The 144179-nt window shown below is 42.4% G+C and overlaps 1 protein-coding gene and 2 non-coding genes across 3 annotated transcripts; 2 read left to right on the forward strand and 1 right to left on the reverse strand.

Moving 5' to 3' along the window:
• Positions 1-41648: 41648 nt before the first annotated feature.
• On the reverse strand, positions 41649-57344 carry LOC124621620. Its single transcript, XM_047147155.1, has 2 exons — positions 56488-57344; positions 41649-42316 (listed from the first exon to the last, which is right to left on the reverse strand). Exons 1-2 carry the CDS (start codon positions 56854-56856, stop codon positions 42305-42307), a joined length of 381 nt encoding a protein of 126 aa, XP_047003111.1. The 5' UTR covers positions 56857-57344; the 3' UTR covers positions 41649-42304.
• Positions 57345-75079: 17735 nt separating this feature from the next.
• Positions 75080-75151, forward strand: Trnag-ucc. Its single transcript has one exon. It is a non-coding gene; the product is annotated as a tRNA-Gly (tRNA).
• Positions 75152-117474: 42323 nt separating this feature from the next.
• Positions 117475-117548, forward strand: Trnan-guu. Its single transcript has one exon. It is a non-coding gene; the product is annotated as a tRNA-Asn (tRNA).
• Positions 117549-144179: the final 26631 nt, after the last annotated feature.

Here is a 144179-nt window from a genome sequence, read left to right on the forward strand (position 1 = left end):
CTGTTGAAAACACTAAGTGAAACCGGTTTCTGAAATCATCGATTTTCGGTTTTTTGTTCCTATTACTACCTGCAATACACGTTTAAATCGAACAAAGACTGAAAAGTTTAACGCTCTGAGTTTCGAGATACATAGAATCAATATATTTACTTTAATAGGCAAAAAAAAAAAAAGAGAACTTAATCCGTCCATCGTTCGCTAATTTTGTCTGAAAGTTATAAGTGGTTGAATACTACAAAAGATCACCAGTATTCGCCTACTGATTCCAAGTTTTTGAAACTCTACTCAAAAATCAGTGTGTAATCGGGGATCGTACCACGATTTGGGTGAAAAATGAGGTTGAAGAAATCTGTTTTTCGTGTTAAATTGTCCGTCTTCAAGAGCTACAAGCATCTAAAGACATATTATGTAAATACAGGCAGTAGATGTGCTACTATCTATTTTCATTGTGTATTATGAATGAAATGTTGCTAAATTTTCAATTTATTACTGTTAACATAATTTTCTTCATCTTTTATTGGTTCATAGAAATGGGAGACAAATTTCTAGTCTTTTAAAGCAAATGTAGCACTAGACTTCATTGCTACGTTACTTCCTAAAAATACAACGGATATCGGGCGACGACAGCGAGAAACTGTGTAACTTACAGACTAGGGGACAAGTCTTCCGCATTGCATGTACACGCGTGCCGTGAACTACGACACACAGCAACACCGACATTATTGTCTCAACAATGCTGTACCAATTCGTATGTCGTGTGTAGAGATGGGCAAACTGAAACACGTAAATGTTTCGAAACAAATGAAACAGTACAATGTAATGTTTCGATACGGTGTTTCGAAACAGTGAAACAGTTTGTTTTGTAATCTAATAAACCTACACATTTTATCATCTTGAATATCTACTGTATAAGTATGTCCACATAAACACAAATGAGGTGCGAGAGCGCTAATCATATCGCAGAAAGTATGAAACAATCACTTAGGCGTCTTGGCAGTTTCGTATTTCCTGCAGCAAATGCGCTGCTTTTGTGTCATGTGACTTTCATACTTTTCAATTGGCTGAGGAAAGCCTTAGCTGAAGACAGAAGAACCACCACGAACGGAACTGGAGGTGGGAGCAAACTGCAGAAACAACAGATATGCTACTGGGATTCCCACATTCCATTAGTATGGCTAATATACCCATCCTGCTAATTTCCATGCACACAAAGGGAATCATTGTGGATAATAGACACAGTGACTATAGACTCACAAATAACGCCAAATAATTCGCATAAATAACAAAATATAACAGAAAAAAATTGTGTTTCAAGGTGTTTCGAACCGTTACTATGAATTTACGATGCTTCCCGTTCACTTTTACACTATCAGTGATATGTCAAACAGATTGCTTGCAATTATACCTACATCAAATTTATATACATGTCTAATAACTGTCACTCTACGCCTTTTTTTATTTAAAATGTTGTAGTCTTACTTGCGTTTCTTAATAAGATTACTGTACATGAACAGAGAAGCGTATGTTATAAAAAAAGTGTAATTTAACGGAATGATTTTCACATATTTATTATTTTGAATTTGAATAGTATGCTTTGTTTTATTGTTTGGTTAGTGTTTATAAAGCAGATGTTACGCCATTTCGGAATAGGACAGTCAGCTAGAAACGAAGCTTTATTTTCGGATATCTTAAGCTTCATGCTATTGCTTGTCAAAAGATTTCGACACTCTTGAAAGTGTTTCATGAAGTGGTATGTTGTGTTTCAGTACCTGTGCCGAGCCCGAATCTCGTCCGACACAGAGCGAAATGAAACATCACTGTTTCGATACAATTAGTCCGTTCCAGGCGCAGGTGGACTGAAACAGTCTTATTTTGAAACAACGATACAGTTTCTGTGTCTGGCTCGAGATCCGAGACAAGGGCGGAATGAAACACCACTGTTTCGAAACAGTGAACCATAGCCGTTCCGAAACACTGAAACAGTTCCAAGTATCGATACACTGTATCGAAACATAGAAACAGTGGCCAAGTCATAGTCGTGTGCTTGTTGCTCTCTTCTGTCGGCATCGCTATTAAAATAGTGCTAATCGCTTTTCCCATTATCTGTAATAGTGTAGTTATCAAAACAATGCAAATTTTACGCACAAAAGTTACTACTTCTGTAAAAAAGGTTTCTTTAAAAACGGAAAATTTTAGTTCTGCTGCTATGGCTAATGGATATTTCGCTTTTAAGAAAATAAAAAAACACCTGTTATAAGCGAGAGCAAACAATACCACCCGTTATTCAGAACTAAAACACTGGTATCGGTTTTAGCCGGTCGGTTTTTCCCATCCCTAGTTTATCCATAGCGAAAGCAACACGATACCTAACTTTTGTCGAGTGAGGTACATCTGCTCACATTATACACTCATGTTCAGAAACAACAGAACACCTTGAACGACTGGCCATAGGGCGTTCATATGCACAGGACATGTACTGCAGAAATGATTAGCATTTCAGTTACCTCGTTTCAGCATTTCACCTGTTGCATAGTAGGCACAGGGTCCACCACAGGCCCTGATAACATGTTCCATGCGTGACGGCACCGACACATATAAGGCGCGAATGGCGTCATTTGGTATAGACATCCATGCTGCATGTACCTAGTTCCAAAGTTCATCTGTGGTAGACTTGGCCACTGTTTCTATGTTTCGATACAGTGTATCGATACGTGGAACTGTTTCAGTGTTTCGAAACGGTTGTGGTTCACTGTTTCGAAACAGTGGTGTTTCATTCCACCCCTGTCTCGGACCAGATTCGATCTCGAGCCAGACACAGAAACTGTATCGTTGTTTCAAAATAATGCTGTTTGAGTCCACCTGTGCCTGGAACGGACTAACTGTATCGAAACAGTGATGTTTCATTCCACTCTGTGTCGGACGAGATTCGGGCTCGGCACAGGTACTGAAACACAACATACCACTTCATGAAACTTTTTCAAGAGTGTCGAAATCTTTTTGACAAGCAATAGCATGAAGCTTAAGATATCCGAAAATAAAGCTTCATTTCTAGCTGACTGTCCTGTTTCGAAATGGCGTAACATCTGCTTTATAAACACTAACCAAACAATTAAACAACGCATACTATTCACATTCAAAATAATAAATATGTGAAAATCATTCAGTTAAATTACACTTTTTTTATAACATACGCTTGCCTGTTCATGTACAGTAATCATGTTAAGAAACGCAAGTAAGCCTACAACATTTTGAATAAAAAAAGGCGTAGAGTGACAGTTATTAGACATATACATAAATCTGATGTAGGTATAATTGCAAGCAATCTGTTTGACAAATCACTGATAGTGTAATAGTGTATGGGAAGGGCTGGGAGGCATGGTGAATTTATAGTAACGGTTCGAAACACCTTGAAAGACAAAAAAATTTTCTGTTATATTTTGTTATTTATTCGAATCATTTTGCGTTATTTGTGAGTCTATAGTCACTGTGCCTATTATCGACAATGATTCCCTTTGTGTAGATGGAAATTATCAGGATGGGTATATTACCCATACTAACGGAATGTGGGACTCCCATTAGAATATCCGTTGTTTCTGCAGTTTGCTCCCACCTCCAGTTCCGTTCGTGGTGGTTCTTCTGTCTTCAGCTATGGCTGTCCTCAGCCAATTGAAAAGTATGAAAGTCACGCGACACGAAAGCAGCGCCTTTGCTGCAGGAAATACGAAACTGACAAGACGCCTAAGTGATAGTTTCATACTTTCTGCAACATGATTAGCGCTCTCGCACCTCATTTGTGCTTATATGGACATACTTATGTACAGTAGACATTCAAGATGATAAAATGTGTAGGTTTATTAGATTACAAAACACAAACTGTTTCACTGTTTCGAAACAGCGTATCGGAACATTACATTGTACTGTTTCATTTGTTTCGAAACAGTTACGTGTTTCAGTTCGCCCACCTCTGATCTGTGGTGGTTGGCACTGGGTTACAGCGCTGCACCCGTAGTTCCGCCACATCCCACACATTTTTGGTTAGCGACACGTCTGGTAACCAGGCAGGAAAGGGCAAAAGACTGACATCCTGTGGCACCAAGAAGGCACGTGCTGGTGCACCAAGATGTGGTCGTACACTCACTTGCTGCAAAACGACGCCTGGGGTGTTGTGCATAAAGGGTATGACCACGGGGCGCAGGATTTCATTCACGTAGGTCACATTGATCACAGCGCTCTGGACACGCACCAACTGTGATTTATGGTTATACCCAATAGCATTCTACATCATAAGGCCTTGAGCTGGCGCTATATGTCTTGTGCAGATGCAGTCACTGTGATGCCGCTCCCCCTGTCTGCAGCGAACCAAAATGCGGCCATCATTATTTCCAAAGCACTATCTGATACCATTCCTGTCCCCAATGAAATGTCCTGAGTCCTTTATGCATGTGTCAGTGGTATAGCCTGCGGCTGCGAGCTCGGCTCCAGTCTAGCACCAGCAATGGAGAGTGAAACATTGACGACGTCAACTGCTCGTGCTGGCGAAACGTCAGAAAAATCATGAAGAAACCGAGACAGAGGCCAACAGGCAGATTGTCAAATTCGAAAAAGTTTGCATCGATAAATTTGGGTATCTATGGTCTTGCGTTTGGTGCATGAGAATGAAATTTAGCTGATATTGAATTTTTCTTTAGACTTGGGAGGAGGTCTCTATCTGTTTCCTGTTTCGAGAATATGGAATTTATGTAGCACATTCACTTCCAACCACATGCATACGAGAATAAATTATGCGTAACATATATCTCCTAAACCGTTCGAGATATCGAAACGAGATTTTGGCAAATATAGCACACAATGAGGAGAATATTTTGCCACATGGTCAACATACGAAACTTCCTTATCTATGGCGATATAGCCGAAGCTACAGTTTCTACTTACCTTTTCTTCAGTCCAGTACTGTAATTTTTTAAAAAAGTCATTGATAGCTAGTGAAAAAAGGATTCGCTAGTATGAAAATAAAAGTGAAACTTTTTCTCTTCTGTTACAGCAAACGGACGCAATGAGATTTCCGTACGATATTGACCTCTGTGACACTCTATTGCCTGTTTAATAAGATACACAAAACTCCTGTAGCAACAGCTATTGCGAGATGAGTTTCTGTAATATATACTCTATTTTGGCAAAAAAGCAAAATTTAATCTGACAGTTAGATAGTTACATGCGTTTTCAAAGCTCATCACTGATGACACTTCTCTCAAGAAAAAAACAACTCAGATGAAAATAAAGCGACAATCTCTTTTCTTTTTCAGAGGTATCCTTTAACCCAGCGTATCTTTAATAACGAATAGCTGGAACTGAAACTACCCAAAGCATTTTTTTTCTACACCTCATTTATATTTGACGTACGAAAAAGTACAATAAATAGCGCACCATCTTTCCCCTCCTATCCCTGTGAAAAGATAGGGAGTGAATCTTCTTACTGCAAATATCTTGTAAATCATCAGTGATATTAACTTTGACGAATGGTTAGCAAGGTTCTGCAAGTGATCACTGTGTTCGCAGCTTCAGAGTTACGAATGAGTTTTACTCGGTCAGTTCTACTCTGCGCCAAATATTGTTCTATTTTAAATGAGAAATTTGGTGCCTATGTATCTGCAGATGACGAGGCAACAAAAACTTGAAAGTCGTTATAAGAGAGACTTGAGACTACTTACTGAGGTTAAAATAGATTATAAATACATATAATCTATCTTTAACGTATAAAAAGGCAATTAACGTGAAGAAGATATGGATATGGAATAAAATGACGGTACACTATCTGCTGCAAGTTATTTTCATATTCCTCACATGAAGAACAGGGAGAAAATCTTTTGGTAAAATTTCCAGTCGTTCACTATTAAAAATATAATGGGTTATGGGATTCTGTTAAAATCGCAACAGAACTGGCGAGTTATTTTTGTCTAAACTGTTAAGTTTTTCTGATTCGAAGAAGCATCATCGGTTATGAGTAACAGATACATTTCTCTGGTTGACAGGTTTAATTTTGCTTCTTTTGGCAAAACACAGTATAATTTGGAGAAACTCGCTAAGCAGCGGCTATTGCGATGTAAGCCAGAGACAGTGTCATATTAAACAAGCAACTGGCGACCAGAGACGTTAATAGTTTAAATGAAACCGTCTTGTTTCGTTTTGCAGTAACATAACAGAAGAAATTTCATGTTAATGCTCATACTAACAAACTCTACTTTCAGTAACTGTTGAAAGCTCTTAAGAAATTACAGTACTGGACTGAAAAAAATAAAAACCATGAAGTTCCATACGTTAAGCATATAGCAAAATACTCTCCTGTTTGCATGCTGCCACTTGCCAAAATGCCATACACATGTCTCAAACGGTTTGGGATATAAGAGGGATGCTTTGAATTCTTCATTCTTGTACGTTTGCAGTCGGAAGTGAAAGTGCTACATAAATTCCATTTTCTCGAAATAGGAGACAGACAGGGTCCTCCTCCCAAGTCTAACGAAAAATTCAATATCTTAGCTTAATTTCGTTTGCAGAGACATATGGTATAGTATGCGCCAAACACGAAACACAGCGACCTCCAATTTTCATTGGAAATTTTTCCAATTTCACGCAGTGCTGTATTTATATTGGAATATCATGTGAAGTGTAACCATTATCGTTCTAATTTGTTGATCCCTTCCGAATAATAGGAATTGTCCAAGTCCGAAAATAGCTGTTAGTTACTGTAATCACCTCCTCGTTTGAATAAAATCTTTGCCCGCCAGCCATTTCTTCAAGTTGGGGAACAAATAGCAGTCCGAGGGAGCCAAGTCTGGAGAATAGGGGGGATGTGAAACGAGTTGGAATCCTATTTCCATTAATTTTGCGACCACAACTGCTGCGGTGGGTGCTGGTGCATTGCCATGATGGAAAAGGACTTTCTTGCGGCTCAATCGCCGGGGTTTTTCTTGCAGCTAGGTTTTCAAACGGTCCAATAACGATGAATAATATTCACCTGTAATAGTTTGACCCTTTTCCAGATTGTCGATGAGGATTATCCCTTGCGAATCCCAAAAGACAGTCGCCATAACCTTTCCGCCCGAAGGAATGGTTTGCGCTGTTTTTGGTGCAGATTCTCCCTTGGTAACCCATTGTTTAGATTGTTGTTTGGTCTCAGGAGTATAATAGTGTACCCATGTTTCATCCACAGTGACGAGATGACGCTTAAAGTCCTGCGGATTCTTCCTGAACAGCTGCAAACAATCCTTGCAACACTTCCTTTTTGGTCGATCGTGAGCAATCGTGGAACCCATCATGTCCAAATGTTTGCGCAAAATATTTTGTACCCGTTCATTCGAGATGCCCACAGCACTAGCAATCTCACGCACCTTAACTCTTCTGTCATCCATCACCATATCATGGATTTTATCAATGATTTCTGGAGTCGTAACCTCCATCGGGCGTACAGAACGTTCAGCATCACTTGTGCCCATATGGCCACTCCGAAAATTTTGAAACCACTTATAAACTGTTCTAATCGAAGGTGCAGAGTCACCGTAATGTTTATCAAGCTTCTCTTTAGTCTCCTGAGGCGTTTTGCGTTTTATAAAGTAATGTTTAATCACCACACGATATTCTTTTTCATCCATTTTTTGACAATCACTCTACTTCCTCGATTCACACGAATGCCAAACACAAAGAAATAGACCAATAGGGGTGAAACTTGGTGTGAATCTTTCCAAAGATGCTACTAACTAAAAATGAACTCGATACGCGCCAGTGGTGCCATCTCTCGGTCTTTGCACTGACTTTTCAAACGCCCCTCGTAATCGGGAAGTCAACTATGAACTTGAAAACATAATTGTCAGATGTGTTACTAGCCGAGAGGAGGATGTTACTTCACTTATGAAATTACAGACAGTCTTCAAATTACAAACGTTCAGAGTCAAATCATAGTACATGACTTAAATGAGGGTAGTTGCACATTCATAAAATTAGCTTTACAGATGCCGGCAGTTAGTGCTTGTGGAGTCCACCTAAATTTGACAGCAAGTGGTCTTTGACCCTGCCCTCTGACTAGCGCCACCTCTCTGCTAGTATTCACATCTCTGAAAATTATTTCAATTAAATTGACAGTTGAAGCTCCGTCTGACAGATGTCACAGTGGTTAGCAGCTTAGCACACCGCACTCACATTCAGAAGGATGAGGGTTCAAACCCATGTACAACCATAAGGGTTTAGGTTTTTTAATGCGATTCTGTCTGTTTTAATTATTCCGGAGTTGACCGTCTGGTTTTAAACTTTCTTTGCTTTTGCGTTTAATTTGAATGGGAGCCCGTTGAGATTGAAGTTAACATATACATGGATGGACATGAGAAATGAAAGGTTGCAATAAATTTTTCATCTATGATTATTACTTTATGTATGAAATATTCTGCTGCAGATTAATGAAAATGAATTTCTTTGAATATTCCCAAAATAATTATTCAAGTTTTACTTTTATTCAAGTACTAAAGCTGTTTGTGCAAGAATGAAAATATTATTGTCCATCGAACTCAGCAAACATTTTCACGTTGCAGTGGATTTTCGTTTACTGGATGTACCCCGACTAGGTTGGAAGCATAAGACTATCTTTACTATATGATTTTTTTTTATATTCCTAAGCTCTCCTGAAAAATTATCCACTTTACGATATGTTCAGAATTTATCACTTTTTGAATGACAATTTACAAAAGCTGTAGCTTGTATCCACCTGTGAATGCACAATATAAAATCTACTATATCCTTTTATTCTGCGTCTGGAATGCTGTGAAAAGAAACACGTTATTATTTTCTTTCACCTCTACCTGTACCCTTTTTAAGATGTGGTCGTTACTGCGACCGTATATTTAAATATGCCGCTACTGCAGACTGCTCGCTCGCGGCGCAGCTCCGCACCGCCAGCGATATCCAATAACACACTGAAATTTCTTAAATAAAATGGGTAATGTCCGGTGCGAACTTTGCAGTCATTGTGACAAACAGATTTTAGTAGATAAATATATTTTAACAGAAACAATTAAAATCTTTACACACCTTTTACAATCCCAGCTACAAATGGCATCGATCAGCGACTTATGACAAATGAAAACTACCTAAGAGCCTAAAGCAACGCCACGGGTTCCTCTCCCATTTAGTCTGTGTAGAAGACAAGCGGTTCTATTACAATATATGGCCTACTTACATATTAACTAATTCTTCTCCAGCCTTTGTCGTTCTTGATTACGTATCGTTTCCTTTGTGGCGGTTTTCATTCCTCCACCACAGATAGTATTTCACACTCTTTGAATAATCATTTATAATAGCAAAATTCATAATTATCTTTTTCCTCACAAAATTAAAAGTCCTTTTGAAATTCAATTAACAGAAATACATATAAATTATTTGTTAGAGTGCGCATTATACATCGAAATGTTCTTTTAACTTTCACTTTGGATGCGTGCTGCCAGAGAACGTTACAGTTTCCATCATTTCCCTACATCACTCCAGGAAAATCCTGTGTTGGTTCCTTTGAAACGGTACAGCTGCCTTCGCTCCCCATCCTGTAATAATTTCGAGGTATTGTCCCATCACTAATGACATTGATGTCGATGGGATGTTAATGCCTGATATTCGTTCCTTCCCTTCTTTGAGGACCCGATTAGGCATAAGCACTCATATTAACACTGTAGTTTGTTTTACAAATTACAAGTCTTAATGGCTGAACTTTTTAATTTTTTTTCTTTTTTAAATTTTGATTTTTTCCTCTTTTTTTAGGCTGATAATATAAGTAAAACAAACATTTCTTCTTGTTAAGTTCCTTTAATCTTAATTATAGATCTAATTATAGCAGTAGCCTAAAGGACGTTACAATGTAAGATATGTATTAATTGATCTAGATGGTTTTATTCACAAAATATTCACAACAATCGCGTAGTCATTCAGGGAATTTACTTCTTTGTTAATAAGTTGCTTTCTCTTGTCTACCAGCCGTCTTTATTTGGCCGTGTCCTCCATTTTCGCTCTGAAAATCTGAAAAATTGCTACATGTTCGGTAATGAGACATAGGGGCGAAAAACAGTTAAAAAGCAGCTATAAATCGCTTGTGCTTAGTGTCTTCAAGAAGTAGTTGGAAAAAAGAAAGATCAGGCGATACTGATAGAACAGATTTCCTAAATAACTTAAAGAGTTCACCAGATAATTGTGTGGCGGATATTATGTACACAAGTAAGCTGTCTGTTCCTTTTAATCTAATAAGATAACGATCATGTGTGTTCGGAAAATGCGACGACTGTGTGGAAAACGTTGTGCGGTCGAAGGTGCAAGTGAGGTAGTTCGATGGCTTCTTGGGTACTGTTGACGATTGTCTCTGCGTCAGTGTAGCAGATAACAGCGCCACTTGTGAACTCGATTCCTGGGATTCACGCATGGAAGGATTTGAGACTTCCAAATGGCTGACTGCATTACATTCTCTGGCTTCAGTATCTGGTGAAATTTTGGCCCGTTTCCATCAACTACACCTCAGGCAGATAAAATATCATGCTTGTGACAGCTTTTTTTTCGGCTGCTCTCCCACTGTTGTAGCTTTCGCCCTCCACCTTATACCTTGCAAAGGACATTGCGTAGTTTTTTCATTTATTATTATACATTGGCGTGTCCGCCCCCGGTGATCAGCGTGACAGAATGTCAATCCTAAGGGCCCGGGTTCGATTCCCGGCTGGGTCGGATATTTTCAACGCTCAGGGACTGGGTGTTGTGTTGTCCTAACCATCATCATTTCATCGCCATCGACGCGGAAGTCGCCGAAGTGGTGTCAAATCGAAAGACTTGCAGCCGCCGAACGGTCTACCCGACGCGAGGCCCTAGTCACACGACATTTACATTTATACAGTAACGTTACAGCGTTAGCCTAATCTTCGCATGGTACGGATGACAGCGGTGGGAAGAACAATTATTGCAGCTGCATGCCAAATGAATCAGCCGCTCATGCGACGCACGAAATGCGACACTGCTTCATAAACGTACCGTAACAATCATATGTACCAGACTATACAAGGCGGCGCGAACTGTATGTTCCGGAGAAGAGACTCCAATGAGCGGATAACAAACGCGTGATCCGTGTTGGACTTACGGTGAACAGAGTATATATAAAAGGTTAACGCGAAGTCCATTGATAAGAATTCGAAGGTTGATAAAGGGTACTGCTGTGTGTTTTCATATAAGGCACCTGTGGATCCAGGTGGTTTGTTACAGAATAATTGCATGTCGTTTGATTTGTTACTCCCATTTGTTGGGTTGGTGCATAAGTTCGTAGCGTTTTTCCGTAAGTTTAATAAACACAACACACAGATATAACAGAGACTTTAGTCATCAATAATATATTCTCCTTCACTATTCACAGCAGTCTGCCAACCCTGGGGTAACTAACCGATCCCGCAACTGCAGAAATCACGTGATTTTCACGCGGAGAACTCGTCGAGCATTGTTCGGAGCGCATTTTCATCCGGAAAGGAAGTTCCTTGAAGGCTGTTTCATAGCGATCGCAAAAGGTGAAAATCTGAGGGCGGAAGATCAGGTGAATAAGGTGGGTGTGGAATGACTTGCCAACTCAACACCTGTGTAGTGTTTTTTGTCAGTCTAACAGAATGCGGGCCCGAGTTATAGTGGAGTAGCGTCACTTCACGCAGTATTCGTGGTCGTTGTTCTTGGTCTGCGTTTGCAAGACGTTTCAGTGGTTAACAATAGATGTCAGCAGTGATGGTTACATCTCGGGAAAGCAATACGTAGTACACTGCATTGTCGCTGTTCCACCAGAAGCATAACATTATCTATTGTGGATGCGCGAAGGTCTTTGTATGAGGAATTGCTGCTCCGTTCGGGCTCAACCATTCATTTTTTTTCCTTACGTTAGCGTAAAGACAGCATTTCTGGTGACCAGTAACGACACAGGATAGGAATGGTCGGTGTTGTTCAGGAGCCAATTAATGATGAGCAAGAAGAGATGTACGTACGACTACATGCTTATTTTTGTGATGTTGGCTTACGATTAGAGCATGCAGTACCTATACATCTGATTTATGAACATTCCGCATTGAATACAAATATCTCACGGTGGTGAAACTATCAGTTCGTCACATTTGCCATCTCTCGAGTACACTGACGTTGATCTTTGTGGATTAATGCGTTTAAACGACCTTCAACAAACCCCAAAAGTCTACCTGATCATGGGCAGTTAGTAATGTCAAAACAGTTCTCCTGGAGATGAGAGAACCATTTTCTTGTCACACTGTGTCCAATGCCGTTATCCCATACACGGCACAAATGATTCTGGCCGCCTTCCTGCTGTCACTCCTCTATACTGAACTCAAACAAAGGAATATGTTGGAGATGTTCAGATTTCTCCTGTTGGCACTCCATTTTATTGCGTCCACAACTCCACTCTCTACCTGCAGGTGAGAAAATTACAATATGTAAACTTAGATAGCCACAGTGAACTAGAAATAAAAAAATGACAATCGATAAATAAACCCATAGCAACCGAAATACCAACACGCAACAAGAAAAAAACGCTACAGACTTATCCACCAACCTAATACCTTTGTAATGCACTGAAATTATTTGCAGAAGAGTGCAAACATTGACGGTATGAGCGGTGTGTCTTGTACATAAGCAAACTTGTTCCATATACTGACGGTAATCGAAGTTGCAAGGAACGCCCACCTGTCTCTTCGCCCTCATGCTTGTCTTGAGTACAGCGCGGTGTCATATCGCTTTTGTTTTTTCGTCAGTGTTACTTCAATGTCAACAGTGGTACATAGCAGTACGGATAGGATTACTGATGAAGGGTTGGCCGACATGCACCTTGTGTATGGCTTCACTTAAGAGCGGCACATGGACGCATGGGCCGGCCGCTGTGGCCGAGCGGTTCTAGGCCCTTCAGTCCGGAACCGCGCTGCTGCTACGGTCGCAGGTTTGAATCCTGCCTCGGGCATGGATGTGTGTGATGTCCCTAGGTTAGTTAGGTTTAAGTAGTTCTAAGTATAGGAGACTGATGACCTCAGATGTTAAGTCCCATAGTGCTCAGAGCCATTTGAACCATGGACACATGGTGAGCTGTTCCGGCAGTGATGGCGACCCCCAAGTTTACGTGTTTCGTCTACGAATTGTTCAATTATTACTGCATGTTTGTTGTAGTACGTTTTAGTGATTGCAATTACAAGTATTTTCACAAAACATTGGTAATTTAACTGGGATAACAGACTGAAAACATTACTTAATGTTTTGGAACTAGCCAACGGAGACCACAGGTGCCTTACGCCAATAACTCTAAAACTGGCGCTACCACAGATAAAACAGTTACACGTGATTGCTTGACAAATCATACAGTGAACGTTTTGTTGAAGTACCAGGGTTAAAAGTATTGAAATGAAACTGAATGAAGTATCCAATGGTCCGTAGTAGCTGTATTTGTTCACATCACCTTTAAACTCACACAACCGGTTTCGCAACTTTTAAGCTGCGTCTTCTGGTGCTTCAACACTGTGGTCCATTGATCGTGACCCGGCCAAATATCTCACGAAATAAGCGTCAAACGAAAAAACTACAAAGACGAAACTTGCCTAGCTTGAAGGGGGAAACCAGATGGCGCTATGGTTGGCACGCTAGATGGCGAGGCCATAGGTCAAACGGATGTCAACTGCGTTTTTTGAAAATAGGAACCCCCATTTTTATTACATATTCGTGTACTACGTAAAGAAATATGAATGTTTTAGTTGGACCACTTTTTTCGCTTTGTGATAGATGGCGCTGTAATAGTTACAAGCATATGGCTCACAATTTTAGACGAACAGTTGTTAACAGGTAGGTTTTTTAAATTAAAATACAAAACGTAAGTACGTTTGAACATTTTATTCCGGTTGTTCCAATGTGATACATGTACATTTATGAAACTATCATTTCTGAGAACGCATGCCGTTACAGTGTGATAACCTGCAAATACCACATTAATGCAATAAATGCTCAAAATGATGTCCGTCAACCTCAATGCATCTGGCAATACGTGTAACGACATTTCTCTCAACAGCGAGTAGTTCGCCTTCCGTGATGTTCGCACATGCATTGATAATGCGTTGACGCATGTTGTCAGGCGTTGTCGGTGGATCACGATAGCAAATATTCTTCAACTTTCCCCACAGAAAGAAATCTGGGGACGTCAGATCCGGTGAACGTGCGGGCCGTGGTATGGTGCTTCGACGACCAATCAAAAAATGTTCAAATGTGTGTGAAATATTATGGGACTAATCTGCTAAGGTCATCAGTCCCTAACCTTACACACTACTTAATCTAAATTATCCTAATGACAAACACACACACCCATGCCCGAGGGAGGACTCGTACCTCCGCCGCGACCAGCCGCACAGTCCATGACTGCAGTGCTTTAGACCGCTCGGCTAATCCCGCGCGGCTGACGACCAATCCACCTGTCATGACATATGCTATTCATTACCGCTTCAACCGCACCCGAGCTATGTGCCAGACAACGATTATGTTGGAAGTACATCCCCATTCTGTCATGCAGTGAAACATCTTGTAGTAATATCGGTAGAACATTACGTAGGAAATCAGCATACATTGCACCATTTGGAGTGCCATCGAAAAAATTGGGGCCAGTTATCCTTCTTCCCATAATGCCGCACCATACATTAACCCGCCAAGGTCGCTGATGCTGCACTTGTCGCAGCCATCGTGGATTTTCCGTTGCCCATGCAAAAAATCTATCATCGTCCCGTAATTTCTCTTGTGCCCAGTGGCAGAACTGTACACGACGTTCAAAGTCGTCGCCTTGCAATTCCTAGTGCATAGAAATATGGTAGGGGTGCAATCGATGTTGATGTAGCATTCTCAACACCGACGTTTTTGAGATTCCCGATTATCGCTCAATTTGTCTTCTACTGATATGCGGATTAGCCGCCACAGCAGCTAAAACACCTACGTGGGCATCACCATTTGTTGCAGGTCGTGGTTGACGTTTCACATGTGGCTGAACACTTCCTGTTTCCTGAAATAACGTAACTATCCGGCCAACGGCCCGGACACGTGGATGATGTCGTCGAGGATACCGACAGTATACATAGCACACGCCCATTGGGCATTTTCATCACAATGACCATACATCAACACGATATGGACCTTTTCCGCAATTGGTAAACTGTCCATTTTAACGCGGGTAATGTATCACGAAGCAAATACCGTCCGCACTGGCGGATTGTTACGTGATTCCACGTACTTATACGTTTGTGAGTAATGCCGCGCCATCTATCACAAAGCGAAAAACGTGGTCCAACTGAAACATTCGTATTTCTTTACGTACTACACGAATATGCAATAAAAATGGGGGTTCCTATTTAAAAAAACGCAGTTGATATCCGTTTGACCTATGGCAGCGCCATCTAGCGAGACGAGTTTTGGTCTTTGTAGTTTTTTCGTTTGATGCTTATTTTGTGTGGTGTTTGGCCCGATCACTATCAATGGACCACCCCGTATAAGCGCTATGTCATAGGTTACAGAACGCCGCAGAGCAGCAATTGGCGCTCCTAGGTAAAGTTTTCAGCCCTCCTCAGCTGATAAAAAACCATCATCAATTGATAAAAAGACAGTCGGCAATAATGAGTGTCACGTCCATGTTAAGTCGCCAACTGTACACTTTCCGGTTAAAATATGATCTAGTCGGCATATGTCAAGCGACAAAATACCCCTCATATCTAACCAATTGCTACTCTCCGGCACTCTGTAACGTATGACATAGCAATTATATTTGCACCAGAAGATACAACTTAGAAGTTGCGAGACCAGTTGTGTGGGTTTATAAGTGACATGAACAAATACGGCTACAGCTACTATAGCGGCTTTAACACCTGAATTAAAATAAAAACTGGTCACTGTGTGAATCGTTAAGCAACAATATACTATTACACCAAAATACTCAGAATATTTCCCTGAACAACCTCCAGAATTGTCGTTGGAGATCAGTGTCACTCCGTATTGATGTGACCCTAAGCGACACCTTGTAATAACCTTGCGGTCTCTGATTCCTACCTTCACGTTGACTGAATCTGAAAGTTCGGATTTGTTTGTCGCCAGCACTTCGAATACGTTTCCCTCACTAGTGGATTGTCTCGCCAGCTGCTAAAAACTATGTCTGGTAAAACGACACAAAACTCTTTGTGCCCGCCTCCTGTCCTAAATCCTTGGATGTCCGAAGAAGTAGACAACAAATTGAAATAACGTCCTACCATTACGGCAGTTGCTATGTGTGGGTGAATAATGTGGTTATTCGTTAACCGGCTATTGTACCCTCAATGTTAATCTACAGACAACTGTGGACTTAACGTTACGTAGGAGGGCACGAGGTGTACTTCGACAAACAAGGTGATGGTGCGACGTGCTCACGTGTCAGCCGTAGTGTTTGAGTACCTCGGCTGGTGTACCCTGGACAGATAGCGTAGTGGACTCTGGCGATAACACAGCGTTGCTACCCAGGGGAGCTGCCAACAGCAGGGGCGACGGCACACGAGGTCCACTTCCCATCTCCTGTTCAGCGGACAAGACTGCCGCGTGCTGACTCACCGCTTCCCTTGGAACCCGAGCCGAGCCTCCAAGCATAGCCCGCCAGTATTGCTACGTTACGTCATACGCTGGAAGGCATAGGCACGGAACAGGCGGCATTGGCAGTTCGCAGAGCACGCGGCGATTTTCCTTCAGCGTCTTACACCTAGGGTCGGTCCGTGAATCCGTGAGCATGTTTTGTTTCCGCACAAACGACTTCCGATTGGCGCCCCCGCCCCCCCACCTCCCCTACCCAACGCTCTTTTCCCTCGTACATTTACAACCGCGTGTGTTTGTCACTACTAATTGTGATATGTGTTGTATACAAATCTCGCACCTTGGTGCCCTCTCAGCTTGACGCCCCAAGCGGTCAGTACTAATTGTCGTACGTCCTATGTAGAACTCCTGTAGGTCTGCTTTCCCCAAAAAACTATAGGCTACGCACACGACAAAAAGTACAAGGATAGACCCAGGCCGGATTTAGGACCTACAGTCACGCGGGGTGAATCTTAGGTGCGGCCCGCGCGGGATTAGCCGAGCGGTCTCGGGCGCTGCAGTCATGGACTGTGCGGCTGGTCCTGGCGGAGGTTCGAGTCCTCCCTCGGGCATGGGTGTGTGTGTTTGTCCTTAGGATAATTTAGGTTAAGTAGTGTGTAAGCTTAGGGACTGATAACTTTAGCAGTTAAGTCCCATAAGATTTCAAACACATCTTAGGTGCGGCCCCTACCCGGAACATGTTTGTGAAAATCAACCCGCAAAAATAGCATTTTACGGTCTAGATCAGTTTTCGAATTAAAAGCCTGTAACACAGAATTTATGGTTCATTATTCAATTACAAAAAATTTTGCTATGCAATTTATTGTTTTATGAATTGATGAGATAACAAAACTGAAGAGAGTTGGTATAAGTTTTCACCATCATTACAGTTATATTTCCATATAACATGCTATAACCGTACTTGAATATGTTTCTGAGGGAAATGCAAGGTGAAGAGAGGAAGCTAACAAAATGGTTCAAATGGCTCTGAGCGCTATGGGACTTAACATCCGAGGTCATCAGTCCCCTAGAACTTAGAACTACTTAAACCTAACTAACCTAAGGACATCACACACATCCATGCCCGAGGCAGGATTCGAACCTGCGAGCGTAGCGGCGCGCGGTTCCAGACTGAAGCGCCTAGAACCTCTCGGCCACACCGACCGGCCGGAATCTAACAGCAAAACAAAATCATACTTTCGTTTAATTCAGTACAACACTTTCTCAAACAATAAGCCTTAATATTGTGAAGTTTTGTAGCCGTTCTTCTTCTGTTGCACTTCAGTTATAATCACCATGCAGATAGGAACCAACCCGTCTTCTGCAATAGAATGTTGTTGAAAGAGACAGCTTTGTTCTTATGCTCGTGATAAACATAATAAGCCTTGAAATAATAATATAATCAGCAAACTGATTTGCACCCAAACTTTATACTAGTGAAGCTAAACACAGTACTTTTCTAACTTCGTTATCTTAAAACATCAATTTCAATAGCAAGTGATGCCAAAACATTGAGCCTGTCTTTTAACACGGAGATTCGAAACCAATTTATGATCCATTTCACCGTTGAAAATGACCTTTACCCACTGTTGTTTGTGACCATAAGTGACGTTACATTGTTAGAGCGACCTTGACGTTAGGAAAATGATCTCACACTTTTTTTATTAAGGAAAACTTTATACATCAACCTCTCTTCTAATTAGTGGTCTTTTTGAGGCTTGTGCAAAACGCCTCGAACTGAATGAGTTCATTTTCTAGCTCATCGTCCAAGTCAAACTGTTCTCAAAAAGGGAATCAGCTAGTTTATATAACTTGTAAATTATAACAGTCGCTGAGTGCAACAGCTTTCCGAATGGAAGGTAACCTGATGTACTTTATATAAATTATTCTATTCCATCTTTGTTCATGGCGGTATCGCAACCCTCTGTTGTTACTTAACAAAAGAAAAAACAATCGTAGGTTGCACAAAGTTCTTTTTCATCTCAAGAACGTTGTTAAGATAATTAGGAAAAGTGTGCAACCTGCGACTGTTTTTAAATAATAATTCATGTGTCTCATGTCTCTGCCGCAATGTTGATTTGAAGATAGCTAGGACAGGAAGGAAACTGTTCTGAATGGGTCAGATTGACGTCTGGTCATCAGACACTGTCGAGAGGAGACAAACGTACGTTTATTTTGCGCTTCAGCTGTTCACTTCCGTACTCACTGCCAGTGTAAAAAACTAACTCAACAGTTTTCAACTGGTATTTTTCAAAGGCATCCCCTATTTGCTTCTACAAAACTCCTAAGGGATCTCAGTGCTGAAGTAGTTTTGTTCATGTCCATTGTAGGAATCGGCAGGGTTTCGCTAGAATTTTTTTCTAAAAAGTCTGTCTCAAAAGTTTGTCTCAAGATATCATACCAAAATACTAGTGTGCGGAGCCTCGTTTCGAACTTTGATATTTTATTGTGCAAACTATGTGGAAACTGAAGAAACTGCAAAAAGGTGGGAATTTAAGGAGATGGGACCTGGATAAACTGAAAGAACCAGAGGTTGTACAGAGTTTCAGGGAGAGCATAAGGGAACAATTGACAGGAATGGGGGAAAGAAATACAGTAGAAAAAGAATGGGTAGCTTTGAGGGACGAAATAGTGAAGGCAGCAGAGGATCAAATAGCTAAAAAGATGAGGGCTAGAAGAAATCCTTGGGTAACAGAAGAAATATTGAATTTAATTGATGAAAGGAGAAAATATAAAAATGCAGTAAGTGAAGCAGGCAAAAAGGAATACAAACGTCTCAAAAATCATATCGACAGGAAGTGCAAAATGGCTAAGCAGGGATGGCTAGAGGACAAATGTAATGATGTAGAGGCTTATCTCACTAGGGGTAAGATAGATACTGCGTACAGGAAAGTTAAAGAGACCTTTGGAGAAAGGAGAACCACTTGCATGAATATCAAGAGCTTTGATGGAAACCCAGTTCTAAGCAAAGAAGGGAAAGCAGAAAGGTGGAAGGAGTATATAGAGGGTCTATACAAGGGCGACGTACTTGAGGACAATATTATGGTAAAGGCGGAGGATGTAGATGAAGATGAAATGGGAGATACTGCGTGAAGAGTTTGACAGAGCACTGAAAGACCTGAGACGAAACAAGGCTCCCGGAGTAGACAACATTCCTTTAGAACTACTGACAGCCTTGGGAGAGCCAGTCCTGACAAAACTCTACAATCTGGTGAGCAAGATGTATGAGACAGGCGAAATTCCCTCACACTTGAAGAAGAATATAATAATTCCAATCCCAAAGAAAGCAGGTGTTGACAGATGTGAAAATTACCGAACTATCAGTTTAATAAGTCACAGCTGCAAAATACTAACGCGAATTCTTTACAGACGAATGGAAAAACTGGTAGAAGCCGGCCTCGGGGAAGACCAGTTCGGATTCCGTAGAAATGTTGGAACACGTGAGGCAATACTGACCTTACGACTTATCTTAGAAGAAAGATTAAGGAAAGGCAAACCTATGTTTCTAGCTTTTGTAGACTTAAAGAAAGCTTTTGACAATGTTGATTGGAATACTCTCTTTCAAATTCTGAAGGTGGCAGGGGTAAAATGCAGGGAGCGAAAGGCTATTTACAATTTGTACAGAAAGCAGGTGGCAGTTAGAAGAGTCGAGGGGTATGAAAGGGAAGCAGTGATTTGGAAGAGAGTGAGACAGGGTTGTAGCCTCTCCCCGATGTTATTCAATCTGTATATTGAGCAAGCAATAAAGGAAACAAAAGAAAAGTTCGGAGTAGGTATTAAAATCCATGGAGAAGAAATAAAAACTTTGAGGTTCGACGATGACATTGTAATTCTGTCAGAGACAGCAAAGGACCTGGAAGAGCAGTTGAACGGAATGGATAGTGTCTTGAAAGGAGGATATAAGATGGACATCAACAAAAGCAAAACGAGGATAATGGAACGTAGTCGAATTAAGTCGGGTGATGCTGAGGGAATAAGATTAGGAAATGAGACACTTAAAATAGTAAAGGTGTTTTGCTATTTGGGGAGCAAAATAACCGATGATGATCGAAGTAGAGAGGATATAAAATGTAGACTAGCAATGGCAAGGAAAGCGTTTCTGAAGAAGAAAAATTTGTTAATATCGAGTGTAGATTTAAGTGTCAGGAAGTCGTTTCTGAAAGTATTTGTATGGAGTGTAGCCATGTATGGAAGTGAAACGTCGACGATAAATAGTTTACACAAGATGAGAATAGAAGCTTTCGAAATGTGGTGCTACAGAAGAATGCTGAAGATTAGATGGGTAGATCACATAACTAATGAGGAGGTATTGAATAGAATTGGGGAGAAGAGGAGTTTGTGGCACAACTAGACTAGAAGAAGGGATCGGTTGGTAGGACATGTTCTAAGACATCGAGGGGTCACCAAATTAGTATTGGAGGGCAGCGTGGAGGGTAAAAATCGTAGAGGGAGACCAAGAGATGAATACACTATGCAGATTCAGAAAGATGTAGGCTGCAGTAGGTACTGGGACATGAAGAAGCTTGCACAGGATAGAGTAGCATGGAGAGCTGCATCAAACCAGTCTCAGGACTGAAGACCACTACAACAACATGTGGAATAAGACTGCATTCTTTTATTTCCTTATAACCTAGAAATAGGTCTTTTGTAAGCATCTGGTTGACCTGACCAATGTATTTTTGTTACCCTTTTGGGACCAGAATGGGTTTGCAAGTGTTTGATTTTTTTCAAGCATTCGGTTTGAGCTTTAAATCAGTTACTTGGAGCTGTAAAAAGACACGTTTTACGCAGTAGATCAGGCTTGATTTACCTGCTGATACAGAAATCTCAGAAATGGCAGGCTCTTGAATGTGAATTGAATACTTTTTTTTCTTCAAAACTTTCGATTAGCACTTCTGGTTTTAAATTTCTCCTTCTTTTTTGTGACGATTAATTTGTATATTATCGAGGTCTACAGTAATGAATTACGAGGAAAAACATGAAAAAATCTCACAGTTCAGTCATAGTTCTTCTTTGCCGTTGCGTTGTTTTTTCTTTTTCGCCTATGATTTCGATAATGCGCTACAGCTATGGGTGCAGCCGCCATGGTACTGTAATATTGGTGAGCATAAATTTTTGTAGTTGTTTCCAATTGTTACAATTATTACCACGAAATATTTTACAATAAAATGCATTCATTTATTTTTATACGCATTTGTTTGTTTGACTTTTTTATTCCACACTAAAACACTCGCTATTGTGTCATTGCTGTAAAGCCACGAATCAGTAAAAGTATCTGTAAGACGCTATCGATTTTAAGACATCTTGTACGTTTGCCACACTATCGAGTTAACGAATAAAGTGGTATTCCGCAGCTTGAACAGTCCATGAACTTGCGCCTGACTACAGGAAATAAAAGACAAACATGGGTCCTGGTTTGGATTAAATTTCTGCGAAATAACTCTCTTAAAACTGCCAAAATTTTGTTCGGAATTCTATTTAAAAGCCTTGGCAATGAAGTGCCACGAGCTGACAAGTCGGAACTGGGAATCTGACGAAAGAGAGTCCAGGCGGGCAGGCGGGGGGTTAAGAGGTGAATACTGACTTGATGCACATTAGCTGTCCGCTGAAAAATTCTGCTGAATAAGCTGGCACAAAATTGTTGCGTCTGCGTCTCTCATGTATTTCAGAGGGCCCGCGCCGCAGTATTAAAACGAACGCGTTTATACTTTAAATTTTTGTGGTGCAGGCTCTCAGACTGCGGCCTACATGGCCTGCTCGTAAATGTGGCTATGCATAGATCCACTCTCCAGCGAATGAAGACCGTAGTGCTCTGTATATGGACGCAATGGTGCACCAGTGAAGTTCTGCTGGACGGATGCTGGCTTGCTTTGCTTCGTCATGGACTGGCGTTCACAGCCACACCAAGCCGAGGCTGCGCCATGGTCAGAGCTGCCGAATTCGCCCCTCCCCTTCCAGATTTTTAAATGCAGATTTTGCAAGTCGGCTTAACAAAAGTAAGGCACTGTAGTAAAGTACTACTTAAATTAAACTTCCTGTCAGATTAAAACTGTATGCCCGACCGAGACTCGAACTTTGCCTTTCGCGGGCAAGTGCTCTACCACATGTTTTTTTTTTTTTTTTTTTTTTTTTTTTTAAAAAATCTCATTTTGTTCGCTTTCGTTCGCTGGATCTGCTCGGGGCGTACGTCGTAAGACACCCGTATAAGTTCGTCGTTGATCGGTTAACTCACTTTTTCATTGCAGAGGGCAGCTAACCCTCTGACCGAACAAGCTGAGCTACCGTGCCTGCAAATCTAAATTGGGATGGCCGGAATTGGGTCTGAACGTCGTCCTAACGCCATCTGAGCTGCCAAAACACGACTCACGGCCCGTCCTCACAGCTTTACTTCTGCCGGTACCTCGTCTCCTACTTTGCAAACTTTACAGAAGCTCTCCTGCGAACCTGCGTTCGCAGGAGAGCTTCTGTGAAGTTTCATATAAGTGCACACACCGTTGCAGAGTGAAAATCTCATTCTGGAAACATCCCCCAGGCTGTGGCTAAGCCATGTCTCCGTAATATCCTTTCTTTCAGGAGTGCGAGTTCTGCAAGGTTCGCAGGAGAGCTTCTGTAAAGTTTGGAAGATAGGAGACGAGGTATTGGCAGAAGTAAAGCTGTGAGGATGGGGCGTGAGTCGTGCTTGGGTATCTCAGAAGGCAGAGCACTTGCCCGCGAAAGTCAAAGGTCCCGAGTTCGAGTCTCGGTCCGGCACACAGTTTTAATCTGCAAGGAAGTTTCATATAAGCGCACACTCCGCTGCAGAGTGATAATCTCATTCTGAGTACTTAAATGGACTGTACACTATCTGGTCAAAAGTATCTCGACAGATTTTTTTTTTTATCATCGGTCTTATGACTGGTTTGATGCGGCCCGCCACGAGCACTTGCAATCTATGTCCTCAGCTATTTGCTGGATGTACTCGAAGCTCTGTCTTCCTCTACAGATTTTGCCCTCTGCAGCTCCCTCTAGTAACATGGAAGTCATTCCCTGATTTCTTAACGGATGTTCCGTCGTCCTGTCCCTCCTCCTTGTCAGTGTTTTCCACATGTACCTTTCCTCTCCGATTCCGTCCAGAATCTCCTCATTCCTTACCCTATAAGTCCACTTACTTTTCAACATTTGTCTGTAGCACCACATCTATGATGCTTCGATTCTCTTTTGTTCCGGTTTTCCCACGGTCTACTTTTCACTACCGTACAATACTGTGCTGGGAACGTTTTCAGAAATTTCTTCCTCAAATTAAGGCCTATGTTTGATACTAGTTGACTTCTCTTGGCCAGGAATGCCCTTTCTGCCAGAGCTAGTCTGCTTTTGATGTCCTCCTTGCTCCGTCCGTCATTGGTCATTTTTCTGCCTAGGTAGCATAATTTCTTAACTTCATCTACTTCGTGAGCATCAATCCTGATGTTAAGTTTCTGGTTGTTCTCATTTCTGCTGCTTCTTTTTACTTTCGTGTTTCTTAGATTAACTCTCAGTCCATATTCTACCCCCATTAGACTGTTCATTCCATTCAGCAGATCATGTAATTCTTCTTCACTTACGCTCAGGTATAGCAATCTCATCAGCGAATCATATCACTGACATACTTTCACCTTGAATTTTAATTCAATACCTGTGCCTTTCTTTTATTTCCATCACCTATTCGAGAATATTAATACGGGGCTTGTCCACCCTTAGTCTTTATGACTGCTTGAACTCTGCTCGGAACAGTTTCACTAAGTTCTCTGAATGTCTGTGGAGGACTGGTGGTCCATTCTTCATCAAGAACCCCAACAGAGAAGGAGGTGATGTTGGAGATTGGGGTCTTGAGCGGAGTCGACGTTCTAACTCATCCCAAAAGTGTTCCATTGGGTTCAGATCGAGAATATGGACAGGCTAGGCTGTTTCAGGAATGTTACTATCCACAAACCATTCTCTCGTAGATACTGCTATATGACCGGAAGCATTGTCATGCTGATACAATTATCGTCTCCGAAGCCTTTTTCTACTATACGCAGTTCACGATGCTGTGGAATGTGTTCATATCTTGCCACAATTAGCGTTTTCTAGGCGAAATAAGAGGGCCACACCCTTACTACGAAAGACGTCTGCGTACTGCAACACTACCTCCAACGTGCTTCAGCGTGGGCAGTATACCTTCTCCAGGCATTCGCCAATCTGAACCCTTCCGTCAGATTTCCACAGGATATAACCACTGATTCGTTAGTCTAAATCCCTCGTTTCCAGTCATCCATTGTCTAGTGGCGTCACTGTTTACACCACCTCATGCGTCACTTAGCATTGGTTAAAAAAATGTATGATTTATGAGGACTCCCGTGGTCTATGGGAGCCGGCACGGTAGCTCAGCCTGTTCGGTCAGGGGGTTATCTGCCCTCTGTAATAAAAAAACTGAGTCAATCGACCAACAACGAACATAAAAGGATGTTTTACGACGTCCGCCCCGAGCAGATGCAACGAACAGAAGCGAACAAAATGAGATTAAAAAAAAAAATATATATGGGTAGCGTCTTTGATTCATAATCAAAACGTCTTCGGTCTCGGGTTCGATCCCTGCCACTGCCTAAATTTTGATAAATAATCAGCATTGGCGGCCGAAGACTTCCGGCATAAGAAGTCAGCCTCATTCTGCCAACGGCCTTGTCAAAGAGGGCGGAGGAGCGGATAGAGGTTCAGGGCACTCTCTTGTCCTAGGGGTGGGAAATTGCACCTAAAGGCGGAAGAATCAGCAATGATCAACGACATGAGGATGCAGATGGCAATGGAAACCACTGCATTAAAGACACTAACGTGTATCCACAGGACATGTGGCCTGTAATTAAAGAAGTGTCATGATGATCTCTCCATTGGCAAAAGATTCCGGAATAGTCCCCCATTCGGATCTCCGGGAGGTGACTGCCAAGGGGGAGGTTACCATGAGAAAAAGATTGAATAATCTACGAAAGGATAATGTTCTACGAGTCGGGGCGTGGAATGTCAGGATCTTGAACGTGGTAGGGAAACTAGAAAATCTGAAAAGGGAAATGCAAAGGCTCAATCTAGATATAGTAGGGGTCAGTGAAGTGAAGTGGAAGGAAGTCAAGGATTTCTGGGCAGATGAGTATCGGGTAATATCAACAGCAGCAGAAAATGGTATAACAGGTGTAGGATTCGTTATGAATAGGAAGGTAGGGCAGAGGGTGTGTTACTGTGAACAGTTCGGCGACCGGGTTGTTCTAATCAGAATCGACATCAGACCAACACCGACAACGATAGTTCAGGTATACATGCCGACGTCGCAAGCTGAAGATGAACAGATAGAGAAAGTGTATGAGGATATTGAAAGGGTAATGCAGTATGTAAAGGGGGACGAAAATATAATAGTCATGGGCGACTGGAATGCAGTTGTAGGGGAAGGAGTAGAAGAAAAGGTTACAGGAGAATATGGGCTTGAGACAAGGAATGAAAGAGGAGAAAGACTAATTGAGTTCTGTAACAAGTTTCAGCCAGTAATAGTGAATACCCTGTTCAAGAATCACAAGAGGAGAAGGTATACTTGGAAAAGGCCGGGAGATACGGGAAGATTTCAATTAGATTACATCATGGTCAGACAGAGATTCCGAAATCAGATACTGGATTGTAAGGCGTGCCCAGGAGCAGATATAGACTCAGATCACAATATAGTAGTGATGAAGAGTAGGCTGAAGTTCAAGACATTAGTGAGGAAGAATCAATACGCAAAGAAGTGGGATACGGAAGTACTAAGGAATGACGAGATACGTTTGAAGTTCTCTAACGCTATAGATACAGCAATAAGGAATAGCGCAGTAGGCAGTACAGTTGAAGAGGAATGGACATCTCTAAAAAGGGCCATCACAGAAGTTGGGAAGGAAAACATAGGTACAAAGAAGGTAGCTGCGAAGAAACCATGCGTAACAGAAGAAATACTTCAGTTGATTGATGAAAGGAGGAAGTACAAACATGTTCCGGGAAAATTAGGAATACAGAAATACAAGTCGCTGAGGAATGAAATAAATAGGAAGTGCAGGGAAGCTAAGACGAAATGGCTGAAGGAAAAATGTGAAGACATCGAAAAAGATATGATTGTCGGAAGGACAGACTCAGCATACAGGAAAGTCAAAACAACCTTTGGTGACATTAAAAGCAACGGTGGTAACATTAAGAGTGCAACGGGAATTCCACTGTTAAATGCAGAGGAGAGAGCAGATAGGTGGAAAGAATACATTGAAAGCCTCTACGAGGGTGAAGATTTGTCTGATGTGATAGAAGAAGAAACAGGAGTCGATTTAGAACAGATAGGGGATCCAGTATTAGAATCGGAATTTAAAAGAGCTTTGGAGGACTTACGGTCAAATAAGGCAGAAGGGATAGATAACATTCCATCAGAATTTCTAAAATCATTGGGGGAAGTGGCAACAAAACGACTATTCACGTTGGTGTGTAGAATATATGAGTCTGGCAACATACCATCTGACTTTCGGAAAAGCATCATCCACACAATTCCGAAGACGGCAAGAGCTGACAAGTGCGAGAATTATCGCACAATCAGCTTAACAGCTCATGCATCGAAGCTGCTTACAAGAATAATATACAGAAGAATGGAAAAGAAAATTGAGAATGCGCTAGGTGACGATCAGTTTGGGTTTAGGAAAAGTAAAGGGACGAGAGAGGCAATTCTCACGTTACGGCTAATAATGGAAGCAAGGCTAAAGAAAAATCAAGACACTTTCATAGGATTTGTCGACCTGGAAAAAGCCTTCGACAATATAAAATGGTGCAAACTGTTCGAGATTCCGAAAAAAGTAGTGGTAAGCTATAGGGAGAGACGGGTTATATACAATATGTACAACAACCAAGAGGGAATAATAAGAGTGGATGATCAAGAACGAAGTGCTCGTATTAAGAAGGGTGTAAGACAAGGTTGTAGCCTTTCGCCCCTACTCTTCAATCTGTACATCGAGGAATCAATGATGGAAATAAAAGAAAGGTTCAGGAGTGGAATTAAAATACAAGGTGAAAGGATATCAATGATACGATTCGCTGATGACATTGCTATCCTGAGTGAAAGTGAAGAAGAATTAAATGATCTGCTGAACGGAATGAACAGTCTAATGAGTACACAGTATGGTTTGAGAGTAAATCGGAGAAAGACGAAGGTAATGAGAAGTAGTAGAAATGAGAACAGCGAGAAACGTAACATCAGGATTGATGGTCACGAAGTCAATGAAGTTAAGGAATTCTGCTACCTAGGCAGTAAAATAACCAATGATGGACGGAGCAAGGAGGACATCAAAAGCAGACTCGCTATGGCAAAAAAGGCATTTCTGGCCAAGAGAAGTCTACTAATATCAAATACCGGCCTTAATTTGAGGAAGAAATTTCTGAGGATGTACGTCTGGAGTACTGCATTGTATGGTAGTGAAACATGGACTGTGGGAAAACCGGAACAGAAGAGAATCGAAGCATTTGAGATGTGGTGCTATAGACGAATGTTGAAAATTAGGTGGTCTGATAAGGTAAGGAATGAGGAGGTTCTACGCAGAATCGGAGAGGAAAGGAATATGTGGAAAACACTGATAAGGAGAAGGGACAGGATGATAGGACATCTGCTAAGACATGAGGGAATGATTTCCATGGTACTAGAGGGAGCTGTAGAGGGCAAAAACTGTAGAGGAAGACAGAGACTGGAATACGTCAAGCAAATAATTGAGGACGTAGGTTGCAAGTGCTACTCTGAGATGAAGAGGTTAGCACAGGTAAGGAATACGTGGCGGGCCGCATCAAACCAGTCAGTAGACTGATGACCAAAAAAAGAAAATTATTTATGAGGAGGTGCTTGACCATTGCATCCCATTCACTTTAACTCCCCACGCACAGCCACTGTGCTAACTGGACAGCTGGTTGTATTTTGGAAATCACGAGTGATTGCTTCAGCTGATGTCATGAGATTTTTTACAGCCACACTCCGACGGACCCTCTCTGCGTGGTCTTTGATTAGCTTTGGTTGTTCTTTCGCGTTCCTACTTCACAGTCACATTGCGAACAATCGACTTGGGCGGCTTTAAAGGGCTGAAATGTGTGTGACTACAATGAGATTTTCTCTCTGCAGCGGAGTGTAGGCTGAACTCGGGACACTCCGCTGCAGAGTGAAAATCTCATTTTGGAAACATCCCCCAGGCTGTGGCTAAGCCACGTCTCCGCAATATCCTTTCTGTCAGGGGTGCTAGTTCTGCAAGGTTCGCAGGAGAGCTTCTGTGAAGTTTGGAAAGTAGGAGACGAGGTACTAGCGGAAGTAAAGCTGTGAGGAGGGTGCATGTGTCGTGCATGGGTAGCTCAGATGGTGGAGCACTTGCCCGCAAAATGTCCGCGAAAGGCAAAGGTCCCGAGTTCGAGTCTCGGTCCGGCACACAGTTTTAATCTGCCAGGAAGTTTCATATCAGCGCACACTCCGCTGCAGATTGAAAACCTCATTCTGGAAACGTCCCCCAAGCTGTGGTTAAGCCATGTCTCCGCAATATCCTTTCTTCCAGAAGTGCTAGTTCTGCGAGGTTCGCAGGAGAGCTTCTGTGAAGTTTGGAAAGTAGGGGACGAGGTACTAGCGGAAGTAAAGCTGTGAGGACGGGGTGTGAGTCGTGCTTGGGTAGCACAGACGGTAGAGCACTTGACCGCTAAAGGCAAAGGTCCTGATGTGTGTGGCTATTTGTTACTTACGTCACAACCAATGATAGCCTACTTTCAAAGTCACTGAGCTCTCCTAACCGACCCAATCTGCAATTATTCCTTCTCTACTGGCAACGCAATACTCCTTAACTCCTTTTACACTGGCGGGTTCGCCTATCACGACATCTAGTGGCAATTCCGCGTTATAGCGAGGGGCCCGGATACTTCTGGTCAGATAGCGTACTGATGAAAAAATTGCGCACAACAAATAAAATGTATCATTCTAGTAAATCAGTTGATCTTTCTAAAACAATTGAAAAATCTTCATTCTAAGAGACGGAAGGCAAACGGGCTCAAAAATTGATTTATATATTTTTATGTATTTGAAATGTCCGCTATTTTCTGTGTAAAACAGTTTTGGTTTCAAATAAATACGACAATGTACTCGTGAGTTATGATAGGTCGTACCACTCGCTCCTTCCGGCTCCTGGATTTCTCCCTTACTGTCTGCGAACGTCCTGTCCGTCTCACCCCCACCCTCACCTACCTTGGCCTCACCATTGACCGTCATCTCACCTGGATCCCTCATCTCCGATCCATCCAATCCAAAGCCCACAACCGCCTCCGCCTCCTCAAACTCCTCTCTGGCCGGACATGGGGGTTGCACCCCTCCACCATCCTCCACACCTACAAATCCTTAATCCGTCCCATCCTCTGTTATGCCAGTCCTGCCTGGATATCTGCCCCCCCCAAATTCTATCAGTCCCTCCAGATCCTTGAGCGTCATGCACTCCGCCTCGCCTTCCGTATCCGCCTCCCGTCCCCCACGCGGATCCTCTATGATCTCATTCCTTTCCCCCATCTGCTCCTCTTCCTCGAACATATCCGCGTCCTCTACACCTCCCGCCGTCTTGAACCCCCTCACCCCCTGGTTGCTCCTCTCCTCTCCCAGCCTTGCCCCCTGCCACGTCTTCACCGTTGTGTCCCCCCTACCCTCCATCTCTACACCCTCCATCTCCTTTCCCAAGGTGGCTTCCGTCAGCTCCCCCTCCCGGATGATGCCCTCTCTCCCTCCATTTATCCTTCCTATCAACTCTGATCCTCCCTCCCCCTCCTTTCCTCTGTCCTTTCCCTGGGCTCCCTCTTCCCCCCCCCCTTCCGTCCTGTTTCCTCCCCACTACGGCTCTCCCTACCTCCCTTCTCCCCCCCAGTCCTTTTGTATTCCCCTCCTCTGCCTACCCCCCTCCCTGTCGCGTCTGCCCCCTACCCCTCTTATGGGTCCTCATCCTCCATCAGCTCCTTTCCCGGTTTCCCCCCCCTCCCCCCTTCGCTTTTACTCTCCTTTCCCCCCTTTTTGTTTTCCCATCTCCTGTCCAGTTTCCCCCCACCTGCTCTCGACTGTGGTGTCACCTTTGCCGACTTTTTTGTGCTGTGTTCTAGTGCCTATTCAGTGTTGTGTTGCGAACAGAAACCATGCTGTCGCTGGGTGTGAATTTTATATACTTTGCGAACAGAATCCAGACTGTCGCCGTGTTTTTTTTTTTTTAACTGTCTATTGTTTTCCCTGTCTGCTCCGTATGTATTTTTATTCGCTTCATCATCCCTCTGTTGCCTGTTTTACTTTCCCCATTTTCTTTTCACCTTGTTACTCACTAAGTCCCCGATTTTATCGCCTGTTTTCTATTATTATTTATTCTCCTGCTCTTTGTCAGAAAATCTGTAGGCTGCAGAGCGGCGTCCTAAGCTGCTGCCAGCCCGCCCCCTTTGGGGGGAATTGAAATTCAATAAAGAAAAAAAAAAAAAAGTGAGTTATGATGGTTTTCGTGACGTTCTGTGCCATCTGACAAATTCTTTTTTTGCACCATGCAGAGATAATGCACAGGTTTCTGTTATTCCTAATACGCTATTCCCTGCTTCTATTTCTAAATTAGAATGCATTGGGCATGTCCAGAACAGAACAGGGTCCATGTTGACAAGATTATTCAAAGAAATGTCAAAAACAGTACTGGAATAAGGTAAAACGACAGATGGTAAAGGTCGCCTGACAAACGTTGAAAACAATGGATTACAGAATTATTGTGGCTTGGTCATAAGAAGAAATGTTGGAAATTTAGAAAAAATGAAAAAATCTGTATGTGCTTTCTTTTTCGACAAGCTTTCCACAAATGGAAATCCTCAGCACTATCTTTGCCCGAATGATCCTGATACTTGGCGCAAGTACAGGAGAAGTGCAGTACATGACCACATATATACTTTAATTGCAGCAGTAATGAATGAAATTAAAGATATATTTAGAGATCTTTGTAAAGATACTTTGTTGAAGAAATGTCTTCACGGGAAATCGCAAAATTTAATGGAATGTGTGAATTTTGTCATTTGGACTCGTTACCGAAAACTGCATTTGTTCAGAATACAACCCTCAAATTTGGTGTTTACGATGCTGTTTCATGCTTCAGTGACGCTGCAACAAGAAAACTGGATGTTTTGGAAGTATTGGCCATAAAATCTAGTGGAAATACTGCAAAATCCTTGGTGCAAAAAGATTAAGAGAGAATCCACAAAGCAGAAGTTGCCAATTTAAAATGACCATAACAAGGTAGACAGAAAAGAAGAGGGATCAAGAGAAGAAAAGAAAACCAGTATGATTCAGATGATGCTCAGTATGGTGCAAGAAAATATTAGTGGTAAGTAATTCTCACCAGTAACTATACTAAAATTGCAACATTAAACTTTAAATTGATTTTTCTCAAAATTACATTTTTTGACTTTCAGGTGCCATTATTTTCTAAAATAATTGGGTTGGAAATATGAAATTTGCGAAATTTGTACTCAGAATGGTAATATGTTATTACAAGTAAATTGAGACTCGCAAACTTAACAGAAACTGTTTTACAGTAACCAACGTATTGAAAAAAGGAAATTTTATTAGTGAGAATAAAAATTTTTTTCTTCAAATTCATAAGAGGTATTTTACTTTTGAATGCAGGCATACATGCTATATACATTCAGTAAAAATTTCACTGCGTTAACACTTATAGTTATCTTGAAAAGTGTACCAATTCAAAGTATGAAATAGCATTCGCAGAACAGAGATAAAAATTTCCTCCGTTTCCCCTTAACGTTTATGGCAGACAGTGATGGCCGACATTGCTTTTAGTATGATATGTAGTGAAGAACGTTTTTGTTTTTCCTCCTAAATCATTAATTGTACCTAAAAGAAAGAGGGCTGCAATTAAGAGTTGAGAAAATACCCATTTCCAGAAATTTTGTTTTTATCCTAGTCCCCCTTTGCATTTTCTTGCTTTGGGCCAAGGGAAGTCATTGATTATGACGTTTAGTCAAGTTTAGCAGCTCTGTCGTGTTCTGTCTATTGAGATGGCTAAATTCGACAGTCCGCTTCCGTCCATACTCTGCGTCAAGTTTTATGTCAACTTTAACTTTTTGAAACTGAGTTCACAAGGTACGGCTGTCGCTAGATTTAACATAAATTTCCTCAAAGCTAATTCAATGTTTCGATAAACGTCTGTCAACCCACTCATTAAAAGAAACTTCAAAACATCCAAAACCCTGTCCATGCTCTTCATCAGCTCTTTCACCTCGAACGTGACAGAGGCACATGTTTTAGTTTGCAGAAATCGGAAGTCTTCGGTCAAATGGCGTATTTGCTTCCGCGTATGGTACCCGACCTTGAACTCCTACACAATCGTATGGGGCAGCAAGGACTCGATTGTAGTTTGTGTGTGAGCTGAGCAGGAGCCTACAGTACCAACCGAGCGCTCTGTTGTCGCATGAACAATGTTAGCGATTTTCGTCTGTTACGTAGTAGTCGTTTGTTTATCTTTCTATTTAAACGGAAGTATACTGTAGAAATGACGCAATGAGAACAGCTTGAGAACTCACTCAAAGCTATTTCTTCAACTGCGTTTCTTTCTGGTTGGTTTTCGAATTAGTATTTACGTCTCTTTAGTATCTGCGTCCTCTGCATGCGTGTCTCTCACCCACGCACTCGATATGGCGCTGTCGGCACCCTGCACCTAATGTTCAACATCGCAGCCATTGACAAATATCGACTGCAATAGTGATCGAAACCTGGGATATCTCGTTACAAAGGGCGAACACGAACTACGTCAACAGAATTTCGCCAACATTCAGGGATATTTTCCGAGTATTTTGTTATAAGGGACCCGATAATGTAATTATAATTCATTCGGTTTGTTTCCCAAGTTACCTTTATTTCTGTACAAATTGTTTCGGACCTTTGAAACAGTTGTGTGCTGAATGAGGGATACTCGGAAACGTTGTATCCACAGAATTATAACGATTCCCTGGTGTCTTTCACAACGTGAGTACAAACGTTATACTGCTTAGCATAAATCCCCCGCTATTTATTTCTGATTGTTTTGCTTGAATGTCTAGACAGTTTTGATTTTGTCTGGCAGTAGGCGCCGCCACGGACAGTGTGTTGTTGAGGAAAAAATAATACACCTCAAGTGTTTCCTTCCTGTGTCACAATTTATCCAGAAAAACAAAAAAAAGTTACCGTCACAATTCCTTGGCATGAACTTTAACTTTTGCTTGGCTGATTGATTTGGGGGAGAGGACCAAAGAGCGAGGTCATCCATCGGTGCCATCGGATTAGGGAAGGGTGGATAAGGAAGTCGGCTGTGCTGTTGCAGAGGAACCATCCCGGCATTTGCCTCGAGAGATTTAGGAAAATTAATTTTTGTAGTAATTATTGTTAGTATGTATGGCACCATTCCATAGACTGCCATCAGGTGTCGTTACAAAATTAAATGCGCTCGTGACGCTGTTAGAATTAGCATGGCACTTTTGAATCCGCTTGTAAATGAGGTCATGTGGGTTGTAGAACATTATGTGTGCAACAGAGAAAATTCCAGTTCCGCCCACTGACAAAAAAACAAATTTTACTTCCTACTTATACTATTTTTACTTGTCAAATAATTCATGTGGTTTTAAATGCAGATCTTGCAAGCGGTCTGCATCCTATGTAGAACTTTTTAAGAGATTGTAACCTAGGAATGTAATTGAGTATATTTACAGAGACAGCTTCTGTAACAGTTAATGAAAATCGTCATGTAACCAAAAGTTTACATAACAATATCACTTCACAACCATTAGTGTATTAATACTAATCCTTACCTTTTGGCCGAGCGGTTCTAGGCGCTACAGTCTGGAACCGTGCGACCGCTACGGTCGCCGGTTCGAATCCTGCGTCGGGCATGGATGTGTGTGATGTCCTTAGGTTAGTTAGGTTTAAGTAGTTCTGAGTTCTAGGGGACTGATGACCTCAGATGTTAAGTCCCATAGTGCTCGGAGCCTTACCTTTGCTCCCTTACTAATCTAAAATAATTGTACCGGTTGCCAGTTACCATGATGTATTATTATTATGTCCTCTTTTTAAAATCATCACCGTACCGTATACGTAACAAGGATGTGACTGTATGGTATGTGACGAAACGCCAGTAAGAAAATGTATACGCTTTGCCCCACATTGCGTACGCAGGTCTTGAAGTGCACCGCGTTCATCTAACATATGTTTTTCGCTTGAAAAGATTCTTTGTCCCACATGGATCGCAAATTACAGTAAATATGCGAATCAAATACAATGGTTCTGTAAATGAAAGAACTACTTCATCAGTTCCTGGATCGCCGCCATCTTCTACAGCGACGATGTCGAATTTGATTCTACACTCCTGGAAATGGAAAAAAGAACACATTGACACCGGTGTGTCAGACCCACCATACTTGCTCCGGACACTGCGAGAGGGCTGTACAAGCAATGATCACACGCACGGCACAGCGGACACACCAGGAACCGCGGTGTTGGCCGTCGAATGGCGCTAGCTGCGCAGCATTTGTGCACCGCCGCCGTCAGTGTCAGCCAGTTTGCCGTGGCATACTGAGCTCCATAGCAGTCTTTAACACTGGTAGCATGCCGCGACAGCGTGGACGTGAACCGTATGTGCAGTTGACGGACTTTGAGCGAGGGCGTATAGTGGGCATGCGGGAGGCCGGGTGGACGTACCGCCGAATTGCTCAACACGTGGGGCGTGAGGTCTCCACAGTACATCGATGTTGTCGCCAGTGGTCGGCGGAAGGTGCACGTGCCCGTCGACCTGGGACCGGACCGCAGCGACGCACGGATGCACGCCAAGACCGTAGGATCCTACGCAGTGCCGTAGGGGACCGCACCGCCACTTCCCAGCAAATTAGGGACACTGTTGCTCCTGGGGTATCGGCGAGGACCATTCGCAACCGTCTCCATGAAGCTGGGCTACGGTCCCGCACACCGTTAGGCCGTCTTCCGCTCACGCCCCAACATCGTGCAGCCCGCCTCCAGTGGTGTCGCGACAGGCGTGAATGGAGGGACGAATGGAGACGTGTCGTCTTCAGCAATGAGAGTCGCTTCTGCCTTGGTGCCAATGATGGTCGTATGCGTGTTTGGCGCCGTGCAGGTGAGCGCCACAATCAGGACTGCATACGACCGAGGCACACAGGGCCAACACCCGGCATCATGGTGTGGGGAGCGATCTCCTTCACTGGCCGTACACCACTGGTGATCGTCGAGGGGACACTGAATAGTGCACGGTACATCCAAACCGTCATCGAACCCATCGTTCTACCATTCCTAGACCGGCAAGGGAACTTGCTGTTCCAACAGGACAATGCACGTCCGCATGTATCCCGTGCCACCCAACGTGCTCTAGAAGGTGTAAGTCAACTACCCTGGCCAGCAAGATCTCCGGATCTGTCCCCCATTGAGCATGTTTGGGACTGGATGAAGCGTCGTCTCACGCGGTCTGCACGTCCAGCACGAACGCTGGTCCAACTGAGGCGCCAGGTGGAAATGGCATGGCAAGCCGTTCCACAGGACTACATCCAGCATCTCTACGATCGTCTCCATGGGAGAATAGCAGCCTGCATTGCTCCGAAATGTGGATATACACTGTACTAGTGCCGACATTGTGCATGCTCTGTTGCCTGTGTCTACGTGCCTGTGGTTCTGTCAGTGTGATCATGTGATGTATCTGACCCCAGGAATGTGTCAATAAAGTTTCCCCTTCCTGGGACAATGAATTCACGGTGTTCTTATTTCAATTTCCAGGAGTGTATATTTTCTCATTTTTCTGGTATTTCTAAATATTCTCAAGCACATTCCATGAGTCTCTGCAGCGCCACTGCTTCTTCACGCTTCCTAGAACGAACTAGTGATTCATCTGTAGTGGCATCACTGTAAACAATATTTTGAAGTCTTGCGAAAAAGAGATAAGAGACGCAGCAGTGTCTGTTTCGCAGTGCAGGTTGCAAATATCCATGAGTATCGTCTCTAGAAAATTCTGTTCAGTGGGACTTACTATAAGGCTAAAAGCAATGGGAAGGATTTTGCCATTAATGATGGGTCGGATATGATGCACAAAAATTGCGGTCAGAAGTGACGTATAGTGCGAGTATAGACATGATATCTTCGCGCTCTATTGCAAACAAGTGTGTAGCATAATATAAGCACGTCGAAAGGTAACAAACTTTAAAAGTGGGGTCATAATCAGTGCAAGACGTATGGGTCACAGAATGTGGGAATTTATAAAAGAATTCGAGGCCAACAGGATCTAGTGTCGATCTTCAGCGTAACCAGTTGCACAAGACAATCGCAAGTGTTTCGACGAACTGACGTCACGACACATTCGCGGAGCAATACGGAACGACTGATTATCTACTGTGAGTCAGCCGACGATTGAATGTGGGGAGTGAAACCCATTTTTAGCGGGGCTATGCGTAGACAAATGCAACACATACGCAGAAGTGTTTCAGGTTGTCTTGGGCTGCATGGTGGTCTGTTATACTTCACCTCAACCACCGAACACATAAATAAGTTGCCATCTGAACACTCTTTTATATACAATGAATGTCGCTTACTGAATATTCGGCCGCCGTTACGTATTATTAATCAGGGTCCAGCTAGTCTGTGCTCTGAATCCGTGTACCTTCTTCCTCCAGTTTGGCTCATTAGCTTCTCTTTCTCATTCACTCAACCATATAAATAAGAAATGAGATTCAATTTACCTTCTTAAGGAGTACTTATAAATGGTGGAAAAATCGAAATTTTTTATAACTTTATTAAATTCTATAGTCTTTCGTGATTACATTGCTATATGCATTATAGGGTTTCAAATGAAAAATGACCTATATGTACCAAATTTTAAAGTTACAGTCACCTAAGCTACGCCCCCTTTATTTCTGTTACAGAAACCAGTATTATTTCGAAAAGAACTGTAAACTTTCTGTTTCCAGCGATTATATATATGATACATTGTATATGTTGGTAACAGTGTAGGTTTCTAGTGTCTGTAAATGATTATCTTTGCTAGTATTTACTTCTGTTTCGATGAAGCAGTTTCTTCACGTGTTACTGAATGTTTGTTGCCCAAGTGCTACATATGTTTGTGGAAGTACTTATCCTTTAGTGTGCAAGAAATACGAACTGTTCCACGCATCAAGAAATTCAATAAAAGGAAATTCCGTGGTAACCAGTTCACAAACAAAGCAAGCCACACTGTTGAAAGTAATCTATGTATCAGTTCTTCAGGGAAGAAACTCCCGCATGGCACGCCTCCTGGTGATTCAAATTTTTGTGTTAACAATGATGCTGTTTGTAGTGGATTTGTTGTTGCTGATGTGGGCATCTTATCTTCTTTGATACAGGAAGTAGAAAAACGTAAACGATGTGATGATGTAGGCAGTCTGAAAATAACTGAACAACAAAGTAGCAGGAAGGGTGTAGCGTCAAAATTAGTTGTTCTGTGTAGGTCCTGCAAGAAATCTACCTCGGAAATGACTTCGAACATTGTGCATAATTCATATGATGTGAATTGGAAGTTAGTGTATGCAATGTGTGCAATAGGAAAAGGAAGAAAGGCTGCTCAAACGTTTTGTGATTTGATGGACCTTTCTCCTCTTGCCAGTAGGTTCAGCAGGTACATAAAAATACTTTTAGGTGCCTTGACGGTTGTGTGTAAAGCATCTATGAAACGTGCAGTAGACGAAACTGTAATTATTAGAGGAACCAGGGACACTGCTGTTGACTTGATGGGACATGACAACGTTGAGGACATCGTTCCGTGAGTGGTGTTGTAAGTGCCACTTCTCTGGAGAAAGGAAAAGTTCTTGATGTTGAGTGCTTATCTAAGTACTGCCACACCTGCCATTTTAACACTGATGACATACTGAACATCAGTGTTCTAAGAATTATGGTGGTTACGGTGGAGGTATGGAGTGTGATGGAGCTCTAAGAATATTTCAGAGGTCGGTGCCCGTTTATAACGTTAGATATAAGAAGTACCTAGGCGATGAGAACTCTAAAGCTTTCAATAAAATTAATGATTTCAATGTTTATGGTGATTCCTTGGTAACAAATTTGGAGTGTTGTGGACACGGCGAAAGAGGATGGTTGCTAGACTGAGGAAGCTACGAAGAGAAATGAAAGTTGCTACCTGATGGAAAATCTCTGTCCGGCCGAGGCAGATTGACAGAAACTGAAATAGACTTTCTTCAGAGTTATTATGGACCGGCCATTAGACGAACTGCACCTCGGAATGATATTACAGCAATGACAAAAGCTGTATGGGCCACCTGCTTTCATAAGTTGTCCACAGATGACCACCCTGTTCACAGACTTTGCCCTGAAGGAGCAGATTTTTGGTGTGGTTACCAAAAATCAAAAGAAAGTGGTGAAATACAGCATCATAAGCCTTCTCTTCCTGAGTCTGTTATGAATTAAATAAAACCAAATTTTATAGACCTAAGTGACTCTGTTTTGCTTAGTAAATGTGTTCATGGGGGCACTCAGAATACAAATGAAAGTTTCAACTATTGCATATGGGAAAGATTACCTAAGAATGTTTTTGTAGGACTAAATACATTAAAAGTTGGTGTACTGGATGTAGTTTCTATGATGGAGTGATAGGAAGGTTAGAAGTCCCGAGAAATTTAGGCATAATATGTGGCTCTAATATGGAAGATCGATTGCTTGGGTGTGACAGACAGCAGGTGCATGAAGCTGAAACATTAGCTCTTCATGTTACCAAAGAAGCAAGAAGTGCTGAAAGGAATACCAAGAGGAAGCTTGAAGATGAAGAAATGCTGTAGGGTAAAGACTGTGCTTCCAGAGTGTTCTGAGGCACAGTTTAATTGCACTCATGTCTTCATTCGCAATTTCCCACAAGTTGTATTTTTCAGAATTCAGGTACAAATATTTCCTGAAATTTATAAAGCAATGCTCTAATTTTTTTCTGTAACTTGCAATAATCCATACTTATGTAGTATCCCTAAGTTTTATTGCAGAATCAACTAAATTGTAGAAAAACTACATTTTTATTAGGAAAAAATTATAAAAATTACAACGTAAAATGTGATATTTTTATCCTTGTAATATACATAATAGATGGAATTAAATAGGTCTAGTACCTCAGCCGTCATGTCATGCATATCTGGTAAAATTTGGTCTCCTTCAAATGTATAACATTGGAGTAAATGGTACCTCAATTTTAGGAAGCATTTTGGAAAGAGAATGCCTCAATTTCTTTGTAATTTTTTTAATAACCCTAAGCAGGTTCAAAAATCTTCAAAATACTTCTAATTTGTTTAGAAAGTGTGCTGCATTACCTGATATTAACAAAAAATGTGTAAAACATGTAGATTATAAACAGTGCCTGAAAGAAATCGGTGTTGATTTTAACATAATATTGAACCGGAAAAGTACCCTGTACCCTTAAATTACCTTCAGAATTACATCTCAGTGCATGATAAATGAGGACAGCTACCATCTCGTATACTGCATCTCTATACTACATACATAACATATCTGATATTCAACGTGATAATACAATACATTTATTATCTTCGACACTTCGCGTTCTGAGATTTCCTGGAGCTCTTTCTTATGCACCACACGCTCCATGGAACTCCTACCTCCACCTCAGCAGGTAGTGTCGTCTGATTACTGCCCACTTCCGTATAGTCACTGGGTCGTTAGCTCTGATATCAGCACCTACGATTTAAAACACCTCCCAACAGTGGGGTGCTCACCACTTTTCGACTGCTCCCAGTCACGCCTATACTGTTGCAGTAAGTAAAAACTAAATTCACATCCATATCGACAGATAATCTATAGTCATGGCGATACATTAAAGTATGACCCATCTTTCTGCCATAGAACCAGCACCCAGAATTATGCTACTACCAGTAATAATGTAACTTCCCGGATTCTCCCGAAATCATCTGAAGATGAACCTGAAAGGGTTCGAAAACCGGTTAATGTAATAAAGCATTATTAATGAAAAAAGTGACTGGTTGCAGTTGTGTATAATTTATTCACATATACGAACATATTTTCTCTGACTTATATATTTAAGGAAGGGATACCTCTAATTCAAAGAAAGGGAAGTATCACAATAAGTCTTCAGCAGCCGACGAACGACATCATGTCCAGTGTCTTGCCATGATGTCTGGCCACTCAGTGTGGGTTCTTTTCTTTGTGACGTTTCCAGTGGCATATGGTTCTCAATTGACACAAATTCATGTTCAGTTATATTGTCGGTACAAATACTGTGTGACAGACAAAGTGCCAAGCACAATTCTCACACTTGTAACTTGTGACGATGTCTTGCAGTAGGTAAGGACAGGGATTAACAGGATTATCTGGTGAGAACCTTTGTGATATCCGTGTCTTTGTACTCTAAATGCACTAACGTCATTATTAATTTACTCTTCGTGACATGTGATTGGCGCTGAGACAGTTCTGAAGTTTGTACATTATAATTTGATAGCTGTGTCAGATTAATAAATTAATTAATTAATATTTGCCTACCATGTAAGTCATTAACATAGTAAATGGTGAGGGCAAGGTATCCTTATGTCAAGAATCTACAGAAATTATTCACTTCCTCAGCTTCCCAACATCCAGCTACTGATGTAAAGACGACAACTACAAGGTGCGTGATTCTCTGCTGGAAGTCGTTCAGACCCAACTGAGGAGTACAACTACTGAGGCTATATACCCGAAGAGTGAAAGCACAACTAACTACCCAGGATGAATATCATCACTCTGAATCTGTCCATTGTGGTTCAGAAGATCATGGTAATTATTGATTCATATATGTGTACATGAAACGTCCCAATTAACTATGCTTTGAGGAGAAAACATGAGAAAAGATTAAATATAACAAAAGCAGGTTTTCCAAATGGTTAGGTTCAATGAATGAGCAAATAAAAAGACCAAGTTTCACCTTATAACTTTTATTGCGTGAAACAACACAGGGGTCTCTTTATAAACTGTAAATATGTATTAGTTTTATTCGTTTAAATACTACCGTCTTCGGCATTTTTCGCAATCGAAAAGAATCATACAAACAGTTACGCCGATCTGTTAAAAATTATCTATAGTGTATCACAGCAAATAAAAGTGTATAACTTTGGATTACAATACATTTTTGATACAAAAGAAATCTTACCATCTTGGGACTGCAAGGAATGTACTTACTTCATGACGTGCCTAATGTTCTGTAATGTACAGAGCACAAACGTATTTATTTTCAATAACCATAAAGGGACTTAGCTATACGATCAAACATGGTGATGTGTACAAGACAGCTACGCGTTCCTTTTTAATCCCTCTGGGCTGTACAACATTTGGCGTTAAACGTTTCCTCGGCAACCTGACTGAAGCGTGTCGTCGTTCATAGCTGTTATTCAGGATGTCTGCACTGCACTTATCCACGGTTTGCAGTTAGTGGGCACTGTAGGTCACAGTTTGGCCGCATCGTGAGAGGCGTTTCCCGCGGGATCCTCTCGTGTCGGTGTTAGTAGTCTCGCCGTCCAAGTAACAGTTCTCCCGACCAGAGGGAAACTCTGGACAAAGCGCTGGAGGGGAATCCCCTCAGCGAGGCACCTGTGGAAACAAGCAAATTGCTGTCAGAGCTCAGAATGCACGATTAAAGAAAAAATAAATAAACAAATAAAGTGTTCCATTAAAAAAAAAAAGGACTAGATAGCAGTATCAACTTGAGAATGCCAGTGACTCGACTCCGTGGAATGCGTCTTTGGTCTTTTTGTCTAGAAACTTGCTGAATTTGAGTTCACATTACAGGACGAATGAACCAGTTAACGGCTGTCTAGATAGCATTCTCCCGACAATTAAAATTGGAAGAGCAGGAGGGTTAGCAAATAACGCAATTTCCTGATTTTGCATGTACAGAATAGCAGGAACGGCCGGTGATTAAATTTGTAAGTGATTTGGTGTTTGCTTGGTGTTAAATTGAGTATACAGTGCTGCAACAATGACTCTAACACAACTGAACATCAAGTCGAACTAAGTCAGCGGTCAGAAACTGTCTGACGAAGCTTGTAAGGATGCTGCAGGGTAGACTCTGCTGAGGAATAATTGTTAACAAAAAAATTCGATAAGTTGCGCTGTATTTGATTTAATTAGCAGTGAAGTTAGCCATTCAGGTCGTTGTGTGTGCAGATTCAAATAGCCTGCTAGAGACAGTGTTGCCAAAAGTGTTCTCCGTTTGGTTTCCTCAAACTAAACAAGACAGCTTTACAAAAATTAGACGCTGGCGTTAAGAAGGATCGAACTCCCTGCTGCCCAATGGTTTCTCGTGTTTCCTTCTTTCTATTTTTTTCGTTTTCTCGGTTTAAACTAACCAAACAAAGAACAAATTTGGCAACACCAGCAGTGGCAGACTGCCTGGATTTGTGCACGCAACGACCAGATAACCTAACTTCAATGCAAATTAAATCGGAAAGAGCACAACATATCAAATTCTTTTGTTAACAGTTATTTCACAGTACAGTCTACCCTGCAACACCCTTACAAGCTTTTCAGACTGTTTCTGAGCATCGTGTATATGGTTACATCGTTCTATGCAGCTTGTAGCTGCAGCTCTGTATAAGCGTCCATGAAGAGCAGTGACTGGTGAATGATGGCGTGCCAGACCCTTAGGCCGGTATTACACTATCAAATTTCTTTGTCAAAGATTTGATCAAAGATGTGATCAAATATTCCGTCAAATATATTTGACAAAGATCTTTGACGTAGCGCTAGAAGGGGTATTACACTGTCATCATATTTTTCGTCAAAGTTCAAGATGGCTGACAACAACTTGTTATTAACCGCAGCAGTTGCATGTACCACAAATGCACTGTGTGCATATGCGGAAGAGAAGCGGGGGGAAAAAAAGGAAACATACCTGGGTGAAGCCGTGGGTTTTACGACGACACGATAAAAGCATTCAACAAAGCTTGTTACGTGAGCTTATAGTGGAGGACGTCAAGTCGTACATCAATTACTTAAGAATGGATGAGCCTACATTTCTGTATGTGCTCAATGAAGTGTATCCTCATATCACAAAGCACAATATTCACTTAAGAACTGCTACATCTGTAGAAGACAGGAGCACTGTAACACTTCGATTCCTTGCTACAGGAGAGGATTAGGTTAGTTTAGACCACGTCTCCAATCGTCGTAATCTATTTTTGTATTCAGCGTGCCTCACGTTGTAAAGTGCCTCATCAGCTTCATACGTCTCTATTGATTTTGTAGTTGTCGGCACACACCAATTGTACTTACCCACAATGTTTATAAAAACACTACAGACGACAGAATGCAGCGTCAAATATTGGACGACATTTGACAAAGTTCCCTATTACACCATCAAATATCTTGGAAAAAGATATTTGACAAAGAAATATGATAGTGTAATACCGGCCTTAGCGACATCCTAACATCAGATGTTTTCAATGAGCGCATCTGACGAATAGGCTGATTAGGCCAACGGTCAAACACCGTCCGTGCCGAGGTAGGTCATGACAGAAAGGGAAACTCTCGGTCTTGCGTTATCTTGCTGAAGATAACATCACGCAGATGTCGAAGATAGGGCACAACCACTAGCCTTAACACGTTAGAAATGTAGTGCTGCTGTCCAAATCTCCAACTACGCGAACCAGAGCTGAGCGTATTGCGTACTAAACAGCACTCCACATCATCACGTATGACGATGACGAATATAATATCCACGGATGGATACAGCCATAGTGATGCTGCATGCAGAATCGGGACACGACTGAGAAGACAACATGATGCCAGTCCTGTATGCTGTGTCATTAGATGGAGACTTAACCAAAAAGTTTAATTTCAAATACATGCCCGCTAACTTGTACAGCATCGGTGTCAGTGGCAACTCGTGATTACACATTCGCAATCACCTCGCAAGCGGATCGTTTGTACATCGATGTTTACTGGTCCGTTTTTGCTTATGCTATCGTATACTTTCACCTGCATCTGTTTTCGCTATTGTTTGGGTGTACGGTATGTAAAACTTGTATTTTAGAGGGGAAACTCTACCACCAGAATTTATAACTTCGATTGAGGCTGTGTAAAGACCTGTTGATTGTTCATATTTTTGGTAGGCTATATTAATAAATACGAAAGACATGTGACTCTCGGAGTAAAACAAACAACAGAGCTACCGAATACCTGGATTTGACGGAAATTTGTGTCCCTGTTTGTGCATGATTAATTTCCTTCTAATTGTTTTACATTTGGCACGTATTTATCGTCACAACAAAATGATGAAAGGAAACATTCCCCACATGGTCTGCATACTTCTACAGACATACATTCACAATGCTTCTGCTTTACAAATACAGCACGTTAGGGATGGAAGGTTGTAGTTTAAGTACCTACAACTCACGAATACAGCTACCGATATGCACATAAATAAACTGATTCATCGAAGAGCTTAACTGTAATTTTAGAACGAACAGAAGCGAATAAGCTAACATGGAACAAGTAAGCTTCTCATGTGCTTCCTTCGATTTATCACATATAACCTCCCTCAAAAGTACATCGTGAAGGAGAGCCTCAATAAAATTTGTCACTCCTGAGCGTGGAACTGTCACTCTCAAACAAGATGTGGAAGAAACGGTAGTTACTCTATAAATTAGAATTCTACAACGTTCTGAGCAGAAATTGATGTGGCGTTATCCTCTCCCGTATAGGACATCAAATGGGCGAAGGATGTGTAATTAATTGGAGTTCTACAGTCTTTCAGAAGTTTAAGATTACTGTTCACACAACACGGGACTGAGGATGGTATCTAAGTCACACATCGCTGTCAGGCCAAAATTCGCCTGATATGGTTGCCAGAAGTGTACGCACAAAACAAACAGCCAACAAGACCGCTACGGTCGCAGGTTCGAATCCTGCCTCGGTCATGGATGTGTGTTATGTCCTTAGGTTAGTTAGGTTTAAGTAGTTCTACGTTTTAGGGGAATGATGACCTTATAAGTTGAGTCCCATAGTGCTCATAGCCATTTTTGAACTGATGGCACAGGGGATGTAATAACTTTGAGCGTCATAAACCCTCGTCAATGAATACGGCCACCGTATACTGTCAACAGCACCGAGCGAGCTGACGCAGTGGTTAGGACACTGGACTCGCATTCGGGAAGAGGGCTATTAAAATCATTGTCCGACCATCTGGATTTAGGTTTACCGTCTTTTTCCTATAACGCTTAAGCCTGGTGCTGGGGCCATTCCTCTGAATGGGCACGCCCGATTTCCTATCCAATCCTTCCCTAATCCGGGCTCGCGATCCGTCTCTAATGACCCAATTGTCGACGGGACGTAAATCTTCCATCCTTCCTTCCTTCCGTCAACAGCAACACTACGTCACGGTAGTTGCACACTGTGGCGCTAGGGCTCAAGGGAGTGTGAGAATACAACTTACTCTCATAGTGTATAACTCACACAAATTACAGGATTATACAAATTAATTTACATAAAAAATTGTGATCAGTCGAGATTTTTCGCCACGTAAGCAGACTGGCGCATCGAGCAGCACAATCGCAATATACACCACTGGATATTACGCGAAATAATAAATACTCTTGGGCATCTGAAAATGGTATCGTGCTGCCGGAACGTGTGGCATCAAATTATTATTGAAAATAAATAGTAATTCAAATACAAAACGAATAAAAGTTTGAAAATTCAGTCGTTAATTGCCTTATTACAGAAAGCTTCTTGCCTCTACTGGAAGAATCAGAAAGCTTTATGCTGCTAAAGGGGCTTCATACAGGGTGACAATTATCGAACTGTATGAAGTAAAATCGTCATAACTTCTGAACGGTTTGCGTGAGACCGTTCATATTGCACAGTTGGCAGCGGGGCATGATGGGAATTAGTACGTGCACGAACCGTTTGGTTTAACGACGAAGCCCCCTTTCATTTGGATGGTTTTGTTAATAAATATAATTGCCACATTTGGGGGATTGAGAATGTGCATTTCGCGATCGAGAAATCTCTTCATCCTCAACAGGTGACTGCGTGGTGCGCAATGCCGAGTCACGGTATAATCGGTGCGATATTCCTTTATGGCACGGTGACTACCGAACGGTACATGAGGGTTTTGGAAGATGATTTCATCCTCATTTCGACAGGATGCGGTTCATGCAAGGCGGAGCTCGACTCCATCGCAGCAGGAGGGTGTTTGATGTCCTGGAGGAGCACTATGGGGACCGCTATTTGGCTCTAGGGGTACCCAGAGGCCACTGGCGTGGACATCGATTGACCGCCATGGTCCCCGGATCTGAACACAGGGGACTCCTTTTTATGGGGCTATATTAAAGACAATGTGTACAGCGATAACTCCAAAAATACTGCTGAGCTCAAAACAGCCATGCAGGAGTCATCGACAGCATCGATGTTCCGATACTTCAGCGGGACATGCAGAATTTCGCTACTCGTCTGCGCCACATCATCGCAAGTAATGGCAATCATATCGACCCTGTCATAACCTAAACCCGAATACCTGCAGTGACATTTACATGTTGAATAGAATGTATGCACGCCGTAGTTTGTAACTAATTTACGTTTTTTTCATACAGTTCAGTGGAACCCTGTGTATTTATGTAAATTGGTGTGTATAGCTTAAGGACGAAAGTAAATTCCGTATGAAATGTCACTTTCTAGTACCATAGCTCGATGGAACTTCGACCATACGTAGACAAACTTACTACAGTATAATACAGGAAACTGAAAGAAATACGGAATGACACGAACAAAAATAACGGTTTTCCTCAGAGACCATAATTGCATTGGAAGTCACCGTGATTCATGATGGTCCGCTGGACGTTAAAAATGCGGGACATGGCTCCTAATAGGATGCGTGGTAAGTACTGGCGGTAATGCATCCTCTGCAACGAGTTCTCATGCTGGCCACAAAAATGGTTGGCTCGGAGCACTTGGGGACTTAACTTCAGAGGTCAACATTCCCCTAGAACTTAGAACTACTTAAACCTAACTAACCTAAGGACATCACACACATCCATGCCCGAGGCAGGATTCGAATCTGCGACCGTAGAGGTCGCGCGTTTCCAGACTGTAGCGCCTAGAACCGCTCGGCCACCCCGGTCAGCTGCTGGCCCCAAACTTAAGGACATGTAGGGGAACGGGCCGGTCTGTTCTTTCGCCGAACATCCTCGTGTTCCAAGAGCTCCACCACCCATACAGTTCGATGCAGTCGCACATTGTCATTCATAAACATGAAGTCAGGGCCTCATATATCCCTGAAAAGATGCACTTGCGGAAGGAGTATTGCGTCACAATAACGCCGTCCGATCAGTGTAGCGTGTTCAAATATTTTAAGGTTAGTACGCTCAAGCAACGTTATACCTCTCCACATGTTCGAATCCTGCCTCGGGCATGGATGTATGTGATGTCCTTAGATTAGTTAGGTGTAAGTAGTTCTAAGTTCTAGGGGACTGATGACCTCATAAGTTAAGTCCCATAGTGTTCAGAGCCATTTTAACCTCTCCACACTATAGCACCTAGACCACCAAAACTGTCTTGTTCGACAATGTTCTAGGAGCACTGTATATTCCTACCTCTCACCATATGAGCATACGTCCAGCACTGTCGCACATGTTTGTTTTGGTAGTCAAATTGGTACGTTGAGGGTAGTCAAAAATGATGCATGGGCGTACTAATCTCCAGATCTTTTAACACGCACGTGTTCGTTTTGGTGGTCAACGTGTTACGTTGAGGGTAGTCATAATGTTACATGGGCGTACTAACCTCCAAATCTTTTAACACGCACATGTTCGTTTTGGTGGTCAACGCGTTACGTTGAGGGGAATCATAGTGTTGCATGGACGTACTAATCTCCAAACCTTTTAACAAGGTACACTCATTGGTCAGCGTACTGTATTGGTGGAGGAGCTATAGCAACGAGATGATATTCGGCAAATGGACTGACCAGTCCGTTTCCATGGCTAGAATCCCATCTAACATATGTGGAATGCTTTTCAATGTCAACAAACTTCACCAACAACCGTATACTTTCAGATATTTTATTTCATTTTGTAAGCAACCAGTTTCGGCAATTCATTTCGACTTCTTCAGATCCCATAAGCTTTTTTCATGGCGCTAAACGATAAGTTGGTTTATTTGGATAAAAGCGTATGGAGCCTGAAGATGAATTGCCAAAACTGGATGCTTTCAGAATAAAATAAAATACCATAAAGGATACGGCTGTTGGTGAAGTTTATTGGCATTGAAAAGTACTTACCAGCAGATGTCCCCTGGCCACGATGGACCAACAGATATGTGGAATACGTTGAACAGACGTATTTCAGCACTTCTACATGCGCCACCGACCACCCACCAGTTGTCATCCGCGCTGTGGGAGAAATGTAACGCCCTTCCACAGGAATTCCTTACCAGTCTCATGGCCAGCATGGGATCAAGTTGTACAATACGGACTGCCGTGATCATACACTGTAAGTAGCCTGTTTATATGTGTCATGTTGGCAGCACGATCGACTACATTAATAACTCTGAGAGCGCTGTGCGCCCTCTGTAAGAGACTCTGTGTGGCTGGTCTGACCGACAGTTGGGAGTGTGTAGTTAGCAGTGATGGAGGTTGTAAGTCAGCAGTGATGAGGTAAGAGGCCTGAAGTGTTAGCGCGAGCGGACTGTCTGGAGCGTCCGTCATAGAGATTTAAAATTATTGATGATTATATAATTTTTTGGAACTGGATGTCACGGACGATTATATATTTTTTTGAACTGGATGTCACATTATTAAGGTAAAATTTGCTAAATACATTGTTTGCTCTGCAACAAAATCTTTCCTTTGCTAACCACATGCCTATTAGTAGTTAGAGCCTACAGTAGTTAGAATCTTTTATTTAGCTGGCTGTACTGGTGCTTGCTGTATCGCCGTAGTTCGTGTAATGAAGATTTTTTGTGAGGTAAGTGTCTTACGAAAGGTATAGGTTATTGTTAGGATTTCTTCTCATTCAGGGACATTCTTTTGTGTTAGTTATTTGTGCAGTCAGATTGCGTTTGAGCTGTATTTGTCAGAAATAATTCTGTAGATCAGAAATGAAATGATAAAGGCAAGCAAAGTGACAGTACATGAAGTTTCACTCAACAGTTTAAGCAAGTTCACTTGCATTCGGGCCAGCCGCTGTGGCCGAGCGGTTTTAGGCGCTTCAGTCCGGAACCACGCGGCTGCTACGGTCACAGGTTCGAATCCTGCCTCGGGCATGGATGTGTGTGATGTCCTTAGTTAGGTTTACGTAGTTCTAAGTCTAGGAGACTGATGACCTCAGATGTTAAGTCCCATACTGCTTAGAGCCATTTGAATTTGAACTTGCATTCAATTTCACTCAGCAGTTTCAGAATTAAATTAAGAAGTTTCACCTTCCCAGTTATTTCAGTCCAAGTAAAAAAAAATATTAAGAAGTTTCAACACCCTATTAAGAACCGTGTCTCCCCTTTTGTAATATCAGGACACCATCGTCCATCGCGATGATTTTAGTATAATTATTGTCTTCGAGTAAAAGTATCATTTCTGTTCGTCTCGTTGTGCATTTCTTTCAGTTTCCTTCCGTACTATACTGCAGCAAGCCTTTCAATGTAGAGCAGAAGTTGCATCGGGCTACTTTACTAGTCAGTGACATGCTATGCGTTAAGTTACTTTCGTCCTGAAGTTTCACACAGCAGTGTCCCTAAATATATGGAGTACCTTTAGAAACATATAGCTTTCTGATTATTCCAGTAGAAATAAGAGGCGTTCTGTAGTAAAGACACTAATGACCGAATTTTGAAACTTTCACATGTTCTTTATTTGAATCACTTTTTATTTTCAGTGGAAACTTGATATGACGCGTTTCGGCAGCACGATGCCATCTCCAGGTGCTAGCATGTAGTTACTATTCTGCGTTATACACACTCAATTATACTGCTACGTTTCTGCTGCATGTGCCAGTCTGGTTACGTGGCTTAAGATCTCCACTGATCAGGAATTTTTTGCGTAAATTAATTTATGGAAAGAACTGAGTTCAGTTTGAGTAAAGCGGGTCGGAGACTTCGGTTTATTACTGGAATACTAGGGAGGTGCAGTCAGTCTGCAAATGGGGTTACTTACAGTTCGGTTTATTACTGGAATACTAGGGAGATGCAGTCAGTCTGCAAATGGGATTACTTACAGATCACTCATGGGATCCATCCTAAAATACTGCTCACAGTACCAAGTAGGAGTAGCGAGGGATATTGAATGTATACAGAGAAGAGTAGCACGAACAGTCACACGTTTGTTCGAACCGCGGCAAAGTGTCACAGAGATGTTCAAAGAACTGAACTGGCAGACACTTGACGATAGACGTTAAGTATCTCGAGAAAGCCTACTTACAAAGTTTAAAGAACCGGCCTTAAATGATGACTCTAGGAATATACTACAGCCCCTACATACCACTCACGATGAGAGCGTGAAGACAATATTAGATTAATTACTGCACCCACAGAGGCATTTAAACAATTTTTCCCACCCTCAGTACGTGAATGGAACGGAAAGAAGCCCTAATAATCGGTATTTTGGGAACTATCCTCTTCCATGCACAGTAGTTTGCAGAGCTGGGGTATAGATGTAGATATAAAAACTGAAACCTTATACCTTAACGGCAGTGCTTCGATTGATCAACTCAGACGTCAGTAAGGCAAGGCTATTGCAGTATGTAAGTGATGGATTCAGAATGGTTCAAATGGCTCTGAGCACTATGGGACTCAACATCTATGGTCATCAGTCCCCTACAACTACTTAAACCTAACTAACCTAAGGACACACACAACACCCAGTCATCACGAGGCAGAGAAATAAGTGATGGAGAAGCGGATTCTGAAATGCGGTTTTTTCTGGATTGCTTGTATCAGAGTGCACGAAGTCGCAGAACAGTCGACGTTGGTGTCCCGAAAATCGTTAATTACATCATGACCATATGTATTGTCTAAAAATCGGAGTGTTATGTTTAATCAGTGCAACAAGAATTACAGGACCGATCTCTTTTCCTACCTATCATAACTTTCGCCAGAGAACTAACACTTAAAGAAAGGACCTGCTGTTATTCCATACAGAGCAATGCAACATTAGACACTGCTGTTGTGTCTATGACGAGGTGGTTTTGATGATTATGGGCTGAACAGTGTACGATGCTGGGAGTCAATACACCAACTCTGTCTCTTGCAACTTTCAGAAATCTTAACAAAAGCAAAACAGGATAACATTTCAAAGTCGCGTACGTCACACGAAAATCAAGGTACTTCAGGTAATGCGGAAACAAGTGTAGTTTATCACTGTTAATTAATCGTTTCTGTCATCAAACACTACTTCCAGGTAGCTAAAAGCTGCACAGCGTGGTACGAAGCCCTTTCCCATAAATCACACCCGTAAATACTATGCCCACCGCTCGAATTCAAAAGTCGGAGAACGAAGATCATAATTCCGCGTCTGGGTACGGAACACAGTTCCAAGTTCTTGTAGGCTTTTCGTGAGGCAGTACAACGCAGACTGTTGAATTCTTAACACGAACAGTATATTACAATTTTCAGACGTAATTATCTACTGCTTTCGTAAACTTTTTTGCAGAACACTTCCAAAACATCGAGAAGTCAAATAAAGTTGTCACAAATTGTGTAAGTCAAACGTTTTTTAAATGTTCGTTACTTCACCATAACGTTAAATCATGTTAACATGCTACACGTCTCAACGTAATACGAATTACATTGTGTACTTATACATAAATATAACAGAAAAGTTGAGAGATCCGCTGATTGTATACCTAACATAATTTATGACTATGTGAGACACAAACAGGAGTTAGAACATTAACCGAAGTTTGCAAAGGATAGAGTAACATAGAACACCCTTTGTGTCGCTTTATGGGAGCTCTGCTAATTGCATAAAAGCCCTCTGTTACTCCAAACGATATGCGCATGGCTCAGACGTACGGCAGTTGTTGGTACGACGGGATCAGCATATGCGTGTGATTGTGCAGAAAACCAGAAGTGGGGAATCTACTCCTTGCAGATATTGACAACACTTCTGGACTTTCCAGGGAAGACTTCATTCAGACTAATAGAATGGCAGTTTACGACGAATGGGTAATAGTGTTAGATTGTGATAGAGCCCCCACCAGTCATAACTGTAGGTTGTCATGATAGTGTGATTTGTAGCGTAGTTTGCGCCACGTTTGACACAATTTACCATATTTAACACACTTTAAACTTAATAAAAACTAAAACTTCAAGGTAAATTCAGAAAACCAATATTGGAAGATGCACAATCCTCCGACGAGTATGTTGATTTGATTACGTAATATATTTCGCAGGAAAACTACGAAAAATGCGTGTGGAGAAAGCAACTAAGTAAATTTTACCAGTTATAATAGTAAGTTAAAGCGATAATTATTATTGCTGTCGATCATATCTAATGTAAATAGAGGAGAATCGTAAAACTGATAATATCGCTTAACGTTTAACCTTAAAGAAACAGAAAGGAGGGACAAAGATATTTATGAGTTAGCACCAAATACATTTTGTGAAAGTTATCTTGAGCAACTACTTAGATAACCAACTTATAAGGAAAATGTATTGGATCTTCTGGCAGCATAATGTCCGAAATTTCAGATTTTATTGATCAAGAGCCAGTAATCGGTGACCAGGAAACTGTTATAGCATCACTCATCTCTAGTGCTAAATGAAAAATTAAGAACTGTTGGAAGATATTTCTTTTTGACAGCTTGTACTATTCACTCACGAGGACCACATGGCAGAACATAGCAAAGCCCAGGCTGGTGCCATGTTCCTAGATTTCCAGAAAACCTTCTCTAAAGTTCTTAACTGTCGCCTAATAGACATAACACGTGCTTACTGGAATGTCTTGCAGTTGGACTGCAAACTTCCTGGATAACGAAACACAGTACGGCATACTCGATGAACAGCTGCCTTAGTGCGCCACAGAAAGGAGTGAGATATTTGACAGTAAAAATCTTTGTCTTCCTAGGCAGTGATGTAAAAACTTCAACTGATAATTTAATTAAATTCGAGTGGAGACTGAAATCATATCTGCTTGGCAACTCCTCCTGTTCCATGGAAGAATCCTAAATTTGTAGCAGTGTTTGTGGTACAGTGTGTGTGTGTGTGTGTGTGTGTGTGTGTGTAATAAAATGAACTTCAAATACAAACTGGAGTCATATCTGCTTGACTACACAGAAGAAATCTGGAAGTGTAGTAGTGTGATGTGGGTTTAAAATAAGAAGAAAACGACAATGAATTTATGGAAGTAAAAAATCAAACTTAAGAAATCATGTAAATGGTCAGCATGTTGCCAGATCTACCGCTGTGAAGCTGTATTATAATTTTAAAACGGAATTGTCGCATTGCACAGTGACAGGTTAAAATTATGATCAACAGAACGTAAACTCTAAAAATAGTAGGGCTCAAGTCGAATGCAAGTAGAAAACGATTCTTTTCCTTCGTTTAGAGGAAATTTATTAAGAGAATCTGGCTTTTTTCCACTTCTGCTGTATTTGTTTTACTGGTACAGTTTTATTTTACAATTTAAGCTATTTTCATGTAGTTTCCTTACAAGAGAGATGTGCACCACATTACCTCCAGGAATGGGAACGTAACGATATGACTATACCTCAGTACTCGTAGAAGGATGGTTACCTGCAGTAGAAAAATGTTCCACATGCACTAGAACGGCAGCATCTTTAAATTTGCTTGTTCTATTCCCTTTGGTTCACATGTCTGGTGTCCTGTTGGTTGGACAGCTCAATTTTTTAAATAATTTTACAGAGATATTACACCGAACAAACACTGATGGTAAAATGGACCATTAATTTTAAATAACTATTAATATATTTATAAAAGAGAGGTGCACCACATTACCTCCAGGAATGGGAACGTAACGATATGAATGTAACTTAGTACTCGTAGAAGGATGGTTACCTGCAGTAGAAAAATGTTCCACATGCACTAGAATGGCAGCATCTTTAAAGTTGCGTGTTCTATTCGTTTTGGCTCGCATGTCTTCGTTTGACTGCTCGACTTTTTAATAAATTTACAGAGATATTACACTGAACAAAGACTGAAGGTAAAAATGGACTATTAATTTCAAATAACTACTAATGTATATCTATTTGTGTATTTAAGGAAAGTTGGACTCCAAATAATAGCAAAAGTAAAATAAAAAATATTAAAATATGTCGCGACGTAACACTATATTGTAAATTTTATTTACTGTGTAGAATATTTTTGATTGGTAGTTAAAATAATGTGACTAAAGTTATGGTGAAAATTTCTGTTCTGTAGATCTGCATGTTCATAAAGAGGTTTAGGCTTTTTAAATGACTGAAAATTTAAATTTCTTTTAAAATGTTCATTTCCTTCTCTTCCTTAGTGTAATACAGAATTTGGAGCTTTTCAGACTGTTTTTGGAAGTATGCTTGTTATTAAGAGATGTAATGCAAAGACTCTAGTATTGTTATTGTTCGCTTTTGTGTGCTCTTTGAAACGTATCCAAAAGTTTACACCGGTTTGTGCATTGCGTATTTGTCTGCTGCAAGTAACTACGTTTCTAATAAGTTTCTATCATTGCGTTTCATTACTATAGAGGTAATGTAGGACGCTTTCTTTTGTACAAAATCACTTGAAAGTAGCCAAAAACAGCAGAAACTAGTCATGTACCAATGAAATAAATACGGAAGAAGTGGAAAAATGCGACCTTATTTTTAAATAAAATTTGTCAGGTGGGAGCAGGGCTCGCGCACCGAGGGTTCCGACCAAACTTAATTATGCATGTAGACAGTTTATCAATTCCGAGACTAGAGGATTTGCCTCTTATCGAAATTGATACTGGTACGATATCGTTTCCATGGATTCCAAGACATTAAAGAATGTTTTAATTTCAACTTTGAAGTCAGATAACAAACGGCAAAAGAAAAGTTTTTTCGTATAATATAATTACAAATTAACATTTTTTTAAAATTTTTTCCCTTACCTCTAATGTGAAATCTTTCATCGTGATTCCACATCAACGCCAAGCACCCTACAGGTTTTAATGAATGAGTTTGGCCGGCCTCTGTGAACGAGCGGTTCTAGGCGCTTCAGTCAGTCACGGTCGCAGGTTCGAATCCTGCCCCGGGCATGGATGTATGTGATGTCCTTAGGCTAGTTAGGTTTAAGTAGTCCTAAGTTCTAGGGGACTGATGGCCTCAGCTGTTAAGTCCCATAGCGCTCAGAGCCATTTGAGCCATTTTGAATGAGTTTGTATCAGAACATGTTACACAAATGGCCTTATCTTTTCATGGTACTGATTTAGAAGCTTCACTTTTTTACATCATCAGCGGATCGTAGACCTTAATAAAATGGCTCTGAGCACTATGGGACTTAACCTCTGAGGCCATCAGTCCCCTAGAACTCAGAACTACTAAAACCTAACTAACCTAAGGACATCACACACATCCATGACCGAAGCAGGATTCAAATCTGCGACCGTAGCGGTCGTGCGGTTCCAGACTGTAGTGCCTAGAACCGCTCGGCCACCTCGGCCGGCTGACCTTAATATGTGACATAACAGGGTTTTGAACAGCTGGACAGACAGACAGACGGGCAAGAGACTGATCCTATGTAAGAGTCACGGAACTCCAAAAAAAAAAAAAAAATATTTCGTCCGTTCAGTGTCCACGAGACCTGACAGGTATACTGACCATAGTTGTCCAGGCCTCGAGTGTCACAGTGGAGGGAAGATCGGTGGCTGGCGGCGTCGTGGTGAGTGTGGCGTTGGCGCAGTCCGCTTCGCCACACGGCGGACTGGTGAAGACGACGGACAGGGCGGCCACGAAAAGCACCAACCAGCACACCCAGAAACCCCAGAAGGTGAGCGTCCGCAGCCGCACCCAGAACGGGTCCTGCGCCATAGCCAGCAGCTCCCTGTTGGTGAGCCCGGACCACCCGTCGCCGCCGATGGCAGCTACGGGTAGGATGGGACCCGGCGCCACCACCGTGGCCGCCCCGGGCTCCTTGGGAACCAACAGCACCACGTGGCTGAGGAGGGGCGTCCGCTCGTCGCTCACCATCCTCGAGCCGCTGTCCCAGTGGCGATGAAACCGTCTCTGTCCTACCGCGCTTCACACCTGTGCTGCGAGGGAACCGCTCCCGCGACCGTCTCGGTGGCGCAGAGCTGAATGCTGTTCAGCTTCGGAGCGTACCTGTTTCGAAGAGCCGTCTCTTGCGTAAGCACGACTCCCGGCTACACCGCGCTGCTCTCTGCGGCGATTCTGCGAATGTTTAAACTCCCCGAGACATTGTCCACTGCTCGGTGGCGGTGCTCTGGAATGGTGGTCAGCACTGACCGTCATCGACGAGCATCGAGGTCATTTGGTGGATCCGCAATTACTGAGGGAGCTGTGCGCTGCCACTCTCGGATTGCTGTCGTCCTTGACGGGCGCGGCTGGCCTTGAGCGGAGAGCCGTCTGGTGGGAGCTGTCAGCTGCAGCACACGTGCGCGCGCACACTCTCGCACTAGAGACACTCCCGACCGCAGGCCGGGCTGCCGCCGCTGACGTAAGGGGGCGACTGGATCCTGCTGCTGCGCTCCGGGCCTCATATACGGCCCAGTCAGCCGGCGACGGCGACCTCCTGACCCGTGACGTGCGCGCGACGTGCTGACGCTCCAACCCCACCCTCTGCTGCTCCAGCAGGCCACTGCGCGCGCGCGAAAAGAAGTCTGACCGTAGCAGTGTCATCTGGCACCCGCAACTCCAACGTTGGCTTCGCACGGCATCGCGGTCAATCACTTCCCTGCATCGCTCACGGCCATCACACGACGCCGCGCCACTGGCAAGCGCTCCTTTACTGTCATGCAGATAACTACAAAACTAGGGCAGCTACAGCTAAAGTAATTATAAGTACCTAACCAGGCAATGGTTTGCAACTGCTGAATGCAAATGGGAATTACATATACACTGCTGGCCATTAAAATTGCTACACCACGAAGATGACGTGCTACAGACGCGAAATTTAACCGACAGGACGAAGATGCTGTGGTATGCAAATGATTAGCTTTACAGAGCATTCACACAAGGTTGGCGTCGGTGGTGACACCTACAACGTGCTGACATAAGGAAAGTTTCCAACCGATTTCTCATACACAAACAGCAGTTGACCGACGTTCGCTGGTGAAACGTTGTTGTGAAGCCTCGTCTAAGGAGGAAAAATACGTGCCATCGCGTTTCCGACTTTGATAAAGGTCGGATTGTAGCTTATCGCGATTGCGGTTTATCATATCGCGACATTACTGCTCACATTGGTCAACATCCAATGACTGTTAATCAGAATATGGAATCGGTGGGTTCAAGAGGGTAATACGGAACGCCGTGCTGGATCCCAACGCCATGGTATCACTAGCAGTCGAGATGACAGGCATCTTATCCGCATGGCTGTAACGGATCGTGCAGCCACGTCTCGATCCCTGAGTCAACAGATGGGGACGTTTGCAAGACAACAACCATTTCCACGAACAGTTCGACGACGTTTGCAGCAGCATGGACTATCGGCTCGAAGACCATGGCTGCCGTTACTCTTGACGCTGCATCACAGGAGCGCCTGCGATGGTGTACTCATCGACGGACCTGGGTGCACGAAAGGCAAAACGTCATTTTTTCGGATGAATCCAGGTTCTGTTTACAGCATCATGATGGTCGTATCCGTGTTTGACGACATCGCGGTGAATGCAGATTGGAAGCGCGTATTCGTCATCGCCATTCACTGGACTCGCATTCGGGAGGACGACGGTTCAATCCCGCGTCCGGCCATCCTGATTTAGGTTTTCCGTGATTTCCCTAAATCACTCCAGGCAAATGCCGGGATGGTTCCTCTGAAAGGGCACGGCCGTCTTCCTTCCCAATCCTTACCTAATCCGATGAGACCGATGACCACGCTGTCTGGTCTCCTTCCCCAAACCAACCAACCATCATCGCCATACTGGCGTATCACCCGGCGTGATGGTACGGAGTGCCATTGGTTACACGTCTCGGTCACCTCTTGTTCGCGGTGACGGCACTTTGAACAGTGGACGTTACATTTCAGATGTGTTACAACCCGTGGCTCTACCTTTCATTCGATCCCTGCGAAACCCTACATTTCAGCAGGATAATGCACGACCGCATGTTGCAGGTCCTCTACGGGCTTTTCTGGATACAGAAAGTATTCGACTGCTGCCCTGGCCAGCACATTCCCCAAATCTCTCAAGAATTGAAAACGTCTGGTCAATGGTGGCCTAGCAACTGGCTCGTCACAATACGCCAGTCACTACTCTTGATGAAATGTGGTATCGTGTTGAAGCTGCATGGGCAGCTGTACCTGTTCACGCCATCCAAGCTCTGTTTGACTCAATGCCCAGGCGTATGAAGGCCGTTATTACGGCCAGAGGTGGTTGTTCTGGGTACTGATTTCTCAATGAGCTATGCACCAAAATTGCGTGAAAATATAACCACATATCAGTTCTAGTATAATATATTTGTCCAATGAATACCCGTTTATTATCTGTATTTCTTGTTGGTGTAGCAATTTTAATGGCCAGTAGTGTTATAGTACCAGAATTAGCCACCCTCCTCCCCCCTCCACCTCATCAACAACTCATGGTAACTGGCTTGCGTAGAAAAGATGTAGATATTCATAACGAGTAAATCGTACTGGAAATTTGTGGTAAGTTCGATGGGACCAAACTGCTGAGGTCATCGGTCCCTAAGCTTACACACTACTTAATCTAACATAAACTAACGTAAGCTAAGGAGAACACACACACCCATGTGCAATAGAGGACTAGAATCTCCTAGGCGGGGAGCCGTGCGAACCGTGGCAAGGCGCCTTAGAACGCCCGGCTAAAATCGTACTTCCTGAATGATCGTACTTTTTAGGAAAAAAGCATTGAGAATTTTAATGTAAGTGCATCTACGAGCTAGCGACATACGAGTGAACGTCAGGCATTGTCGTGAGGTAGATATTTGTTGTTATGACTCGGGGACACACCAAAAGTCATACAATTCTGAAGGAACGCCTTGTATGAAAACACGAACGAACTGGTGCTGTGGTAAGTAGGGCTGTTAATATTATTAAAAATATAGGGACTCCGATAAATCGATATTTAAAAAAATTTCATCATCGGTCATCAAAATACCGAAAAAGTGTCGATTGATAGACGAAATAAATATCGATATACCGGCGTATAAAAGTATCGGCTAGACATTGCAAAATATACTGTCGGTTTTAGAACTGTCTATTTAAGTATTGATTTATTATTAGATATTCTGTACCTCAACAAGCTAGCAGCCTGCCTATCTCCCTAAAGGAAAGAATTGAAAGGAAAACAATGTACGTTCACGCTTGGCGATAACCACTTTGTTAGCCATGGGTACAGCATGTAAGTGGCACAATAAAAAGTCTCCGATGGGGCCGTCGTTAGGTTTCGTGACATATCGGATTTGTCCGGAACACTTCATGTCGATGTCTCTGTTTTTTCATTTCTGCAAACACCAGCAACCTAACAGTTGTAGCGTCAAAGCTGCGTGGTGAAGTTAAACGTTGCAGTTTCTGTTGGTAGCGCCGAGCGTCGATTACGTCAGCATTTTCCCTCACACGTCTCTGTCCATCGCAAAGACCAATCTTGTCATTTAGATTTTTGTTCATCATTTTCAGCAACTGTTTTCGAAGAATTCCGATGTGCAGAAACAGCGCACTACTTGGGTTAAAAATTGTTTCTTAACACAACAGATGTGCTATTTCTTCAAATCGGAAATCTTATTATTCCATTCAAACCGCCACTCCTCCCAACCCCCCCCCCCTCTCCTCCCCCACCTCAAGTGCATTCGGACCTCCTCTTTGTGGCGCCTATACTTGCTTCACACAGTCAAAGAGAAAGACGCGATGAGAGCTCAAAAAAGTTGACTCCTTCACACAGTGAAGTTAATACTATGTTCTACCACAATTTCGAAAGAATAATTTCAAATTTTTATCGAAAATTGCGAAAAAGTGTAATGTAAAATAAAAACATCTGCTCTGCTATTGCTATATCGATATCGATACACGATACCACCGAAATATATGTCGATGTATTGATAAATCGATATTTTATCAGCAGCCCAAGTGTTAAGATGTTATCCACGGATATTCAACTTATACACAGAAGGCAGCACGAATGGTCACAGATTTGCTTGACTCATAGGCGAACATCACGGAGATGATGAAAAAACGAAACTGGCAGACACTTGAAGACAGATGTAAAGTATTCGTGAAAGCTCCATTAAATTTCGGGTGTGCAGCAGTTTCTGTTGGTGTTAACGAAGTGTATGTTGTTGAGTGTAAAATGGTTATTTCGTGCTCTGCATACAACTGTATGAACCGGTGGAACAAGGAAAGTAATTTAACTTTCCACAGGTAATAATTGAATGTCAAGAAATGACAACAATCTAGTAAATATCTTGATCGTTGCCTTGCATGATACAATACATTCTTCTGTTTTGGACAGGTTTCCTCTGCAAAAATGCGATTTGCTGAAACAGTGGGTCATTGCCACTAAACGCAAAGGTTTCACGCCTACAAGGGCTAGTTTCTTGTGTGCAGATCACTTCTTGGAAGAAGATTATTTAGTAAGGCCTGGTACTTCGAGAAGGCATCTCAAGCCTGATGCAGTGCCATCACAGTTTGCGTTTCCGAAGCATTTAATGCCCAAGGAAAAGCAACCAAGGCGACATATAAGAATAACAACTGAACAGCCTACTGCAGAAACTCATGATTATACTGAACATGTTAGTCACTTCACATAAACATTGTTTTAGCTTTCAAACAAACATGTTTTCTCATAAGTACTTGCCAAACTTTGTTTCATGCCGGTACTACTTGTATTCTATTCTTGTTTCAGTTTTCTCAGAGTTGTGAAACATCTATGGAATGTGGATCTCAAACACAAATAGAAATGATTGACAAGGCCACTGACACATGCAGTTTTTTACCAGATGTTGTGGAGGCACTGAGAAGAAAAATCAAGAGCCTGCAGGAAAAAATTAGGAGAAGAGAGAAGAAAAACTATTCAATCAAAGACATCATAAGTGCTCTGAAAGAGAAGGGTCATCTAACAGAGAAGCTACATGAATTCCTGAATCAACAAACAGGGACTCAGGTGGAATTAGTGTGCAATTTGTTGAATAACAGTGTGTTATCCAAGGGAAACAGGTACAAAACAGACATTGAAATCTTTGCGAAGACAGTATATTTTTACTCTCCTAAGGCGTATGAATATTTACAGACATTAATGCCTCTGCCTGACAAATCACTGATTTCTCGTTGGGCAGGGACTGTGACTTGTGATCCTGGCTTTTTAAGTGATGTGTTCAGGTACTTTGAATTTAACCATCAAGTGAGGACTGAATTTAGGGATTCTAGCCTCATAATAGACAGTACGGCAATTAGAAAACAGGTAGTGTGGGACCAGGAAACTAAGAGGTATACAGGTTTTGTAGATTTTGGAAGAGAAATTGAACAATCAAAAGAAGTGAAAGAAGCTTCAGAGGCACTAGTTTTTATGCTTGTGTCCATAAAAGGTAAATTTAAGTGTCCTGTAGCGTATTTTTTAGTGAATGGCTTTGATGGTAGTGTGCAGGCAAATTTAATAAACTCTGCTCAGGAGAGGCTAAGCAAATCAGGCATCAGAATTTGGGCAGTCACTTGTGATGGCACAAGGACAAATATAAGCACTCTTCGTTCATTGGGATGCAGTATTAATTTTCATCAAAAAATTTTTTCTTCTCAGTTCCTTCACCCAGTTTCAAACAACAATGTTTACTGCGTTTTGGATATGGGTAATTTAGTGAAACTTGCTCGAAATGCATTAGCAGAAGTAGGTGTTATAGAGTCTACAAATGGCCATATTAAGTGGCAGTACTTAAAAGAACTAAATGAGTTGCAAATTGAGGAAGGCATGACATTTGCTAACAAGACGTCAGGACAACATATTAATTATGTTAATAAAAAGATGAATGTCAGCTTAGCAGTTCAAACACTCAGTTCTAGTGTTGCAGATACTACAGATTTTTTGAGAAGAGCTGGTAATCCCAGATTCAATGGTAGTGAGGCAACAGTGAAGTTTTTGAGATTTATAGACAGAATTTTTGATGTCTTTAACTCCAGAAATCCTCTAGCTTCAGGATATAAAATCAGCCTGAAACTGAGTAATCAGGCATATTGGCTTGATATTTTTAATCAGACAGAATCTTATATAAGAAGTTTAAAAGTAAATGGTGTTTCTCTCCTGCAGCACCCAAGAAATACTTCTGCCTTTGGCATAATTTTGAACATGCATTCGATTAAAGCCATTGCACTGGAAATAATGACTAGGGAAAATTCTTCTCTGCAATATTTATTGACATATAAGTTTTCCCAAGATCATATTGAACTCTTCTTCTCATGTGTGAGATCTAGATGGCGTTGGAATAACAACCCAAATTCATATCAGTTGAAGTGTGCTACGCGCAAGTTACTTTTAGGCACTAATGTTAACACTGTTGGGGGAAACTGTGCAAATTTTAACATGTGTTCAATGGTACCTGTAGGACTGTATGATTTCCTATCACAAAAGTATCCTCTTGTAGATGAAGTAGAAAAATGGTGCTCACTTATTGAAGAGGGTACTCTGTTTTCCACATACAAGCAGAACGTTTTGTACTACATTGCAGGGTATGTTGCCCTCACAATTTCAAAACAAGTTACATGTAAGGACTGCCTCTACATTCTTAGGCCAAATGTTGTTTGTGATGACGCAACATATGCACTTCTTAGTACTGCAGAAAAGAGCTCATTCACAAAATTTGTAAGCCGAGTCAAGCTTATTGAAACAAGTAATGCTGTATACTCTGTGGTGAAGCACTCAGAAAAATTGTTACAAATGTTTGTTGTCAGTGGTGACATGAGGCGAAAGCACTTAATTAGTAAGATTGTCATGTGTGTCCTTAAAAAATTTGTGAACTATTCATTCCCTAAACTTAACCATGAATTCCATAATGAATGCGGAATTGAAGATTTGCATGAGACACAGCTTTTACGTAAGATTGCATCCAGGTACATTCAGGTGCGGCTGAAAACATATGGGAAAAGGTTTTCGGTTGAGAAAATGGGTCACGATACAACTAGTGTAAGACAAAAACTCGATAAGATTATTTTATTCAGTAATGTGTAGTGTTGTGCCTGTAACATTGCAGCATTGGTTAAAAATGTGTGGAAATGACAAAAATAAATTTCGTGTTTCAATGTGTTTTTGTGTTCCCATTTCAATACCCTTGCTCATGCTTAATGTTTACAGTATTCATTGTTTTACAAATGATAAAAAAGTACATAGACAAATGAAGGTGTTCCTTGGGACATTACAATCAGGGTAACTTTTAACTAATCATGGTATCTTTGTAGCAATTGCTATTCTTGTTTCAAATGGCTGGTGTTCCACCTGTTTGTATTATTTTGTACCACATGTAACGTTTTTATTACCTCTGTGATTCATTCAAATGTCTTTCCATCTCCCTAAAAGCTCTTAGGCTTGTGATTTTTCTTTAATTGCTTTGACTGTGAAGTAAGCTTCTGACAGTGATTTAAGTTGAACACTGCCAGGTTGATACAAATATCTTGATATTTCAAAGTAAATCTGGAAACTGAATCAACACTGTTTTTACTTCTTATTAACACCTGATTTCCTTTTTTTGGGATGAAAAGTTACTCAGAACATTAGCTATGGGAAAAATACTATGTTTTTAAGACTAAAGTTACCCAGAATGAGTGAGTAATTTTGTACCAGTATTAAAATTGAAATTTTGCTCCAAGAGAGCATCTCTAGTACATATTTCCTAATTGCCAAGCATATCTTAGCAATAAGTGTGAAATTTTGGTCTCTGTAGTGATGTAGATTGTGTGTGCAGTACTTTCAAAAAGACGGAAAAAAGTGGTGCAAATTACCCAGATAGACTGAACTGTTTATATTTGTTAGTTCTCAGTTAAATATGCACTTTAAACTAACTGATTTCATCACAATTTCCACGTTGGTACATGTGAATTAGTTCAGAAAAAGAAGAGAACAATTTTCGTGTCAGTGTCACACGTAATTTTGGTTATTTCATACGGTGCCTGACAATAATAAGCATACTGTTGTGGATATCCAAATTCACGTTTAAATAAACCCCATTACGTTTTTGCCGACGCCAAAGATGATGACGCCACTGATAAGTGCATTACATTTGTGAATAAAACTGTTCCTTACGCCTGGGAAACATATTGTTTCGCTTTTAGGTACTTTATATTTACGAAATTACAGTAAAATTTAGTGTTCATGAGCGTAAAACAAAATTGGTAGTTCGTTGCTTTAATGTTGATTTAGTTAGTTTTATTATCGTCAAGAATGTAGATACTTCCGAACGAAAACGAGTGCCGCCTTTCTAACTGAAATATCACATAAAGTTTCTTGCCTAACTGCAATATGGCGGCGCTAACGGACGACGGCACGCTATGACAGCCGAAGTTCGCCATCCAGTTAGTATAGAGATCACTGGGTCAGCATTACATAGTACAAATACACTGAAGCGCCAAAGAAACTGGTATAGACATGCGTATTCAAGCACAGAGACATGTAAACAGACAGAATACGGCGCTGCGGACGGCAAGGCCTGTATAATAATAAGTGTCTGACGTAGTTGATAGATCGGTTACTACTGCTACAATGGCAGGTTATCAAGATTTAAGTGCTTGAACGTGGTGTAACAGTCGGCGCACCAGCGATGGGGGACACCATCTCCGAGGCAGCGATGAAGTGGGATTTTCCCGTACGTCCAAGTCACCAGTGTACCCTGAATATCAGGAACCAGGTGAAACATCAAATCTCCGACATCGCAGGGGCCAGTACAAAATCCTTCATGAACAGGACCAACGACGACAGAAGAGAATCGTTAAACTGAAAGAAGTACAACGTTTCCGCAAATTTCTGCAGATTTCAATGCTGGACCATCAACAAGAGTCAGCGTGCGAACCATTCAACAAAACATCATCGATATGGGCTTTCGGAGCTGAAGGCCGACTCGTGTACTCTTGATGACTGCACGTCACAAAGCTTTGCGCCTCGCCAAGCACGTCAAACCGTCTTTTGACTCTGCTTACATCGGTCGGATGGACGTGTGAGGGTATGGAGACAACCTCACGAAACCATGGACCCTGCATATCAGCAGGGGACTAAATGGTGTGGGGCGTGTGCAGTTGGAGTGGTATGGGACTCCTGATACTTGTAGATATGACTCTGACAGGTGACACTTACGTAAACATCCTGTCTGACCACCTGCATACATTCATGCCCATTGTGCGTTCTGAAGGACTTGGGAAATTTCAGCAGGACAATGCGACACCGCACACCTCCAGAATTGCTACAGAGTGGCTCCAAGAACACTCTTCTGAGTTTACACACTTCCACTGGCCATTATTGAGCATATATGGGCTGCCTTGAAACGTGCTGTTCAAATGAGATGCCCCCCTTACTTACGGATTTAAGTACAGCCCTGTAACATTCATGATGTCAATTCCCTCCAGCACTACTTCAAGCAGACATTAGTCGAGTCCATGCCACGTCGTGTTGCGGCACTTCTGCGGGGACCCTAGACGATATTAGGCGGGTGGACCAGTTCTTCGTTTGGCTCTTCAGTATAGATGGAACTTTAGACACGTGGTTAGTCGTACGGCAGCGGTAGCGGAAACCGCGCGGCCTTTTGTGCACGAGCGGCTGCCCGCTGCTGGCAGTGACTATTTCGTACCTATTACTTTTCACATGGGGCCTTTCATTAGCGTATCAGCCGTTCTCACAGCACCATGAGTTTTGATACTGAGCGTTTCATTTGTCAGGTAGAAATGCGTACTGCTCAAGATGCAGGGAATATAGCAACAGGACTGTGGGAAGCAGAACATGGGAAGAATGGTGTGAACTGTTTATTCCAGGATTTGCAAATCAAAGAACACATTTCAAAAATCAAAAAGGTTTGTATTTAGAATTATCTGTACAATATGCTGCATTACTATGTAGATATGTTAGAAATCCCCAGATCAAATTTTGTTCATTTGCCAACACAACGCTCCGGCTTCACTTGCGAAGTATTCAGCAAATTTGTCACTCATAACAGCGGCTGATTTGTTACTTGTTCTCGGTATGACGGATTCCTCGACTCCACGTAGTCCAACGATGTTCAATGTGTCTTCTTATGTATACCTATCTCTGCGACGAACGAAATTATGTAATATGCAGTTTGCTTTTATTACATCCGAGGCCAAATCAATTGAAACATTGAGTGGACGATGGAATACCCTCCATTTGTTGCTGAGTATTCCATATGCAGTCTCTATCGAACGTCTCGCTCGTGATAAACGATCATTATATGTCTTTCTGACGTTTGGCAGACTATTTCAACCACAGGGTCTGTCAAACCAAATGCTTCATCATCAAAGAATGTAAATGGCAGTGTGTCTCCTCCAGCACATATTGGTTTCGGTCTAGGAACGTCCAGTTCGTTGTCTGTTATCTCACTAAAGAACGTACTGGTTTTTAAAGATCTGTGAATCTGATCTTTTACTATCGGATCCGACATCTATGGAAAAGAAATTATAATTTGCATCACAAACTGCTAATAACACAACTGAGAAAATATGTCTGTAGTTAAAGTAAAGTGATCCACTATGTTGGGACTTAATCAAAAATGGTTCAAATGGCTCTGAGCACTATGGGACTTAACATCTGAGGTCATAAGTCCCCTAGAACTTAGAACTAATTAAACCTAACTAACCTAAGGACATCACACGCATCCATGCCCGAGGCAGGATTCGAACCTGCGACCGTAGGGGTCGCGCGGTTCCAGACTGTAGCGCCTAGAACCGCTCGGCCACCCGACCGGCCGGGGCTTAATCAGACGCATGTGCCTGCCATATAGGCTACTGCCCCTATACAGTACGCAAAATGTGCATTTGTCTTGAAACTTTCTACAGTATTCAACCAGTAAGCATCGGAAACTTAGACTCTTTCAGAACATTCCAAATATTTTGACAAGTGTCCTTTGCTATACTTGAGATAAAAGAAACTCCACTTTTATATGTGTAATGTACATCTGTGAATGTGCTTCCTGATGCTAGATATCTGAAATCACAAAACAAATCTTTTTATTTCAGCAACACAGTTGCAGAAGAGATGGAAAAAAAATGGCTCTGAGCACTATGGGACTTAACATCTGAGGTCATCAGTCCCCTAGACTTAGAACTACTTAAACCTAACTAACCTAAAGACATCACACACATCCATGCCCGAGGCAGGATTCGAAGCTGCATCCGAAGCAGCAGCGCGGTTCCGGACTGAAGCGCCTAGAACCACTCGGCCACAACGGCCAGCGGTGGAAAAAAAGTAAGAGATTTGTACACCCGAGAGCTGCGAAAACAGAGAAAAGCGAAGAGTGGTTGTACAGCAGATGGCAGAAAGCAGTACTATTTCTTCAAACAACTTTGGTTTTTAGCCCCCGTATGTGAAAGTAAACCTCCTGTTGACTAAGAAACAAACAATACGACAAATGAAGGGTCAAGCGCTTATCAAGAACCGTCTCATACTGTCTCAGGTTCTAACGTTACCAAAAAGAGACTTTCTGAACAGCAGAAATTGTCTAGGATACTTGCAGATAGTGTTCAAAAGAAAACAAAATTCATGGAGGAAGATCCTGACAGATTGTTTCTCTTGTCTTTGCTACCTCATTCCAAGGCTACACCTGAAGAAAAGCGATTTAATGCTAAATTCCAACTTACAAGTGTGGTGCAAAACTACATTACAGACGATACTGCTCATGGAAACGCGGCTATATCACAGGGAAATGTAAGTGGAACGCACTTTGTGGAACATGGCTCTTCTGCTTCCGTGGCCACTTGCGAGGGACAGCTGGCTCAGTCAGCACAAAGGGCGTCAATGGAATCGCCATCTCAGTTTGCTGGTACGTCAGTGTACGAAGACTTGTTTTAGGATGTCTATACAGATTGTAATTTTCTTATGTAAAACAAATTTATAAATTAAAATTATTTTACATAAACTATTTGTTACTTTAATGTGATGTCCAGTCTTTCCTGTGCAGGAATACTGTTTCTGAAGCATGTAGTCGTTGTGGCGGCGGTGCATAACCGATGTGAGAAAAAGTTCTACTTACTGTAACTGGTTCTAAAAATGAACTAAACGTTAACAATTTTCTGGGATAAGAATTAACAATAAGTTAATTTTGCTTCCTTTACATCGGAAATCATACGTTTTGTTTATGGCTATGTAGACTACTGTAAGAGAACATATGCAGGAGGCAATACTTAATTGAACTTTTAAGATACAGTGTAGGGCACCACGCATGCACCAAAATACGAGTATTTCGGACATACGGACTGAAACATTGAAGAAGCTACCACAACGTTAACACTATCGATAGTCATAATATGGATGTGCGTAAAATTGTATCTCATTGCTTAACTGTAATACGATGTAGAATAAATCCCGTAATACAAATTGCCAGCAAGTTGTAATAGTATCTACTGATTTTTGTTTTCTTTTGCCACCCACAATATTTAAAAGAATATCCAATTTCATACAAATTTTACGATGAACTGCTCTATGTCATTCGCTTCTTTTTATTACAATTTATGCTTATTTAAACATTTATGTCTTGCGAATTTTTTGTTGTAACATCTCAGTACTTGCTAGCTGCGCCCCACGGTTAGACAGTAATTTATAAAAAATTTTAATGTAGAAACTCACTATGCACGCGTATGTGCCATCAAAAAAGTTCTCCCCTGCAGGTACGGAGGCGCGAGTGACTTGCGCCGAGCAAACCGCTCGACACCTATTTTTGAGACGATGGGAGAAGCTGACAGAATACATGTTACTCACAACTCACTCGTTCACTTCAAGGAAAAAAAAAAAGAAAAGAAATTAAACTACCGAGCAGCGAATGACAAAATGTGCCACGAAAGAGAGTAAATGATTTCACGACTGTGTACGACATGCCCAGCATCGAAAATATCATGGAGAGCCAGCGGAATAAAAGGTTAGCCTATGTGTTAATTCAAGGCACAGGCTATCTCCATTCCAAAGTTCATCCAGATCCGTATAGCGGCTTCTGCGTGAAATTTTGTAATTTGTATTTGCAACGTCGTCATCTGGCCTCACTTGTGTGCCTCCAGCGGACACGCTCTCACGTCATAATCAAATGCAGCCTCACTGATAGCCCACCACGTTCAGCATGTTCAAGCACGACGTCTCTCTGTAGTACAACATTTAAATGACGCCGTCGTTGCGAGTGTTCAAACGTTTATGAAGCTAGAAGATACGCCCGAAGCTCAGAGGCTAAAATGCAACGGGGTTGTTTAGAAGTACGGTTTGAAAACTTTGAGGACTATATAAGCATTGTATTCATTGCGTTGAATCGTATTATGTAGGACAATTAAATAATAAAAGCATTTTTTTAAAATACGAAGCAGTTCAAAAGTCAAAGATAAATGGATATTTGTAAGAGTAATTAGTGTTTTACACCTCGGGTCATTTTCTTCTAATCAATAAATTTCTTGTACTACAAAAAATGGTTCAAATGGCTCTGAGCACCATGCGACTTAACTTCTGAGGTTATCAGCCGCCTAGAACTTAGAACTAATTAAACCTAACTAACCTAAGGACCTCACACACATCCATGGCCGAGGCAGGATTCGAACCTGCGACCGTAGCGGTCGCGCGGTTCCCGACTGTAGTGCCTAGAACCGCTCCCCCATCAACATTCATGTAAGTGAACTTATAGAAAGAAATGGACAAAATTTCAAAAGACTATAACACACGTTTAGTCTCGAGTAGGAGAATGGTTCAAATGGCTCTGAGCACTACGGGACTTAACTTCTGAGGTCATCAGTCCCCTAGAACTTAGAACTACTTAAACCTAACTAACCTAAGGACGTCACACACATCCATGCCCGAGGCAGGATTCGAACCTGCGACCGTAGCAGTCCCGCGGTTCCGGACTGCAGCGCCTAGAACCGCACGGCCACCAAGGCCGGCTCGAGTAGGAGACATTGGCGATGATATAACACCATAAAGTCTTGATAAACACCAACATTAAGCATTACAGAGTAAGTTTAGGTAGAAAGGAAGAAGGAAGAAAGGCCATCTTCAGTTATTTGCCAAACATCTAAGTAATAATTGCAAAAAATAGTTCAAATGGCTCTGAGCACTATGGGACTTAACTTCTGAGGTTATCAGTCGCCTAGAACTTAGAACTAATTAAACCTAACTAACCTAAGGACATCACACACATCCATGCCCGAGGCAGGATTCGAACCTGCGACCGTAGCGGTCGCTCGGTTCCAGACTGTAGCGCCCAGAACCGCACGGCCACTCCGGCCGGCTCTTGTACTACACATTTAAAAAGTAGCCTGTGTGTTAATTCAAGGTATAAACTAATTCCATTCCGAATTTCTTCCAAATCCGTCTAGCCAGGTCAACGTGAAGGACTAACAAACATACTCACACGCAAACTTTCGAATACGGGATTGTGATTCTGTGGCAGACACAATCTTTAGCACTCTTTTGTCTTTGTCTCTACACATTCGAGTAGCACAAATGCGAAGGTGTGTGTCTGGTGCTCTGCATTGTATCTCTGAATAATTTCAAACGCAGTGTACAGTGCCACAAAATAATATATGATTTTGGATGTAAGAAAAACAGTTTAACTTAGGTTTTATCTTTGGAAGTTGGTTACATCGTTTTTGTTCACTGTTAGGTCAAAATACAATACCAGTACCTTTCAATTTCATGTGTTTTTGTTGTAGGGCATCACCATCCGAAACAACTTTCCCCACATCGAAAAATTGCCCACAAACTGCATGTTACATGCACATTATAAGCCCAACGTAGTTTGAAACCCGAACACCTATGTATGTGATGGTGAGCCTTTCGGATCATAAACGCAGACGCGCCATAAGTTTTTAATGAATTCTGTTAGTATCATTGACTAGTTGCAGTTATTACTTTTTGTAATAATTAAGCTGTATAAAAACGTATCTTCCTCGTAAAGTAGTGTCGTTCTAGCCAAGCTACTGCGTTTACGGTAGAAACGTAAAACGCCTCCACACAGTGGTAAATGAACATAAACTTGTTATGTGAAGTAGCGGGTCTAGTTTAGCAGGGGATACAACCGACACCCCCGGGATAACAAGGCCGTCCAGCAGTGTTAGTGACGTCACACTAAGCGGCCCATAGCCGACGCAGCAGTCCACGGACACCTCCGTACAGACGCGCCTGATGCTAACGATCTTCTGTCCGTCATACAGAAAGGCGCGGACTATAATTCGAACCAAAAAACCGAATCATACATATTCTTGTAAACAGCATAAAGGTTCATAACGAAATACCGATTACATATACGGGCAGGAATAGGTTCTAGAACTCCTCTGAAAAGTGTTTATCTTCAGTACCAGAATGAACATCAAATTGTCAGGTTTTCTAAATAGAAAAGCACTTTGTTGCTAACAGACAGCAATAATGAGACTTGCAGTTGGTGATTTCTACGTGGAAAAGGATATAAGCTGTAGAGAGATTGAAAATGGTAAGTAAAGAGAGCCTCAGCCTTTTGCTCACATTCTTACATGTAATGCACTTGGTTGTTTTTCATTTCCTTACATTTCATAACATTTTTAATATTGTTTCAAGAAGTGTATCTTCAATAGCAGAGTGAACTTCAAATTGTGAGGCTTTTCCTAAAGGAAAGATCAGTCCCTTAGTATCACAGTGCAAGACAGAATCTTGTGTTCAGTGATGTCTATGTTAAAAGGAGAATATTTGATATCTATCTTTTGTTTCCATTCCTTATTACTGGGGATACACTTGTAAAAATTCTTAAAAAGAGCTGTCACCATGAACATATGAGTAAATTCACAATAGTCATGTGTTTTATGAGATAAAGCGAACTCTTGTTACCTTATTGTAAACGAAAGTAGTGAGGGTTTTGCTATGTATGACAGTGTTTAAGATAATTTACTTTCAGTGTAACAGCTTGAAAATGTTAAGTCCTGCTGTCAGTTGGCATTTGTCACCACCTGTATGCGAGTTTTAAAGCTGAATAGTGTTCTGAAAATTATAAAATAGTGGCAAAGTTCCTCAATCGATGAAACTTATTCCTGCCCGTATATGTAATCGGTATTTCGTTATGAACCTTTATGCTGTTTACAAGAATATATATAATTTGGTCTTTGGTTCGAATTATAGTCCGCGCCTTTCTGTATGACGGCCAGAAGATCGTTAGCATCAGGCGCGTCTGTACGGAGGTGTCCGTGTACTGCTGCGTCGGCTATGGGCCGCTTAGTGTGACGTCACTAACACTGCTGGACGGCCTTGTTATCCCGGGGGTGTCGATACAACCCGTCGGCTTTGAACAATGACGTCAGAATTCGCCAGAGAGCATGTATTACAAAGATGAAAGAGCTGAGAAGAATGTTCAGAAACAAAGGAATGCCAGAGAGAAAAACTGTACACATATATAAGGGCCAGTAGTATTTTCACGTTAACGATATCGCGTGTTTGTATCTTAGTATTTCTCCGCAAAATACAATGGAAAGAAATGAATGAAATATGTTACTAGCAAAGAATACATCACGTTACACGTATGTCAGTTGTATCTCGAAAGTCTTTCGAACTGTATTGCTTAAGTGCAGTACGGGATACAACTTCAGCGTAGTCGATTTCTTAGTTTCAACTAGCATTGCTGTCCTGTTGTTCACTTGAACTGTGTATCCCCTGCTTCACTAAACCGCAAATGAAACACCCGATACAGTTTACCATTTTCGCTTTTGCTGTTATGTTTTAGTTTAGTTTTTTATTGATTGCTTAATAAAGTAAGATCAGTTTATTCTATCTCGTGAGATTTTTTTTTAAAGCCAAAAAACACTTATTTTCGCTTTTGCTGTTACGTTTTAGTTTAGTTTTTTTTATTGATTGCTTAATAAAGTAGGATCAGTTTACTCTATCTCGTGAGATTTTTTTTTTAAAGCCAAAAAACACTTATCAGCTACTGAAGCATCTGTATCTTCTAATGGGTGCGGCAGTTCCGACTCCTGGGGAGGTGGGTGGGTGTTATGCATGGCTGTCTTAGGTTCAGCTGTGTCGCTACGAAAGGCGGAGACAAGAAGACGACACATGTACAATTTGCATCCCGTACTTCACTATGGGGTACTGTTTTCGTGTTGCCTTGGACGCTAATAGTATCCCATTCGTTACTTGAGCTATATAGCTATACGCAACATTTGTATCTTGCTCGCCAATTGACATATATAGTGTCAGTGTAAAGGCGAAGTGAAGGACGGGATACAAATTATAGTTGTGTTGTCAGTGTAAAGGCGAAGTGAAGGACGGGATACAAATTTTAATTGTGTCGGGGGTTTCGCCTGTAATATAGCAAGTAAACATTCGAAAATGTCGAACTGATACTAGTGCTGGGAAACGAAAGAAGATCGACAGCTGAGAAATTTCTATTACGTTCTTCACAACACGAAAACACACATATTGGTGGAATAAAACTGTGAAATATGTCAAAATTGTGAAATACAGTGAAAGAAGCAAATGGAAAAGTGAGCTTACCACACGGAAATATCGAGGAATAACCGAAGCCCGTCTAGATAGACAGTAACGAAATTTACATACCCACAAACAGGCAAATCCATTTCTATAAACGAAAATAAGATTAAAAATTGTTCTACAATAACAAACTAATACTCCAAATTACCTCAATATCATTATGAATGAATTTTAATGTACAATGATAGCGCTTATCCGGAACACAGAACTCATTTATTATCTATGCCTCGAAGTGAAGACATTACTATCTATGACTAAGGAATGACGTCATTGTTCAAAGCCGACGGGTTGTGCAATCAGTTAAAAAACGAAACTGAAACATAACAGCAAAAGCGAAAATTGTAAACTGCTCTCTGGCGACTAGTGACGTCATTGTCCAAAGCCGACGGGTTGTATCCCCTGCTACACTAGACCCTGCTACAGTCAGTAACTTGGCCTATTGTTGCTGAGAGCCTGTCGCGGTGCGCGCTTCTAGCCTACAAACACGAAGCTTTGCTGTGTGCCAAACAAACGGACAATTCCTAGCGTGACGTAGCACTTATGACGTCACCGTGGAAGGAGAGAGATCGCCGGGACTGCATCTTCTGCTGCTGGCGGCGATTGCGCGGGCGATGGTGGTGTAATGGTCAGCATAGTTGCCTTCCAAGCAGTTGATCCGGGTTCGATTCCCGGCCATCGCATGTATTTTTTTATTTTCGCTTTCTTATCGAGAAGTCATTGCGAATCATATGAGTACTCGTAAGCTCTGGTTTACGGTTTTTTTAGAAGTGTTTGATAAATGACTTTTTGAAATGTCATTATATTTTTGCAGTATCTGTAACATATTTAATTAATGGCGGCTTAGTACACAATTCTGCAAAACATAAGGAAGAGGTGTATTAACAAATCGCTGGAAATGGACCACAGTGTGTGTGCATGTGGCCAGATGTCTCCTAAAGTGCGCGTCATTTATGACGGCGGCCGAGCTTAGGTTCGTTCTGCGCATCTGACGTCACAAAACACAGTGAGCCAATGAACAGAGAACGACGTTGCCAGAGCTCGACGGCAGTGCAGAGCACGGACGAGTGTCTTCAGTTTTAGAAACGTTCAGTCATAAATAAAGTAATTGAACAAAAGCCATGTCTTGATAGCAGACTTTCTTTTATAAAAAGTTTGAAAAAAGCATTCTTTATACCAATTGCTTCATATTCTATTAATTAATTAAACCAAACAAGCAATAAGCCTCCTAATTCGGGCGATAGCAAGGAAAGGTGTTTCTATCATTCTCACTACCCGCTTTTTCGCAATAAAGAAAAGCGGTAATTGATTATTTCCGATTGTACTTCGACGAAATGTGAGTAATTCATAGTCATACCAACAGTGTTTATCGGTATTTTGGGTAACATTCTAAAGTCCTGCGTTAGTGTAATGTTTATAGTGAATGGCTGCTAAGCAGAAGGTTCTGAGTTCACTCCTTGTTTGATGCTTAATATTTTCTTTATTTAAAAACAATATCGAAGTGTCTTACTTCGTGAATTTTATTAGTTTGAATGTAATTTTTTGAAATTTCTAGTGGCAACTAAAATCGACCATACAGAAGGTATACGCTATGGACTTTTACCTCTGCAAACTCTTCAAAATTTAGTGCAATGGTTTACTACATCTAATGCTGCACAATAACTGCGTTGAACATCATTTATGGAGCGGGGGGGGGGGGGGGGGGGGGTGAAATGGCTCTGAGCACTACTGGACTTAACATCAATGGTCATCAGTCCCCTAGAACTTAGAACTACTTAAACCTAACTAACCTAAGGACATCACACAATACCCAGCCATCACGAGGCAGAGAAAATCCCTGACCCCGCCGGGAATCGAACCCGGGAACCCGGGCGTGGGAAGCGAGAACGCTACCGCACGACCAAGAGATGCGGGCAGGGGGGGGGGGGGGGGGGGAGGAAGGTATCAGTCAAGAAGATGTAAAAAATTCAAGTTTTTGGGCTAAATAGTTTTTGTGAAATCGAATGATAAAGTGTGTCAAAGCAGTGGAAACATCATGTGTCTGCACAGGCGAGCAGTGCAGTGATGACAGATCGCGCACAGCGCGGAATGCGGGGAGCACGTCTCTGTAGCAGCGAAACGGTTAATGCGGCCGTGGTGGCTTTACTTCATAAACTGCGCGCTGCCCCCTGAACGTAAGTTTGCGAACTATACTATGTCGCCGCTTCTCTTGGCGCGTACAACTGGCTACGCAGCAATCTCCCGCGTCTGGGCGGGCATGCGCGCAGAAAACTGTACGTCACATGGCGTGAGGTGAGTGTGACAATAGCGCCAAATGGGGCTGGGCCCACAACACGAATCAGTTGAAGAAAAGCCAATAGACAGTGTGTGCAAATCAGTCAGCAGTTACGGTGCACTGCAGTGGTGTTCTTAAATGGCCTCGAGACAAAATCTGAAAGACTTCACATGGGGAAGAATCATCGGTAAACTGGAGGAGGGCAACGATTGAGAAGTGTAGGCCAGGAGTTTGGTGTTGACCACAGCATTGTTTCACGTCCTTGGGAAGCGTTCTGAACCACAGACACTTCGGCACGAAAGAGCTTGTGCTCTGTCTCTAATGACCTCCATATCTATGTGGCGTTCCATTTACTTTTGACCGGCTGGTCGAATTGTGCAATTTTGTTAGGCATTCGAGTGTGACAGTGGCTCAACGTTCGATCTCGTCGTCAAGGTTCAGGCCTATCACGTCTGACCACCACAAGTGAGCATCGCCGTATTGTCCAGCAGGCGCATCGTGACCCTTTCACACCTACTCCTGGACTGTCTGCCATCCAAGAAGATATAACGAACTCCCTCCAATATTCTTTGTGATCCCGCACCACTGATCGGAGACTGGCAGCAGCTGGATTATCGCCTTTCCATGCGAAGGCTGCCGTCAACATCGAACACAAAGGCTGCGTTTGGAGTGGTGGTGTGATTTGGAAGCATGGATTGCTGATGGATGGCGTTGGATTGTGTTCAGCAATGTCTCAATAACATTCTGTGTCCTCATGTGTTACATATGATGCGACGGTATCGTGCCATTATCCAACAGGACAATTTTCTTTCAAATACAGCACGTCTATCAATAAACTGTCTACGTGATGTTGAGGTACTCCTGTGATCAACAACAATCCCAGATGCGTCCCCGACAGGAAATGTGTAGGACTAGCTCGGATGTCAATTCCGTCCCAGTGCCAATATTTAGAATATGAAAGCCCAGTCAGAGCAATTTTCGGCCAACTTTCTTCATGAGAGGATACAATGGCGTTATGACACCCTTTCAAACAGAAGCAGTGCACATATGCAGGTCAAAGAGGCTGCAATTTCATACTGATAAGTGAGCTCATACTGCCAAGTTCTTTGAAAATTTGATTCGATACTTCAGTCATTGAAATAGCATCACAGACACATTCGACCTGTGAGTTTCGTTTCGTGTCCCCTTCCTCTAATGGTTCAAATGGCTCTGAGCACTACGGGACTTACCATCTGAGGCCACCAGTCGCCTAGAACTTCGAACTACTTAAACCTAACTAACCTAAGGACATCACACACATCCATGCCCGAGGCAGGATTCGAACCTGCGACCGTAGCGGTCACGCGGTTCCAGACTGAAGCGCCTAGAACCACACGGCCACACCAGCCGGCTATGAGCAACTGATGAAGCAGACGGATCACGTCGATAAATCTCGCTACAGTGCTAACACTTTCCGAGAACGCTTGATACCGGAAGTGCGAACGTGCTGCGGAATCCCAGGGGGAAGGACGGCGCGTTTTTCTCACGAAACCTCGGTTCAGGTTTCGTCAGACAGTGACACAACATGGTCTCCGCTATCGCGCGCGGACCAGGGGGGTCGTCTACAGCCTTATCGACTTACTAAGGCGAAGGACGAAGGCCGTTCTGGTTTGGGTGCCAGAGACTGCATAGCGGTGTGTGCGCTCGCCTCTTGCGCAATGGGAGGCATCTACGCACAGTTACGTTCTCACAGTAGGCGTCACGAGGAAAGTATGTCGCTTGTGCGCGAGCAGATGCAGCGGCGATAAGGCCTAAGCTTCGTCCGCTAGTGACGCGATAGTAACAAGACCGAAATTCATGTTCGCCCTAAACTCGGGGTCCGATGCCTGAATTCTGGGGGAAATGTTTCTACAGAGGAGCCATCCGACGCGCTCTCATGGTCACAGCTGTAGCGTCATCTTCCCACTAGATGATCTTCATTCCTTTCCCCAAATGCCAACTGCATTTACGAAAGGCTACATAATCCGCAAACATCGGCGGCGTAAAACAATTTGCTTCATTGATTCTCGAGATCCAGAATGCTGTACTGTAAATAACGGTGCCCAGGTTATGTAGTGTTTCTAGACTACTAGCGAATTCGGCAATGCTTCAGGTGCTAGTTAAGTAAGGAAATATGAGTATGTGTCAATCTTCTTCTCCCCCCCCCCCACTCACTATCCACCTCCTCCTCTTCCCTCTCTTTTTAGTTTTCCCCCCTCTCTCTGTCCATCGCAACCTCCTCCCCTCCCCCCGTATCTACATCTACGTGATTACTCAGCTATTCACAATAAAGTGTCTGGCACAGGGTTCAATGAGTCACCTTCAAGTTGTCTCTCTACCGTTCTACTCTCGAACGCACTATCTCCCCTACTTCGCGATAATACGAAACGAGCTGCCCTTCTTTGTACTTTTTCGATGTCATCCGTCAGTCCCATCTGATGTGGATCCCACACTGCACAGCAATATTCCAGAAAAGGGCGGACAAGCGTGGTGCAAGCAGTCTCTTTAGTAGACCTGTTGCACCATGTGAGTGTTCTGCCAATGAATCGCAGTCTTTGGTTGGCTCTACCCACAACATTAGCTATGTGATCGTTCCAATTTAGGCTATTTATAATTGTAATCCCTAAGTATTTAGTTGAATTTACAGCCTTCAGATTTGTGTGACTTACTGTGTAATCGAAATTTAGCGGATTTCTTTTAGGACTCAATTGCCACTTTTCGCACCACACAGATATCTTATCTAAATGATTTTGCAATTTGTTTTGGTCATCTGATGGCTTCACAAGACGGTAAATGACAGCATCATCTGCAAATAATCTAACAGCGCTACTCAGATTGTCTCCTATGTCGTTAATATAGATCAGGAACAATAGAGGGCCTATAACACTTCTTTGGGGAACGCCGAATACTATTTCTGTTTTACTCGATGACTTTCCGTCTATTACTACGAACTGTGACCATTGTGACAGGAAATCACGAATCCAGTCGCACAACTGAGGCGATATTCCAGAGGTACGCGGTTTGGTTAGAAGACGCTTGTGAGGAACGGTGTCGAAAGCCTTCTGGAAATCTAAAAAATATGGAATCAATTTGACATCCCCTGTCGATAGCACTCATTACTTTATGGTTATAAAGAGCTAGTTGTGTTTCCCAAGAACGATATTTTCTGAATCCGTGCTCACTACGTGTCAGTAAATCGTTTTCTTCGAGGTACTTCATAATGTTCGAATACAGTATATGTTCCAAAACACTACTGCAAATCGACGTTAGTAGCATGGGCCTGCAATTCAACGGATTACTCCTACTTCCCTTTTTGGGTATTGGTATGACGAGCAATTTTCCAGTCTTTGGGTATGGATCTTTCTGTGAGCGAGCGGTTGTATATAACTGCTAAATATGGAGCTGTTGTATCAGCATACCCTCTCATCTTCTCCGCCCCCCTATTTCTCTTCTCCTCCTTCTCCCCCTTCTCTCCGTCCATCTTGTCCCTTCCCCTCTCGAAGTCCACTGCACCCCCTCCTCTGTCCATCTACTCTCCTCCTCCATCTCTGACCTTGAGCCTTGTTTATTCTTATTACCAACTGATACACCCACTAAAACAGCAGGGCAGAACAGGTGGTTAGGAATGTGGAAAGGGCCAAATAAGGTGGCGGTCAGTTTCACTTCAAAATTGTAATTTATTGTTATTTAATAACACATTTAAACCAAAACGGCACATAGCCGAACCTATATAACTACGAGTTTCAAAATCCAATTCCTTCATGGCTGAAGGCCTCCAAACAAGAAATCTTAAAAATGAACAAGATAAATTTGACGTGACTGAAAACACGCAGTTAAAATTGCAAATAAAATAATTAAAATATATATGTATATATGACAGCTAGGCTGAAAGCCTCAAGGCAAAAGTGTATAGAACAAACATAAACAAGGTGCAATACCAACGGCTGAAGGCCATAATTAAATTTCAAAATTTTAAAATATGTTACCATAATCTTTTAAGGCAGAAGGCCGCAATGTTTTCGCCTAAGGGGAAATTTTAAGAATGAGGCTTTAAGTGCCTGAAGGCCCACAACTGATTTTCCAAAAATTCAAAATACCTTAAACCATGAGGTTTTAAGTGGATGACAGCACACTAAATGAAAAGATAGCACAACAACAGTAACTTTCAGCAAAATATCCACTTGCCAGAATTCCAACTTACTTATACCGGCTGCAGGCCCTTGATTTACATAAAACGCAATAGAATTTTTTTTCCCTTTAAAGCCTGGGCTATAATAGATTACCAACAGACCATTAAACATCCATGAAAAGGACAGTATAGCCAACGGGGGATGGGCCTGCCCTCGAAACATTAACGTTCACGTAAGTGAGACAGGTGGTGGGCCCAACTACACTTGATCCCTCGGTAACCCAACCAAGAGACAGTCACGGACCGACCGACCGAACGACTTGCTAGCCTCCGATAGGTACATGAAAACTCAAAAACCAAACTGTTACGGACGTGATTATCCACAATGAAATATATATTAAGATGTCAAAGCTACACACCGTGTTGGACAGCGACAACAGGTGAGGAAAGGACACTGCCTGAAATTACGTTAGTGGCCAGGGCAGGTAACCGGAACACTAACAGCCACAAGGCAGATAATTCCGCTGGTACACTTGGATTTGAAATAAGGCAATATAGTTAACTCCACCTAAAAGAACACTGCCTGAATTTATGTCAGATGCCAGGGCAGGTAACCAGAACACTAACGGCCACAAGGCAGAAAATTCCAGCGGTGCACTTGAATTGTAGTGAACCAATACAGTTAATTCCACTGCACGGGCCGGCCGGTGTGGCCGAGCGCTTCTAGGCGCTTCAGTCTGGAACCGCACGAACGCTACGGTCACAGGTTCGAATCTTGCCTCAGGCATGGATGTGTGTGATGTTCTTAGGTTAGTTAGGTTTAAGTAGTTCTAAGTTGCAGGGGACTGATGACCTCAGATGGTAAGTCCCATAGTGCTCAGAGTCATTTGAACCACCACACGGCGGCTCGATTTCACCACTACAAACACTGGGTGTTGCTAACAGGGAAAGCTCCCCAACAACAAACCACCGAAACAAACGATACAACATGAACGGACGTGGCTTGGGTACTTAAGACAGCACTCAATTTTGACGTCCTGTGTCGGTGAGCCACGAAGCTCGTAGCGATCGGACAGCTCCACACACGCTCCGACACTGCGCAGGGACCGCCAGCGGACCCAACCGACTGCGCCGCACGGAGATATCCTCCCTGGTTCGCACCAACCGACCGACTGCTCGCACACCCCCTAGCCGGAAACTATGTACACAAGATCAAAGATGGTACACGGTTCAAATATCGATATACATCGCTGCTGCCACACGTAGAAGGAGGAGGAAGAACCACGGCATAAATGCAACAACGGCGGGAAACCAAACACAGCCAAGGAAACCACAGTTGGGAGTGAGCACGGCTCACCAACGAAACCTTCATATGAATTGAAGACGCTTAAAATTAAGTCAATAACATGTTGATCCTCTGGCCCTTAAAAAGCAATTATTCGCCTTGAGATTGACTGATACAGTTGTTGGATGTCCTCCTGAGGGATATCATGACAAATTCTGTCCAGTGGCGCTGTAGGTCGTCAGAATCTCGAGCTGACTGGAGGGCCTTTGTCCATAGATCTCCATATGTACTCAACCGGAGAGAGGTACGGTAACTTACCCGGCCAAAGTATGGTTTGACAGTCATGGAGACAAGTAGTGGAAACACTCGCCGTGTTCAGGTAGGCATTATCTTACTGAAATGTAAGACTGGGATGGGTTACCACGAAGGACAACAAGACAGGTTGTAAAATATATTCCACGTAGCACTGCGGTATAAGGATGTCGTGGATGACAACCAAAGGGGTCCTGCTATGAAATCCAATTGCATCCAAGACCATCATTCCCGGTTGTCGGGCTGTATGGCGGGCGATAGTGAGGTCGGTATCCCACCATAGTTCAGAGCCTCTCCAGACACTTCTTCGGCCTAGAATCTCATTGGCTGGAGTAGAATTGTGTTGACTCACTTCGAAGTGAGCCCCTATGCCCAGCAAAGACGTGTCTGGAGTCGCTCCAGACATCGGTAGAATACCAACCGGACTGTCGAGTGCCATAGGGCCGCACAACCAGGAGTGATGGTGTGGTTCAAAAATGGTTCAAATGGCTCTGAGCACTATGGGACTCAACATCTGAGGTCATCAGTCCCCTAGAACTTAGAACTACTTAAACCTAACTAACCTAAGGACATCACATACATCCATGCCCAAGGCAGGATTCGAAGCTGCGACCGTAGAGGTCGCGCGGCTCCAGACTGAAGCACCTAGAACCGCTCGGCCACACTGGCCAGCAGTGATGGTCCGGGGTGTAATTGGATTTCACAGCAGGACTCCTTTCGTTGCTACCCGCGGCACTCTTGCAACAAAGCAGTACGTCGACTATATTCTCCTTCGCGTTTTGTTGCCGTTCACGGCAAGCCACCTGTGCTTACATTTATGCAAGATAATGCACGCAGCGAGAATTTTTACTGCTTGTCTTCGTGCTTCCCAAACGTACCTTGGTCAGTAAGGCCGTCGTATCTCTCCCCAACTGAGAACGATTCGTCTTAATATGGTAATATATCAGTACGCCGACAGCCAATGACCTCCAATTCAAAAGACTGAAATCCTCTGACCTGAAAATGTTAAATAAGACAACTTGTGTTTTAGTTACTGTATGAGAGATCGTCTCATTGACACAGACTTGAGCATCAGTAGCTTTTTGAGAAGGCATTCCCAACCGCAGTCGAGGTGCACCATTTGTCGAGGAATTATCCATTAATTTAAGCGTAGTGTTGAACCTAGAAGCGGGAGAAGGTAGAAGAGGAGGATCGGTAAGTGCCGAAGTTACAACGCTAGCCCGTACTCCAACCAGGATTCAGCGTGTTACTCTGTCACGGAAGGTTAGTAAATTAGTCCCCGAGCTCGTTGGTAACCGACTAGAAGGTTGTTATTAGCTTCCGAGGGGGATGAACCAGTTCGAATGCCCTTGAACGAGAAATAAGCCTTCTGTACTCCAAACGGTGATTATACGAAGCGCCTGAAACGTTCAACAAATTCAGAGAGTAGCTCTGAACTCGTACAACTGAGGAGTCGGTGGTGGACACTAGCGGATCGAAGGGGTTTCGGAAACTTCGCGTTGTTGATATGAGGGGAAAGAGGATTGTTGCAAAGTAACCAGTGGATCCACTATAAGTGAACTGCGATCTCAGTTCGAAGCAATAAAGGCTAGGATTTAATGTTTTGTCGACAGCGAGTCGCTACAGTTGGAGAACGAGCTCATTTGAACAAGTACGAAGTGTGCTTCAGAAAGGTAACGTAATACGTCCTCCAAATGAAAACTTCATTCAGAAAATAAAAAAAAGGCACTGATATATTTTTCTCTCCCACTTAGTCACCATAGTTTCTTCGGTAAAGCAGTCTGTCGAAATCGGCATAGAGGAAATCAGGGCCCAGTTGTAGGAGCCAGTTAACACCAATCTTCAGCACGTCAGCATCGATCGACCAGGTACTTCTTTAACTTTCCGAAAGTTGAAAAAGATGTCTGATGCTACAAGGTGTACAACTTTGCTTTAATGAAACAAATTGGTTGCACATGTATCATTCAAAGTATTTTCCATCGCTGGCCACTACTTTCTCCCATCTTTCGGGCAGTGTACGAATCCCGCGTCGAAAAAATTGTTCATCTTCCGAAGCGATCCACGAATCGATCCAATTTGTGACTTCTTTATGAGATCGGAAGTGTTGATCAGTCAAGCCATGCGCCATTGATCTGAACAGGTGAGAGCCAGAGGGAGAAATGTGTGGAGAATACGGCGGGTGGGGTAGGACTTCCCATTTTAACGTTTCCAAGTACGGTTTGACCTCTTTTGCAACTTGGGGTCAAGCGCTGTCGTGCTGCAAAATGACTTTATCGTGCCTCTCGCTGTATTGCGACCGTTTGTCTTTTAATTTTCGTATTCCAGAATTCTAGAGTCGTAAAGTGTAATTATTTCCAAAACATAACAGTTTAGTAGCCCTGATTTTTTTTGTTCCCAAAATGCACGCTTTCAGTAAAATAAAATGTTAATGTATTAATTAATCCAACATCATGTTAATACATAAAATGTGGCATGTATTTGACTATTTAGACATTTATGTACCACTCGCATCTTTGCGTAAGGGGTCGTATACAAAGCCTCATGCAGTCTGTCATAAGCTTTCGACATGTAAGGTTCTATAATCAGTGTCGCTAGTTAAAATGTACAGGATCATGTTGAAACGTCCCCTTAGAACAATTTATACAAGACTGTGCTTAAACTGACACACAATATTTTGTTAGCGCAACGCAATCTGACTTTCAAAATTCCCTACAAAAGAATAGCCCTGACTAACATTAAACTATACCTTTCACAAATCACTTACCTCACAAAAATCTTCGCTGCTCAAGCTACTGCAATACAGCGAGCGCCACTACTGCCAGCTAAATAAAAGCTTCAAACTATGGAAGGCACTAACTACTGATAGGGATAGTTAGCAAATGAAAGATATTAATAGAGAACAAACAATGTATTTACCTTGATATCATCATATATAAATATAGCAGTTCATGACAAATTTCAAAACTCCGCCATCTCTCTCCCCACATCCACCACTGCTGGCGGCTCACCTCCAACTGCGCAACGCTACGCGCTGTTCGCATCCAGCTGCCGCTGCCCAACACTACAATGGCAGACAACAATGCAAACCAGCCACAGACTGCACACAGCACAGCCAGTGATTTTCAGAGCGCTACGTGGCGTTACCAATATAAGAACCTAAACAGCCTACTTACAATGTCAGTCAGTCAGGGTCGAGCACTGGTCTCATAAACTTCTGCATCCGTTCTGAGTCTCTAACTAGTGTTCAGCGAATGCTTGTCTAGTGTTCAGTATCGTCAAGTTCGGTGCCTGGTAGCTAAAAATGAGTGCTACTATGTTCAGTAATTGGCGACTTTCATTATTGCCGTCGTCCGTCACTTATCATGCTAATCATTTCGACTTGGCAAATTTGTGGAATTTGTTTTAGCTGGGGTAGCTTACCTACCTGTGTTGCGGTATTTATATTCATACACGCAACGAAGCCAATTATCGGAAATGAATTTAGTGTTAATAAAACATAAGAAAATGGAAAGTAATTTCTACATTGTGGTGTGCATTTTTGTCAGTAACTTCTCACTACTTCCAGTATTCACGGCAGGATGATTAAAAAAGAAATTCCGTGCGACGTATGAAGTGAAAACCAGGTCGGTAAAGCCTGAAACTCTACACACTAAGTGGCCCTGACCTCTTGGCACCGAACGATACGACTGCAGCCAGGGCCGCGAGAGCCTGGTCTGAGCCCAGGGCAAGATGTGTGATTGAGTTCGGTATCCAAATATAGCAACCGAATTTTATTGTTACTTTAAAGAAGGTTTGACGTGATTTCACACAATCCGAGAAATATTAGAGAACCAGAAAAATACTATTTTTGGTGAAATACAGAATAAATATGTTTATTATTAAACACTGAACTTATTTTCACAACCGCAATCACTCCATGCACGACAGTGCACGTTACCAATATCTTCCAAAAAGCCAAAAGCAAAAATACGATTTTCAGACTGCCATATCTTGTGTAGTATGATCACAGAGAAAGAGAGGTCCATTGTTTTGGATAGCTCTCGACCAAACGATCATTTTGCTATCTTACAGTACAGGGTCAAAATTTAACGTTACAGGCCAAGCGACCACCTAGACATCCTACAGTACAAGGTCAAAATTTAAAGGTTATACACTTTCTCCAGCCCAGGCAAATTGAGCAAATCGATTGGTTCTTTTGCCTTAGGTGTCGTCTAGGGTGGAGGGGCGGCTCGTAAAACCAGCATTTGTTGATGGGAGATTCTTGAGAAAACCTCGAAAAAACACAGTTTTTGGGTTCGAAGAGTACCAGTTATGTGGTAGGCCACTTTTACAATATCCATTCATTGCAGATCGTCGAAAATTTTACCATATGTTCTGTAAGTGATACTTTCGGGGAATTTCGAAACCGACTTCGAATTTGTTACCCGTTAACGATATACAGAGGTTCAAAGGTACCGTCATTATGCAGAAAACCGCAAAAATCATTTTCTGTCGTTTTTGCAGTAGATCGCAATTATCTAAACAACTGACCATAGCAAATGGATCAAAATTTAGGGGGAATTTATTTAGACATTTCGTTAGAAAAACCATTTCCCGGTTTCGAAAATCTGTATCCGTTATCACGATATTCCCCAATTTCCATGGATTTTGGGTACCAAAGCGTCAATTGTGGGGATGACCACTTTTACAATTTCTGTTAATGGCAGATCGTCGAATATTTTACCATATGTTCTTAAGATCATATTCTCGGGGACCTCCGGAACTTTTTCCGATATCATTATCCGTTACCAAGATCCAGAGTTTCAGATTTCCCATATTCATGCAGTAAAATAAACACGTAATATGCGTTATGCGGTGTAAATTTAGTTTTAAGTGACGCAGTGAACACATGGTAATGGTTCTGGGGTCATCGCAAGGGATGTGAGGTCACCAGACTACATTTTTAGTCAGCATTTTTTCACCAATAAAACTTCATGATACACTCTCGCTGTATAATAGGCGCTTCACGCCTATACAAATATGCCCAAAGCGGTGCTGCGGTAACAAAAAACTGGGTGAACGAGGGTGTTAACATACTTGAAAATAACTTAAAATGACCGCAAAAAACTGTGAAGCTGGAAAGGCTACAAATTCAGTTAAATATTTCTCATAACATTTAAACTCTTATTACTGTGCAAATCATAGGCAGGCTGTTTTCGAGGAATGCTACCGATGAGCAAAGTACTGACAAACACGTAAAGCAAACGATTTTGCGTACTTATTTGTTGTTTATTTGTGTCGAAGTATATATATGTGTCGAAGATCATAAATAAATCTTTAAAATTTTTCTGCCCTTTAGGTTCCGTTTTACGTAAGCTATATACGCTCCTATAGAAGGGAATCTGGAAAAATGATCCTGCCGGAGCAGAAAAGGGCGAATATGTCTCTCTTGAAAAGAATGACAGGAACATAGGGAGCCAGTGTCCTCCTCACCAAAAATGTAACTATACGAACATGTTCGCGCTTTATTATGCTGAAAGAGAAGAGCAGAGACAGTGCTAGTGGGAGAGAAAGAGAGAGGAGTCAATTATGGCGGGAGAGAGAGCAAGTGGCAATGAAAGAGAAAGAGAGAAGGATGAATGTAACAGCAGATTATACTGTTAGTCAGTGAGAAACAGTGGCAGTAAAAGGGGAAGGAGGATGCATGGAGATAAAAGGAGAGGGAGAAGAAAGAGAGAGGAGACAGTGAAGATGAAAGAGAGGTGAGTGGACAGTGTACATACGCTTGATGGGTCTGAACGCTTCCAGATCGGCGAACTTTAACACATAGGCGTACAGGAGTGTGCATTTTGGATCGAAATTTAAACACGTTGGTAGAGAGAAACTCAAGGTATTTCAGGAAACCAGTAGTAGCTGTTTTGACACACCTCGCTTGATGTTCTATTACAATTAAAATTACAAGGAATGTAGAAACACAAAAATCGTCGTAAACCATGTCCCCAGTTCCCACTACAGCTTTGGAAGAACTGACACAGCAGTCAGATGAATCTCGAGTGAGTGTGCAAAGATGAAATACTTCGAGAAAAAATACTAGCACCATGGCGCTTTCGTGGAGTAGGAGACTGAAGGAATCGTAATAAACTGGTCTGAAAAATAATGACGAAGACAGCTGTCAGGTGCTCAAGACCACCACAGCTAGGGAACTGGATGATAGCTCAACCATGCCCTACACGGCAAGGGAGAAAACTGTTACGACTGACAAACTTCCACGTTCGGCTTCAGATACTATTCAATAACGAATTATTGTAAAACGTATGTTTGCTCATTTTCATTTTATTTTTTAAACTGGTTTAATTTCCTTTCACTTCACTTTAAAACAAATGGCTAAATATTACACTGCTTTGTACATTGATGAAATGTCACTTCACTTTAAAACAAAGGCTAAGTATTAGACTGATTTGTACATTGATGAAATATGTGATGCCAGTGACGATGCGATGTTGTGTTCTGTACCCACTCGTTCTCTGGCGTGCCCACGTATTTCGGTAAACAGATATCAGCGCACTCACATGTAAACCGCCACGAATCGTGCAACGAGTAAGATACCTATTATAGCCTACTTGCTCGTAACAACGTCAATGGCTCGTTGCGACCCTTTCGTTCAGGAAATGTTTGAGTGACAGCATAAAAGTCAATTTCTATTCAGTTGCAAAGATTCCAAAATCTGTGAAATTTTGTTGACTCATAGTTGATCTGAGACAGCTTTAAACATGTGCCAGATTGCTGAATGACCTTCCTGCTTCAGCTACAGTCACTGAAAAGAGCGTAAATAATGCGTGTAGCTACACACACACATTCGGAAATAAGCTTAAAATTTTAATCTTGTAAATCGTAGTGGTTCTAAAATAATGTGTGGAAAGTTTCAAGTATGAAATGTTTTCAAATATTTAATATCTTCTTTTAAGTCTATTGTGGCATCATTGTGGTATTCATTGATAAATAACTTGCTCGCCTGAGCGACCCGGTTATTAGTCATATTTGAGTATTTCCACATAACACTCAAGTGTTTCACCTAAAATCTTCATTGTCTCATATCCGATTTTCAAGTTAGACACTAGATTGCCAATAATGATATAAAATACATTTGCTTGAATAAATCTTATGAATTCACACCTGTCACTACATTCCTGGTTTCATCATGAAATGATTTTCTCTTTTAGTGGACACCTGCGGAAATTCATGATCGATATTAATTGTTTTGGCAATTGCTTTATATCAGAGATGATGCCGTCCCATTTTTTTACGAATTTACTTAAAGTCTTTTAATAAGCTCTCAAAGTATCATCTCCCAAATTTATGGTAGTATTTCGAACTTGCAGTAATTTGCTTCTGCAGTCAATTAGTACCAACGAGTTCAGTTAAGCTGATGTCATAATTAAACGGTTGAATGATCTCACATAATCTACGACAACCCTAAAACTTAAGCTGTTTCAACTGAGAAATTTAGCTTACTGAAAGTTCAATAGCAATGTCACTCTTATCCAAGTGAGCTGAAATTGGTACTGTAGCGCCAACCTGACACTCCAGTGTTTGTCGGACATGGAATATAGAGAACTTCCAACAAACTGTTTCAGAAATTCCCACCGTTGCGAACTGTTACTGAACAAGTTGTAAGGACGTTGAATCACTCCGACGAAAGTATCTGCTTCATGATAACCCTCACCTGCAAGTACTCCAAATAAGGCTATGACAGCCGGCCGGAGTGGCCGAGCGGTTCTAGGCGAAACAGTCTGGAACCGAGCGACCGCTACGGTCGCAGGTTCGAATCCTGCCTCTGGCATGGATGTGTGTGATGTTGTTAGATTAATTAGGTTTAAGTAGTTCTAATTTCCAGGGGACTGATGACCTCAGAAGTTAAGTCCCATTGCGCTCAGAGCCATTTTTTTAAGGCTATGACAAGCGCACTATAGAAGATGGCATCCCTGACATGATGGGCACAACTAGAAATAAATTCATTCTGCATATCACTTGACAGGTAAGGCACTTTTATACGTCTTTCAGCGTCTTGGATGCCTCTGAACTTCCTACCGTTTTTGCGAGAACTGGATCATAATGACTCAAGAGCTTTAATGTACCGAGGAATTCGAATCTCCAATTTTCTGAGCTGAACGTCTGAAGGCCAAGCGTCTTTGACTAAGAAATGATGTCAAAATTAACATGAGAGTTCCGATATAGTTTGGCTGTTCTATGGTCAAACTAAAGAAGAATATTACCTCTTTACTTCCTGGCACCAGCAATGCACCCCCTGTCATTTCATTTCTTCACTTTTATGACTCTGTGGAGACAGCTACATTCAAACAATTATTTAGTTCTGTATTTCCTCCCGAATGCAAAATTTTTTGTATACTCGTTTTTTTTGTCTAAAATTAGCTTGTTATGGAATCAGAAGTACCTTATCTTTGAATGTTGCTGGCAAACTGTGGTGTCTAGGAAGTCTGCTTATTCGGTTCACTAGACGAACACTCAAATAGTCGTATTAATGAGTTTCATTACAATAAGATAATTAAAATACTTAACTTTTGCAATTACACAGATGTGGCGCAAGCTAAGGGCGACATACAAAATAGGCAATCTTCTTCAGTACAGATAACCCTAAGTCTGTGCTACCTAGAGAGTACAAGCGAGGTGACTAGAGTAGACACTTCTATCCAAGTGCCTAATCTCCAAGATGCTATTCAACTGGGCCGTCACCAGACGTTCGCGGCACCTATTGTCCTCTTCACACAGGGGCCGCTGCTGTCGCTTTGTCGTCTTGGAGAGGGTCGGTCAGCGTGCGATTGGCTGATGTCTTCTCACAACCATCTCTTCTCTATCGTTCACGATTGGCGTTCCGGCGCTTGAGTTCACGCCGTAACACAAACCTATCAACTTACAATGAAGTTTCACAGCTGCTGCCGTGTACATTTGTTGGGAGCAGGTTTTGGTAGGTTTTCCAAAAACAATTAAGGAATGCTCATTTTTGATTCCATCATAAGGTTGTTGTAGTGCACGATGTCTAAAGAAAATATTGTGCATTCAAGATTAAACACGAAACAGAATTACAGGCAGTTGGCCAGTACGAGCCATAAAGCTTAAGAACTGAAGTGGAAAGAAAGAGAATCGTACAAACGTACCGTCGTTTGAACATCACACAGAGCCCTGTATGGATGACGTAATAATAAGCGCCCCTGGGGTAGAGAAACAACTGAAAGAACTGAAAACAAATAAGTCGCTAGGTCCGGGTGGAATCCTAATTTGATTTAACAAAGAGTACGTCATGGGCTCCTTACTTAGTTTGCATTTATCGCAAATCTCTCGATCAGCGTAAAGTACCAAGCGACTGGAAAAAAGCGCAGGTGACTTCTGACTCCTGCATATAAGAAGGGAAAAAGAACGCACCAGCAAAATTACAGACCAATATCCTTAACATGGGTTTGCTACAGAATTCTAGAGCATGCCCTGAGTTCGAATATAATAAATTTCGTAGGGACCGAAAAGTTCATGCCAACCAATCAGCACGGATTTAGAAAGCACCGCTCATGCGCAACCCAGCTTGCTCTTTTCTCACATGATATATTCCGAAATGTGGATGAAAGGGATTAGGCTGATTACATATTTCTAGATTTCCGAAAAGCATTGGACATGGTACCCCTCTACAGATTGTTAGCGGCTTCAAATGGTCCAAATGGCTCTGAGCGCTATGGGACTTAACAGATTGTTACCGAAGTTACGTGATGAGGAATAGGTTTCCAGATATGTCACTAGCTCGAAGACTTCTTAAGTAATAGAATCCAGTATGTTGCCTTCGACGGCGAGTGTTCATCGGAGTCACGGATGTAACGTTGTGAGTGCCCCAGGGAACTGTGATAGGACCGTTGCTACTTTCTACTTACATAGATGATCTATCAGACAGGGTGGGCAGTAATCTGTGGTTGTTCGTTGATGATGCTGTGATGTAAGGGAAGGTGTCGAAGATAAGTGACTGTAGGTTGATACAAGATGGCCTAGATAAAATTTCTGATTGCTGTGATGAATGGCAGGTGGCTCTTAATGTAGAAAAATGTAAGTTAATGTGGGTGAGTAGGAAAAACACATAGTGTTCGGATACATCATTAGTAGTGTCCTGCTTGACACAATCACATATTTCAAATATCTGGGCGCAACGTTGCGAAAAGATATGAAATGGAACGAACATGTGAGGATTGTGGTAGGGCGACATAGTCTTTTTTTCTTTTTTCTTTTTTTTTTTCTTCGGTAGAAAGTGTAATTCACCCGTAAAGGAGGTCGCATATAGGACGCTAGTGCGACCTGTTCTTGAGTACTACTCGAGTCTGTGATCCGCACCAGGTCGGATTGAAAGTAGAAGTCGAAGCAATTCAGAGGTGAGCTGACAGATTTATTACCGGTAGGTTCGATCAGCATGCACGTGTTATGGATATGCTTCGAGAGCTCAAGTGGGAATTCCTGGAGGGTAGAAGACACTCATTTCGAAGGACACTACTGAGAAAGTTTAGAGAACCGGCATTTGAAGCTGACTGCAGAACGATCCTACTGCCGCCAACATACATTTCGGGTAGAGACCACGAAGATAAGATACGAGAAATTGGGGCTCGTACGGGGGTGTATAGATAGTCGTTTTTCCCTCGCTCTATCTGCCAGTGGAAGAGGGAAGGCAACGACTAGTTGTGGTACAGGGTACCAACTGCCACGCACCGTGCAGTGGCGTACTCTGTATGTATGTAGATGTAGATGTAGATGCTGGTGCTGGGGCAATGTTCTTTTATTTATTATATGATACAACATTTATTTTACAATAGCAGCCTTGGATTTGCCAACTGAGCATCCTGGGGGTCCGAGGGAGTCTTGGGACCGAATGGGGATTAGGCCCCGGGGATTTTGCCCTCCCTATACCCGCCTACCCCACATCTCCCTCTCCCCCCCTCCCCCACTCGTTGGGTCTGACTGCAATGAACGTCCAAGTGGCAGGCGGAAACAGCTTGCTCTTGGAAATTGTGACGAACTCACAGCAGAAAGAACCTGTGTACGCGTACTGAATCGCTCTCGTTTCACCAGAAGGCACAGCCACGCGTTGTAGCTTACCAAACAGCGACACAGCTCTCGCCCCGCGCACACTTCCGTCTGCGACACCCGCGTGTTTCTGAGAAACGTCTGTCGTGGAGAGATAGGCGAGCGTCGTGACACAGTTCTCTAGGATTCCCCGCTCTTGTTGGCAGCTTACGACCGACTGCTTCAGCAGGGAGGTTCTTTGTACATTATAACCTAAAATTTCACGTACTTCTCTGATGTAACGTAACGTACACTTTCGGCTACAACGTAAAATTGCATGAGACTATTGGTGTCATTTCATACCAGCCATTTTCTTTATGATTATGCTATCAGCTCTCACTATGTGTTTCAGTTTTCGCTTTGTCTAAAGAAATTTTGTCTAACGCTACTAATATTTACTGAAATTCGGTATTGCCTCTCACTCATAGCGTAACAAGTTTAGTGAGCGGTAGTCCAGTGCACTACTCCCAGCAGGCCTACCCCATACGGGACCGCAGTTTAGTTTACTTTTACAGATTTTTTTAAAAAAAGTTTTTTAAATAAAATCTCAGTCCAAGCACACGGCCAAAAGACCTTGATACCTATAATTAGTTTCGCTTAAACGATTATATGCTTCAGTTCATTAAAAGAGCAAAGTAATTGCACTCTTAACTTTCGAAATACTTTGTCTTGAAATAATCCTATTTCGGATTTGTATTTTTCTGGAGAACTGATGATATCCTTGTGAGAGGATGACAGGACTATAGCATCTGGTGTGCAAGAGGTATGATACAGGGGAAATACGCTCAGCCTTAAAGAAAAATGTATCAATTCCATTTCCAAAGAAAGAAGGTCGTGATAGGTGTGAATATGATAGAACTCTCAGTTTAATAAGCGATGGTTGCAAATTACTGACTCGAATTATTTACAGAAGACTATAAACATGGGAAGAAATCGTCCTTGAGGAAGGTAACTTAAGATTCCAAAGATACGACGGAGCATTCGAAACGATGCTGACACTACAACTTACCTTGTAAGAGAGCACGTGTTGACTTCCAGACAGCTTTTGACAATGTTGACCGGAACACGTTCTTTCAAATCCTGAAGGTAGCACGGTTAAAATACAGGGAGCGATAAGTTATTTACGTATTTTACAGAAATCATACGACAGTTGTGAGTGTCGAAGGTCACGAAGGGAAACTGAGGTTGAGAAGGGAGTGAAACAGGACTGTAGCCTAGCTGCGATGTATATCCAGCAAGCAGTAAAGGAACCAATGAGAATGACACTGTAATTCTTGAAAAGGTAGTAAAGGACTTGGAAGAGCAGTTGAATTGAATGGACAGAGACTTGAAAGCACTATATAAGATGAACGTGAACAAAAGCAAAACAAGAGTAATGGTATGTAGTCGAATTAAATCAAGCAATGCTAAGGGAATTCGATTAGGAGACGAGACACTTAAAGTATTAGATGAGTGTTGCTATTTGGGCAGCAGAATAACTGATGATGACTAAAGTAGGGAGGATGTAAAATGTAGACTGACAGTGGCAAGAAAGCGTTTCTGAAGGAGAGAAATTTGTTAACACCGGACATGAATTTAAGAGTAAGGAAGTCTTTTCCTAAGAAATTCTTCTGGAGTGTAGTCTTTGCGGAAGTGAAACATGGGGATAAACAAGTCAGGCAAGAAGGTTCAAATGGCTCTGAACACTATGGGACTTAACTTCTGAGATCATCAGACCCCTAGACCTTAGAACTACTTAAACTTTACTAACCTTTGGACATCACACACATCCATGCCCGAGGCAGGATTCGAACCTGCGACGTAGCGGTCGCGCGTTTCCAGACTGTAGCGCCTAGAACCGCTAGGCCACACCGGCAGGCCAGGCAAGAAGATTATATTGGTAGATCACGTAATTAATGAAGAGGCACTGAACAGTATTGCGGAGAAATAAAATTAGTGGCATAACCTGGCTAAATGAAAGGTTCGATTGATAGGACACATTCTGAGAGATCGAGGTTTTGTCAATTTAATTTTGAAGGGAAGGGAGCGGGTGGGGGGGGGGGGGAGGCAAAAATTGCGGAAGGAATCAAAACATGAAATCTTTATGCGTTGCAGGAGTTATTCAAAGACGAAGATGCTTGCCCAGGATTGTGTAGCGTGGTTAGTTGCATCAAACCAGTCTTCGAATGAAGACCACAACAATAATAACTCTTCTAGTGAAGAATTGAAACGATCGTAGAACGGAAACGGTATGTTTCCGGGCATCTGTTCCTATTAAAAATATTACGTACTCACTCAGCCTTACCAGTCCTGGAAGTTTGTGACGGGAATTTTCGAACATCGTATATGACTTGTGTTTTGAATGTTTTTCAGCGGCAAGGTGGAAGAGGTTGGAGGCGCACTGTTACAGGGTGAATGGTCGAACATTACTCATGTTTATTCATTAATTGATTCTTTGTCGGAAGCTAGAGGCCCCCCTCCCCCCCCCCCCCCCCCCCCCACTCCCGCTGCGATATTTTATCCTCTCATTTTTCTTGCCATACATAACGTTTTCTATCACGACAGTTGTGTGGGTTTGATTGATACCGCCATCGAACAATGGCGCCTGATGCGACCCCGATTATAAGAAAATGAATGGGACGATGGACCGATACAGGAAAAAATTCAGTCAGAGTTACAGAGGTTCCAGCGAGCTGCACCGCATGGTGTTCTTAAAAGAAATTACTGTCCATCATCAATGTGGCTTGTCTCCATGCAGCAGCAGTTAAATTAAATAACTTATACACACTATGTGTAGGGCAACCACAGCCGAAATACTCCATGATTTAAATAAACAAGACTCTTAGAATGCTTTATTGGAGAACACGACCGGTTTAGCAAATTAAATTTGCATCTTCAGGTGTTTCAGACTCAAAAGATTAGAGGTACTAAAGCCATTCCCAACATGTATACCCAGGTATTTAAAACTTCTGACTCACAAATGTGCGAGCGTCTATGACAAACTGTATTGGAGCTAAGGCCATCCACAACCTCCGTTGTAGACAGCCTGGGGAGGAAGCGTTGCTGTTGCAGGCAACAGACTGTCTACAATGGAGGTTGGGTAAGACTTTAGCTGTCACTGCATTTTATTATTTCTGATTTCTTGCGTTTCCCAAGGTAGTGTTATGGGCTCTTTGCTGTTCCTTAACTATATAAACGATTTGGCAGATAATCTGAGCAGCCGTCTTCGGATGTTTGCAGATGACGCTGTCGTTTATCGGCTAATAAAGTCATCAGATGATCAAAACAAACTGCAAAACGAGTTAGAAGAAATATCGCAATGGTGCGAAAAGTGGCAGTTAGGCTTAAATAACGAAAAGTCTGAGGTCATCCACATGAGTGCTAAAAGGAATGCGTTAAACTTCAGTTATACGATAAATCAGTCTAATCTAAAAGCCGTAAATTCAACTAAATACCTAGGTATTACAATTACGAACAATTTAAATTGGAAGGAACACACAGAAAATGTTGCGGGGAAGGCTAACCAAAGCTGCGTTTTATTGGCATGACACTTAGAAAATGTAACAGACCTACTAAGGAGACTGCCTACACTACGCTTGTCCGTCCGCTTTTAGAATACTGTTGCTCAGTGTGGGACCCTTACCAGATAGGATAGACTGAGTACATCGAAAAAGTTCAAAGAAATGTGGGAGAGAGTGTCACAGAAATGATAGAGGATTAGGGTTGGACATCATTAAAAGAAGGTCGTTTTTCCTTGCGACGGAATCTTCTCACGAAATTCCAATCACCAACTTTCCCCTCCGAATGAGAAAATATTTTTTTGACACCGACTTACATAGGGAGGAACGATCACCAAGATAAAATAGGGGAAATCAGAGCTCGTATGGAACGATATAGGTGTTCATTCTTCCCGCGCGCTATACGAGACTGGAATAATAGAGAATTGTGAAGGTGGTTCGATGAACCCTCTGCCAAGCACTTAAATGTGATTTGCAGGGTAGATGTAGTTGTGGATAGACGCTCGCACGTCTGTGAGTCAGAAGTTTTACATATCTGGATATAAAGAGTGTTACTAAAAGGTACGGCCAAACTTTCAGGAAACATTCCTCACACACAAATAAAGAAAAGATGTTATGTGGACATGTGTCCGGAAACGCTTGATTTCCATATTAGAGCTCATTTTAGTTTCGTCAGTATGTACTCCAACCTGATCAAATTATAAACTTTCACAATCAACATGTGTGGGCTGACGAGAATCCGCACACAACTGTGCAATCACGTCATCAACACAGATTTTCTGTGAACGTTTGGGCAGGCATTGTTGGTGATGTCTTGATTGGGCCCCATGTTCTTCCACCTATGCTCAATGGAGCACGTTATCATGGTTTCATGCGGGATACTCTACCTGTGCTGCCAGAACATATGCCTTTACAAGTACGACACAACATGTGGTTCACGCACGATGGAGCTCCTGCACATTTCAGTCGAAGTATTCGTACGCTTCTCAACAACAGATTCGGTGACCGATGGATTGGTAGAGGCGGACCAATTCCATGGCCTCCATGCTCTCCTGACCTCAACCCTCCTGACTTTCATTTATGGGGGCATTTGAAAGCTCTTGTCTACGCAGCCCCGGTACCAAATGTAGAGACTCTTCGTACTCGAATTGTGGACGGCTGTGATACAATACGCCATTCTCCAGGGCTGCATCAGCGCATCGGGGATTCCATACGACGGAGGGTGGATGCATGTATCCTCGCTAACGGAGGACATTTTGAACATTTCCTGTAACAAAGTGTTTGAAGTCACGCTGGTACGTTCTATTGCTGTGTGTTTCCATTCCATGATTAATGTGATTTGAAGAGAAGTAATAAAATGAGCTCTAACATGGAAAGTAAGCGTTTCCGGACACATGTCCACATAACATATTTTCTTTCTTTGTGTGTGAGGAATGTTTCCTGAAAGTTTGGCCGTAACTTTTTGTAACACCCTGTAAATTTTGCGGATGTGTTTATCCGATTTAAACAGAATCTTTAATCTTTTGACTTGAAGCATCTTGCAAAACCGGTTGTAGGATTATAACAGTCGCAGCGGTCTTGTTTACTTGAATCATAAATAACTTATCGACTGCTTCCTAAGTCACTCCTTGGAGAAACTTCCAACTGAAAATCTCAGTACGAGAGAGAAGGCAACGCCTCAGGATTGGTGGAATGCCTGTCGTGCCTCCTGGGTGGATTTCGACCCACTACTTTTGTCGCAACTGCCAGTCCTGAACAAGCGGTCACGTAGTGCGTGCGTGTGCCTGGACGTTCTTCTGTGACGTCCTGACTTCGGGAACGCTTCAGCGTACACTCACTGACTCAACAGCTCGGCACCTGTGTGATCTCGGTGTCGGACCTCTAAGCTGACTTACCACTCTGTAACGAGGTCTGTGTAGCGCCAGTTTGGATAAGCCGACTGTAGGAATGCGACCTCATTTCGTTCGTGAACCTCCGCTCGATAACTTGCAGCTATACCTGTAAGCAGCTAGGGGCCAAGGAGAACTTGTGAGGCACCACCGGCTGGTAGCGATGGAGGCGACGCAGACCGGTGGCGGAATTTCGGAAGAGGACGAGACGCCGCCTCGGTACATGAAGTCGGATTTCACTTCCGGCTGTGACACGTTCGAAATGAAGCCCATCGGCCGAAGACAGATGATGCAGAACTGGCTACAAGAGAGTATCGCCTGGTTACAGGGAAAGATTACCCTGGCCTGGGAGGAAGCGTGGGATGTGCTGATAGATATGTGGTGGTGGGCAGAAGACATTCTAGACTTCTTTTTGCCAGAACCAAATGGAAACGGCGTATATATTTTTGTGAATGCGTAGATTTTCGAACTGCTCTGCGTTTTATTACATTTTTTTCCGTGTGAAAATAATACAGGTGATGACCTATATTGTTTAGAATAGAGCATCCTAAGGACGAAATTAAATACTCAGCAAATTACGCACAGCTAGTTTTAAAACGATTCTAAGTTTAATTTTGTACTGCTTCGTAAATATTTGAAAGAAGCCATGTTTGAGATCCATCAAGAGCTGCTGATGAGATAAATCTTTATTCGCTACTTGTTTCGATCAGCCTGTCATCACGAGGTGCCCTAAAATTATTTGCATTAACCTGTTTGGTATCGTTCGTACTGTGGAGACAAATGGAAAATAAAAATACCATTCTGCGTTACCAAAACTGTACCAGTAGTAAAATGTATTAATGCAGTAAAATGCATCAATATGAATAAATAACATCAGCACACTGTCTTCTTCAGACTGAGCATGCAGAGGATGGAACATGGACGTAGACAGTGTACTAAGATCATAAATTATGTTAATGTATTTTACTGTTTACGGCGTTACTGTATTTTACCACTGACGACTGTGTCAATTAACCAGAATTCTTTTATGTCTGACGCCACAGCAAGACCGATACCACCCATGATTTTATGATATCTAATGATAACCAGTTGATGGAAACTAGTAGTGAATAAAGATTTATTTCATCAGCAACTCTTGCTGATCCAGTTAGTATCACTTCCTTTTAATTCCAAGTTACTTTCATTGTGTCGCTGCTGGCTTTGGATACAATTAACATTATTACTTCAGAAGTTAATGTAAGTATGGAAGTGATAAAAAAGTGAAACATCGGTCTTTTCTAAGAAATATTAAAATTTACTAGTGTTACTACAGTTAACTACTTGTTTTTGGGTGAAAGCGTCTCATGATCTTAGACATTAAGCATACTGAAGTATCTACAAAATGTTAGCAGTATGTTTGATTTTAAATAAACTTAGGAGATTAGATATTAGTACTGCAAAATAATGGTTTGCTTCATTAGATTGTTCATAAATTTAAACTACATTGAGTTTAGGAAATATATTTTGTAGTATAATAAATTATATATATTAAAGTGGAAGCAATATAAAAAATGACACAGCCTTCACACTAGATCCTACATATAAAATGAATACCTACATTAGAATAATTTTCTTTATAAATATGTCTGATGATGCAGACATTAATTTCTCAAAAACAGAAAGTGGACAGTAATAAAGTGACTAGGGAACGAAATTTGTAAATTTCGATTGAAACATTCACGAATGCCTTAACCCGAAATGTTTGAGTAAAACATTTCTTCATTGAGATATTTGGAAAAAAACGACGGTTGAGCCAGTACATTTATACAAGAAATTTCAACGTCTAGCAACACTAAAATTTGCACCAAAGGTCAAAGAAAACTGCAGAATCACCGCACACACAGCAAACGAAGTCCTCGTGAACGAAAATAACTGAGAGCAAGAGACGAACAGCAGAACAAAATGGTGCTGGCGAATGATATCACAGTTCAGTAGGTGACAAATACGGATAAAATACAAAATAAAAGAGAACGACCACCATTTACAGTGGAAACGTGGGATACAATGAAGGGTATAATCAACTTTTCCTATGTAGGTAACATTTCTCCACAGACAATAATCATGTTTAGGCTACATAACATGAAAATAGCTTTTTCCATTATCAGTGAGTTGCTTTACAGCTCGGTTTATAAGGCGGATCGGTTCTCGGGTTCGTGGGAGTACATATTTATACATAAAATTTCTTCAAGCTGCTACAGGGAACAGACACAGTTCCAAACTCAACATTGTAGACATAAATGCTACATGCAGAATCGTTTCACAAAAATGCTCGATGCCACACACAAATATATGAGTCTGTCTCCAATTCTAAAGCATAGATCTTAAGATAACTCACTAGTGAAAAACAGTCATGACATTGGTTTAATGTACCAATTAGAAACGTATGCTCCTTACAGGAAATAAGGTGAGAAAATCCAGAATGACAAGCTTACCTCTTTCATATTTTTCTTGTGTAGTATACTTGTAAACGTGTCAAATGCAGTTTATATAACAGCACAATTAGAACAGAAATTTCAATAAATACATACCTTAACGTTAGTCTGCACCAGAAACCATGTGCGCTCTTTTTTGTAATGTGCTTGTAATATCTTTATGTCGTATTTGACATCTGCCACCAAAAATTTTTAGGTGTATGTTTATGATCAGATACTAATGCACAACTGGCGTAAAGAGTTTCACTTTTAAGCTTCAGTTAAAAATAAGATTTTCTACAAATGCCGGTGGACATGAAAAGTGTCACGTAAATCAGAACACCACATGCACATACGTTATATTGTTGTAGAAGCAGATATGGATTCCACAGTGCAGTATTTGATGATGGGAATAATTTCTGAAATGTGTCGTGGTTTGCACCAAAAATGAAATTTTGTGCTTTTCAATCGAAGCTTTCACACTTGCAGACATGAAGTAACATAATTTGTAATGAATAAGATTAAATGATCCCCATATGTGCTTTTATTACTTATTTCGAACTGACAGTCAGCCTTTAAGCACAACTTAATGTGTAGTAAATGAGCATAATAATCCGAGGAACGTTAGAAAACCAATTGTATTGTAATTTACATATGCAGCACCTCTGACGGAAACAATCATTTTGAACAATCACGAAAGTGAAAGCCAAGGAAACGTCCTCTATACATATCGACGCTCATATATTTTCTTCGATGGCGTTCTGTTAAAGTGGGTTACTCTCATGCGTAAAACACTTTGGATTTCGGTAGTTAAAACACCTCGGGATTCAGAGTAATAAATAACCAGTAAGTGAAATTATTTCTTCTTACAAGACGCAATATTTAATGTCCTTTTCTTTTTTTTTAAAAAAAAAAAAAAAAAAAAAAAACAACACACAACACAGTCATGTTTCAGTAGTGCTGTACGATACGTAGTGGATTAGGTTTCGTTTCGACAGGTAGTTGCACCCTTCTGAAAATGTCATTTTCTTATTTTCTACGCTGTTTGAGTAATTTTTACGCTATATCATCTAATGTTCCTATATATCTTTAGTTACTTTTTTAGTTTTTTTTCACATTTGGTGGATCTTATTCTCTATCACACGGAACGTGTCAGGTCTTCAAACAAAATACATTTTCTCTGAGAAAACATTCGTACATTTACGTAACTTATTTTTTTTTTATTTCTATTCTTGATTTTAGAACAAAAATGGGTAAATGTAGCTCAAACAACATATTTTTGATATCTTCGTTATCTACAAGGGCCATTAATTCACAATGAAGTTAGTCGAATAGTTTTATGGCAGCATAATTTTCTCCTTTCTATGCAAAAGTAAGGTTAGGTTGCGATTAGTGGAGGTTATGTCTGTTCCTAATGCTATACTTTTTTTAGTCCTACTGTTATTTTCAAATTGTGCCTAATAGCCTACGAGAAGTTCTAGGATGGGCACTACAGACTACACTATCCTTGCAACAAGTTTCATTGCAATGAATGGTGTGTATTGAGTAAACAAGTATCCCACAAAAAAAGTAAATAGAAGTATGCAAAGTAGGTTAGTTTAAAAAATCTTGCTCTACTCGAACGGTTGAGTATGTGTGTGACGTATGATTTACAGTTCAGGTTCTAGTTAGCACGCATGAACAGGTGTTTTTAGTAATTAATTTTACACATTTCCTTTCCCCCATTTTGTATTGCTATTATAATGATGTATTTGTCTAGTGCAGAAGTAAATGAACTGTGCATTTTAGTAAGTTAAGTGCACTGTTTAACTACACCGTAAATTTTGAATAATGTTTGTGGAAATGGCAGACCACAAGGAAAGAGACTTTTATTCGAATCCTGGACGTGGACTTTGGTCAAACTACTATAGGTATGGAGAAATCAACGACTTTACGAGTGATGAAGATAAATCGTGGGGGCCCATAGACTTGGACTCTACGCAAACATACTGTATGAGTCGTCGAGAGCCTCCGTGTTTAACGTGTGCATGGGCAGATAATGAACTATTGGCATAACTGTCAAGATAACGCAAAATTTGTACGCGAAGGCGACAATTGGAGAATTGTGACTCAGTTGGCAACCCAGTACATAAGTTCTAAAGCGGGAGCACATCACTTTCACTCACACGAGGGCATAAAAAATTCTATTGCCTCCACTGCAACTCACGTTTTATGTGATTCTGGCAGGTGATACTGATGGGTGGTGATATAGCCACACGAAAGATTACTACGTTTTCACTTACGGATTGTTGTTAGTGTGGGAGCTGTAAAAATATTTACACGTATTCTTGCGAAGAAAAACAAAGTAGCTACATCGAAGTGCCGAGGTAGTGTCGGGGAGATAAATCTTATTCAGCTGTCAGGGAAGTGACGATGGGTTTCATTCGTTCACATCCAAACTGCTTCCCTGATGAACTGCCTGCCTCTGGCGACGAGTGGTATGTGCTGGTTTCATAAGATGTCATGGTAAGTAATGCTGTGCTCGCCAGAAGGACTAGCTTTGCTTTCGTTTTTGGCAGGCAGCCATGCGTCGTACGAGACAATATCTGACGAGGTTTCCTTTCTTGAAAATAAACGACATCTATACATATTACTGAAGTAAAGCCTGACGTCGCTTTTTCTGTCTGTATGAAAAAGGCTACAAGATATACTGTAGGGATTTTGATAGAGTTTTCACTAATAGATAGACTGATTCACAAGGAAAGTTTGTACATTCGGTGCTACCAGTGCGAAACCGGGCGGGCCGCTAATTGCTTTATACAATAAAGGAATTATTCAGCTGATTAAAGGGCACCTCTGAACGATTCGTTAGGAACAAAAACGTTCTGCAACCACCACCATACGTCTCGGAAGATTCACCAGCAGTTTATTGCATTCATATATTTGAAGAAAGCTTTCGGTAATGTGGAGTGAAATGAAACGTTTTCCATTACTAGGTGGAGTGATGTCAACTAGAAAATGGTTCAAATGTTTCTGAGCACTATGGAACTCAACTGCTGTGGTTATCAGTCCCCTAGAACTTAGAACTACTTAAACCTAACTAACCTATGGACATCACACACATCCATGCCCGAGGCAGGATTCGAACCTGCGACCGTAGCAGTCGCACGGCTCCGGACTGCGCGCCTAGAACCGCGATGTCAACTAGAGCAGGGGTGTCCAACCCGCGGCCCACAGTATGCATGCGGTCCAAAGCAAGTATCAGTGCGGCCCAAGAAGTGAGTCTTCATCCTACGATCAGTACAGTTATAATAAACTGAACATCTACAATTTGAAACTCTCCCACGTGGTGACATGAGTTAACCACATGTATATTCGATAGTCCCCTGCCACCTCTTTTTTTTTCTCTTCTCGGCGGTTCTTGTCAGTGTTAAGTACAGGGTGCCCCAAAAAGAATGATCTGATTTTAAATAGAATTGTTTATTGGGAAGAAGGGCTTAACACCAACAAATTGCACACTAAATTACTCAAAAAAGATAGAAGTTTATCAAAATCCATCATAAATGTTCAATATGTCCTCCATTGGCTGCACGGACGACATCTAGCCGATAGCCGAATTCATCCCAAACTGAGCGTAAGGTGTCACTGTCACTGAAGCTACAGCAGCTGATATTCTGGTTCTTAGTTCATCAATGTCACGAGGTAAGGGAGGAACGGAAACACATTGTTTAACATATCCCCACAGGAAGAAATCACATGGTGTTAAGTAAGAGGATCAAGGAGGCCAAGGGTGTAAAGCCTGGTCTCGCGACGCCCTATCCAACGTCGAGGCACGTTGGCATTGAGGAAACTGCGCTCGTAGCGACATCTAGAGGGTTCTTCTGAAACTCTAGACCATGCTGACTACATCTAGCGCCGTTTCAGTTACCTACTGACATTTGTCTCAATATTATTACAAGTTAAAACCGGTCATTCTTTTTGGGACACCCTGTATATTCCGTGTAGTCCAAAATTGCTCGTCTTCTTCCAGTGTGGCCAAGATAAGCTAAAAGGTTGGATACTCCTAAACGAGAGGTATAGAAGCTTAATCCATTCTCCTTATACGAAGCAGTTTGGAATAGTCAGCACTAATTGTATGGTAAAATTAGGTAAGATGTAAGCAGTTATTGCTCGTTGTTACCATTTACATTTAGATTTTGCCCTAAAAAAGTAATGAGGGAAACAAAGCGATTGGTAGTTGTTTGTCATGGACAGACAAACAGCATACCATAATTCACCAATAATACTGCAATGTTCGCTGAAAGCTTAATGAGATGGAGCGTGTGCTAAAGTAATGGTACTTCTGCAGGTAGACATGCGGGAAGGGACGAGGGGCTCTTCAATAGGTTTGTACCGTGTTCAAAAGCAAAACAGGAAGAGTAAGAAAGACGTAGTAGCCAGAACTGCAAAATATGACAGGGTTATGTGCAGAAAGAAGCAGCTGATAACATACAAAAATTTACACCTTCACACTAGAATAAGATTCATGAAACGCCACATCAGGAACATATATTCTGTGTGAGTGTCCTGTAATGAGTCAAAAAAACGATGCTTAATGAATAACATAATGAATTAACGTTTAAAGAAATAAGATATGTAAAGATGACCTGATAACAACTTGACTTGCGACTAAATGACAATATAAATAGTGGAGAAAAAACACACTGTCCAGCGACAAATTTGCTTAGAAAGATATTCACTACGTAGCTGCAAGGTGGCCGTGTAGGTAGATTTATTTTTTTCAGCTGGGTGCTCGAGAATGTGCAGTAGTGGTCTGAAAGTTGGGTTGCAAGATTTTGAAAAGGAGGAAAGTATCCAAAAATTATTGGGAACATCATGTTATTTCGACGTTTTCAACTGCTTCAAAACGTCTCGAAGACGCATTTACTATCAAAGAATTTAAGTCGGCCACAAATTTGTGTGAAAGGGTAAGAAATGTGTCAGCAGAAGAAGAAGAGCTGCACTAGCTAATTGTTTCGTAAGTGAGTTTGGTGAAGTGTGTTAGTGGGACAACAAAAGGTAAGATGATACATAAGGCTGCCACATTTAATAGTTCTGTCTTGATTCTTATTTTCGGTAGTTGATAATGAAAATTCGTCTGAAAAAACATTATGCAAACAAATCTGTTGCTGAAACTTCCTTGCAGATTAAAACTGTGTGCCGGACCGAGACTCAAACTCGAGACCTAGGTCCCGAGTTCTAGTCTCGGTCCAGCACACAGTTTTAATCTGCCAAGAAGTTTCATATCAGCGCACACTCCGCTGTAGAGTGAAAATTTCATTCTAAATCTGCTGCCGTTGCTTCTATTTTCTATTGTAAGATGGCAAGAACTATGCCCCTTACATGAAGTCATTGAAGATCACCTAACTCACGTTGAGCGAACGGTAGGGCTGAACAAAATGACTGACAAGGCACAATGCATCTTGCAGAGGGTATAGTATGGATGTAGTGGAATAATTAATGTCGGGTGATGGTTTTAAAGTAATTCACATGACATGAAAACTTTGTGGAAACGAGTCGATTTACTGGACGCTAGTTTACCCCAGGGAAGTATTTAGAACTGACCGTGGCCGGCTGGGGAGTGGCGAAGGGGAGCGACAATAGGCAGCTTAGGGTGGCTCAAGCTCTGAGAAAGCGGTAATGCGGCGTGGCCTCCAGCCGCCTTAAGATGATTGACAGCATGGGTGGTTGACCCCGACCCCATGCTGATGTACCGGGGAAACAGACGGAGAACTTTACGCCTGTTGATAAATCTCCATCGTCCCGTTTTCAGTGCAACATGCGAGAAAGCCGCGCAAAGCTACGGTGGAGCGGTCAACAGAGGTCAAAATATGCGTGTTCATGACTATAGCAACTTCACGGTTAATTCACGGTCCGCAGAGCCTGAAGTAAATCAGGTGAAGAGCGACAGCATGAAATACGCCGGCCTCCGATGGCAACGTAGGACCGAGGAATTTGAAGTACTCTCCTGGGAATCAGAATTCCGGAAAACTTGGTGTTTGTGCAGACGCTAACCTTGATGGGTGGCCTGGGAGGAGCTACATAGCAGAAGTTGAGAAGAAGGGAAATTTTGTAGGAATTTGTTCACTTCCCAGACCAGGCATTGGTCGGCGCTGGGAAGCGATGCATAATTAACATGACTTGCGCTGCAATTGGCGTAAGTGATTTTGCTGGAGAGGAAACTGAGGCGAAGAGCGGACTGTGAGAAGTCTCCGTGGAGGTCTTCCATTCCCAGCTTGCCTAGAGTGCGGATGTGGCGTGCTTTACTCAGCTTGCCTGAGAAAGAGTGAGCATCTCTGCAGTTTAGGACTTTGCAAATGCAACGATTGAGCTTGGAGATAGAAAGTATAGGTTCAGCTATGTACTGAGCAAGATAGCTAGGAGTGAATAGACGAGTGCAGTCTTGCAGCACCACGAGGTCGACCGACGTCCACACAACGACGCCACTCCGCCACGCTGTATTCGGTGATATTGCGCCTGCTCCGGCCACTGATTAATTTGTTGGATCACGTCGGCAAAGTTTCCACGAGGGTTTCATGGCCCGTGTATTGTAGAATTCTTCTCATACTTCGCATTACGCCTGGGTCAGTCGATAGGAATTACTTTTGAGTTATCGCGCTTTACTCCACGAAAACGCAATTTATTACCACAGCCTGGCAGGAGAGTCTTGTAATGTGATGATTGAAGGTCGGGAGTTAAAATAAATTTGTGCTAATCGACTGCATCTGTTTTCAATCAAGTAGTTGAAATCCAAAGTCACTTTCTTAATTAATTTTATGTTCAACATTTGCATCTGGTGTTCAATAGCTGAATATAACATCAATGTGCACACCTTTTTAATTAAAAGTGATCAATTCTGAATAAATTAATGACAACACTGCCACCCTAGTTCAGTCAGGAGTCACATGGCCATATTACCTTTTGCGTTATCCGATATTGCGGCAGTTTTGCTCTCTCTGTTGATCTGTTAGTCAATTAGTTGGGGTGAACACACGCCAAAACCAGCAAAGTGACGGGTGGGGTGTTACACTATTTTAGAGCTCTGATTACTGAATATGGTTTGTTTCAAGTATTATGTTTCTTGATGTATCACTCTTTCCAGTGACGTAGTTATCGATGGCGATCACGTGGCTCAATTCATGTGATGGAAAACGAAAAATGCCATTATTGTAAGGTGGAAACACTATCCTTTCTCACTCGCTGTAAGAAATTATAATGAGTGCTGCCACCGAAAATGATTCTTTCTGTAATTCATTGCATCTGTTGTGCACGTTTACAATAAATAAGCCTTAACTCACGAGGTGTGGTTTCGTAGACAGCGCGAAAATTTTCACAGTCACTCTCGAAGGTCACTTGTTTGTTTGTTGCTGACACGTGTTACTGGCAGGTGTTAGGGTCTCTGGACCGCGCCTCGTGAACTATATACCTGTTTTCTTCAGTGCGGAACCGTATAGTATAGGGTGCGGCACGTAGAGTCAAAACATGAACATAAAATAACATGTAATGTATTTAATATGATACTCACCTTCACAGTAGGTGCTGAAAGCGTCCGCCGTCCACTTTAGCACACATGTGAGCATGCTTGAGGGGATTCATATATACCTTTGTCAGTTCTTGTATCTTGGTGGTGTTGATGACATCCTGGATGCTCGTCTTGAGATCTTCGCTTGTGTGTGGATTCGTTACGTATACTCTTCCCTTTAACAGTCCCACAAGTAAAAGTCACAACCGAACAAGCCTAGCGACCGAAGAGGTCACAAGCCATTGCCGATTGTCCTCTCTAGTGTAAAAACTTCGTGGACACGGGATAATAATGATGCTGATGTGTGACATGTTGTAGCGTCCTGCTGAAAGTAACATAACTGAAGCTCCTCTTCTGTCAAGTTTGAAAAAACTCGTCCAGGATTCCCAAATAAACGTCACTGTTCATTGTCGTCTCAAAGAATATTGGACCCACAAAGCGTGTGGAGAAAATGGCACACCAAACTCCAATCTTCTCGTCATGGAAGGGGACCTGGTGGATCACGTGTGGATTTTCTGTCGACCATTATCGGTTGCTTTGGGTGTTTATGTACCCAGACCGATGGATCCACGCCTCGTCACTCATGATGAGCCCTAGTGGGTCCAAGACAGCACTGGCAACATTTCTCAACAGTCATGAACAGAAATGCACTCTCTTCTGTAAGTCAAACTCCTTCAGTTCTCGGACAACACTTACGCGGTACAGTTTTAACTTCTGTCACCTTAAACCACGTTTGCAACTACTCTCAGTCACATGAACCTGTTTGCTCACTCTCCTAATTGACTTGCGAGGGCTTCTCGTCATTATCTTCTGCATCTGCCTCTTTAATTCAGATATGCAGACAGGTGGTGGTCTGTTCCTGGGAACATTTTGAACCGATCCTATGTTGTTGTTGTGGTCTTCAGTCCAGAGACTATTTTGATTCAGCTCTCCATGCTACTCGATCTTGTGGAAGCTTCTTCAACTCCGAGTAACTACTGCAACCTACATCCTTCTGAATCTGCTTAGTGTATTAATCTCTTGGTCTCCCTCTACGATTTTTACCCTCCACGCTTCCCTCCATCACTACATTGGTGATCCATTGATGCCGCAGAACATGGCCTACTAACAGCTCCCTTATTCTAGTAAAGTTGTTCCACAAATTCGTTTTCTCCCCGATTCTATTCAGTGCCTTCTCATTAGTTACGTGATCTACCCATCTAATCTTGAGCATTCTTCTGTAGCACCACATTTCGAAAGCTTCTATTCTCTTCTTGTCTAAACTATTTATCGTCCATGTTTCACATCCATGCATGGCACCGCTCCATACAAATATTTTTCTTGACATTGCTAGTCTACATTTTATATCCTCTCTACTTCGACAATCATCAGTTATTTTGCTCCCCAAATAGCAGAACTCATCTACTACTTTAAGTGTCTTGTTTCATAATCTAACTCCATTAGCATCACCTGATTTAATTAGACTACATTCCATTATCCTTGTTTTGCCTTTATTGATGTTCATTTTATATCTGCCTTTCAAGACACTGTCCATTCCGTTCAACTGGTCTTCCAGGTCCTTTGCTGTCTCTGACAGAATTACAATATCATCGGCAAACCTCAGTTTTTATTTCTTCTCCAAATTTTTCTTTTGTTTCCTTTACTGCTTCCTCAGTAAACATATTGAATAACAACACTATCTCACTCCCTTCCGAACCGCTGCTTCCCTATCATGCCCCTCGATTCTTATAACTGCCATCTGGTTACTGTACAAATTGTAAATAGCCTTTCGCTCCCTGTATTTGACCCCTGCCACCTTCAGAATTTGAAAGAGAGTATTTCAGTCAACCTTGTCAAAAGCTTTCTCTAAGTCTACATATGCCAGAAACGTAGGTTTTCCTTTCCTTAACCTATCTTCTAATGTAAGTCATAGGGTCAGTATTGCCTCACGTGTTCCAACATTTCTACGGAAACCAAACTGATCTTCCCCAAGGTCAGCTTCTACCAGTTTTTCCATTCGTCTGCAAAGAATTCGTTTAAGTATTTTGCCGCCATGACTTATTAAACTGATAGCTCGGTAATTCTTACACCTGCCAACACCTTCTTTCTTTGGGATTGGAGTTGTTATATTCTTCTTAAAGTCTGTGGGTATTTCGCCTGTCTCATACATCTTACTCACTAGATGGTAGAGTTTTATCATAACTGGCTCTCCTAAGGCTATCAGTAGTTGTAATGGAAAATTGTATACTCCCGGGGCCTTGTTTCGACTTAGGTCTTTCAGTGCTCTGTCAAACTCTTCACGCAGTATCACATCTCCCATTTCATCTTCAATTACGTCCTTTTCCATTTCCATAACATTGCCCTCAAGTACATCTCCCTTGTATAGACCCTCCATATACTCCTTCCACCTTTCCGCCTCCCCTTCTTTGCTTAGAACTGGTTTTCCATCTGAGCTCTGGATAATCATGCAAGTGGCTCTCTTTTCTCCAAAGGTCTCTTTAATTTTCCTGTAGGCAGTATCTATCTTACTCCTAGTGAGATATGCCTCTACATCCTTACATTTGTCCTCTAGCAATCCCTGCTTAGCAGTTTTGCACTTCCTGTCGATATCATTTTTGAGACGTTTATATTCCTTTTGGCCTGCTTCATTTACTGCATTTTTATACTTTCATCAATTACATTCAATATATCTTCCGTTACCCAAGAATTTCTACTAGCTTTCGGCTTTTTACCTACTTGAACCTCTGCTGCCTTCACTATTTCATCTTTCACGGATCTTGTCCGCAGCTCGTGGTCGTACGGTAGCGTTCTCGCTTCCTGCGCCCGGGTTCCCGGGTTCGATTCCCGGCGGGGTCAGGGATTCTCTCTGCCTCGTGATGACTGGGTGTTGTTGTATGTCCTTAGGTTAGTTAGGTTTAAGTGGTTCTAAGTTCTAGGGGACTGATGACCGTAGCTGTTAAGTCCCATAGTGCTCAGAGCCATTTGAACCATTTCTTTCTCGGATCCTGTACGCCGCCATTTTTCAATCAGTTCCTGTATAATGCTTTTTGCTAGCACAGAACGTTCTGAAAATTTCTCCTGAAAGAAATTCTTTATTTTCACAAAAGATCCAGTGCGAATGAACGCAGCCTGCAAGGGTAACGAATACTGCAGTATCACACACTCACACTAACCCGGTTTTACACAACGAGGCCTTTTTCTCGACTGGTTTCTACAAGCTTCACTGGCTGCGGCTGCAGCTGCCTTACACAACAACAAGATTCCGCGCAGTGTCCGTACATCAGAGGAAATGTTAATTCGTGCGCGACTGCTTCGCTTTTTCCATTATAATTGACGCGGCGCATGCACTGGTACATTATTGCTGCGTACGACGGGTCGGTTTTACGTGCCGAACCCTGTACAAAATGTATTGTTAGGAACGTGTCTGTTTTAACTTTCCCGACTTTGATGAATTACTTAGAAAATGGATGGAGGAAGGGGTCAGTGATGTAGATCGAGTAATAGATGAAAAATGCGATTCACAATAGCCAGTGAGCACCCTTCTGCTTTCGAACAAAAGCATTATCCATGGGAAGGACTTCTGGAGAAAAGTAATGGGAATCTGCCTGTTGCTCCAATAAAATGCTTAAAAGTGTTAGTTAAAGTCAAATGGGTTCTGAGTGGTGATAAAGGGAAAATTAGATCCCAGCAATGAATGTCAGCTTTGCAGACTTTATTTTTGTACCTATCGAGTGGAGTTTTTTATGTGTGAATTTAAACCCTGGTATTTAGTATAATGTGGAAATTTACTTGCTACAGAGCTAGTATAGTTTTTCAGAATGTAAAATTCAGTTCTCTAACAGTCCATTTATGTGTACTATTTGAGAAACCACACAAACGTATGTCATTTTTATGTGATAAACAGTAATATGCCGCAGGCTTTATTTAGTGCAATAAAAGAAACAAGTAGCATTTAAACAACACATAACTAATTAAAAAAATAACTATTATATAACATAAAAATATCAAATTATTTGTGCCTCAAATGTCGGTTTAAACATAGAGGTCCCGGAGACTCCACCTCGTAGGGAACGTTACAGAAAAGTCAATGCGTGTGTTGAGAGATAATCAAGAAATTAGAAATTTATCCAATCATCTAACTATCACGCAATGAATACCTCAAAAATAACATCGTTGAGAGTTTTTATAAATATTTGATTAGCCCTGTACTTAGTCGCTTATCGAACAATGTTGTCATTGGACTACATCAGATCTCCAACTGAATTAGTCTGTTTATAATGTGCCGTTGTGTTAATTCCGTTGTTTTGTAGACATGAAGATCACTATTAAGTAAACGCAGACTTTTAAAAATGAACGCAAAACTGAACTAAAAGTTATTCAATAAAAAGCAAATATCGGTAAGGCAATAATAATGACGACAGGCGATAACACAGTGCAATCAACTACGATGATTTAGCAGCGCTCGATCGAATGTTTCCACTCAGAAGTGAATTCGTCGGACAGCATCGTCTGCTTTCATTCAACTGCTTCCACAGACTGGTTTCACTCTGGACAGTGAATGAATAATTCAACCGATGCGTAAAGAGACAACGGCACCGGTTTATCCGGTTGCATGTGTTAACGGCGCGGCTCGGATTTCGCTCCCAGTCTCTCAGAACAGTCCCAACAGAATTGTACGTGAACAAATGATAGCAGTTTATCGTCGCTTGAAAAAAGAGGCAACAGGATACAGAGGATTCATGCAGTTTTATTTAAAAGGTAACGAATGAGTGTGTTTCGGCGCCCATTTTCTGGAGCTCCGTAGCGATTCTGCGTTCTTCCATTACGTTCGCAATGAGTATATCCAACATTCGACGAACTACATCGGTGACTGAAGGATTCTTTACAGCGCAAGAACGTGTTCTTCACGAAAATTATTCGGCCTGTACGTCTACAAATGTTGCCTCTCGCTATCAGATAAATGAAACAAAAATATTATTTCAGCATACTGCAAAGTCTTAATAATTTGTACTCGGCACATCATCATTTTACTAGGTAAGTTAACTATTGCAGGATCAGAGGCATAAAGAAATACATGATTTAAAAGTAATTTATTCATTTATTTATGTTTGATATTGAGCAATAAATGGAGATTTTTCTAACATCTTTGAACTTGGATCGTGATTTTTCTATAAATATTGTAGAATCGTGTGTCGTTTTGCATAACTTTTTGCTTGACAGAGACGGCCGGGATGGAACATACATAACCGATAATTGGACTTTAACGAGTGCAGGCAGCTAGACAAGTACGCGGTGGAATTTCAGCAAATGATATGAACATGATAATAGATTCTTTTTGACTTCAGCTTTTCTGTAAACTGACTATTTTTTGAAAATATATAATTTCTGAAAAAATTGTTACTAATCCATTCAACCCAAACACATTTCTGAAAATGTTACGACAGAACCTCTTCAAACCATAACTCACGAGGTATGGTCTCTCAGACAGCGTTAAGATTTTCGAACTCGCCCTCTGTGGTCAGTTGTGACGGAATGCTTCTATGTTCTCCTTACCCTCCTTAAACTGCCAGCCCTATAATCTTTTGCTGTCGAGGGATCTATCTGTTTCACCAGTAAAATCAAATGTGTTCTTTGTGGCGATGAGAACATTTTAGATCCCAGCAATGAATGTCAATTTTGCAGACTTTCTGTTTGTACCGATAGAGTGGAATTTTTATGTACAAATTTTTACCCTGGAATTTAGTTTTATGTGGAAATTTACTTGCTACACAGATAGTACAATCTTTCAGAATGTAAAATTCAGTTATCTAACAGTCCATTTGTGTGTACTATTAGGAAAAAAAAAACGCACGAAACTATGTGATATTGTGAGGTAAATAGTAAAATGCTGCAGACTTTATTTAGTGCAGTAAAATAAACAAGGATCATTTAAACAACACTTAAGTAATTGTAAAAGTAAATGTTGCATAACAAATTTGAAACCAAATGATTTGTGCCTTAAATCTCGAGTTAAACGTAGGGGTGCCAGAGCCCCTACTTCTTAGCATACGTTGTAGAAAAAAGTCACCTCGTGAGTTAAGGGTTAAAGGCTCTGGATAATGTCACTCGGGTGGCAAGAGCGTTACATGGATATTTCCACTTTGTGCGACCCCTCGCCAACGGAGGCTGATTCATTATATTTAATAATTCAGAAATACTTACGGAGAAACTAAACTGTTTGGTGTTGCACTGACTATACATGACATGATAAGCTTGAAAGAAAAAAATCGTTTATAAAAGGACAATCAAAATGATGAAAATGTGAAGTTTTGCTTTATTTCTCACAGTTAGGGAATTTTACCCACATCTACCGATCTGAACCAGGATGCGAAAACATTTAAAACATTATACAGTGTGTTCCCCTGCACTGATAATTAATTTACAGACTTCAAACACCGTGCCTCCTGACACTGATCTAAAACAAAAGATTCACTATTACTGCAGGAGTCCGGAGAATTCCACACGTGTTATAACAAAGGATGTGAGAACGAAGGAAACACCGAAATGTACTGAGGTGATTGTATGCATGACTTAGTATATTTCTGCTTGTTATACGTATTGTTCAGTGGTTGAATTTTGGTTCATTCCGTTAAAAAAAAATCACGGGATGTGTTCTACATATTTGGTGAGGAAGTTGCATCTTTGTATATACATTAGCCAATGACGTTACGCCGCGGTGGTCGAGCGGTTCTAGGCGCATCAGTCCGGAACCACGCGGTTGCTACGGTCGCAGGTTCGAATCCTGCCTCGGGCATGGATGTGTGTGATGTCCTTAGGTTAGTTATGTTTAAGTAGTTCTAAGTTTAGGGGACTGATGACCTCAGATGTTAAGTCCGATAGTGCTTAGAGCCAATTGAACCATTTGAATGACGTTACGTGTGCCGATCTTTCATGGTTGATTTTAGATTTTCTAATAGGCTCAAACTGTACGATAAATAGAGTTTTTGTTCTTTTGAATACTATGTATAAAACAGTAATGTAAAATGGGGTTACTTGGAGCAGCGGTGTAACTTCAAAAGATTTGCAGTTATCTTGTTTTCAATGTTGGCATCATGGTGTGCGTAATATAATTGTTGGTTTTGTGTGTGATTCTGAACAACCATACGATGAGCAGTAATTTTAGCAAGAAACTGAAGTAAATCAATGAAGTTCTTGCCCTCTAGATATGGTTTATCTTGTTGATTATTAATGTTGTTAACAGGTAGTGAATCTTATTTCTATATAGTATTTTCCTTATCCTTATGAATCGCAAGTGTGTGTTTGGAGCTTACGGGTACTCTACGGCGATGTTATCAGCGATCTGTCAATTGCTAATGAAGAGAAAAGACTTCCACCGGGTATCACCACAATCTTGCAGTAATGTACTAGTGTCTGCATACAGTCACCCAGTAGGACATACCGGCGTTGCCTCCATTCTCACATCATTTCCTATAATACGTATGGAAACTTTTAGAACTCTTGAAGTAACAGTAAATCTGTTGCATCAGATCTGTGTCAGCAGGCAGGTGGGTAATGATCCGTACTAGGAGACTACTATGTTTTAAATTGTGTGTGATCCTGGTGCTGGTCGGTAGATGTCGGAAAAGTCTCTAAATTCGTAGTTGATTTTAGATTATCTAATAGAATCAAACTGTATGACAAACAGAGTTTTTTGCTGTTTACAGGCTTTCCGTAAAACTGATTACGAGAAACAAAGTAAAACATCACATTTTCGTAATTTTATAAACATTGTAGTTTAAACGAGTTGTTTTTAATTCACGACGTCATATATAGCCCATGTAATACTCAGTGTTTCTAAATACACAACACAGTTTTATTTCTCCTTGATTATTCCTGAACTGTTACATATGAAGAATCACCTTGCGTGGCCGAGGACGCCCACGTAAATATCCCTGTGATGCTGTTGCCAGTCGAGAAGCAATATCCACTGCCCCATTTAAGTGACTGAACAGCTTACTTATCGTGTTCACCTTTTCCCTTGTCGCTTATGTTCTGAAATGATTCACCCAATTCCTTGCATACATCCACGCTTTTCTGTGTATTTTCTAGCGTTTTGTCCTACAGAACCGGCCTTTCAGCCACTAAAGAATTTAATCACCAATGTTTACCAAACCTTACGTAGCCCTACGCGAAGAAGTTGCGAAAACAAAAAGAAAGACAAACAACCTCAGACCGAATTTTCTGATAATCACGCTGTTGTTGCCTCGAAGACTGCTGTGCCGTGCGTGGAAGGTGCGATGGCGTCACTGTAAGCCACTACTCCATACGCGACTGTGCTAACGGGATGGCAGCCGTCCACTGCAGTGGGAGCGCCCGGCAACTTTACGGCTGCTGTGTGCCGTTTGGATGGCAACAGCCCGTGCCGCGCAGATATGATAGCTGTCATACGCCATTCCACATCATGATTGTGTACGTGGTACCGTATACACATTTACTGGACAAGTGCAAAAAGAACCCAAGCCTGTGCTACTACTTCTTAACGTCACTACAGAACACTCCGTTCACGTCGCCTCCGTGGCGCAATCGGCTAGCGCGTTCGGCTGTTAACCGAAAGGTTGGTGGTTCGAGCCCACCCGGGGGCGCAAATTTTAATCATCAAATACGTTACATACCATTGTTATGTAAGTGAAACAATATCAAGATCATACTCTTCCGAAGCCAACAGCCGCTAATGCGCAATGTAGCGTCTTGAACTTCGTTGCGATGCGTTCATACAAGTGTGAGTCATTGTCTTTCTCACAGAAAGCTACGAAACTTTGTGCGGTTCGTCAGAACTTTTTGATCACCCCTAAAATTCTAAATACTGCATAACGTTGAGAAAAATTCGGTTTCTTAAATGATTCTCACAAGGACATGCATCTTTCGGCAAAGTCGTGGCTTCGTTCAAAAGGTGTATTTACGTCTTTCTCAGTTTTATTTGTTCTTCATTTTATGTGAATTGATGATGGTGGTAGTAGAGGCGGAGCGAATCCGTCCAAATTTCCCTCGAAAAATAAGGCCATCAGTACGTATTGACTAACGAGTACGTACCTGCAGTTTCGACGGTAGGTAGTTATTGTTAAGTAGAATCCTCGGCAATGACTAACTAGCGACTACTTAGCGGCCATACCAACGTCGAGAGTACAGCGTACAGTGCTTCAACCTCTCTTCAGAAAAAGAAAGTTCACGAAGTGTGTTTCACTGTAGGGGTTTTTGAAGCAGAAGTTAGTTACAGTTGCGCTATTACGTCCCTCGAATACGACACTTTACTAAACGTATTTGAAAACAGAAAGTTTACAATCACAGTGTATAGCACGTTTTACTGATGACTTTTCAAGCGAACTACGTTTTTTTTAAAAAAAAAATGAGGTTTGTGCAGTGCGCAATGGGGAGACGCACGACGGAAATTATTAAAAGAGAAAGGAAAGCAAATAAATCGATCGAAGAACATACTGCAGTGTGACATAATTGGTGACTGGAAGTGAAATGAAATGTTTAGTAAACGTAGGAAGCCGTACGGATGGTTAGATAACCGAGGTAGTTCTTCGATATATTCTAAGAGATAAGAAAAGCCCACTAGTGGAAGTTACGAGTATGTGAACGACATTAGAAAACATGAAGAAGCAACGTGATGCAAGTCACACAAAGCCATAATTCATTCGGTAGTCTAAAGGGTTCTTTTATCCAGCAGTAGGCGTCAACTGGCTGGTGATATTATTTGTTGTTTAATAGTCCAAAATATGTAAGCAGTATTGACAATGACAAATAACTTTCTAATGGTATAACGACTTAATTGTGTGACTTAAGAAGTAGCTAAAAACCTACCTCATCCCTTAGTTACGCGTAAGTTGTAATAGCTATGTTATGGTTAGCTGTCTCAAGGATCTCAATAATTATGAGGGGTTGTCATCTACTTCAGGAGATTTGTTTCAGCTTAATTCTTTCAGAGCTCTGTCGAATTCCTCCCATAGTATTTTATCCCCCATGTCATGTTCATTTACTTCCTCTCCTGTTTCTATAATATTTCGTCCAAATTTGTCTCTAATATTTCGTAATATTTCGTTCAAGTTTAATTCCTTAAAGGGAACACTATGTATTGCTTCCACTTTCCAGCCTTCCTTTGTTTGCTTAGTATGGTCTTGCCATCTGAACGTATAATACTCATACAGGTGCTGTACTTTTCTCCAGTCGCCTCTTTAACTTAGATATACGCTGCCATTTGTCTTTCTCAGCGACATGAATACTTTTGTACCATGATTTCTCGTCTACACATTCGTGATTTTCCTGTTTTTACACCCTGTCAGTTATATTTTTTAGACATCGGTATTCCATTTTCCCTGCTTCATCTTTTTATATTTTTATATTTTCCCCTTTCGTCATTTAGACTGTACCGGTAAGGCCGACCCAACCCCCATTGTCTAAGAATGGAGCTCCACTCTTTAAAGATGTTATATCTCCCGAACTATGTGCCGTTCAATGTCCGCCCCCTGTAGCTTGGCTGGCTTCCCGCCTGTGAACACGTGTGCCGCTGCACATAGTGCGTCCCAGGCAGCCGAGGATTACCGGCCTCTGAGCCTTCGCAGCGCAGGATTAGCCGAGCGGACTCGGGTGCTGCAGTCATGGGCTGTGCGGCTGGTCCCGGCGGAGGTTCGAGTCCTCCCTCGGGCATGGGTGTGTGTGTTTGTCCTTAGGGTAATTTACGTTAAGTAGTGTGTAAGCTTAGGGACTGATGACCTTAGCAGTTAAGTCCATCAGATTTCACACACATATGAACATTTTCTGAGCCTTCACCGGCCGCCAACGGAATTCTTGATTTCTGTCTTTGGTAATTAACTTTTGGAAAACCACGGCTGCTGTAAATCGTAGTGAGACTGTGCAATGCACGTTTAATCGAAACTTTGAGAGACCTACTGCCTTTGAAATTATGAATTGGGTAATAGACGATGTAAGAATTCCCCCGGAAAACATTACTGGACTGCAATAGGGCTTCATAGTGAACTCGTTGTTCATAAAAATTGGTAACACTGGGGAAATAGAGAGGATTCTGGGGACAAGTAATGGTATATGGAAATTTCGAGCCGGCCGGGGCAGCCGAGCTGTTCTAGGCGCTACAATCAGGAACTGCGCGACCGCTACGGTCGCAGGTTCGAATCCTGCCTCGGGCATGGATGTGTGTGATGTCCTTAGGTTAGTTAGGTTTAAGTAGTTCTAAGTTCGAGGAGACTGACGACCTCAGAAGTTAAGTCGCATAGTGTTCAGAGCCATTTTTTTTTTTAATTCCGCCATAGGGACGGACAAATCAGCAACATCTCGATACAGCACTCAGGATATGGTGTTAGAAACATAAAGATATACAACCTGCGCTTTGAAGTGCCAGACGAGGAGATTGCGAAAACTCTTAGGATATACAGGCACGTAACCGCGATAGCCAGAGAAAAATGGTCAAGGGCGTACAGGATCCAAGTAAACTCTGGAGTGCGGTCCGTGAAAATAGACCTGCGAAAACACATCCCGTCCTTCGTCACGGTATGTGGACACAAAGGTTTCGTGGCATATAGCGGACAGCCGCAGACGTGCTCCATCTGCCACGCTGCGGAACAACTGCCCACGTAGACGACCAGCTCAGCTGCCAAGAGAAAATACATATGCAGGGGCAATAACAAATCTGAACGCTCAATTCGCGGCGCTCAGAATCGAGGAAGCAGGAGAGGTGCAGCCATCAAACGGAAGCGATGGAAGTGGAAAACGCCACTTGCCCTGCTAGCCAGCAGCCGCATGAGGAGGAGGAGGAGGAGGAGACAGCAATGGTGAGCGAAGTCACGACGCAACCCCTACCCCCGGCCCGGAACAAACACCTGCACCGTCCAGCCTCAACAAAAGGCAGATTAGCGAAGGGAGCTCGGAGGAGGCCGAGGTGCCGCGGAAACCGGCTCGCACGCAAACCCAAGGCCTTGCCGCGAAGCAGACCACCGAACCGAGGTTAGCCGAGGCAGCAGCGACGGAAACCGCAAAGAAAAACACCACTCCGGAGATGATACGAGAGCACATCATCAAAGAGAAGGCAAACCACAGCACGAAAGCTACGACGAGGAAAAGTGGAGAGACTTCTAAATAAAACCCACCCTCAGACCACGGAAAAGAACATGGCAACAAACAAAAACCATGAAACGTAGACATCGAGACACAGCAGAAGGAGAGAAAGAAAGAAAGAAAAGCATCTCCTCGAGCTTACAGGAGGAAGGCGGAAGCGGCAAGTTGTAACACCCTAATGAAACCCAAAACCCAATTAGTAAAGACCATCATGATGAAAAGTAGGGAAAAGTTATCCTGACAGGTACGGACACTTTGGCGATGATATAGCACCAGCAAGTCTTGATAAACACCAACATTAAGCATTACAGAGTAAGTTTTGGTAGAAAGGAAGAAGGAAGAAAGGACATCTTTAGTTATTTGCCAAACATCTAAGTAATAATTGCAAAAAATAGTTCAAATGGCTCTGAGCACTATGGGACTTAACTTCTGAGGTCATTAGTCCCCTAGAACCTAGAACTACTTAAACCTAACTAACCGAAGGACATCACACACATCCATGCCCGAGGCAGGATTCGAACCTGCGACCGTAGCAGTCCCGCGGTTCCGGACTGCAGCGCCTAGAACCGCACGGCCACCGAGGCCGGCTCGAGTAGGAGACATTGACACTAATACATGAAGAAGATACAATTACGCCGAGGGTTAAAGCTGACGTAATTTTCACGATACTTGAAACTAACAGAACTACCAGTGCTAATTAATCGTGCGTGCGTGTGGCGTGATGTTTATAAAGTATTTAGCGAAAAGGAACAATACAATTGTTCATCAAAAGTGGAAATTCAATGTGTCGCCTCCACCATTCTATGAATATTTGGCAACTGCTCATCAAAAGTTAATGAACAGGGACTATTTAACTTGGAAATAAATTCGTGGACTGTTAGTTGTGACAAGGATGGTATAGACATACATAATATTACGACGCAAGATAATTAAGACATTGTTAAAGAGTATCTGTGAATCTCGCGTCATATAGAGCTGACAATTTTACTTAGCAACGAACAAACAACGACCAACACGATCTGCAATTGAACTTTTTCCTCGCTTTTGGTGATGTGGACGATGCGCATGAGGGAAGATTCATCAATTACTGCACCAAAGTGTTAACCGGGCACATAATAATTCAACTTCAAACCATGAGAGACAATCAGAGTGCGCCGTTCGCATTAATAAGGAAACTGTACGGACTCGCAATCAAGCTTTAATCATTACGCGAGGAACGGTTTCTTAAGAGCTATTTCAGATCTTGTCTCTCGTTAACCGATGGAGACATCCATCATCGCGCATTGCGTCTCGACTCCACCGACCGAGCTGTTGCACTAACGGCTCCACGGCGTCGAGAACACCAGCACGCGGCGGAGTGGGGACATCACAAAGTCCAACCGACCTGGGAGGTCCCCTCACGCCTTGAACACCAACTCCAACTCAGAATGATTACAACAATTGGTCACAGGTACACAGTTGCTACAATAAATGTAAATAAGATTTCTTCACCAGTGAAACTCAGCTAGCTAGCCGATTTCCTGCGCCACAATGCGACAGACAGAGCACTGCTGCAAGAAGTCGTCTCAACAAACATAGAGGACGTAGCCGGATACAATGTTATAACAAACATCGACCCTGAGGTAAAATGCGTCACAGCAACCGTTATCAGAGACAACATTGAATTTGGTGTGGCACGTCGACTTCCTAACAGCCGTGGCATTGCAACAAAAATTCAAAATACTCTGTTTGTAAACATATACGCTTCCTCAGGTACAGAAAATAAACAAGCGAGATCCCGTTTCTTTAGGCAAGAAATCTGCGGCCTACTCAGAGAAAACAACGAGAAATTACGAGGGCGAGTCAAATGAAAACCTTAAATATTTTTTAAATATTATTTATTGTGCAGAGGTGGAATAAAGCTGTATCACTTTTCAATATAATCACCCCCACGCTCAATGCAAGTCCTCCGGCGCTTACAAAGTGCATAAATTCCTTTAGATAAAAATTCTTTTGGTAGTCCGCGCAACCACTCATGCACCGCATGGCGTACCTCTTCATCAGAACGGAACTTCTTTCCTCTCATTGCGTCTTTGAGTGGTCCAAACATATGAAAATCACTTGGGGCAAGGTCTGGTTAGTATGGTGGATGAGGAAGGCATTCGAAATGCAGGTCTGTGATTGTTGCAACTGTTGTACGGGGCCGGCCGAAGTGGCCGTGCGGTTAAAGGCGCTGCAGTCTGGAACCGCAAGACCGCTACGGTCGCAAGTTCGAATCCTGCCTCGGGCATGGATGTTTGTGATGTCCTTAGGTTAGTTAGGTTTAAATAGTTCTAAGTTCTAGGGGACTAATGACCTCAGCAGTTGAGTCCCATAGTGCTCAGAGCCATTTGAACCATTTTGTTGTACGGGCAGTGTGGGGCCTTGTATTGTCATGTTGCAAAAGGACACCTGCTGACAGCAATCCACGTCGCTTTGATTTGATTGCAGACCGCAGATGATATTTTAGGAGATCTGTGTATGATGCACTGGTGACAGTAGTCACTCTAGGCATGTAATGCTCCAAAATGACGACTTTTTCGTCCAAAAAGAGAGTCAGCGTAACCTTCCCTGCTGATGGTTCTGTTCGAAACTTCTTTGGTTTTGGTGATCAGGAATGGCGCCATTCCTTGCTCGCTCTCTTCGTTTCCGGTTGGTGGAAGTGAACCCAGGTTTCGTCCCCAGTTACGATTCTTGCAAGGAAGCCATCACCTTATCGTTCAAAGCACCGAAGAAGTTCTTTACAAGCACCAACACGTCATTCTCTCATTTCAGGAGTCAGTTGCCGTGGCATCCATCTTGCAGACACTTTGTGAAACTGGAGCACATCATGCACAATATGGTGTACTGACCCAAGACTAATCTGTAAACATGCTGCAATGTCATGCAGTGTCACTCGGCGGTTTTCCTTCACTATGGCTTCAACAGCTGCAATGTTCTGTGGAGTCACAACTCATTGTCCCTGACCTGGACGAGGAGCATCTTCCACTGAAGTCACACCATTTGCGAACTTCCTACTCCATTCGTAGACTTGCTGCTGTGACAAACATGCATTACCGTACTGAACCTTCATTCGTCGATGAATTTCAATAGGTTTCACACATTCACTACGCAAAATCCGAATAACAGAACGCTGTTCTTCCCTGGTGCACCGTCTCTAATGACCTCGTTGTCGACGGGACGTTAAACACTAACCACCACCACCACCCTGGTGCAAGTCGCAAGTGGGGCGGCCATCTTTATATTGATACTGCGACGGTATCTGCACTATGCTGCCACCAACAGGCCGTTCTGAACGCTGTTTGTAGCACGCTTACCAACTTACAGGATAACGGCGGGAAATTTCGATTTGTTATTACAACTTTAAGGTTTTCATTTGACTCACACTCGTAGTTATTGGAGGTGGCTTCAACTGTGTTGTGGCGCGATAGGACCAGATACCTACTCCAAATATCTGAACGGTACTGCGGGATGAGACAAGAAAAATGGAGCTCAGGGATTTGTGGAGACAAAAACACCCACACAGAACTGACTTCACATTTTTCCACCACAACGGCAAAAATAGGCTGGACAGATGGTTCAAATGGCTCTGAGCACTATGGGACTTAATATCTGAGGTCATCAGTCCCCTAGAACTTAGAACTACTTAAACCTAACTAACCTCAGGACATCACACACATCCATGCCCGAGGCAGGATTCGAACCTGCTACCGCATCGTTCGCGCGGTTCCAGACTGAAGCGCCTAGAACCGCTCGGTCACAATTGCTGACTGGGATGGACAGAAATATGTGTCTCGCCCCCTAGTAGCAGCAATAGGTAGTGTGGAAATTAAACCAATGGCTTTTCCCGGCGGGGTCAGGGATTTTCTCTGCCTCGTGATGACTGGGTGTTGTGTGATGTCCTTAGGTTAGTTAGGTTTAAGTAGTTCTAAGTTCTAGGGGACATGACCGTAGATGTTAAGTCCCATAGTGATCAGAGCCATTTGAACCATTTTGAAACCAATGGCATTCTCCGACCACAGTTGCCAGATATGCCTAATAAGCTTGCCACAACAGAAGAAAGAAAGTGGCAAAGTACAGTGGAAAATGAATACAAAAGATCTGAAGGACAGCAGACTTCGCAAAGAAATTACTGAAATGTGGGCAGATTGCCTAAAGATGAGAAACACAGCAGAAACAACGATCGATAGCTAAAGCAATGATCAGGAAAACTATAATAAAATATGCGGACAAGACCTTTTGGAGAAAATGCACAGCGGATTTCTACACGCAGTGCACGAGAGACGTAATCAACTCTTCAGCAGCCACTGAAGCCGACTACCTGTCGAAATTAAGAAGAATAAAAACAAAACTCATAAATATGCAAAAAGGGGACACACAAGAGAGAGTAAGAAGAAGCCAACCAAAGTGGACGATCGAAGAAGATCCCGCTACAATCCACCACATCTGCAGAATCGCCCGAAAGAAGAAACAGAGGCCGATAAAAGAACTCCAGAAAGAAGACGGCAATAAGATGAGACACCACAAATTCTGGAAGAGATCCACAATCATTTCTGCCAATTATACAGAAGTGAAGCGACTAGCGAGGCCGAAGCAGACGCCCTTCTCCGCAACCTGTCAGATGTTCTGACAGACGAAGAGACGGCAAAACTGTTAGAGAAAATGTAGAATCGTAAAATCTAGCGCAACGGGAAAGTCGCCAGGAGCGGATGGCATTCCGACGGAATTTTGCCGTGCCTTCTGGAATGTAATCGGAGACACCATCGCGGATGTTGTCAATGAAGTGATCGGTGGGACGGAACTCCCACAAGAGTTCACAAAAGGAAACCTAATTCTTATCCCGAAAAAAGGAATACCACGCAAGATCGACCAATACAGACCAATCACGCTATTAAACGCCGACTACAAGATAGTCGCGCGATGCATTGAGGACAAAATGAAACTAGCAATGGCCAAGATCATAAGTCCACATCAAACATGCTCGATACCAAGGAGGACTATTTTTGAAGCAGTTGCAGAATACAGGAGGCCATCAGTCTATCGGCCGTAAACAGGACAGAAGCGGTGATCGTGTAGATAGACTTCAAAAAGGCCTTCGACAGACTGAGACAAGACTTCCTGTTCAAAACTATGGAGAAGTTCGAACTCGTGGATCGCTTCCTGCGAGTCGTAAAGAACATCCTAAAAAGTGCTGCTTCAACAGCCACGCCACAAAACGGATACCCATACAAAAATCAGTAACACAAGGATGCCCACTGTCTATGTCTTTGTTCGCAATTGCGCTGGACCCGATGTTGAGGCAAGTCCAAAACGACATCAAAGGACTCACTCTCCATGGAGTGACGCTAAAATGCAAGGCCTATGCGGACGACGTATGTTTCTTCGTCAGCGATAAAGCAGACCTCGGCAAGATAAAAGATACCCTACGAAGATTCGAGCAAGCGGCAGGAGCGAAAATAAATCCACAGAAGACGATTCTGCGACCTATCGGAATCAAAAGACTTGTAGATAGAAGGGATTGGTACGAAGTGGTAGACACACACAAGTGTCTCGGGTCCCAGTTGTATGCATGTCCGCTAAAAATGGCCGCGCAAAACTGGAGATCGTTACTGCACACCATAAGAGGGCTGGCGAGGACAAACGCCAGCAGAGAAGTTTATCTATACCAGAAAGCCAAGATGATAAATGAACAGCTCCTATCGAAAGTTTGGTTTCTCGCCCAAATTTGCTGTCCACCAAAAGAAATAGCACGCGCCATAGAAGGGGCAATCCAGTATCTTCTCTGGCGATACGAAATTTTCAGTGTGCAAAGGACAACTTGCACTTTAGGTGTGGACGAAGGTGAACAGGGCCTCGTCGACCTCCAACGTAAAAGCGCGGCGCTGCTGATACATCGCACGAGTGTTATCGCAGAGAACTACCCAGACGACATTACATCTCGCATGGTAAATGCGTACAGGCCAGGATCTCAGGAAGCGCCGGTTAACGTCGCAGATATCCCGTACAAGCTAAAATACCAGGTGGTCAAAAAGTCAGTATAAATACGAAAACTTAATAGGTCACGAAATAATGTAGGTAGAGAGATACAAATTGACACACATACTTGGAATGACATGGGGTTTTATTAGAACCAAAAAAATACAAAAATTCAAAAAATGTCCGACAGATGGCGCTTCATCTGATCAGAATAGCAATAATTAGCATATCGAAGTAAGACAAAGCAAAGATCATGTTCTTTACAGGAAATGCTCAATATGTAGACCATCATTCGTCAACGGTAGCTGTAGTCGAGGAATAATGATGTGAACAGTACTGTAAAGCATGTCCGGAGCTATGGTGAGGCATTGGCGTCGATGTTGTCTTTCAGCATCCCTAGAGATGTCGGTCGATCACGATACACTTGCGACTTCAGGTAACCCCAAAGCCAATAATCGCACGGACTGAGGTCTGGGGACCTGGGAGGCCAAGCATGACGAAAGTGGCGGCTGAGCACACGATCATCACCAAACGACGCGCGCAAGAGATTTTTCACGCGTCTAGCAATATGGGGTGGAGCGCCATCCTGCATTTTGGTTCTAATAAAACCTCATGTCATTCCAAGCATGTGTGTCCATTTTTACCTCTCTATCTACATTATTCTGTGGTTTATTAAGTTTTCAAATTTATATCGCCTTTTTGGTCACCCGGTATGTAACAGATTTTTACTTACAGAGAGGCTATGTACTAGAAACGGTCGTCGACAGCCGCACGAGGACAACAAAGAAGTTATACATAGGACTACGAGGGGAAGCACAGAGAAACAGGATAGAGAGCAAAAAACCAGACATAAATTGGAAACAAGTATGGAAGAACTTGAACGAAAACGCACTTCACACGAAGATAAAATCCACCTGGTATAAAGTTATAAACGAGACAATACCGACCAACGCCAGACTGGCTGCAGTATGCAGTAAAGTTAAGGCCGTCGGAGAAATACCACGCCTGCGATCAAAGAGTCACATTAGAGCACCGCTTCCAGTGCGGCAACGCAGCAACAATATGGGAGACTTGTAAAGAAATGGTAGCGCTAATAAACAGAACGGCACGATAAGAAGCGAGCTGCTGACCGCACCAGACATAAAACCCTTTCCGAGACGAAAGAATACAGCAACTTCATAGATCCTAGGCCAAAGAGCCCATTCAATTACAGACTTCAAACAAACAAACAAAACTGAATACTTCACATACCTATGGGATGAAAACAGAAAACCCATGGTGTCCAAAAGCTATCAAACAGAATTCATGAATTTCCTACGGATAGCCCTGGAGCGGCCGTCAGAAAAGGCATCCTCCCCTCCCCCCCCTTCCACGTGAGGTTGTCGCCCCGTCCGCTGCAGACGGAGACACAGCTGAGGGACGACAGCGGCCAGCCGCAGACCGCAGTCGTCCCCCCCCCCCCCCCCCCCACCCACCCCCACCAACACAGCCGCAGCCCCGTCAACTGCTCCCAGCCCACATAGCAGCAACATTGCCCTAGTGAAGTGCACAAAAATAATCAACGTGCCCCAGTGATTGTGCATAAAAAAGTGATACACAGTGATTTATGCCCACAGTAGTGCCAATCTCAAATCTGTGCCACTGCCAGCCGGCCGCGATGGTCGAGCGATTCTAGGCGCTCCAGTCCGAAGCCACGCGGCTGCTACGGTCGTAGGTTCGAATCCTGCCTCAGGAACGGATGTGTGTGACGTCCTTAGGTTAGTTAGGTTTAAGTAGCTCTAAGTCTAGGGGACTGACGACCTCAGATGTCAAGTTCCATAGGGCTTAGAGCCATTTGAAACACTTATAGTGTCGCTTTTGAAATATATCAAGCCGATACATATGAAGTAAATAATAAAAGGACTCTCAATAATATTAGATGGACATAAATGACAAATTGATTATGAAAATGAATTAAATTAGCTTCAAAGAAAGACTATGTCGATTGCAATGTAATAAAAAGACATTATTTATATTAGATGAGATCGCAGTGCATAACGTTCTCGGAACTAACATTATTCTCTTTGTCATTATATATAAGAGAAAAAAGATATTTAAAATCACTTCGAGTCAGATCATTTCTTCTGCTGTATGTAAGGTACGCTTGCTATTGTAAAGCGGTAGCTTTTGTTCTATTTGTCCTCGTACGTAGCGAATAATTCAAGTGTGTATTCTGTGCTTAGTGGAAATATATTTACAAAAAGTGAGTGCATTGTGTTACTTAAAGCACCAATATAAACAGTTCCTCCTGAATTAATAATTGCAAGAAGTTACTTAATATTTTTTCAATATCTGCGAAGCGAGCAGCGGTGATCTTTGACTGGCAAGAATTGGCCGCCATTACGCAGCGTATTTAAATTTATTTTTTTGTGTAACATGTCACCACAGCCGCAGCAGAAAGAATTATTTCAAGATATTCAATTAACTAAAGTGCACTCTTCACTAATTTTATTTCGTCAAAAAATGCATACTTTCAAAGATACAATTTATTCTTGGTCAGTGAACTTCGCCTGCATTACATTTCGCTAAAGCATTTGAAATAATTTGTGGGAGTCTGGCGCTCATTTGAAACGTAATTTAATATTTGTCTTTGGCCACCTACAAATCAATATATATATATATATATAAAATCCCTTTCTTGTGTTTCACTTAATAATAATAATAATTAATAACCACAGAAAGGAAGGGATAATATACAATCTCTGCCATTAAACTCGATTGGACGAAAATCAAAAGCGTGCCAAACCCATCTGCCATGAAACTCGATTCGACGAAAATCAAAATCGTGGACCACTGTAGTCCTTCATATTTAATTTTATTACTTCATGTGTGAATTAGTGCTCTCGCATTTAAAATTACTTCCTTTTTACCCTTTTTTGTGACATTAATATGTGGTGTGTCTCTTCGCTCCAAGCTTCATGTAACCTTTGCTAAACATAATAACCTTCGATTGTAATAATATGTATTGTATATTTGCCACTATTTTTACTGTATTTACTGCCACGGCACAAAATTAACAAAATTGATTGTAGCGAACTGCGTGCCTAAAACTGAATACAGGCAAGTAACACGGAGGAACTATGCGATGAACTCTTGACATGAAGCCAAACAACAAAACGAAAATGTAAAAGGAAAATTTACTACTTGAAAAAATTGAAACAACAGACGAAATTCACAAACTTTGTACCTCATTGTTATCTTTGTACATCGTTACAAGAAATAAAATTTTACGATACTGTTAAAAAAAAAAAAAGTGGTCAGCGCGACAGAATGTCTGTCCTAAGAGCCAGGGTGCGATTACCGGGTGGGTCGGAGATTTTCTCCGCTCAGGGACTGCGTGTTGTGTTGTCCCAATCATCCTCATTTAATCCCCCATCGACGCGCAAGTCGCCGAAGTGGCGTCAAATCGAAAGACCCGGCGAACGGTCTACCCGACGGGAGGCCCTAGTCACACGACATTTCCATTTTTTTTTTTTTCGTTCAATGGTATAATTTTGCAGGTTCACTCATCATGCGTACACTGTCTATAAAACGTATTGCAAACAGAGTTGGTAGTATACAGGTATTAAACTAAAGTGCCATGCCTGTTGCAGGTTTTACTACGTGATCAGCTAAAACGTAGTAAGGGCTAAACTTTTCTTCGGTTCACTTTTTTTGGGGATGCTAGAGAAAAAATGTTCCGAAAAGATTTGATATCGTAGTATCATTGCCACAGATACTACCACAAGGCCGCGCCAACACAAGGTCGGTAGCCCGTCGTCTGCCGAGCACACGCACTCTTAGCGGGCTGTGCAGTTCGACGGAACTGGAGTGTGCCTCGTTCACTCCTTAGCTAGATTTCAACCTAGGAAGACGCACTTTCATAATCGGCCCTCAGCCAGTTCTGTAATGTTTGTATTGATTCTCTGAGGAGGGCCCGTCAGGCTTAGTCCCTGAGAATATGTTGTAATAGTTCATGGTATTTCATGTTTCGAGATTGTCAGTTCATAGCTGCAGCTGCAGTCCTACAAACTACTGAAGATAAGTAATTTTCATTGTACAATGTGTTTCTTGAATAATAACCCTTCTCTCTAACTGTGTGCCGTACCGCATATTATTGCAACATGGACTCCTTCAGCTCCTATCAACTCGGCCTTCTACTTATTTGCATTTAGTAACAAGCTGAAAACACTCACGCGTTTTGTGCCTCTAAAGAGTGAGACAATAGAAATTACGTGTAAAATGTGTTGAAAGTCACTACGGCTTTTCCGGACTTAATGACAGCATTTTAAATTTTTAAATTAAGTCAATGCTTGCGGGAAATATAGAAAATCAAATTTTTATTGTCCTTGGAAGCTGTTAGATAGGCAGCCTACATAAAGCTGGAACTGTGAATCTTTTCAGCCTATTAGTGTATGGAACAATAACCTGAAAACCGTTCACCTGCTACAGTGGGACCATGGAATGATTCCATTCAAATATAATCACCACACTCATTAAGACATTTATCCCATTGGGAGACGAGATGATAAATTCGTGTTTCGTAGAACGTGGTCGGCCGCTGACGGATCCACAGCAGCACCCCACTCTTGCACTTTCTTGTTTGGCTGAAACCGACATTCGCGCATGTCTTTTTTCAGGTCACCAATGATGTGAAAACCACACGGTGAAAGGTATGGGAGTATTGGAACAACAGGGGTACGAGCACAAAGTACCATTATCAATGATGGCAGCGATTACGTCACAGACACACCCCCTGCGACCTCACGGCCGCCATCTAGGATGACGTCACTTGGAGTGTGTCTGTGACGTCACATCCGCCATTTTGGATGACGTCACAGGGGGAGTGTCTGTGACGTCATCGCCGCCATCTTGGATAACGGTACTTTCTGCTCGAACCCCTGTTGTTCCAATTCTTATAGGGTGTATGGAGAGTGTTGCAATGTTTCCCAGCCAAATTGCTGAAGTGTAGTCTCCGTCCGATTGGCAGTGTGGCAGTGGGGGTCATCGTGCAACAGGACGATTCCGTCCGACAGCATTCCTGGGCGTTTTGACTTTATGGGGCGTCACAGTTTCTGCAAAGTGCGTTAATAGCGCTGCGCATTGACTGTGTGCTTCCGTGCTCGAGGTACTAGGCGAGCGGAGTGTCCCTGCATTCGAAGAAGGATTGTGTCATGACCTTTCCGGAAACTGTGTGATTTCTTTGGCGAGAGAGATGTGAAATGATCCACTGTTGGCTTCGCCATCTGTCCTCGGGCTGTTGGAATGCTATCAGGTGGAATCATTCTGCTGCACGATAATGTCCACCCCCACCCTGCTAATCAGACGGAAGCTACGCTTCAGCAGTTTGGTTCAGAAACACTGCAACATGTTCCATACACCACAGATCTTTCACTGCCTGATCTTTCACATTTTTTACGACCTGCAGAAAGACAGGCGTGGACGTCGGTTCCAGTTAGATGAGGAAGTGCACGAGTGGTTGTAATTGTGAAACCGACAGCTGCCGACAGCATTCTACGAAGCAGGAACTGATTGGCTTGTCTCGCAGGTCTCGCAGTGTGATAAATGTCTTAACAGGTGTGGTGACTTGAATGGAACCATACGTTGATTCCGTATTGGAAGATTTCGGTTTTCATTTGACTGGCTCTCATAATACACATATTTCTCTGCATTTACTGGTTAAATTCAGCTGCTAACTTCATCGTGCAAACTGACTTATTTTTAAGTTCGGTAATTCACAGAGATTTTTCTGTACTTCTTTTCCGCCAGTATGTTATCAATACACCCAATAAACAGGGTTGCTAACCCACAATTTGCGTTCGTTTGTGGTTTTCTGCCTTTAGGGTGAGAACACCGCGAGCCGCATCAAGTTTCAGGAGGAGAGAGAGGAGTGTCTGTCAGTATGTCAGGAATTTGCTCAAAAATGGTTCAAATGGCTCTGAGCTCTATGGGACTTAACATCTGAAGTCATCAGTCCCCTAGAACTTAGAACAACTTAAACCTAACTAACCTATGGACATCGCAAACATCCATGCCCGAGCAGGATTCGAACCTGCGACCGTAGCAGCAGCGCGGTTCCGGACGGAAGCGCCTAGAACCGCTCGGCCACAGCGACCGGCAATTTGCTCCTGAGGCCCATCTTCCCCCATAATCTGGAACAGTGTCATGGATAGTCTTCCTGTATGTCACCTTCGTGCTCTCCCCTTTGTACCTCTGTTCGGATGCTGTTCCATCTCCTTGGCCGACATTTTGAATGTGCTTATTCCAGGGATCCTGATCTGTCAATATCTGATAAACAGTTATTGCGTAGTACTCTCTTTTCGTAGTATGAAATGTCTTCTGTGTTGGCTCACTAACAAACAATATGGTCTGAGAAGTTCAGCAATGAAATGTATCTAGACTTCGTTGGTGTATCCAGATACGAGTGGTGTAGATTCTGCTACGAGAGGCGCATCGGCATGTACATACACTACTACTAGACATCAATATGAGCTGTATTCACACTGCCGGCCGGAGTGGCCGAGCGGTTCTAGGCGCTACAGACTGGAACCGCCCGACCGCTACGGTCGCAGGTTTGAATCCTGCCTCGGGCATGGATGTGTGTGATGTCCTTAGGTTAGTTAGGTTTAAGTAGTTCTAAGTTCTAGGGGACTGATGACCTCAGCAGTTAAGTCCCATAGTGCTCAGAGCCATTTGAACCATTTTTTGTATTCACACTTCTCCTTACTGACGACTTGAATTCTGGAGAGGGAGGGGGGGGGGGGGGGCACTTTCAATCACATGTCTGAATGTCTTTGAAGAAATGACAACCCATTCCTCCTCAAAAACCGAGAGGACGTTGCGATCTGAAGCGAAGTCGATGTTGTAGCTCATCCCAAGCCATTTCAGTAATGTTATTGTCCACAGACCAGTGCCTCGCCGATGCTGCTTTGTCACTGTCAGGCTGATATAAACTGTCATCTTCTCCAAACTGCTCCTCTACTGCAAACAGTACTCAGTGCTCTAAAATGTGTTAATATACTTCCGTATTTAGCGTTTTCATAAGCGTGCAAGCACTACCAACGCGCAACGCTAATGAACACTCTTTGCAGAAACTGCGACGTACTGTGGAGTCAAAACGTCGAGGACTGCTAACGTGCACCTCATAACCGCGAAAAACACCCGTTCTTTAACACCTTGTAAGGTGGCTATAATTTCGCACCTTAGAAGCACTCATCCACATACTTTGCCGTAATCTACAAACACAATCATGTATCATGTGATGGGTTGTACATTATATACAGGGTGTTACAAAAAGGTACGGCCAAACTTTTTTGTAACACCCTGTATATGATATGATGTACAAAAAGGTACGGCCAAACTTCTGAAAGTATTTGTATGGAGTGTAGCCATGTATGGAAGTGAAACATGGACGGTAAATAGTTTGGACAAGAAGAGAATAGAAGCTTTTGAAATGTGGTGCTACAGAAGAATGCTGAAGATTAGATGGGTAGATCACACAACTAATGAGGAAGTATTGAATAGGATTGGGGAGAAGAGAAGTTTGTGGCACAACTTGACCAGAAGAAGGGATCGGTTGGTAGGACATGTTCTGAGGCATCAAGGGATCACCAATTTAGTATTGGAGGGCAGCGTGGAGGGTAAAAATCATAGGAGGAGACCAAGAGATGAATACACTAAGCAGATTCAGAAGGATGTAGGTTGCAGTAGGTACTGGGAGATGAAGAAGCTTGCACAGGATAGAGTAGCATGGAGAGCTGCATCAAACCAGTCTCAGGACTGAGGACCACAACAACACGGCCAAACTTTCAGGAAACATTCCTCGCACACAAAGAAAGAAAATATGTTATGTGGACATGTGTCCGGAAACGCTTACTTTCCATGTTAGAGCTCATTTTATTACTTCTCTCCAAATCACATTAATCATGGAATGGAAACACACAGCAACAGAACGTACCAGCGTGACTTCAAACACTTTGTTACAGGAAATGTTCAAAATGTCCTCCGTTAGCGAGGATGCATGCATCCACCCTCCGTCGCATGGAATCCCTGATGCGCTGATGCAGCCCTAGAGAATGGCGTATTGTATCACAGCCGTCCACAAAACGAGCACGAAGAGTCTCTACATTTGGTACCGGAGTTGCGTAGACAAGAGCTTTCAAATGCCCCCATAAATGAAAGTCAAGAGGGTTGAGGTCAGGAGAGCGCGGAGGCCATGGAATTGGTCCGCCTCTACCAATCCATCGGTCACCGAATCTGTTGTTGAGAAGCGTACGAACACTTCGACTGAAATGTGCAGGAGCTCCATCGTGCATGAACCACATGTTGTGTCGTACTTGTAAAGGCACATGTTCTAGCAGCACAGGTAGAGTATCCCGTATGGAATCATGATAACGTGCTCCATTGAGCGTAGGTGGAAAAACGTGGGGCCCAATCAAGACGTCACCAACAATGCCTGCTTGATGCTAGTACTGCAGAGCAATGAGTCGCATGTCAACACAAGCACCGAAGTCAACATTATCTTCCTTCAATTGGGCCAACTGGCGGTGAATCGAGGAAGTACAGTACATACTGACGAAACTAAAATGAGCTCTAACATGGAAATTAAGCGTTTTTGGACACATGTCCACATAACATCTTTTCTTTATTTGTGTGTGAGGAATGTTTCCTGAAAGTTTGGCCGTACCATTTTGTAACACCCTGTACATGAATATATAAAGGAGACTGACATTGTCACGTAAGTCTTGTAAATAATTGTTAACGCTTATTGCATGAAAGGTGACGGAGTGTCTTTATTATAAAAAACGGCGTAATGAATGATTGCCTGTACTAGTAGAGGTTGGAACGCCAGTGGAAATGAAACGGCTGGCGGAACTGAAGCCCTGGGTGGAAGGCCCACACGGGTGTGTTGGTCCTGCTTAAACACGCGAAATGGCAAGACAGACGTCGTAGCACCTAAGCGTTGGAGCACAATAGAGTCGCGACCGGACGGTTTTTATACTTTGGAAACGCTGAAAATCTTGGACGCAAGGTAGAGAAACGAAGAAGCGGCACCTCGGAAACCAAGCAGGCTGGGTTATTTCCAAGGATTTTTACTCAGAAGCGTACCATTGTACGAATATAGGTTTTTACTTGCAAACTTTCCCCACTGGACGACAAAAGACTAAAATGTGGTTGGTCGGCGTTCGGAAGAATCTGTAGAGATGGAGAATATTCCATGGCTTTGGAAATATGATTCGTTTTGGAAATTACGATTGTGGGGAGCCAAGCCTTGCTCGGAAGCCAGCGCTGGAGAGATGCGGTCTTCCGTTGTGAGCCTCTATGTGTGACGGTCACCCGATATCAGCTTTTGTTGGTACAGACGAAATTTCTGTCTTTGCTCTCAGTAGAGTTTATACTTAGAATAGTTAGGAACTGTACTGTTGCGAACCTATACGATTCTGGACTTCACCTCCGGGTTGGAAGTCGTCGTTGTACGCAGCGTTCAGTAACTGAGAGCACTTCGTCTGCCAATACTTACGTTGAGACGTTATCTGAACTCCGTGCTTGTGGTTCGGAGTTCGCGTTTCTCGTCTGTAGAACACAGAGAGGAGAAGACAGTATTATAGTATGTTAGTCAGAGGACCACCTTCTGCCGTCCTAGTGTTTGAAAGAGTTTATTTGTGGCTGGAGTTCTTCCATCGTCGCAGACGGGTACGAGAATCATCACTTCGACGCATCGGACGCAGTACATACGGTGATATTGCAAATTGCTTCGGCTTATTAGGGCTAGAATAGCGAAACAGCTGTGATCACGTTAGTTTATTTCCACTGAGGTTCCACACCACCGTAGATCATCTTTGAAAGTAGTGTTTGATAAGTAGATGATGTCAGTCATTCCGCGTTATTGATATTAGATCGCGCAGTCATAATAAGGTTCAAATGACTCCGAGCACTATGGGACTTAACATCTGTGGTCATCAGTCCCCTAGAACTTAGAACTACTTAAACCTAACTAACCTAGGGACACCACACACATCCATGCCCGAGGCAGGATTCGAACCTGCGACCGTTGCAGTCACGCAGTTCCAGACTGAAGCGCCTAGAACCGCATAGTCATAATAACGGGCAGAGTTGGGCAACTGATTAGCAATTTTATTTACGTAATGTAAACTTTATTTTTTTTTAATCTCCAATAAATATATAAGCAGGAACAACGTTTATCATTTAGTAGTATTAGTTGCCTTAATCATTCATTTATGTTTAGGTTGTAATTTATATGTTAAAGTCCATTAAGAGATCCTAAGATCTGCTTCAGGGGGTAGTCAAACAGGGCCAAATCTTCATTTTAGTGTTTATTATTTTTCGTTGCGTATATTCATTTTACACAGCCTGGAGTAACATCTTGGAACCTTTTCTTTTGTACTTGCCTGCTGGCACTACGGTCGATGGCAGGTAATATTTTCCAGACATTCACCAAACTCAAACCCTTCAATCAGATTGCCACAGTGTTTAGCGTGATTTATCCCTCCAAAAATTTTTTTCCACTAATCCACTGTCCAGTGGCATCGCTCCGTACATCACATCAGGAGTTGCTTGGACAGACTACAGAAATGTGTGGCTTATCATGAGCTGCTCCACCATTGAACCCCGTTTCTTTTTCCCCTACGCACAGTCATTGTGCTAACTGAGCTGCTGGTGCTTTGAAACTCAAGTGTGATTCCTTCCGATGATTTCATGCGATTATTTACACCCACACTGCGCAATCCCTGACGTCACGAGGTCTGCAGGTTCTTGGTTTAGCTGTTGTTTCCACTTCATAATCGCATCACTAACACTCGACCTGGGAAGCCACAGACCCATTGAAATGTCGCGGATGGATTATTTGCTGCCGGCCGCTGTGGCCGAGCGGTTCTAGGCGCTTCAGTCCAGAATCGCGCTGCTGTTACGGTCGCAGGTTCAGATCCTGCCTCGGGCATGGATGTGTGTGATGTCCTTAGGTTCTTAGGTTAGTTAGGTTTAAGTAGTTCTAAGTCTAGGGGACTGATGACCTCAGATGTTCCCATAGTGCTTAGAGCCATTTGAACCATTTTTTGATTATTTGATTGGATGTAATCCAATGACTAGTTGATGTTCAAAGTCACTGCGCACTTCTAATCGACCACTTGCTATGTTACTCCTTCTCACTCACAACAGAACACTGCAAGCCTCCTTCCACACTGGCGGGTCAGTCTCCTGTGACATCTAGCAGTAAATTCATCATTAGGTAGGGATATCCGGATTCTTTTAATGAGAAAGTGTATACACTGATGAAGTCACCTAACCGTGTGTGGCGAAAGGTACATCTGATACCACAATCATTCATCTCGTTTCCTCTTGCATTTTCGAATGGTGCGTGGGAAGTGGAGACCAATGACTGTCGATAAGGTTCAATATGTACTCTAATTCGTATGACATTTCCTTCCCGCCTTCGCGGTTGTTTCACAAGACATATGTGTGAGAAAATCAATAACAGCTCGTGTGAATAATTTGTAACCTACACTGTGTGATCAAAAGTATCCGGACACCTGGCTGAAAATGACTTACAAGTTCGTGGCCCCCCTCCATCGGTAATGCTGGAATTCAATATGGTGTTGGCCCTTCCTTAGCCTTGATGACAGCTTCCATTCTCGCAGGCATACGTTCAATCAGGCGCTGGACGGTTTCTTGGGGAATGGCAGCCCATTTTTCACGGAATGATGCACTGAGGAGAGGCATCGATGTCGATCGGTGAGGCCTGGCACGAAGTCGGCGTTCCAAAACATCCCAAAGGTGTCCTATAGCATTCAGGTCAGGACTCTGTGCAGACGAGTCCATTACAGGGGCGTTATTGTCGTGTAACCACTCCGCCACAGGAAGCGCATTATGAACAGGTGCACGATCGTGTTGAAAGATGCCATCGCCATCCCTAAATTTCTCTTCAACAGAGGAAAACAAGAAGGTGCTTAAAACATCAATGTAGGCCTGTACTGTGATAGTGCCACGCACAATAACAAGGGCTGCGAGCCTCCTGCACGGAAACCCCAACACAGCATAACTCCACCGCCTCCTAATTTTACTGTTGGCACCACACCGGGCATTCGCCATACCCACACCCTGCCATCGGATCGCCACATTGTGTACCGTGATTTTTCACTCCACACACCTTTTTTCCACTGTTCAATCGTCCAATGACTGCGCTCCTTATACAAAGCGAGGCGTCGTTTGGCGTTTACCGGCGTGATATGAGCAGCCGCTCGACCATGAAATCCAAGTTTTCTCACCTCCCTGCAGTGGATCCTGATGCAGTTTGGAATTCCTGTGTGATGGTCTGGATAGATGTTTGCCTATTACACATTACGACCTTCTTCAACTGTCGGCGGTCTCTTTCAGTCAACAGACGGGGTCGGACTATACGCGATTCTGCTGTACGCGTCCCTTCACGTTTATACTTCAGTATCACATCGGAAACAATGGACCTAGGGATGTTCAGGAGTGTGGAAATCTCGTGTACAGACGTTTCACACAAGTGACACCCAATCACCTGACCTGACCATTCTGTTCTCTCGCGATGTCTAGTGACTACTGAGGACGCTGGAAATAGGTGGCAGCACAATGCGCCTAATATGAAAAATTATGTTTTTGGAGGTGTCCTGACACTTTTGATCACATAGTGTATCCTAAAGGTGATATTATCTTCCAGGACGATAGGGCCACCACTCAAACACCTCGCATCATCCATGACTGATTTTTGGGCTCGAGGATGAATTGTTGCATCTCCCCTGGACACTACACCACAAGATCTCAGTATTATTGAGCCTATGCGGTCTTCTTGGGAGAGAATGGTGACGATCGCTATCCACCTTGTAAAGGTACTTGAATTACGTAACCATTACGGCACCTCAACTCAACCTCTCGATACCAGCGATATTCTACTGTGTTTCTGTTAACTACTTAATATGTTTCTGAGACAACATTTAGATTTGATTTCATTTGTGATACTTCGATATGTTTATATTGCAATGATATTATTCTTATGTGTATTCTTTCTTTTGTCACTATGATCTTTGTCGTACTTGTAACTCTGATTTTTGGGCGCGTAAGCTATTACTAGTTAGTTGTTATAGAGTCGGACCTTGAAAAGGTGAAGTCTTGGACGTCATGTTGGAAAGACGCATAACGTAGTCAGCTTATAAAATGTGAATTTTAACAGTGAGGAAGATGTTTTCATGTATGTTTTGTATTGTGAAGTAATGTTTTGTGTGTTACGTGATATTTCAATAAAAGCAATTAAAAGGAAGTGTAACTTAAATTCAGAGTGCTGATTATTTTTTTTACATCACTATTGTGCTAACTTTGAAAGGTTTAATCTTCAAGAATGGTTTGTGAAGCGCATCTACAAAACTTTTGAATATAGCAGAATAAAACCAAGGCCTCTTTTCATCCGAGCTTGGAATCATCACCACCTAGATTTTCGACGATTGAGCCATGATTTCACAACGAGACCAGCGTGGGAAGCACGAAAAGATGAGTGCCTAGTTTATTCATTATTACATGAAATGACTTTATTAACTGTGCTCTAATGACACCTGCCACATAATAACTTTGTTGTTGCCCGAAAATGCAGTATTTAGCAGCGTGAGCAACACCACAATCATTAAATTTTGACCTTTAGTGTGGTAGGTTTGTTAGAACCTCCATCATGTATACCTGAAATTGCCTTTGTTTTCGAGGAAGAGTGCTATGACATTCCCTCAGAAATCATTCAGGCGCTATATCAATCCATTCCGAGACGACTGGAAGCTGTTTCGGACGCCAACTGCTTCCCTACATATTGGACACGGTATTGGTTCAAATGGCTCTAAGCACTATGGAACTTAACATCTGAGGTTATCAGTCCCCTAGAACTTAGAACTACTTAAACCTAACTAAACTAAGGACACACAGACATCCACGCCCGAGGCAGGATTCGAACTTGCGACCGCTGCAGCAGCGCGGATCCCGACTGAAGCGCCTAGAACCGCTCGGCCACAGCGGCCGGCGACACGGTATTCTGTTGTGTTTTTTGGCATTTCCATATTTTGCACAACCCCTCTAACTGTGACACGAAAGAGCAGGGCCTGTGTTATTAAGAAGTATCACGCGTTGTTCCTTCGGACAGGAACCGATGATCTTGCGTTTGGTTCCTCCCCCAACCAGCCAACCAACCAATCCTTCTGACATATATGCATGTTTGGACAAACATTGCATCATAACTTCTTAATAACGCACTGCTCTTTCGTATTTATTCTCCCAGGTCCTCGATTCTCAATAAAGTGTCCTTTCTGGACGGGAATATACTCAACTTACAAGTTGCGACGCAAGGATGACGGCATACGGAAGCTTAGATTTGGCTGTGATTCGTGCACGAACAGGCGAGGAGGTTTGGGCGACTACTCGCGTAAAGAGGTAAATCCGGGTTCGGTTCCCGGTCCAGCACAAATTTTCTTTGTCGTCATTCTAACATACAGCCGAAGGTGGTTCAATTTGCAACTGCTAACAAATTCCCCGTAACTGTCCTCACCTGCAGCACAGTACTTATAGTGGCGGCAGCTCATGCCTCGGTCGCCGGCAGGTAGCTGCGGTGGCTAGCACGGCCGGACAGACCACTGGCTGAGTCAACAGGCTTATCAGGCGATTACAGGCGGAGGGACAGCCCTGTATAAATAGAAGCCGAGCCGTTGCGACATCTGGGCGCCACGTCAGGCGTGGACTGGTGGCCGCGACGCTGCTGTGGCCCGACCAGCCCACCCGGTGACGGAGCCGCGTGCGCGCGATAACGCCCGAGGCAGCCTTCCGCAATCTGGAGTGGGATGGACGACCGAAATGCCGATAACAGATGTGACAGGATGTAGAGATTACCGCTGCTGTGGCGTGAAGTGGAGTTAGTGAGGGATATCGATATTAGCTACGATGATCACATTTCTGAGAATCGATGCTGGAACCACGTTTATAACTGCTCCCTGCTCGGAATGCAACAATGTTCTGTAATTCTTATACATTATTAAAGATTACAGCGAAATGAGTAGTAGGTACCAAATGATACTATAACGAACATAATCTAAAACATAAGCACAGTCATAGTTAATGTATAATTTTAATACACTTAAAAGTTAGTAAACAGGACACAACTCTTGCTTGGGTAACTACTCTCTCTTGTTCATGCCCCCCGTACTTTTCCGATAAATATGTTTGATTGAGCAGAAGTTTGCTTAGGCCAACGGCCTTGCCGCAGTGGTAACACCGATTTCCGTCAGATCACCGAAGTTCAGCGCCATCGGGCTGGGCTAGGAATTGGATGGGTGACCATCAAAAAATGGTTCAAATGGCTCTGAGCACTATGGGACTTAACATCTGTGGTCATCAGTCCCCTAGAACTTAGAACTACTTAAACCTAACTAACCTAAGGACATCACACAACACCCAGTCATCACGAGGCAGAGAAAATCCCTGACCCGGCCGGGAATCGAACCCGGGAACCCGGGCGTGGGAAGCGAGAACGCTACCGCACGACCACGAGCTGCGGGCAAGGGTGACCATCCGGTCTGCCTAGCGCTATTGGCAAGGGGGCTGCACTCACCCCTTGCGAGACAGTCTGAGAAGCTACTTTAGATTAGACACCGCAGGAGGTGGAGTCGTCATTCAGTTGACAAAAATATTGTGTCTACCGAAGTCAAAGTAGAGTGTGATTGTGAAGTTATCTGGACACGTTTAACAGGGCTAGGAGAATTAAAGTAAATTGATGGGTGTTATTACCGGCCACCAGGTTCCACCGCGACAGTTCTAGAATCATTCAAAGGGACTCTACACTCTGTATCGCAGGAGTACGCGGATCATGCTATATTAGCCGGAGGCGACTTCAACCAACGTAGTATAGACTGGGATGCCTATGGATTCATTACAGGTGGTACAGACAAGCCGTCGTGCGAATTACTTTTGAACACATTATCTAAAAACTGTCTTGAGCAGCTAAATCGACAGTCAACGCGTTATGGAAATATTTTAGATCTGGTAGCCACGAACAGACCAGACCTCATCGATGGTGTCAATGTTGAGACAGGGATTAGTGATCATGATGTTGCCATTACGACCATGGTTACGAAAGTTAAAAAGTCGATCAAGAAGGCTAGGAGAGTATTCTTACTAGAAAGAGCAGGTAAGCAGCTGTTAGCATCCCACTTAGTAAATGAATCGACTTCATTTACTTCCGGTACGATGGACGTGGAAGAATTATGGGCAAATTTTAAACACATTGTAAATCACACATTGGACAAGTATGTGCCGAAAAAGTGGGTTCCGGACGGAAAAGACCCACCGTGGTTTAACAGCGCAATTCGGAGAATGCTCAGGAAGCAAAGATAGTTGCACTCGCGGTACAAGAAAGATCGGGAGAATGAGGACAGGCAAAAGTTAGTAGAGATTCGTGCCGCTGTAAAAAGAGCGACGCGCGAAGCATACAACCACTACCTCCGTCATACCTTAGCAAAAGATCTTGTTGAAAACCCAAGGAAATTCTGGTCTTACGTAAAATCGGTAAGCGGGTCGAAGGCTTCCATCCAGTCACTCACTGATCAGTCTGGCCTGGCAACGGAAGACAGCAAAACGAAAGCTGAAATTTTAAATTTAGCATTCGAGAAATCTTTCACGCAGGAGGATCGTACAAACATACCGCCGTTTGAGTCTCGTACAGATTCCCGTATGGAGGACATAGTGATAGACATCCCTGGGGTTGTGAAGCAGCTGAATGGGTTGAAAATAAATAAATCGCCAGGTCCTGATGGGATTCCAATTAGGTTTTACAGAGAGTACTCTACTGCATTAGCTCCTTAGTTAGCTTGCATTTATAGCGAATCTCTTGCCCAACGTGAAGTCCCGAGCGACTGGAAAAAAGCGCAGGTGGCACCTGTATATAAGAAGGGTAGAAGGATGGTCCTCAAAATTACAGACCAATATCCTTAACATCGGTTTGTTGCATGATTCTCGAACATATTCTCAGTTCGACTATAATGAATTTCCTTGAGACAGAGAAGTTGCTATCCATGCATCAGCACGGCTTTAGAAAAAATCGCTCCTGCGAAACGCAGCTCGCCCTTCTT

Source organism: Schistocerca americana, chromosome 1 (genome assembly GCF_021461395.2).
Source record: "Schistocerca americana isolate TAMUIC-IGC-003095 chromosome 1, iqSchAmer2.1, whole genome shotgun sequence".
NCBI classification, from domain to species: domain Eukaryota; kingdom Metazoa; phylum Arthropoda; class Insecta; order Orthoptera; family Acrididae; genus Schistocerca; species Schistocerca americana.

Excerpts from the sequence above, each read along its gene's own strand:
- LOC124621620 (XM_047147155.1), bottom strand. The coding sequence starts at position 56,856 with ATGGTGAGCGACGAGCGGACGCCCCTCCTCAGCCACGTGGTGCTGTTG.